Here is a 144,179-nt window from a genome sequence, read left to right on the forward strand (position 1 = left end):
ATATAGACACAATTTCCCATAGTGACGACGCAAAAACAGGTTTTTATAATTTTCTGCAATAGTATATATATATATATATATATGAAAAGAGAAATTCCTTATTTGCATAAGTATTCAGACCCTTTGCTATGAGGCTCGAAATTGAGCTCGGGTGCATCCTGTTTCCATTGATAATCCTTGAGATTTCTACAACTTGACCAGAGTCCACTTGTGGTCAATTCAATAGATTGAACATGATTTGGAAAGACACATGTCTATATAAAGGTCCCACAGTTGACAGTGCATGTCAGAGCAAAAACCAAGCCATGAGGTCGAAGGAATTGAGCTGTGTCTTGACACAGGATTGTGTCAAGACACAGATCGCATTGAAGGTCCCCAAGAACACAGTGGCCTCATCATTTTCTTAAATGGAAGAAGTTTGGAACCACCTAGACTCTTCCTCGAGCAGGCCGCAAAACCAAACTGAGCAATCGGGGGAGAAGGGCCTTGGTCAGGGAGGTTTAACCTACAGTGTTAAAACAAACAAAAAACAAATACTGTAACACTACATGTCATTCCCTAACACTGAGTAAGTGTAACAGCATCAGCACTAACATAGTGGTCATTTATGTCAGAATTTGAAACACCCATGGTGTTAGGGACCCAACACTTTTGCTATGTACTGGGCCGAACTGAGCCAGCCTGTACTGAGATGGCCTGGTTACATTGTTGGAACCAGTTTGGTTCGGGTCAGAATGATAAAGGTGACTTAAAACAAGCAGGAAATGAGAGATTACCTTTATCATTTTATACATGTATTTTTAATTAATACATGAGGTAGACAAGGCTTCAACCAAAATGAGATGTGGCAAATATCACAAGAAGACTGGAGAAAGAAAATGATTAGCTTTTAATTGTAAATGAGAGTCACACCTATTGTTCTCTCATATTATTCTGACACTTCTTTACTATTAATCAACATTTCAGTGTTACATTATTTAGCAGGAGAGCTCATTTTCACCAGCAGTCCCTGTAGTCCGTAGTTATATGGCACCAGAAACGAATCCGTCAGAAAGACCCTGTATTTCTTAACATCCATTAACACATACAAAGGTAATAATAACATCAACAAGTTGTTTGTCTGTGAGGGACACCATGTGGCGGTGTGTGTTGGTTGAACACAGTTAACACTTCTGATACAGCGATAACATTCTGACTGAACCCACAGTGTGATTTCCCTTTATCTGATTGAAGTGGGACATTTAGCAAAGCTCCAAAAATTGACATACTCAATACATTTAGTAGATTTTAGAATGTTTACAATTGCATGCCTCCAGAATCATTGGGTCGTGTTCATCAGGGCACGCAATGCAAAATGTTTTTAAGCGCTAAACAAAGGACAACAAAAATAAGGTAGTTCTTCAGTTTTCTTCCAATTAGTGCCTAATGAACTGGACCCTGGTCTAGGACTTTGGCTTATCTAAATGGCCACACTGTTCTCCACCAAAGCAGGGTCCATGTAGGTGTATGGCACTGGTAGTCCAGAGTTCCTGGCCTTGACGGTCTCGCTGAAGACCTTCAGATCCGTCTGGAATTTCTGAATCATCCTGCAGGGTGGTATCTCGTTGAAGTGCTCCTCTGGGTACTGGCCAAGAGCCAACTGCATATGGAGAATAATCGAAGTTAGTAAAATATTGATAGTTATAATATTAACTTTAAAAAGGACACTTAAATAGGATATTTTGTATCTAAATATAGTATTTTGGGCCTAGATGATATTGATAATAGTTCATGAAAGATGGCAGACTCACAAAGTCAGTGGATTGCTTGCTAAGGAGCCACATAGTGGACATGCCCTGTGCTGTTGTGCCGACATCTGGGAAGGTCTCCAGCATGGTGCTCTCAGTAGACTGCCCCTTAGTGGTGGGAGGTGGCTGTTGCAGGGAGATGGGGGTGTTGGGCATCCAGCCACCATAGTCATACTGTAACAAGAAGAAGAATGACTTATTATTACTGACATCCAATATGCTGCTATTCTAAAATGATGATATGATAGTGGCAAGGAATTACAGAAAAACCTTGCAACATTTTTACAAATATGTCTCTTCCTAAATGGTAGATGAGGCAGAAAAAGTCAGTAGTTGTTAGATTTAGATTAATAACACACTTGAAAAAAAAGTATGGGCTACGCTACACCCACCTGTCCAGAGTTGACAGCAGAATGCTGGCCTGAGCAGGTGAAGATCACCACGGTGACGAACTTGATGACCTCTGGCACAGTAGAGAAAGACTGAGGGATTCCTGGACAGAAAGATAAGAACGGAGAGAGGTGTGTGATGAATGGAGTTATGCCAGTGGAGCTGGGTGGACTGTTACTATAGGACAGTCACGTCCATGGAAGTTGTGAGTTATGCCGGGGAAGTTATGGACCAGAAACCAAAAAACATATTGGCAAAAACAAGACATTTCACCATACGTCATTACCACACACCCCGATATTACCCTGTACATCGTCACCTGTGCATTCTTGGGCCAGGAAGCCATGGTCAAAGATATCCTTGATCCAGTTCTGTAGTTCCTGGTCTTCCCGGACCTCTGAATCATTCTTGTAATAGAAACCAATCACTCCCTCTACAAACCTATACAGAAGACGACAACGGAAGAACGAAGGAAGAAGAAGATATCATATCTATGTAGAGCTATGCTTTCACTGTAGATTCTACCAGCGGATGATACTGTACTACCACCATGTAGGTCTGCTCTACTGCTCTGTCGTAGCCTACCTGTGGATGATGTCCCACAGCTTGAGTCCATCATCCCTGTAGTAGTTGTTGGGGACTGACTCCAGACCTCGTGCAGTGATGTCTTCCGGCATACAGAGGGAGCTGTAGGTCAATGAGGCCACAGATCTCCTCAGGATCTCAATCATCCCCTCTCCGCCCGAAGCAGCAAACTACAACGTCACTTAAAGTTACTTGATTACATAATTCTGTAACATTATAATGTACTTTAACTAAGCTGCAATATTACACTGGTTCTATGAGAGATAGGAACCTACCAGCAAGTATGTTGACCAGGAGGGCCAAATGACAATACTTGGGGGTACTGTAGGTTCACTACAAGACATACAACCGCATGTATGCTGACTTTGACACAACTTCCATGGATGTGTGATTCCTAATATGGACACCACACACTTCTATGGAAACAGTCCACTCAGTAGCCTACCTGAGTGAAAACTCCTTCATCAGCTATTAGAAATGCCCGGGCCAAGAGGTTGATCTGGAGGGTGTAGCGGGTGTGTGGAATCAGAAGCTAAAGCAGTAAACCAGGGTGGAGAGAAGGATGGATGGTCAACAATCCCAAGAGAGAAACTGGCATTAGTAAGGACTGTCTGGAGGACCACATTAGAAAGACATGTATTATACTTTCATGTGTCATTATCCTCTGTCATGGTCCAAACACACCAAGACAGTCGGGAAGAGGGCACAACAATGCCTATTCCCCCACAGGAGACCGAAGAGATTTGCCATGGGTCCTCAGATCATCAAAAAGTTCTACAGCTGCACGATCGAGAGCATCCTGACCGGTTGCATCACCGCCTGGTATGGCAACTGCTCGGCATCCGACTGTAAGGCGCTACAGAGGGTAGTGTGTATGGCCCAGTACATCACTGGGGCCAAGCTTCCTGCCATCCAGGACCTCTATACTAGGCAGTGTCAGAGGAAGGCCCCAAAAATTGTCAAAGACTCCAGTCACCCAAGTCATAGACTGTTCACTCTATTACCGCACGGCAAGCAGTACTGGAGCGCCAAGTCTAGGTCCAAAAGGCTCATTAACAGCTTCTACCCACAAGCCATAAGATTGCTGAACAATCAATTAAATGGCCACTATTTATATTGACCTCACCCCTCACTTTACCACTGCCTAAATGTACAAATTACCTCAATTACCTGGAGTAACCTGTATTCCCGCACATTGACTCGGTACCGGTACCGCCTGTATATAGCCTTGTTATTGTTATTTTATTGTGTTACTTTAAAAAAAACTTTATTGTATTTAGTAAATATTTTCTTAACTCTGTTTACTTAAAACTGCATTGTTGTAAGTAAGAAGTTCACAGTAAGGTCTACAGCTGTTGTATTCGGCGCATGTGACAAATAAAATGTTATTTTATTTGATCCTCGGAGCACTAACTGGATATGCTATGCTATATTATGTTATGTTGTATTCTGTTATATATGCTATGATATAATATATTATGCTATCTTATCTTATGCTTTATTATGTTTCGTTATTCTATGCTATTTTATGCTATGCTATATTATTATTTATTTATTTATATATCCTTTTTTACCCCCTTTTTCTCCCCAATTTCCAATTGTTAGTAGTTACTGTCTTGTCTCATCGCTACAACTCCTGTACGGGCTCGGGAGAGACGAAGGTCGAGAGCCATGCATCCTACGAAACACAACCCAACCAAGCCTCACTGCTTCTTAACACAGCGCGCATCCAACCCGGAAGCCATGTTATGCTATGATATATTATGTTGTTATGCTAAATTATGTTATGCTATATTATGTTATGTTATGTTATGCTATATTATGTTATGCTAGGCTATATTATTTTATGCTATGATATGTTATGCTATATTATGTTATGCTATATTATGATATGTTATGCTATATTATGTTATACTATGCTATATTATGTTATGCTATTCTATTCTATATTATGTTATGCTATGCTATATTATGTTATGCTATGATATGTTATGCTATATTATGTTATGCTATGATATGTTATGCTATATTATGTTATGCTAGGCTATATTATGTTATGCTATGATATGTATGCTATATTATGCTATGCTATGTTATGCTATATTATTATATGTTATTCTATATTATGTTATGCTATGCTATGCTATATTATGTTATGCTATTCTATATTATGTTATGCTATGCTAATATTATGTTATGTTATGCTAATATTATGTTATGCTATGCTATGCTCAGTGGAGGCTGCGGAGGGGAGGACAGCTCATAATAATGGCTAGAATGGAGTGAATGGAAGCCATGTGTTTGATAACATTCCACTCCAGCCATTACCACGAGCCCGTCCTCCCCAATTAGGGTGCCACCAACCTCCTGGGTTTATGCTATGTTATGCTATGCTGTGCTGTGTTATGTACCTTGTAGAGGGGGTGCACCATGGGCATGTTGCGCAGCAGTGCTACAGCGAACACCTCAGCCAGGAGGTGAGTGCGCAGCAGGTGGACGTTGAGCTGGTGCTCTTGAAAGTCAGCGCTCCTCACAAAGATCTTGGCCAGGAGCCAGTCATACTCAGAGTCAGTAGGAAGGAAGATGGGGTTGTCTTTTGCAGGCTTCTGCTTCAGCTGTGGAGAGAGAGAGTGTTAGGTACCTCATAGATGGCTACCAGCAACATTATCCCTGTTTAAACGAAAAATACGGATTCCTTTTTGGTGCTATATAGAACCCTTTTTTGAAGGTTCTATAAATAACCATGAACATAAGGTTATAAATGGAACATTTATGGTGCTATAAAGAACCCTTTCCTAAGGTTCTATAAATATATATATTTTTAAATGTTCTATTTAGCACCAAAAAGGGTTCATCTATCGTTTCAACCCTTTTTGGTTCAGGGCTTGACATTTACTTTTTTAGCCACTTGTCCTTAGGACAAGTAGGAAACCTTTTTACCAAAAGCTCAAGACACACAAAAAAAAGGTCTGTAACACCATTTGTATGTTTTGTACATCATTGTATGATGCAATTAACCACTTTACAAAATGAAATGCATTACTATCTTTTTTTTACCATAGAGAATCAGACAAAAATGGAGGCTACACTGTCTATTGGCTTCATCGCATATTCAATCAGTCTCAAAATACAACACTACCCCTTTAAGGCTCTCCTGGAGGATGGTTGGACACCCTTTGATAGTCAAAAAAATGTTGCAACATTGCAATTACAACCAAATAGCCTACTTGTTATGTCTTTATAATTAAGGGCTTCCTGTCATCCCTGGGATGATACAAAATATGTCTACAGTTCAAAAGAATGACAGATTCAAAATGCATACAACCACTGCACATCTAAAATGTAAAAATGCAATAGGCTGACGCAACAGATCAGACCGTTTAGCTTAAAACTGTTGATAAATATGTTTTATTCATATTATAAGCTCAACAATGCGCACATGGCTTTAGGCTAATGTTAGTGGCATTGTTGAATTCGAATTTATAATAGCAAGCTAGGACTGATGGTTTGTTTCGCTAAACTAGCAAGTATTTTTGGTTACCCAGGCAACTAGTGTCGCATCTAGTAAACTTGCTAGCTATTTCAGTGGATGTTGAACTCATTTATCCCTGCCAAATGAACACATTTCTATCAAGTAAATGTGCTAAATTATAGCCACGGTATAAAAGGGATAATAAACTCGGGGCTCTATGCGTACTCTGGAAAATAATGTAACTCTGCTAGCGCGTTGTGGAACACACCTCATTATTAATTATTTTCCAGAGAACACATAGTCGTTGATTATCCCTTAGACACTTTCACTAGCCATAGTCATATTTAACATGTAATGGCAAAATAACACAACAGATTAGATAACCTGGAATGACACTCGAAATGAGCTTTGAGCAACCCCTCCCCACATTTGATTATCACAAAAGAGGAAAGAACCCTTTTCTGAACTCCAAAGAAGCATTGAAGGACTCAAAGGTTTCACATAAAACCATCACCCTTCCCAAAGGACCCTTGATGAACCATATGTTCTAAGTGTGTAATGCATTAATTCAAAGCATTTGAAGACAATATCAAACATATTTTCTTTGGGTGCTGTCAGATACAGTGGAGGCTGGTGGAGGGAAACATGGGGAGGACGGGCTAGTTGTAATGTTTGGAACGTAAAGAAGGGAGCGGTAGTAATGAGCCCGTACTGTCCATTTATATCTCCACCAGCCTCCATGGGTAAGTGGGCTCTCTAAACGAGATTGAAACATGATGGGTTTACAGACTCTCTCACTTGTAATGGTCTCCGTGATTGTAGTCTTCACTTCAAAGTTAGTTAGGGCAACCTTACCTGGATGGCGATGGGAACCAGCTTGTCATCAGGGGTTCTGTAGAGCAGAACCAGAGGAGCCGCCATGTACTGTTTTTTCCTATTGATCACGTTTGCCTTTAATCCATCCAGGTTCTTGTAGTCAAGCAGGAATATGTTGCCGCTCTGTTTGGGATTGGATGACATGGGAGAATAAATCCAACAGTTACAATGCAACAGGTTAGGATTTACAGTCCACTTTCTTGGTATTTTGGAATGGGACAGATATTGTAGCTCTGTGTTTTACTAGGATTATCCCAAAAAACATCCAATAAAGTTATTTTTGCGATTACTTTCTTGGATTTTAGGGTCACCATCCCCCCACAAAAACATAAAAGAAAGGAATACAGGGATATTTTTCATTTTTTCAGTGACCAGGTTTCATCCAACATTTTTTAAGTACATGTCAGATAGAAAATGTCACAACTGGCCTGAAGAAAACAGAACGCTTATCTGTAAACTTTCAGCATGTCAACAAAACAAAATATGCTAGACAAGGTGGGATATTTTTGTGTCTGTAAAATGTATTATGCGAGAAATGGTGGTGGAATGGCACAGAAAAATAATTGTGACAAAGCCATCCAAGTTGAAAATGCGATGGAAATGCCATTTACATGTTTAAATTTTTTATGTTTTGGTACATGGGAATTTAACCACAAAGGTTATTTTTATGTTTGGGTACATGGGAATTTAACTACAAAGGTTATTTTTATGTGCACTACGTCAACACACAGACTTATATCCGCAACATGTCAATTTGATGGAAACATCTATCGTGGGGAAATGTGCATATTGTTTTTATGCGGATTTGAGAATATTTGCATGAAAATCTATCGCCAATTGGATGGAAACCTAGCTATTGAGAAACATACTGGATGGGCCTCCTCAAAAGTCATCTGTAGGTCCAAAAAGGAATCTGGTACATGCTTCTGATGGTCCAAGAAAGTGGACATCTAGACATCCAACAAAGGGATCTCCATTGACTTCCATTGATAATTGTGAATATCTAAGATATTCACCTTGGTCCAAGAGGACTGCCCCTAGTCCAGCGCCACCCTTGGTAGAAGTGGTACTGCAATAATTTAGGCAACTTTTAACAAAGAGTCCCATTTTGACATACTGTACAGTACCTGCAATTCCTTTAGGAGGCTGGACGATCCACGAAGAGAGGGCTTGACCATGTCTCCTGTGACGGGGAAATTTGCCGGCAACTCCGAGCAGCGACGGATCAACATGGGGTTGCAGCCATTCAGATACTGGTACCCGAAAAACTCATCTTCCTTCCAGTGCTCCTGTGCGTAGTCTGGAAGGAGGAAATTCTGGGTCGTATTAATTAGTGCGCACCATAGCAAAACCTTTTGCAACAGAAAATAAAATCAATAGTTTCTTATTGGACAGGTATTCCCTCCCTGTTTCAGTCTGTTTTCTTCCAGATGATGCCTATTAATCCAGGGTCATTTTCAGTATATACAGCACCAGTCAAAAGTTTGAAGCTGGTTGAGAGAATGCCAAGAGTGTGCAAAGCTGTCATCAAGCCAAAGGGTGGCAAATCTCAAATATTTGTTTAACACTTTCTTGGTTACTACATGATTCCATATGTGTTATTTCATAGTTTTGATGCCTTCACTATTATTCTAAAATGTAGAAAATAGTGAAAATGGAGAAAAAAAACTTGAATGAGTAGGTGTGTCCAATCTTTTGACTGGTACTGAATGTATATTTTTATTGGACATATTCAAGTAGTATTACTTCCCCCTTTGACTTTGTTTCAAAATGTTTACCACCTAATAAACAGGCCCCTGGAGTTAATTCTGCAAATGCACCTTTGAAATGCACTCACCTGAGATGACAGTTCTATTGCAGCAGAAGACTTTGCTGATTTCATCAATGTTTTTCCAGCTCTTCTTGTTGTCAGAATACCCCTTCAGTTTCAGCTCAGTGATCCTACAGAAAGGGAGAAAAGGAACTGTGTCAAGCTGAGCCAATAGAGTTTCGCAGATCAAATGTACAACTCAACAATATGAATGAATGGAATACTTTAGAAGAGTTTTAATGATCTTCTGCAGGATGTACTATTTGAACTGTCCTTAGAGGATGAATTATGCCCGATGTACACAGCGCAATTAGCTACGCAAAAATGGCTGTCCTGCATAGTCGTAAAAATATGCAAGTGTGTGCAACCCAAAATGTTAAACTCACCACGTACTGGACAAAGGAAAAAAGCTCAAATCCGCACTGAACTATTCTTAAGTTTTAATGTAATTATCAGCAGGAGAGGGCAGAGCAATCAGACCCATTTGGGCGACATACTTCATCAGCTTTTGGAGAAGAATTCACACATTCACACATTCACACATAGTTATAAATGATGAAACATTGTAGTATCTTTTTTCACAATCATAATTTACATTCATTATTCACATACATTATTCTACTATTTTTCACAACTTCTAGTGCCTAAAAATACATTAAAATGTAGAGAATATTTTAATGAATGAGGGTTTTGGGGGTTTTACCCCCCCAGTGCATGCCTTTTGAACCTGGCACCCAACAACTTTTTGTTACAACAGACTTTCGAGTTGAGCACGCCAATTCCTCATTCTGTAACTTGCCACATAACCACATAGGGAAGCCATTATGAGTAGCACATTGCATTCTCGTGTTGTGTACTCAAGTCGGGTATACATTTGGCTTAGGTGAGGAACTCACCCGGTGGCGGCGGTGAAGAGGAACTGGGTGGCCTTGGTGAACGAGAATTGGATCTCGCTGGGAAGATCCAGAGGGTTGTCTGCCTTCATGCTGCCGGGGAAACCCTCCTTGTAGGTATCCCAGCTGAGTAGGAGGAGGAGCAGGAGGAGCAGGAGAAAGAGGAGGAGCAGGAAATATATGGAGGTTGGTCAGATATAATGGACAGACTGGGCAGCTAGGACGAAAGACCACAGCACCTACCAGTACAGCTCAGTTCTCGTCTTCATCTCCAGTTCCCTGCTGTACCTGGCAAGATGATTAGTTTCATCACAGAGCCTTTTAGCTGAAAATATAAAGAATAATAAATCAAGTTAATCACACATATTATTGCACTAATCCTTCAGAACCAGTGTTGTATGTATTACTGTATGTACGGTGGCCCTAAGAGGAAAAGTAGCTTTTAAAAGCCCCCCCCAACAATGGCTGCAAGTATCCACTTTTTTCCCCAAGCATTACTCATTCTAACATGTCTGCATGTGATGTTGGTTCATAACGTCACACCGTGCTGACCTGTGCCCTCTCTGAACAGGTGCACTTCCTTGTCCATAATCCAACGGTAGATGGGGAACTGGCATGTGTCTCCCTCTGGCGTCGTCACGACAACCTTGGACGGGAACCAGGCGTCCTGGGGGAAGAGTGGGAGGGGCTGTTTGTCCAGCTCTATCAGCACCAGCGTGCCGAGGGAGGAGGGGCACACCACGTCGAATTCACGAGACGCCTGCAAAGAGAGAGAGAGAGATGGAGGAAGTGAGAGATAGATGGAGGGAATGAAAGAATGAGATGGAGGGAGGGAGGGAGTGAGTGAGAGAGAGAGAAAGGGAAGGGCAGAGAGAGAAGATGAGAGCGAGAGCGAGAGAGAGCAGAATCTGGACCGTGTGAGAAAGCAAATAACAAAGGCAAATATAACTAATCCTGTACTACCAGTATTATTACTTAAGGGTCCAACATACAGGCAACAAAGTCTTCATGTCATATACACTATATGTGTATGAACATATTGGGTGTGTTTGGGTGTGTTTTGAGTACAGTATTTGAAAAATGCAAATGGTAAGTCTTATTGAAGCTAGAATCATTTGTTGCTACATCCATTTTTATCATGTTTAATTATATATACCCATAGATTCTTGAAGAATATAATTTATAATTGCTTAGTTCAGCTGTCGTATCCAATCAGAACCCAATGATTGTAAGCAATGTAAATGTGAACAAACACTAAGCTATAGCCACAAAACATGGTTAAATGTACACATTCTTCTATGAGTTTGAGAATGGTGACATTTCTACAAGCCCATCCCTCAGCTTTTTACCAAAACAGAGGGCGGGGTGCCTCTTTGTTATTGTTTCAATTAAGGATTCTAGATTTAAAGAGAAATATATCTTAGTACTGATAGGAGCATCACTGACTTACCGTGCCTTGATAGAAGCCTCCCTTCAAGCTAGTGAGCCACGTGCGCTTACTCTCTCCATTCTCGCCAACCAGCTTGATGAAGACGTTGTTCAACGTGGTGCCAGTTGCGATGTTGTGTGTGTGCACAGTCACCTTGTATTTTGCCATTTTGACTCTGAAAAACACTATGATAGGCTTATCTGCACACACTGAGACTGCACAGCAAACAACAGTTCATTCAATGTAGGCAGTGCAAATATTCCTGGAAATATTAAGACTTGCATGATATCTATTGATCAATTTTAATATAACAAAATCATTGTTTTGAGGGTATTCTTGCTTGAATAACAAACTTGCAAAGCCACAGTTATTGCATACACACAGCATGTTCCGGGACATTTTGCACAAGCAAATGGCAGTGAGCAAATTAACCATAGACAGGAGTAATATGCTTATTCAATGTGCATATTATCCAAAATACCCATTGCATTGTGTGCATTGCATTCATGGCTCAGTACACTGATCTCTGGTTAAATAATAGCCTCCTCATTCTACACATAGTTGAAGAAAACAAAACATTAAATCACGCTGCACATCAAGTTGAACTGTATTTTCTGCACACATCTGTGCTCTTTTGCTTGATGAAAATGTCTCCCATATAATCAAAAATAAAACATTCAGAGTTCCCTTACCTGATTGGTTGATAGTTTGTAGTACCCTGTTAACTGTGCCTTAACATGCATGTAATGATCACCTTCCCTACTGCTCGTTTTATACCTGGCTGGAGTTGTGTGTAGAACCATATGTACATATCTGGGTGTTACTTCCCTCCATTGACCTTGTATATCCTGCATGATAAATTCTGCCACTGTTGATAGCGAAGCGTTGCCCAATCACCTATTGTAAATACACAGTAGAAATTTGAGCTGTGGTTGAAAGGGTGTTGTAACGTCAATTTCGCAATTCTGAGGGCATGCGGGGAAATGTTTGCTCAGCACTGCAATGCAATTTACTGGTGGGAAATTTAATTTAAAAAAAAAATGTTTTACCTTTATTTAACTAGGCAAGTCAGTTAAGAACAAATTCTTATTTTCAATGATGGCCTAGGAACAGTGGGTTAACTGCCTGTTCAGGGGCAGAACGACAGATTTGTACCTTGTCAGCTCGGGGGTTTGAACTTGCAACCTTCCAGTTAATAGTCCAACGCTCTAACCACTAGGCTACGCTGCTGCCCCTAAGAGTCAAAGTAGCTTTTAAAACTTAGTGACATCATGCACACACAAAGAAAAGTATCAATTTTTTCCCCAAGCATTACTCATCCTAACATGTTTGGATGTGATGTTGTTTCATAACGTCACACCGTGCTGACCTGTGCCCTCTCTGAACAGGTGCACCTCCTTGTCCAGAATCCAACGGTAGATGGGGAACTGGCATGTGTCTCCCTCTGGCGTCGTCACGACAACCTTGGACGGGAACCAGGCGTCCTGGGGGAAGAGTGCGAGGGGCTGTTTGTCCAGCTCTATCAGCACCAGCGTGCCGAGAGAGGAGGGGCACACCACGTCGAATTCACGAGACACCTGTTGTCACAGACTCTGTTTTGGTGCAAGATATCCAAACAGGATTTCACAAGTCTTGTATAGTCACTATATGGAGTTAGTACTCTATATACACAATACTGTACAGTATTTTTTAAATAGTAGGCATGTCAGTTAAGAACAAATGCTTATTTACAATGACGGCCTACACCGGCCAAACCCAGACGGCACTGGACCAATTACGCACCGCCCTACAGGACTCCCAATCACAGCTGGATGTGATCCAGCTTGGAATCGAACCAGGAACTGTAGTGACGCCTCTTGCACTGAGATGCAGTGCCTTAGACCACTGCGCCAGGACAGCCTCCAAATCTTTCCAAATACTTCCTACTTGCACTGATGATGCAACACCCATTGTGCTTTTTTTTGGCAGGACACACACCGGTCAATATGTATCACTAACTCGCTTCTTATCGCATATCCTTCATGGCAAATTCCAAAGAATAAGTGAGGCCAGAAGAGGCTGGTGGGAGGAGCTATAGGAGGAACAGCTCATCATAATGGCTGGAATGGAATCAATAGAACGGGGTCAAACGTGGTTTTTATGTTTCATGTGTTTTATGCCATTCCATTTACTGCAGTCTTTACAATGATCCCATCCTCCTATAGCTCCTCATACCTGTGTGAGGCCCTCTGCTGATGGAAAAGGGTTGCCGAATAACATAGGCTACTGTAAATATACACTAAAGTGTGGAAAAGCATTTTACTTTAAGCAGACCAAGTAGTGATGGCCCTTTTTTTTTAACATTCAAACGAGGCACTTTTACATGGTAACATCAGGAAGCAGATAAGGTGCAGGTCAGGTCCATTCTCTCCAAGTATTCTCTAAGTATTCTCCTTCGGGGATTTCATAGGTTTTGTTGACAGCTAACAGGTAGAAGTAGTTGAGATAGTAGGGGAGATTAAAGAAAGCGATCTAGGTCAGAAAGTGGCACAGCCGGGAACTGAACCCTTGCCTCCAGAGACAAAGGGTATTAGAGCACTACCACGAGACCAGCCCCCAGGACAGCATCTCAAATATCAAAATACCTTTTATTTAACATTTACGTCTTCTTAGCAACCAAAAAAACAACAGATTCGATAACAACCAAAATATGATATCTTTCCCACAACGTCTACATTTCGTCACAAAGTACATCTTTACCTGGTTGCATGACGTTTTCTCAAACAGAAAGTCAGTTGAAAACCAGAAAATTACCATTTTTGCCCACTGGGACATCTATTTGGGTCGTAACAGGACAAATCCCACCTACTGTATGCTGCCTTTCTGTTCAGAAATGGAGTTGCAGGGACTGCAGTATTTACATATGCAATCTGTATATAACCTCACTGTGTACATAATACAGGGATTCCTGCAGGACAAACACAGGCACAGGCACAGGGTAGACAGGGTCAGGAAGGAGGTCAAACCAATATATGTCTTTATCATGGAGCTAGGTTTACAGTGAGCTTAGTGTGTCTACAGTATGAGGCCCATATGGTTGTAATAATAGATTTTAAAGATTAAACTTTGTAAATACACTATCTTCACGTGAAAACACTTACATACGCACCGAGCAGTGATAGCAGACATGAACTGTGAGTAGTACAATGCTTTTGATGCAACACCCCCTGTATGTCAACTATCAACGCAACCCTTGAGTTCTCTTTTATGATGAGACGGAAGACCTCTAGATTTTATGAATGTGACCTCTTCCCTTATCTTCAAATGATACACCCTTTATCTCTTATGCAAACAGAAGTCAGACACTTTGTAGAGTGAGGAGCTGATCTCAGTCATTTTAATGATGTGACATCTGAGCACATACATACAGTACAACGTAAGAATAAAAAAAAGAGGGACTGTTACATCAAATTATGAAATCTAAATGTAAAACAATATACAGAAACATAAGCAAATATTTTCTAAATTTTGTTACGATAAGTTTATTAAAATAAAAAGAATGCCCGTTGGTAGACGATGAATGAGCGGTTCACTTTTGTTTGTGTGGGTGGGACCGAGTTTGTTTGGCAGCTGGCGGGTGTGGTCTCTGATCAGATCTGGGGGGAGGGGACAGTGAGGAGGCCTGTGGGCTTCATCTTGTTGATGCCTCCGTCCAGGGTGGTCACCCGAGGGTAGTTTACCTTCACCAGGTGGGTCGCAAACTGGAGGGGAGGCAAGACGAAGGCAAAACATTAACAACATGGAGGAACATTTACCAATCCAGGTGGGCAAACCATTAACAACATGGAGGAACAACCAATCTGGAGGGGAACAAGCAAGGCAAACCATTAACAACATGGAAGAACATTTACCAATCTGGGGGGTCAACAAGCAAAACCATTAACAACATGGAGGAACATTTACCAATCTGGAGGGGGGACAACAAGACCAAGGCAAACCATTAACAACATGGAGGAACATTTACCAATCTGGAGGGGGGACAACAAGACCAAGGCAAACCATTAACAACATGGAGGAACATTTACCAATCTGGAGGGGGGTCAACAAGACCAAGGCAAACCATTAACAACATGGAGGAACATTTACCAATCTGGAGGGGAGGGGGGACAACAAGACCAAGGCAAACCATTAACAACATGGAGGAACATTTACCAATCTGGAGGGGGGACAACAAGACCAAGGCAAACCATTAACAACATGGAGGAACATTGACCAATCTGGAGGGGAGGGGGGACAACAAGACCAAGGCAAACCATTAACAACATGGAGGAACATTTACCAATCTGGAGGAACATTTACCAATCTGGGGGTCAACAAGACCAAGGCAAACCATTAACAACATGGAGGAACAACCAATCTGGAGGGGGACAACAAGACCAAGGCAAACCATTAACAACATGAACATTTACCAATCTGGAGGGGACAACAAGGGGGACAACAAGACCAAGGCAAACCATTAACAACATGGAGGAACATTGACCAATCTGGAGGAACATTTACCAATCTGGAGGGGGACAACAAGACCAAGGCAAACCATTAACAACATGGAGGAACATGGACCAATCTGGAGGCAAACCATTAACAACATGGGGGACCAATCTGGAGGGGAGGGGGACAACAAGACCAAGGCAAACCATTAACAACATGGAGGAACATTTACCAATCTGACAACAAGAGGCAAACCATTAACAACATGGGAACATTTACCAATCTCAACAAGACCAAGGCAAACCATTAACAACATGGAGGAACATTTACCAATCTGGAGGGGAGGGGGGACAACAAGACCAAGGCAAACCATTAACAACATGGAGGAACATTTACCAATCTGGAGGGGGGACAACAAAGGCAAACCATTAACAACATGGAGGAACATTTACCAATCTGGAGGGGTGGGGGTCAACAAGACCAAGGCAAACCATTAACAACATGGAGGAACATTTACCAATCTGGAGGGGGGAGGGGGGTCAACAAGACCAAGGCAAACCACTAACAACATGGAACATTTACCACAACATTCGACAAAGTAGCAGGAAGGTGCAGGAAGAAGACTGACGAAGGAGGTCTCTGCGTACTTAGAGAACATGCAGTTGTCTAGTTTCTGCAATTTTCATCTGATACAGGCCCTGGTGTAGGTATCATCTGATACAGGCCCTGGTGTAGGTATCATCTGATACAGGCCCTGGTGTAGGTATCATCTGATACAGGCCCTGGTGTAGGTACCATCTGATGCAGGCCCTGGTGTAGGTACCATCTGATGCAGGTTCTTATCTAGGTACCATCTGATGCAGGTTCTTATCTAGGTACCATCTGATGCAGGTTCTTATCTAGGTACCATCTGATGCAGGTTCTTATCTAGGTACCATCTGATGCAGGTTCTTATCTAGGTACCATCTGATGCAGGTTCTTATCTAGGTACCATCTGATGCAGGTTCTTATCTAGGTACCATCTGATGCAGGTTCTTATCTAGGTACCATCTGATACAGGTTCTTATCTAGGTACCATCTGATACAGGTTCTTATCTAGGTACCATCTGATACAGGTTCTTATCTAGGTACCATCTGATACAGGTTCTTATCTAGGTACCATCTGATACAGGTTCTTATCTAGGTACCATCTGATACAGGTTCTTATCTAGGTACCATCTGATACAGGTTCTTATCTAGGTACCATCTGATACAGGCCCTGATGTAGGTAAGTGAGAAACTTGTTTCTTCAACATAATAAAGAGCAACACTGTGTTGAAAATATGCTGTAATAGCGCTTTCTGTAATTCTGACTTCCCCAGAACTGGAGCCTGGTGCAACTGGTGTTGCTCACCACAACTATGGCATCACATCTGGAGAATTAAGTTGTTCCCAGACTCTGGTTACTGTAGGTTAGGTGGTCTGCAACACATCCAGTCTCGTCCAGTTGGCTACAGTAGGTACAGTATCTAGTGTAGCTCGAGGACAACCTCCAAATTCTTTCAAATAAAACAGACGATTCTACTATGGTGCTCGCATTAGCAAGTTGAATTTGTTTGCTAGCGTTGATCAGTGGCTGAGAGAAGAACAAACACGACGCAGACTAACAAGCAAGGTGAAGTAGTAACCAAACATCACACCTCGGAGTATAACATTACAGCCAAAACACTGGAATTGGTTCAGGGAAGTGCACTGCTTGCTAAAGACCTAGCTATGTGTTACACATCTCCAGTCTCACTGAGCCATGTATAGGGTGCATCCCAAATGGAACCCATTCCCTACATACCATAGCACACTTCTTTTGACCAGAGCCCTAAGGGAATATGGTGCCATTTTGAATTCACCCAGAGACTGAGAGAGAATGCACACTAGGCAGTAAACAAACATTCATCACTAATGCATTAGAGTACATCATTTCTCACACACACACAACATTCCCATGTTTGCCTGCCAGGTCAAAACACATTTCTCACAGCTACATCTTCTATCTTCTCGACCAGAATGAATCACAGGCGCTTCAATTCCCTCACCACTAAACCTTGTGGGGACAAAACATTCAGTCCCATTCAAAATCCTATTTCCATAAACACTAACCCTTACTCTTACCCTAACCCAAAAACCTAACCCTAAAACTAACCCAAAACATAATTCTAACCCTAACACTAATTCTAACCTTAACCCCAAACCCCATAGAAATAGCATTTGACCTCGTGGGAACTAACAAAATTTATTTTTGTTTGTTTACTATTCGTTTTGTTGTTTTTTTGTTGTTGAAATTTGACCCCTTTTTCTCCCCAATTTCGTGGTATCCAATTGTTTTAGTCACTACTATCTTGTCTCATCGCTACAACTCCTGTACGGGCTCGGGAGAGACGAAGGTTGAACGTCATGCGTCCTCCGAAACACAACCCAACCAAGCCGCACTGCTTCTTAACACAGCGCGCATCCAACCCGGAAGCCAGCCGCACCAATGTGTCGGAGGAAACACAGTGCACCTGGCAACTTGGTTGACTTCAAGCCTATCAACTCCCGAGATTAGGCTGGCAATACTAAAGTACCTATTAGAACATCCAATAGTCAAAGGTATATGAAATACAAAATGGTATAGAGAGAAATAGTCCTATAATAACTACAACCTAAAACTTCTTACCTGGGAATATTGAAGACTCATGTTAAAAGGAACCACAAGCTTTCATATGTTCTCATGTTCTGAGCAAGGAACTTAAACGTTAGCTTTTTTACATGGCACATATTGCACTTTTACTTTCTTCTCCAACACTTTGTTTTTGCATTATTTAAACCAAATTGAACATGTTTCATTATTTATTTGCGACTAAATTGATTTTATTGATGTATTACATTAAGTTAAAATGAAAGTGTTTATTGTTTATACAGTATTGTTGTAATTGTCATTATTACAAATATATATATATAAAAATCAGCCGATTAAGCGGTAGTGGCTTTTTTGGTCCTCCAATAATAGGTATCGGTGTTGAAAAATCATGAATCGGTCGACCTCTATGCTAGATTCCACAAATAATGAACTCATTCTCTCTTTTTGGAAGTACATACCGGCCGTAACGGAAGTAAATGAAGAAGAAACTCCATATTTGGTGATCAACGAACATATTTTGACATAACACTTGCAGAGCTGGTTAATGGGAGTTTGAATCTGAGCTTCCTAGGCGTTAGAGAGGTCTCTAATGCACAGATAGTGGTTCATGTGACGCTGTGCGCTGACCTAAGGAGTTATGACATCCCAGATATCCCCTCTTAAAGCCCTCTGATCACTGTGTGGATCTGAGAGGATCTGATCAGAACTATACCCCCTGAACTGGTGCTTCCAACTGGGGCTTCCCAGGCAAGAAGGCCAACCTTTGAAGGAGGCCAACTGTCATCTTGGGGCCAAATGCCAAGAAGAGATGCAAGGTGATGCAACAGAATGTCACATGAATCATATCTAAATCTGCAGTACATGTAGCCTAATAGATTGTTCTTTGTAAGGTGTTCAGGTGTACTATTCTGATTTGATGGATTATACGGAGGTGAATTAACCTAAATATGGATTATACCGAGGTGAATTAACCTAAATATGGATTATACCAAGGGGAATTAAACTAAATATGGATTATACCGAGGTGAATTAAACTAAATATGGATTATACCGAGGTGAATTAAACTAAATATGGATTATACCGAGGATAATTAAACTAAATATGGATTATACCGAGGATAATTAAACTAAATATGGATTATACCGAGGTGAATTAAACTAAATATGGATTATACCGAGGATAATTAAACTAAATATGGATTATACCGAGGATAATTAAACTAAATATGGATTATACCGAGGATAATTAAACTAAATATGGATTATACCGAGGATAATTAAACTAAATATGGATTATACCAAGGGGAATTAAACTAAATATGCATTATTCCGAGGATAATTAAACTAAATATGGATTATACCAAGGGGAATTAAACTAAATATGGATTATTCCGAGGATAATTAAACTAAATATGGATTATACCAAGGGGAATTAAACTAAATATGGATTATACCGAGGATAATTAAACTAAATATGGATTATCTGCTAAATGACTTAAATGTAATGTAAATGTAATACCGAAGTGAATTGAACTAAGAATGCTTTTTTTATAGCAATGTGACTATCATTTATCATTCCGTACAGCGAAAAACAGAACCAAATCATGCTTTTATGCTTCATTTGGAAAAAATGGTGATTCACTTCAATTACAGTTCACAAATATGCTGAGAAGACAGCAAATAGCTTTGCCCCAGAAACAGCTGAACGAACGCAGCATAGACGAGGTGAACTGATTTCATTGGGGAAACACAAACTGGACTCCTGTCTGATTGAACAATCCATGACTTCCGTATGACTTAGAGTGGAGGTACAGTCTGGCTTGTTGAACTTTTAGGTGGAATCAATTAAATAGCTCATTGTGCAAGTTAACCGTCCTAGCTGCAGACACAGTGTGTGTGTTGTGTGCACGCATGTGTGTGCGTAGGGTGCACATGCATACACGTGTGTTTGAGTGTGTGCAGATGCATGCACTTGTGAATCAGGGCTTCCTTGTAAAAGAGAAATTGGTCTCAATGGGACTTCCCCGCATGAATAAAAGGTTCAATGTGTGTGCATTTGCGTTCATGCATGAATGTCTGTGTATCCCTAAACGCGTGTGTGTTTTCTCTCACCATGGCGGCGCTCTTCATGGCATGGCTGATGACCACGATGACACGTCCCCTGAAGCTCTGGAGGGTGCCGGTGGCGGGACACTGCACCAGCTCCCCATCCGGAGAGAACGCCGTGCTGTAGGGGATGCTGATGCTTCCCGAGATGTGGCCTCGGCCGAAGCTGGACAAGGGTTAAGGGACAACGCTGTAAAATGTACACCAGTCTAAGTAAAGTCTTTATGGTATTAAAGTGTCTTATTAGACGGCTGATGAAGTCAGGATCATTATGAGATGGTAATACATTGAGATTATCTCAGATGTCCTTAATAACTTAGGGTGACCAATAAGTCATTAGAAGAGGGCCATACATGCTTATGTCAAACACTGCATTATAACCATAGCCGTGGGAAGTGGTTTAGGGGTGGGGGTGCTGCGATTTTCTTCTTCCATGGGGGGTTTGCCCGTTCTGCAGATGGCTATATTGGTCCGCTAATAAAGGACTATTAAAAGGCCCAGTGCATTACTTTTGTGATTTTTGTTATGTAATAATAATTCATAAATGTGATTTTTCAGGGGGTGCTGCAGCACTCTAGGCACCACTACTTCCCACGGCTATGATTATAACCACATCATAATTCATTCATTAAGTCTATTAGCATTCAGTAGTGATACCGTGAGCTCCATAAAGGTGTTTAAATCCCTGCATACCACTATGGGTATGAACATCTGATGTGGATTCTTACACTACAGTATAGTGCTGTTCAGCTAAACTGTTATCTAATTTCACAAGTTAACTTTTAACTTCCTAAAGGTTCTGCAAGTGTTTTACATGCATCACGTGCACTGTAATTATTAAAATAAATCATGTTGATTCAACGCACAATTTTATGGCAACAATAAGATTGTGAGTTTAAAAAAAATAATGTTGTTGAGCAAACTCAACAAAAACTGTGTGGAACATTTTGTAGAAAAAAACTCTTAATCGTATTGCAGCTGGTTGCCTTACAATTGTATGTCAAATCATTATATTTTTTTACAGTGTGGGGATAATTTCCAATCCCTCATCCTGATAAAAGTCTGTTTAACACTGCTGCAGTAATAGAACATGACTGAGTGGAGGGAAATGTCCCACAGACTGCAGTTTCACTGTTATGGGCCTAAAACAGAGCAACTGGATATGATTTGGGACTCTGACACGGTGATGAATCTCAGGCTCCGAATGCAGTCGATTCAAATTACAGAGCAATACATCTCCAGGCCATGTGTTCACACTGTCTGTCTATTATAAAATACAGGGATCTATAGTGGACTAGGCCTGTCGAGGGATAGCTAATACACCAAGGCCATGTGTTCATACCGTCTGTCTATTATAAAATACAGGGATCAATAGTGGACTAGGCCTGTCGAGGGCTAGCTAATACACCAAGGCCATGTGTTCACACTGTCTGTCTATTATAAAATACAGGGCTCTATAGTGGACTAGGCCTGTCGAGGGCTAACTAATACACCAAGGCCATGTGTTCACACTGTCTGTCTATTATAAAATACAGGGATCTATAGTGGACTAGGCCTGTCGAGGACTAGCTAATACACCAAGGCCATGTGTTCACACTGTCTGTCTATTATAAAATACAGGGATCTATAGTGGACTAGGCCTGTCGAGGGCTAACTAATACACCAAGGCCATGTGTTCATACTGTCTGTCTATTATAAAATACAGGGATCTATAGTGGACTAGGCCTGTCGAGGGATAGCTAATACACCAAGGCCATGTGTTCATACTGTCTGTCTATTATAAAATACAGGGATCTATAGTGGACTAGGCCTGTCGAGGGATAGCTAATACACCAAGGCCATGTGTTCACACTGTCTGTCTATTATAAAATACAGGGATCTATAGTGGACTAGGCCTGTCGAGGGATAGCTAATACACCAAGGCCATGTGTTCACACTGTCTGTCTATTATAAAATACAGGGATCAATAGTGGACTAGGCCTGTCGAGGGGACTAGGCCTGGCCTGTCTGTCTATTATAAAATACAGGGATCTATAGTGGACTAGGCCTGTCGAGGACTAGCTAATACACCAAGGCCATGTGTTCACACTGTCTGTCTATTATAAAATACAGGGATCTATAGTGGACTAGGCCTGTCGAGGGCTAGCTAATACACCAAGGCCATGTGTTCACACTGTCTGTCTATTATAAAATACAGGGATCTATAGTGGACTAGGCCTGTCGAGGGATAGCTAATACACCAAGGCCATGTGTTCATACTGTCTGTCTATTATAAAATACAGGGATCAATAGTGGACTAGGCCTGTCGAGGGATAACTAATACACCAAGGCCATGTGTTCACACTGTCTGTCTATTATAAAATACAGGGATCTATAGTGGACTAGGCCTGTCGAGGGATAGCTAATACACCAAGGCCATGGTAGCTTGTTTGCTCCAATCAAATCAAAATCAAATTTTATTTGTCACATACACATGGTTAGCAGATGTTAATGCGAGTGTAGCGAAATGCTTGTGCTTCTACTTCCGACAATGCAGTAATAACCAACAAGTAAACTAACTAACAATTCCAAAACTACTGTCTTATACACAGTGTAAGGGGATAAAGAATATGTACATAAGGATATATGAATGAGTGATGGTACAGGGCAGCATACAGTAGATGGTATCGAGTACAGTATATACATATGAGATGAGTATGTAAACAAAGTGGCATAGTTAAAGTGGCTAGTGATACATGTATTACATAAGGATGCAGTCGATGATTAGAGTACAGTATATACGTATGCATATGAGATGAATAATGTAGGGTAAGTAACATTATATAAGGTAGCATTGTTTAAAGTGGCTAGTGATATATTTACATAATTTCCCATCAATTCCCATTATTAAAGTGGCTGGAGTTGAGTCAGTGTCAATGTCAGTGTGTTGGCAGCAGCCACTCAATGCTAGTGGTGGCTGTTTAACAGTCTGATGGCCTTGAGATAGAAGCTGTTTTTCAGTCTCTCGGTCCCAGCTTTGATGCACCTGTACTGACCTCGCCTTCTGGATGATAGCGGGGTGAACAGGCAGTGGCTCGGGTGGTTGATGTCCTTGATGATCTTTATGGCCTTCCTGTAACATCGGGTGGTGTAGGTGTCCTGGAGGGCAGGTAGTTTGCCCCCGGTGATGCGTTGTGCAGAACTCACTACCCTCTGGAGAGCCTTCCGGTTGAGGGCGGAGCGGTTGCCGTACCAGGCGGTGATACAGCCCGCCAGGATGCTCTCGATTGTGCATCTGTAGAAGTTTGTGAATGCTTTTGGTGACAAGCCGAATTTCTTCAGCCTCCTGAGGTTGAAGAGGCGCTGCTGCGCCTTCTTCACGATGCTGTCTGTGTGAGTGGACCAATTCAGTTTGTCTGTGATGTGTATGCCGAGGAACTTAAAACTTGCTACCCTCTCCACTACTGTTCCATCGATGTGGATAGGGGGGTGTTCCCTCTGCTGTTTCCTGAAGTCCACAATCATCTCCTTAGTTTTGTTGACGTTGAGTGTGAGGTTATTTTCCTGACACCACACTCCGAGGGCCCTCACCTCCTCCCTGTAGGCCGTCTCGTCGTTGTTGGTAATCAAGCCTACCACTGTTGTGTCGTCCGCAAACTTGATGATTGAGTTGGAGGCGTGCGTGGCCACGCAGTCGTGGGTGAACAGGGAGTACAGGAGAGGGCTCAGAACGCACCCTTGTGGGGCCCCCGTGTTGAGGATCAGCGGGGAGGAGATGTTGTTGCCTACCCTCACCACCTGGGGGGCGGCCCGTCAGGAAGTCCAGTACCCAGTTGCACAGGGCGGGGTCGAGACCCAGGGTCTCGAGCTTGAAGACGAGCTTGGAGGGTACTATGGTGTTGCATGCCGAGCTGTAGTCGATGAACAGCATTCTCACATAGGTATTCCTCTTGTCCAGATGGGTTAGGGCAGTGTGCAGTGTGGTTGAGATTGCATCGTCTGTGGACCTATTTGGGTGGTAAGGAAATTGGAGTGGGTCTAGGGTGTCAGGTAGGGTGGAGGTGATATGGTCCTTGACTAGTCTCTCAAAGCACTTCTTGATGACGGAAGTGAGTGCTACGGGGCGGTAGTCGTTTAGCTCAGTTACCTTAGCTTTCTTGGGAACAGGAACAATGGTGGCCCTCTTGAAGCATTTGGGAACAGCAGACTGGTATAGGGATTGATTGAATATGTCCGTAAACACACCGGCCAGCTGGTCTGCGCATGCTCTGAGGGCGCGGCTGGGGATGCCGTCTGGGCCTGCAGCCTTGCGAGGGTTAACACGTTTAAATGTCTTACTCACCTCGGCTGCAGTGAAGGAGAGACCGCATGTTTTCGTTGCAGGCCGTGTCAGTGGCACTGTATTGTCCTCAAAGCGGGCAAAAAAGTTATTTAGTCTGCCTGGGAGCAAGACATCCTGGTCCGTGACTGGGCTGGGTTTCTTCTTGTAGTCCGTGATTGACTGTAGACCCTGCCACATGCCTCTTGTGTCTGAGCCGTTGAATTGAGATTCTACTTTGTCTCTGTACTGACGCTTAGCTTGTTTGATAGCCTTGCGGAGGGAATAGCTGCACTGTTTGTATTCGGTCATGTTACCAGACACCTTGCCCTGATTAAAAGCAGTGGTTCGCGCTTTCAGTTTCACGCGAATGCTGCCATCAATCCACGGTTTCTGGTTAGGGAATGTTTTAATCGTTGCTATGGGAACGACATCTTCAACGCACGTTCTAATGAACTCGCACAACCGAATCAGCGTATTCGTCAATATTGTTATCTGACGCAATACGAAACATGTCCCAGTCCACGAGTGTGGAGTCAGCTTGGTCGGACCAGCGTTGGACAGACCTCAGCGTGGGAGCCTCTTGTTTAAGTTTCTGTCTGTAGGCAGGGATCAACAAAATGGAGTCGTGGTCAGCTTTTCCGAAAGGGGGGCGGGGCAGGGCCTTATATGCGTCGCGGAAGTTAGAGTAACAATGATCCAAGGTTTTACCACCCCTGGTTGCGCAATCGATATGCTGATAAAATTTAGGGAGTCTTGTTTTCAGATTAGCTTTGTTAAAATCCCCAGCTACAATGAATGCAGCCTCCGGATAAATGGTTAAATAAGTTAAATAAAGTTCGTTCAGAGCCATCGATGTGTCTGCTTGGGGGGGGATATATACGGCTGTGATTATAATCGAAGAGAATTCTCTTGGTAGATAATGCGGTCTACATTTGATTGTGAGGAATTCTAAATCAGGTGAACGGAAGGATTTGAGTTCCTGTATGTTTCTTTCATCACACCATGTCTCGTTAGTCATGAGGCATACGCCCCCACCACTCTTCTTACCAGAAAGATGTTTGTTTCTGTCGGCGCGATGCGTGGAGAAACCCGTTGGCTGCACCGCCCCGGATAGCGTCTCTCCAGTGAGCCAAGTTTCCGTGAAGCAAAGAACGTTACAGTCTCTGATGTCCCTCTGGAATGCTACCCTTGCTCGGATTTCATCAACCTTGTTGTCAAGAGACTGGACATTGGCAAGAAGAATGCTAGGGAGTGGTGCACGGTGTGCCCGTCTCCGGAGTCTGACCAGAAGACCGCCTCTTTTCCCTCTTTTTCGGAGTCGTTTTTTGGGGTCGCTGCATGGAATCAATTCCGTTGACCTGTTTGTAAGGCAGAACACAGGATCCGCGTCGCGGAAAACATATTCTTGGTCGTACTGATGGTGAGTTGACGCTGATCTTATATTCAGTAGTTCTTCTCGACTGTATGTAATGAAACCTAAGATGACCTGGGGTACTAATGTAAGAAATAACACGTAAAAAAACATAAAACTGCATAGTTTCCTAGGAACGCAAAGCGAGGCGGCCATCTCTGTCGGCGCCGGAAGTGGAATCAGATTCATTGCAGGGATCACTTAAAATGTCTGTGCGCAATTGGGTGTAAAATATGCTTGATGTCCACAATATGGTAAATGATTGAAAGTTACTAAAGAAATCTTTAAATTAATCATTTATCCACCTCTGTTCAGTCATGCATAATGAATACTACAATACAATACAAGATCACTGACTGATAAAAAATACCTTCTGGGTAAGTGCAATCATGGACACAGTACACTATACAGTGCATCACAGTATACAGTGCATCCCCCCCATGACCACCCTCCACCCAGAGTGTAATAATTTAATGTGTGCATGTCATTTTCTGTCTGAGGTGAGCGTGAGAGGGGGGTCTGTCTTGGTCTGTCAGCCTAACAGAGTCTACCAGAAGTTTCTACAGCAGCTGCTCTGGCTGCCAAAAACAGTCTCCAGAAATATCACGAGCCAGGCAAATTAAAGTATTAACTCAATCTCGGGGGAGGGGATTGGTGAATGGGAGGAGGACAGGGAGGGTGGGAACTGGAAGAATGCCTCAATTTACATAATGAGGGGAAAGAAAGAAAACAAAAGACAATACGTTTATTAAGCTCTGCTGAGTGCGAGGCAGCTCGCACTGAGGGAACAGTGTTAGCTATCTGCTGAGTGCCAGGCAGCTCGCACTGAGGGAACAGTGTTAGCTATCTGCTGAGTGTCAGGCAGCTCGCACTGAGGGAACAGTGTTAGCTATCTGCTGAGTGTCAGGCAGCTCGCACTGAGGGAACAGTGTTAGCTATCTGCTGAGTGTCAGGCAGCTCGCACTGAGGGAACAGTGTTAGCTATCTGCTGAGTGCCAGGCAGCTCGCACTGAGGGAACAGTGTTAGCTGAGTACCAGGCAGCTCGCACTGAGGGAACAGTGTTAGCTGAGTGCCAGGCAGCTCGCACTGAGGGAACAGTGTTAGCTGAGTGCCTGGCAGCTCGCACTGAGTGAACAGTGTTAGCTATCTGCTGAGTGCCAGGCAGCTCGCACTGAGGGAACAGTGTTAGCTATCTGCTGAGTGCCAGGCAGCTCGCGCTGAGAGAACAGTGTTAGCTATCTGCTGAGTGCCAGGCAGCTCGCACTGAGGGAACAGTGTTAGCTATCTGCTGAGTGCCAGGCAGCTCGCACTGAGGGAACAGTGTTAGCTATCTGCTGAGTACCAGGCAGCTCGCACTGAGGGAACAGTGTTAGCTATCTGCTGAGTGCCAGGCAGCTCGCACTGAGGGAACAGTGTTAGCTATCTGCTGAGTGCCAGGCAGCTCGTGCCGAGGGAACAGTGTTAGCTATAGGCTGAGTGCCAGGCAGCTCGCACTGAGGGAACAGTGTTAGCTATCTGCTGAGTGTCAGGCAGCTCGTGCCGAGGGAACAGTGTTAGCTATAGGCTGAGTGCCAGGCAGCTCGTGCTGAGGGAACAGTGTTAGCTATCTGCTGAGTGCCAGGCAGCTTGTGTTGAGGGAACAGTGAAAGCTAGGCACAAGCGAGCCAGAGAGAAGAACAAAACACATATTTGTATAATTTAATAATCATTCTCTGGTTTGCTCCGTTTCCGAGTGTAGTTATCGACATTATTGCTACATAATTTTAAGACGAATGGTGCTCGTCTGCTTTCCTGAAGCACGTTAGGCCACTAAATTATTCCTGGGAAGAGAGAGGTCATCATATACACACTGACATATTTCACTTTAGTCAAATTTAACTTGAGTTACTGAATCTTTGCTCTAGAACCCCTAAATGTAAGGTAGTCCACACAACTGTTGTTTAAAACAGCTGTGGACAAACTACTTAAAAAAGGTAGCTACAGTCTGAAATCTGGTACTCTGTTCAATTATCATTTACATTCTTGAATATACGCAGGCATGGAAACCAACCACTAGTAAAACACTGAATTGGTGTGATCAATTGAACAACTTTGTGACCAACTGGAGACCCAACACTGTATTTTATCTCACAATCATCACAATGCAGGGTAGCCAGCTCTAAGTGGCCCAAAGCCCTTTTTGTTATTCAGGGTCAGGAGCCCTGGGAACCGCTGTCTATCAGGACTCTATAGAATGGAGAGGACTTTGTCTGAGGGAGGACGGTTGCCAGGTATTCCCCCTAATCCCCCACTGATTAATGGAGCTTTAACTCCCCGTAAAACAATTATCATTCCACTGACCTCCGACGATGACTCTTGAGAGAGTGGCTCACTTTTAAGATGAAAGAGTATTGGTTACTTAGCGCTGGAAAGTCTACTCTGAACAACTGTCAGGGAAATAGAACTAGAAGAAAACAAACAGTCCATCTGTGCAGACAAATTGTGTTTTTGTTTTGTGATATTGCACTTTTATGAATAGCCAAGATGGATTACTAGGTTATTGATTCTGGCAACCCGTTTTTAATCTAAGGGACTTATCAGGTGTATCCACGGGGGAGTGTGTGTGCGCTGAGTGCGTGTTAGGCTGTGTCATGCACACACACACACACACACACACACACACACACACAATAATGAATCAATAATTCAGCAGCACCGGCCGAGGGTCCCACATCCCCCTTAAGGAGTCTGCCTTTTCTTTCCTCCAAGAAAGGTAAAGAAACGTAAATAAAAATGTGTCTGGGTAACTATGTTATTATAACCAGAGGTTAAGTTGGACTTCTAATCAGATCTAACCCAATGCATATTCACATCTAACCCCCTGCACATTCACTCTCCTTATTTTCTTAGCACACTCATATCCAGGGTAACTTTGTCCATTGGCTGTCAAATGTGCCAGATGTGTTCACACCCAGTGATAGGGCTGGAGGTTTTTCTAGAAGAATTACTCCAAGGACTTCAACAATGTTACCTTGTACAAGGTCAATTCACAACCCGAAGATGAAAGCAGCTTCTCCAATCAGCAGAACATATTAGTCCATCTCACACTTCTGATATATGAATTTCACAGGTATTATCCACCCTGTAACAAAAAAGTCTAAATGTTTTTCAGTTAACCCATAAACCTTCCATCCAGTGGCGGTTTTGTAACTTTTGCCCACACAAGTTGTTTTTGCTAGTAGGTGGCTAACAGGCTAGCAGGTGGCTAACAGACAGCTAACAGGCTAGCAGGTGGCTAACAGGCTAGCAGGTGGCTAACAGGCTAGCAGGCGGCTAACAGGCTAGCAGGCGGCTAACAGGCTAGCAGGCGGCTAACAGGCTAGCAGGTGGCTAACAGGCTAGCAGGTGGCTAACAGGCTAGCAGGTGGCTAACATGAGGTGGCTAACAGGCTATGCGGTAGCTAATAAGCAGGCAGAATGGATTCTCCTCAGGTCCAGACCGTGGGGCCCTACAGGGGTGTGTACTTAGTCCCCTCCTGTATTCCCTGTTCACCCACGACTGCGTGGCCAAACCATCATTAAGTTTGCTGATGACACGACAGTGGTAGGCCTGATCACCAACAACGATGAGACGGCTTATAGGGAGGAGGTCAGAGAACTGGCAGTGTGGTGCCAAGACAACAACCTCTCCCTCAATGTGGGTAAGACAAAGGAGCTGATCTTGGACTACAGTAAAAGGCGGGCCGAACAGGCCTCCATTAACATCGATGGGGCTGTAGTGGAGCGGGTCAAGAGTTTCAAGTTCCTTGGTGTCCACATCACCAACGAGCTATCATGGGCCAAACATACCAAGACAGTCGTGAAGAGGGCATAACAAAACCTTTTCCCCCTCACGAGACTGAAAACAGTTTTACAGCTGCACCATCGAGAGCATCCTGACCGGTTGCATCACCGCCTGGTAACTGCTCAGCATCTGACCGTGAGGCGTAACGGAGGGTAGTGCGAACGGCCCAGTACATAATTGGGGCCAAGCTTCCTGCCATCCAGGACCTATATACAGTGTCAGAGGAAAGCCCATAAAATTGTCAGAGACTCCAGTCACCCAAGTTAAACTTTTTTTCTCTGCCACCGCACGGCAAGCGGTACTGGAGCGCCAAGTCTAGGACCAAAAGGCTCCTCAACAGCTTCTACCCCCAAGCCATTAGTCTGCTGAACAATTCATAAAAATCACTACCGGACAATTTACATTACCCCGCCGTACACTGCTGCTACTCGCTGTTCATTTGTTACCTATGCATAGTCACTTCACCCCCACCTACATGTACAGATTACCTCAACTAGCCTGTACCAGTGCCCCCTGTATATTGCCTCGTTATTGTTATTCTTATTGTGTTACTTTCAATTTTAGCCTACTTGGTAAATATTTTCTTCTTCTTGAACTGCTCTGTTGATTAAGGGCTTGTAAGTAAGCATTTCACGGTAAAGTCTACACTTGCTGTATTCAGCGCATGTGGCAAAAAGTTTGATTTGACGCAGTAGCTAACGCTCCAGACCTCCATACTCTCCTCAGCCAGATAGAGGAGAGCACAGAAGGCAAGCCAGTTCTTGAACACAGGACCAGCCATATACACAGCCAATGTATACTCTGCACAAAGCCATGGCTGAACTGAACCAACAGAAAATATTTCTAAGACTGTGTACTAGCAGTGTGTGAATGGAGTAGATCAGTCTTGATGGAGCTAAAAGCTACATGCAAGCCAAACACACACACACACACACACACACACACAGCTATTGTACTGGTGGTGGTACTGCACAACACCAATACAGCCTGAAGGTGAAAAGCATATTTCAGTACCGATCCCTTCTCTGGAGACATAGCAGAGGCCAATAACACATGCATTTATTCAAAAGAGGTACTGTACGACTCGTCTTTTACGACAACATGCTATAAATTCCCCTTCAAAGTAAAACAGAACACTTGGGCTCTCGTCTCTCTATGTGGAGCTGTGCTAACACAAAACAGCCCGGGGGTAGAAGAAGAGGCATATTTTAATCATCTGCCCTGAAGACCTCCATCTCTGCTGTGCTTGCTCTTTGGGGTCGAGGTCGGTTATATTGTAAAAGCACTTTGTGCCAACTGCTTAATGTGCTGATGTAGAAAAGGCTTCATTAATTGATTGATTAATTCCCCTCTCTCTCACACACACACACACACACACACACACACACACACACACACACACACACTGAAGGATACTCCTCGATGCTGCGGATGTCGACGGCAAGGATCTTTGGCTTGCTGGCCTTGCTCCTCTTGGTTTGACCCCCCACCGACAATTCACACAGGTCAATGAGGTCCTCGGCTGAGATACGGGGGGACACCTCGGCTTTCAGGTCACTCAGCGCCAAGGGCTCCCGCGACTGGAGAGAAGGGGATAAGAGAGAGTTATTATGACCACTGAGGTAGAATTGGTTCAGTCAGTATACAGTCGTGGCCAAAAGGTTTGAGAATGACACAAATATTACATTTTCACAAAGTCTGCTACCTCAGTTTGTATGATGGATGATGCATATACTCCAGAATGTTATGAAGAGTGATCAGATGAATTGCAATTAATTGCAAAGTCCCTCTTTGCCATGCAAATGAACTGAATCCCCCCAAAACATTTCCACTGCATTTCAGCCCTGACAACAAAGGACCGGCTGACATCATGTCAGTGATTCTCTCGTTAACACAGGTGTGAGTGTTGACGAGGACAAGGCTGGAGATCACTCTGTCATGCTGATTGAGTTTGAATAACAGACTGGAAGCTTCAAAAGGAGGGTGGTGCTTGGAATCATTGTTCTTCCTCTGTCAGCCATGGTTACCTGCAAGGAAACACATGCCGTCATCATTGGTTTGCACAAAAAGGGCTTCACAGGCAAGGATATTGCTGCCAGTAAGATGGCACCTAAATCAACCATTTATCAGATCATCAAGAACTTCAAGGAGAGCGGGTCAATTGTTGTGAAGAAGGCTTCAGGGTGCCCAAGAAAGTCCCTAAGCGTCAGGACCGTCTCCTAAAGTTGATTCAGCTGCGGGATCGGGGCACCACCAGTACAGAGCTTGCTCAGGAATGGCAGCAGGCAGGTGTGAGTGCATCTGCACGCACAGTGAGGTGAAGACTTTTGGAGGATGGCCTGGTGTCAAGAAGGGCAGCAAAGAATCCACTTCTCTCCAGGAAAAAACTTCAGACTGATATTCTGCAAAAGGGATTGGACTGCTGAAGACTGGGGCAAAGTCATTTTCTCTGATGAATCCCCTTTCCGATTGTTTTGGGCATCCGGAAAAAAGCTTGTCCGGAGAAGACAAGGTCAGCACTACCATTAGTCCTGTGTCATGCCAACAGTAAAGCATCCTGAGATCATTCATGTGTGGGGTTGCTTCTCAGCAAAGGGAGTGGGCTCACTCACAATTTTGCCTAAGAACACAGCCATGAATAAAGAATGGTACCAACACATGGGGCGCAGGGTAGCCTAGTGGTTAGAGCGTTGGACTAGTAGCCAAAAAAAGTTGCAAGTTCAAATCCCCCAGCTGACGAGGTACAAATCTGTCGTTCTGCCCCTGAACAGGCAGTTAACCCACTGTTCCTAGGCCGTCATTGAAAATAAGAATTTGTTCTTAACTGACTTGCCAAGTTAAATAAAGGTAAAATAAAATTAAAATAAAAAACATTGTCAGAGAGCAACTTCTCCCAACCATCCAGGAACAGTTTGGTGACGAACAATGCCTTTTCCAGCATGATGGAGAACCTTGCCATAAGGCAAAAGTGATAACTAAGTGGTTTGGGGAACAAAACATAGATTTTTTGGGTCCATGGCCAGGAAACTCCCCAGACCTTAATCCTATTGAGAACTTCTGGTCAATCCTCAAGTGGCTGGTGGACAAAACAAAAACCCACAAATTCTGACAACTCCAAGCATTGATTATGCAATAATGGGCTGCCATCAGTCAGGATGTGGCCCAGAAGTTAATTGACAGCATGCAAATATTGACTCTTTGCATCAACTTCATGTAATTGTCAATAAAAGCCTTTGACACTTATGAAATGCTTGTAATTATACTTCAGTATTCCATAGTAACATCTGACAAAAATATCTAAAGACATTGAAGCAGCAAACTTTGTGAAAATTAATATTAGTGTCATTCTCAAAACTTTTGGCCACAAATGTACAGTTTGTTATTTAGTTGTCCAGCAAACATCGAACTCTCAAAGGAAGACTTAAATATCTTGGTGACAATAACAGCATTCAGTGGTACTGTACAATAGCTCTGTCAGTCTTTTGTAAATATGTAAATACTGTACGTAGTTCCCAAGAAAGGACCCGAAGCGATATCAGTGCCATTGCCGGCAAAGCAGAAAATACTTTGTACTGAGGACAGAGGATTTTGGAAAGGCACTCTCCCTTTCCAGTCGACACTACAGGATAATGCTGCCCTGGAGGTGACAGCGCAGACCGGCTCTGATGAGCCGTGTTAATGGGGAGAGCCAGGGAGTCCACTGGCACTGTGGCTATTTGTCATCAAAGACTTGAGAGTAGAAGCACGTTTTAGAAGTCTGTGTGGCAGGGACAATGGTGGCACTGAGGTGCCAGTATCTCCTGTGAATAGAGTGTGCAGCCTGAGGGGGAATCCTACTTAACTTTCCCTTTGTACGCAGTCTTGACATCTCTAGAGGTGTGTCACTGAAGTTCTGCTTTCCAAATGACTCTTGTATAATGTCACCTAAACCTCAAAGCTTCCACGAAACATCTCCTTGTAAATATATACAATTACAGAATCTACGGCAATACATGGCAAGGGGCAGGTGATATGTGACAATGCATCATCTGAAGTAGAACTTTTCGATGAATGGCGATGACCTTATGGCAGTTGAATGTATTAAAAAAAGATATCCTCCTCGGGATACAGCACTAATCAAGTTGTGAAGACCTCTCACGTTCACTGATGGAGCGAGAGAGAGGATGGGATCGTGGAATGATTGTTATTGATACATGCATCAACGAGCCCGATGATCTGCTGGCACAGATCACACATTTCACTGGCTGTCATGAGTCAATAGGAAGCAGGGAGCATGAACGAGAGAGCAGGGGTGAGAGGAAGAGAGAAAGAGAGAATTCAATTAAAAATACTTTAGGCTATTAATCCCACAAGGGGCAATTGTGCAAACAAGGAGAGGATGAAGACGAAGGAGGAGGGTGCTTTATTCATACAAACGAGAGGCAGAGGTGTATTTTATTCACTTAACTGTCCAGTCATTGAATCGGAGGGAGGCACTCAATGCTTTAAGACCTCTGAACGCAGAGTTGGACTAAAACCAGCCATTGGAATTTTTTCACACTTTCAAAGTGTTAGTTTTCATCAGCTGTTGTACAATAAGATAAGACACAGGAAAACTGAATGTTGACTGCACTGGGCCTTCAAGGCCTATAAGTCAACATGTACCTGTTCCTCCAGCTTAATAGCCACGTTATCCTTCCTCATTGTGTTTTTATTCCTTGTGTGAATCTTTTTTTTCTATTCTCTCTCTACGTTTCTCTCTGCATTGTTGGGAAAGGCCAGTAAGTAAGCATTTCACTGATACACTAGGATCAAAAAATCTACAACCTAAAAGGGTTCTTCGGCTGTCCCCAAAGGAGAACCCTTTATAGTTCCTAAACTCAACAAAAAAAGAAACGTCCCTTTTTCAGGACCCTGTCTCTCAAAGATAATTCGAAAAATCCAAATAATTTTACAGGTCTTCATTGTAAAGGGTTTAAACACTGTTTCCCATGCTTGTTCAATGAACCATAAACAATTAATGAACATGCACATGTGGAACGGTCGTTAAGACACTAACGGCTTACAGACGGTAGGCAATTAAGGTCAATGTTATGAAAACTTAGGAGGCCTTTCTACTGACTCTGAAAAACACCAAAAGAAAGATGCCCAGGGTCCCTGCTCATCTGCATGAACATGCCTTAGGCATGCTGCAAGAAGGCATGAGGACTGCAGATGTGGTCAGAGCAATAAATTGCAATGTCTGTACTAGAAACGCCTAAGACAGCACTACAGGGAGACAGGACGGACAGCTGATCATCCTCGCAGTGGAAGACCACGTGTAACAACACCTGCACAGGATCGGTACATCCGAAAGTCACACCTGCGGGACAGGTACAGGATGGCAACAACTGCCCGAGTTACATCAGGAACACACAATCCCTCCATCAGTGCTCAGACTGTCCGCAATAGGCTGAGAGAGGCCTCGAAGTCAGTAAACAGCCATGACTGATAGGAGGGCTCCATAAAGAGGTAATAACGGCTGTACAATGACCACACACACACACACACAGCCACGGGCACACACACACACGAGCACAGCCACGGGCCGGCGGGTGCACACACAGCCGCGCACGTACGTACACACACACAAACAGACTGACAATAATACAACAAATAGTTTGGATTAGCACAGGCAAACTGTAAGCACTTTATCCAATCAGCAGTGAGGAAGTGGGAGAAAGACTGATAAGAGCAATCCATTATGATGATAACTGTTGCTTGGATAAGGTAACTGGATGATGTCCTAAAAGAGATCACAATCAATATAAAGCTCTTTAAAAGCTAAGCCTAGAATGCATTAAGAAGTGAATAAGAGATGTCATAAATTTGTATAATCAGACAGCAATAATATCTATTACACACACACACACACACACACACACACACGCTGGCAATGACAGGATAGTGGGTTTGATTCCCGGGAACAGACGTATGCACGCATTGATTGGATAAAAGTATCTGCTAAATGGCATTATAATATAATGACCCAGGCTCAGTTCAGTATGGAGTAAGTATTTTTAAATGGTGTGAAACCGGGAGAAACCGTCCACATTTGTCCAATAACGCTTTAAATTTGTACTCTGTTGCAAAACACTTTGCGATGGTGTGCACTACTGAACACTACCCAGAGCTTATTTTTCCTCACCAACGTTTACTGTGCAGAGGAACCTGATAGCCCCCATTGGTTCACATGATCAACTGCATGGGAACATGAATGTACAGTACTATAACGACAATACCATCATGGTGATAACCAGCTTAGACTGAGGTCGAGTGATAATGAATAGCCAACAGCCGTGTTGTACATTCACCATGCAGCGATTTGCCATCCCAATATGAACTCCCATACATACATGGCAATTATCCCTCAGCGTAATTCTATACCTTCACAAAGAAATGGAGGAAGGATATTCCTCCCCACATTTATTCCTTTTAGGTCATATTGAATAAGATTATATGGACGGGGGGGGGGGGGGGGTCCTCCCGATGATCCTAGAACAGCACTTTATAAATACAGACCCTAATGTCTTATGTTTTACCAATGTCCCTCTCAACTAAAGTGAAGTAACTTTATAAATACAGACCCTAATGTCTTTTATGTTCCATTAATGGCCACGCGGCAGTTACCAATGTCCCTCTCAACTAAAGTGAAGTAACTTTATAAATACAGACCCTAATGTCTTTTATGTTCCATTAATGGCCACGCGGCAGTTACCAATGTCCCTCTCAACTAAAGTGAAGTAACTTTATAAATACAGACCCTAATGTCTTATGTTCCATTAATGGCCCTCAGTTCAATGTCCCTCTCAACTAAAGTGAAGTAACTTTATAAATACAGACCCTAATGTCTTTTATGTTCCATTAATGGCCACGCGGCAGTTACCAATGTCCCTCTCAACTAAAGTGAAGTAACTTTTCTGGCAGCAGGCGCAAGCAGAGCAGAGCGGCACTTTTTAATAAAATGCCTCCGTGTTTTTGCTGACAGACAGACTCGAGCTAGGCCCAGAGCAGAGCCGGGTCCTGGGTCCAGGCATACAGTAAACACTTCATTTCTCTGGTGTCATGACAACATCATCTCGCCCGGATTTAATGAAATGTTCTTTGGGAAATTGAATAAGTTACTCACTGCACGCTGTAGGGCATACAGTCAACCAAACAGATATGAACTCAACACGCATATTGAGAAATGATATGATAGAATCCATCTTCAGACGTGGTCGTTTCTTTCAACTTCTGGGTGTCGAGTAAAATGTGATGTTATTTAACTAAAACGATCAAACCCAGATAAGCAGACTAGGATCTTGAAGGAGAGTATTTTAAAAATAGTAACAATTTCATGTGCAATTCAAAAAACAGGAAAAATATATACTATAACGTTATTCGCTGAAATGTATGGAACACACAGTAGTAGAAAACAGGGATATGAAATAAAGTGGGAAGCATTATGGTTTTGGTATCCTTATGGTTTCTGTAGCTGCAATAAAACCATCATTCCTAGAACATGGTATTAATAAGAAAAACTGGATTCAGGTCAATACTCTAGCCTCCCTCTAAGATTGGCCATTATGTTGCATGTTCGTGGTTCTCCTCTGTTACCCCCAACAGTAAACCAACCTCTCTGAGACTGACGTTTCACAGCTGTGTTCCTGTTCCTCCCTGCCTTTATGGGATTTCTGAGGAAGAATCTTGAGGGCACTGCAGACTATCGTTACACAGTAAACTGAACCTTAGGTACTTTTCGCAATACGACAACATGAAAAATGGTTTGGTACTAGAATTTGTTACCTTCGGTTCTGTCAAACGTGTCTCACGTCATATAGGGATTGAGAGGATCGTGTCTGTCTACTAAATTTGTCTGAATCTTCTCAAGAGGGCAGTAGTAAGCTAGCCAGGATACTTGTGGGTGGTAATCGGGCCCCCGGAGACTGGAAGTGTTTAAATGGTTTAGGGTTGAGCCCCTCGTGTCTGTGTTAACCAGCCATTAGGCTCAGATTACAGCCCAGGATTTATTCCCCTTGGACCAAATCATAAATTAACAGCCAGTCAAGTTTTATCCCCCTGAACAATCATAAATTAACAGCCAGTCAAGTTTTATCCCCCTGAACAATCATAAATTAACAGCCAGTCAAGTTTTATCCCTCTGAACAATCATAAACTAACAGCCAGTCAAGTTTTATCCCTCTGAACAATCATAAACTAACAGCCAGTCAAGTTTTATCCCTCTGAACAATCATAAACTAACAGCCAGTCAAAGCTGACAGCCTGACCACCGGAAAATGGAAACCTCCAATAAATAATATATGAAAGATTGAGCAACTGGAAAAACACTGACTGAGCCGGAAGGAATTAATACAGCAAATACAGCGGCCATTTTGGGTCTAGAGTTCTCACTGACCCTCAATGTCCCTATCTCCATTACATGTGTACTGTAGTGCTGTCTGTCTGAGAATGAGGCGGTCTACATTTGACTAGATGTCACCGAGAGCAACCAATAGACACGTGGCGTACGATTTCATTAGGGTGTGAAAACCACACAAGAGGCACATTTTGTCTATGACATCACCGCTCAATCATGGGGCCTAGGACAACCCATGTCTGAGTGGGAACATGTAAACTCATGACGAGATGGGTGGATTGAGGTAGCTGCAAACAGGTTAAATAGGGCCCACTGCCTTACAGCAAGGCCTGTCTGGGCATGAAGGAGCTAGAATAGAGTTAAATGGTGTGCCTGTACGTGTGTGTGTGTGTTTGTGTGTGTATTTCAAAAGTACTCACAAGGGTAGTAAAAATGTAAATTATTATAACAATAACTGACATTTTGCCAGTCCCCAAAAGGAAAAGGGCTATTTTAGGCTTACAATTAGGGTTCAGGTTCATGGCTCAGATTTAAGTTTAGGGTTCAGGTTAGGATAATAAAACCAACACGTGTGTGTGTGTGTGTGTGTGTGTGTGTGTGTGTGAGGGGTATGAGTTTGGCTATGCGTGAATGTGAGTACATATATACACACATACACGAGTGAGTGAGTGAATGTGTCCATATCTGTGTGTGAGTGAATGTGTCCATATCTGTGTGTGAGTGAATGTGTCCATATCTGTGTGTGAGTGAATGTGTCCATATCTGTGTGTGAGTCGTGTGTGATGATGGAGGAGTGCTCACCAGGTCCGTCTTGGGCATGTCCTGGTAGTCTGAGGAGTAGTAGTTGCTCGCCTTGCCGAAGCCGTTGGTGCTGCTGTCTCCCTGGGCCTTGGGAGGCTGGGCGTGCTGGCGGTAAGTGGCGCTCTTGGGAGTCCAGCAGAACAGGTTGATGGATTCCCGGACGCAGCGCTCAATGTCAATCTCTGGAAGGAGGAAGGGAAACATTCTTCATTTTGTTCTCTATTTCACTGCCCCCTTGTTCTGTGCTAATGAAACATGTGGCTAATGAGAGCTTTTGGCATGGCCTGCCACCGACCCAGACAAAATCAAATATGAGATGGCTTTTTATTCCAGGAACGGGGGGGTGAGGGTTTGTCAGGACAGGCTATGGTAGAGGGGCGGTATGCTCTCAGTGTACAGGAACTCACAAATATATGGTTACAGACAGGAGGTCATTCCAGTGAAACACTGGTAGTCAGATTCCTCTCCAGCCAAGCAAGCAGGCAGGCAGACAGACAGAGACAGACACAGAGAGGGAGACCGACAGACAGGCAGCTGGGCATTCCATGGCAGTGTGTGTGTGTGTGATACACTTTGTCAGACAGATGTGATTTGATTCAGTTGATTATGTGGCGGTTGATTGAATGAGGGGGGATCTGACACAGTCAGGGCTACAAATCAACTGTTGGACTGGAGGGACTCTGGCAACTGCTAGCTAGGTAATGGGGATATGGAACCCTATTAAAAAGGCAGTCTGGGATATGGCCTCTTCTATTCAATGGCCATTTTGATTAAATACCCCTTGATTCATGAAGAATATAACTTAATGCATGTCTAAGTGCAACTGTCCTGCCCTGGCCTACCATAACCCAAGATATGAGACTGTACTACTCCATTGGCCTACCATAAGCCAAGATATGAGACTGTACTACTCCATTGGCCTACCATAACCCAAGATATGAGACTGTACTACTCCATTGGCTATGTTTTAAGGCTGAAACACAAATTGCAGATTGTGCCTTTAAAATGTGTCTGTGTCAACGGCCCTGTGGGAGATGGATGTGACTCTGAATGATCGGGTAGTGACTAGTGCCACAGCCCCAATCAAACACAACGGAGGGAAGGAGACAACCGAATCACTGGCAAATGCTCCCTACATGTCAATGTGGACACTTGTCTACAGAATGTAAATAAATGGTCTACTGTAAACTGGAAGAAGAAAAATGCACCCGGGCACTTTCTTTGATTACATTTAAAATGCAAATTGATTGACGGAGCTGTACTGTAGCCTCTCGGGCCATTCTGGTTAAAATGGCACACACACACACACACACAACCCATAAAGCAACCCTATCCAATCCACTTTCTATGCAACCCTTTGATCCTCACTGCATCCGTCTATCCAAACATTCGACTTCCTGTCTGAGAAGTGGTCTGAAGTAGTCTGGCAGCTCTTGGGGGTTGTATTACTCCTAGCTACATGTCTAGAACTACAGCTCATCAGGCCTGTGAGCTGTGCTCCTCATTGAGGCGGATGCTAATGTTGTGTGAAGGCAAATGCTGCCACATCATCAGTACACCCAAGACAGGGCCTTACCTGCTGCCAAGCCAGCCATTGTGACGTGTGTGTTTGTGTGTTGGCAAGTTTCCAAACAAGAAAAAGTTAGATGACTTTAAAAAGGCAACATGTTGAACTAACAGAGGAACAAAGAGGGGACAAAATCAGCAGGTTGAGACGTTGCGTTCTAAAACGCTCGCAAGGCGAAAAGAAGCTTACTGTGCCTGCCTCGGTTTACTTAGCGTGCTTAGTCCTGCCTCGCTTTGGTTCATCATTCAATTCAATTTTAACTCCCAATCTTTGAATTTCAGTAGCGAATTCCTGCCTTCTAATCTTGCCTCCGAAATTAATGACACAAAAGATAACACCATGCTGTCATGGTGGTTGACTTTTGTTTAACAGTTTGCCAAATGATTTGGCGGAGGAGGAGAAGAGCTATCAGGGTCAGAGATCAGAGACTGAGCGTCACTCGAGGGGCGCAATAGAGGCATATGGCACATCCTTAATGTGTCTCTTGACAGTTTTACTTTGAGAGACGTCGTTCAGACAGAGATCTGGGCTCGATCTGCATGACCAAGGGAACCTTATGACGTTGTGCGTGCACCACCTCCCTCTAAGCACTCTGGGAACTGTCCTCCCCTGGTATTAACTGTAATAGTCTTGTCAGTGAGAATTAATGACCCTGGCACCATTCACAGTCTATGGAGGGAAAAGAGAAGAAGAGAGTGTCCGGATCATTTAAGAGCCACTCGCTTGTAACTTTATCTTGACTGTTAACCTTTATTCCGACGCTCAGAGACAGAGAGAGAGAGAGACAGAGAGAGAGACAGAGAGAATCCGAGAGGTGCTTCTTTCCCCATCACAAAAATAAACAACCAAACATTTGAACCAGTCTGAAATACCCCTTCATTCAACCATCTACAATATTTTAATCTACGGTCACGAAAAAGCTATTGCTTAATACATTATCTATCAGACTTACATAGTGACTGTCAGGCATGATGTCGTAGTGCCCAGGGTAATGAATATTGCATGCAATCACACACACACCTCCAGCAAACAGAGGCTAATACTTGAGGAGAGATTGACAACCGGTTTAACAAGCCCCAGCGTGCGGCTGGGCATTTCATGGCAGTGTGTGTGTGTGTGTGTGTTAAGAGACAAACTTTCTGTCAAATATATAGTGTGTGTGAGGCATGATGTCGTAGTGCAGTCTGTAAAAGGTCATAACCAGAACTGGCTTGGCAGCCTAGGCACTGAATAAATGCAATTAATAGCATCACCTGAGGGAAGAGAAAACAGCTAGGGTAATTGACTGGTTGGTGAAAGATACATTTAACACGCTGCTCTGACGTTTACAGGACTTGGCTGAGAGACAGACGATGACAACTTGCACATGAAAAGCAGGTTTGTATGTAGTACGGCATGTATATAAGGACACCAAAACTGCCTGTCTGCATGCTGATGGAGAGGTAGTGTGTTTTTGGTTCCTACTGCAACACAGACGGTTTTATTTGAGGTGTACACATGAATCTCTTGTAGCTACAAGCCGCTAAAACACAAGTACACAATTAAACAAAAGGAATCTGGGGCGACACAAGTAAGAGGATATCAATCCTTCACGGCCTGACAGACACACACACAGAGAGAGAGAGAGAGGTCAGCACAGACCCAGACAACAGTCCAGCACAACAACACCCCCTTAACCAGACCTGGAGATGGAGAGAGACATATCTGCACTCTGGACTGTAGTGAGACAACATCAACATGACAAAGAGCAGAAGGTGGTGAAGAACAGAGCACTAGAGGAGAGGATCAGGCTGCTGGAGGAGAGGGTGAGGGGATGGCGTGTGACAGAGAACAACCTACTAGAGAGGTGGCCACCCCCACAGAGAAACCAGCAGAACAGCCCACCTCAGCACCGGACAAAGGTCTCGACACCATGGCAGAACAGTCCACCCCTGACCATAGCGTCGAAATCACAGCGGGACAGACAAATGAAGAACCCCAAGCCCATGGGATGTCACTCCCTCTGAGCAGCACCCCCCATTTAGGCCCCCTCAGATCAGACCTATGCCCCTCCTGCCCACCCCATGCCCCCCACTCCCACAACGAGGGCCTCAACATGGAAGTCATACATACACCCAGGCTGTGAGCAGACCAACAGGTCCAACCCCCACTCTTATACTCACTAGCCCAAGCCAATGAATGTACCAGATTCTCAGCAGGCTCTGCTCACACCTACTGGTCTGAGGCCAAACCACACGAACAACAACATTGGACACTTTATGGACCACAAAGCCTTCACTCTCTCATTCTGGAATATCTAAGGCCTGAGGTCATCTGCCTTTGGCCTAAAGAGCAGGAACCTGGACTTCTTCAAAGAAATCGGAAATACAGACATTGTCATCCTACAAGAACCATGGTATAGAGGAGATGGACTCACTGGTTTCCCTCTAGGTTACAGAGAGCTGATAGTCCCATCCACCAAACTACCAGGTGTGAAACAGGGAAGGGACTCAGGGGGTATGCTAATTTGGTATAGAGCAGACCTAACTCACTCTATTAAATGAATCAAAACAGGAACACTTTACATTTGGCTAGAAATTCAAAAAGAAATGATCTCAACAGAGAAAAATGTCCTCCTGTGTGCTACTTACAGTGCCTTGCGAAAGTATTCGGCCCCCTTGAACTTTGCAACCTTTTGCCACATTTCAGGCTTCAAACATAAACATATAAAACTGTATTTTTTTGTGAAGAATCAACAACAAGTGGGACACAATCATGAAGTGGAACGACATTTATTGGATATTTCAAACTTTTTTAACAAATCAAAAACTGAAAAATTGGGCGTGCAAAATTATTCAGCCCCTTTACTTTCAGTGCAGCAAACTCTCCAGAAGTTCAGTGAGGATCTCTGAATGATCCAATGTTGACCTAAATGACTAATGATGATAAATACAATCCACCTGTGTGTAATCAAGTCTCCGTATAAATGCACCTGCACTGTGATAGTCTCAGAGGTCCATTAAAAGCGCAGAGAGCATCATGAAGAACAAGGAACACACCAGGCAGGTCCGAGATACTGTTGTGAAGAAGTTTAAAGACAGATTTGGATACAAAAAGATTTCCCAAGCTTTAAACATCCCAAGGAGCACTGTGCAAGCGATAATATTGAAATAGAAGGAGTATCAGACCACTGCAAATCTACCAAGACCTGGCCGTCCCTCTAAACTTTCAGCTCATACAAGGAGAAGACTGATCAGAGATGCAGCCAAGAGGCCCATGATCACTCTGGATGAACTGCAGAGATCTACAGCTGAGGTGGGACACTCTGTCCATAGGACAACAATCAGTCGTATATTGCACAAATCTGGCCTTTATGGAAGAGTGGCAAGAAGAAAGCCATTTCTTAAAGATATCCATAAAAAGTGTTGTTTAACGTTTGCCACAAGCCACCTGGGAGACACACCAAACATGTGGAAGAAGGTGCTCTGGTCAGATGAAACCAAAATGTAACTTTTTGGCAACAATGCAAAACGTTATGTTTGGCGTAAAAGCAACACAGCTCATCACCCTGAACACACCATCCCCACTGTCAAACATGGTGGTGGCAGCATCATGGTTTGGGCCTGCTTTTCTTCAGCAGGGACAGGGAAGATGGTTAAAATTGATGGGAAGATGGATGGAGCCAAATACAGGACCATTCTGAAAGAAAACCTGATGGAGTCTGCAAAAGACCTGAGACTGGGACGGAGATTTGTCTTCCAACAAGACAATTATCCAAAACATAAAGCAAAATCTACAATGGAATGGTTCAAAAATAAACATATCCAGGTGTTAGAATGGCTAAGTCAAAGTCCAGACCTGAATCCAATCGAGAATCTGTGGAAAGAACTGAAAACTGCTGTTCACAAATGCTCTCCATCCAACCTCACTGAGCTCGAGCTGTTTTGCAAGGAGGAATGGGAAAAAATTTCAGTCTCTCGATGTGCAAAACTGATAGAGACATACCCCAAGCGACTTACAGCTGTAATCGCAGCAAAAGGTGGCGCTACAAAGTATTAACTTAAGGGGGCTGAATAATTTTGCACACCCAATTTTTCAGTTTTTGTTTGTTAAAAAAGTTTGAAATATCCAATAAATGTCGTTCCACTTCATGATTGTGTCCCACTTGTTGTTGATTCTTCACAAAAAAATACAGTTTTATATCTTTATGTTTGAAGCCTGAAATGTGGCAAAAGGTCGCAAAGTTCAAGGGGGCCGAATATTTTCGCAAGGCACTGTATATCCCTATACTTTAATGAAGACAGCTTCTCCATCCTGGAGGAGGAAATCAATAATTTCCAGGCCCAGGGACATGTACTAGTCTGTGGCGACCTAAATGCCAGAACCGGACACGATCCTGACACAGAGAGGGACAGAGAGGGACAAACACCTGCCTGCAAGGGACAGCATTCCCTCCCCCATATGCCCCCCTAGGCACAACATAACCAACAAAAACATGTCACAACTCCTGCAGCTCTGGGTATGTACATAGTCAATGGTAGGCTCCTATGGTAGGCACACCTATAGCGCATCTCTTGGCAGTAGTACTGTAGACTACTATATCACTGACCTCAACCCAGAGAGAGAGAGAGCTCAGTGTTTTCAGCCCTAATATGCACCACGTGTCTCAACACTAAATGATGAGCGCTACAATGCCAGCATACTAAATCTAAAAAACTGGGAGTTGACCCAGCAACCAAACCACTGGAGGTTAACAAACTAGCACTGAACCCACTAACCCCTTCATACCTGTAAAGCACTTTGTGACAACAAAGTGTCGTGGTAACCCTAGTATCAAGTCTCACCCATTACTAGAACTAGTCATTTAGTGGGTTGTTCCTGGTAATAGGTGTGAGTGAACGGGTCTTAGTTTTGAAGTGTCAGTACAGATCTAAAGGTTGGTGAGTGATGTCCTATGGGCCCAGGTGTTGGGATACCAGTGGTAATACTGAATCTGGCAGCTGTGCTCTCTCACAGAGAGAGAACTCCTCCAGGGTGAACATAATTTACCTTTATAAGGAGCCCTCTCCTTTCGCCTGTTTTTGCTCATCACGTGCCTGCTGGACCAATAAAACACAGTGAAGTGTAGCAGCATATATATATATATATAAATAAGAGAGAGAAAGAGACTGAGCAACTGGAAGCAGCCAGTCAGCCATCCGGAGTAAGAGTACCCTAACGTCCCCTTTGGCATGAAAACATCTGCCGTCTCACAACTGTTATTTAAACTTTAATGTCACCCGCCTCTCAGCCAAACGGGGTAATCGCCGTTTCAGTTTGGCAATGGGATTTAAGGGAAACTGACTGAGATATCCCCCGGCCGTTGAGAGCTCTGTGAGATACATTCATTATGGATGCTGCCGGCCCCTGGATTGTCTGTCACTGACACTTTGCTGTGGGGGACTGATGGGAGAGGTAGGAAGAAGAGAGAGGGAGGGCAAGGAGAGAGGGAGGGCAAGGAGAGAGGGAGGGCAAGGAGAGAGGGAGGGATTAGAAAGAGGGGTTGTTCGAGAACTTCATTCCTGTGTGGTGTAGAGGCTCAAACTACTACTACTCTCAAAGTTGCATTAAAAATCGACTTGTTCTTGCCAACTGACCCGTCAAAGTCTAGTCCCGAAATTCCTCCACTCACCCAAAATCCCAAAACTGGGAGGAACTCAGTAGGGAAGCCTTGAATAGAAAGAAGAGACAGAAGATTAGCAGTCCCCCAATGCTTCTGCATAAATCACGTCAACATCAGCAAACATGACATTGTCATATGCCAGTGCATCTCAAAACTGTCGGGTTGGAGGAAGTATAGAAATAGAATGACTAGATTGTATTTCGAAGGAGGCGGGGCTTCTTCACAGGGTTAAAGCACAGTCCCGTCTAAGATCCAGTGCCAGCGTGTGTGTTCCTCTTTAAGTGAATCTGTATGGTCATGCTCTGTAGGAATGCTACCCTTGTCCCTAATGTCCTGAGATCTGACGGTTTCACACACTGCACACCACACTCTCAGACAAGCTTAGGAACTGTGCAGCCCAGTTAATAAATTCTCCCTGAACAATTTGTGCCCCCGAAATTACTTTTTCCCCTCGCTGACAGACACTCAGAAAGCAATACACACTTCCGTAATGAGGCCAAATGAGGACCCATAAGCTGAAATCCACAGCCACTTGAAATGTGTCATAAATCAGGGCTGGGGGTTGAACCGAGGACACTGATCTACTGTAATGGATACAAGACCAAACAAGGAAGATCAAATCCTGTCACTCATTCGGTAAGTTTGCCGTTTTTTTCCCTCTCAGGTTATTTTCCTTTCTTTTCACAGCTAGACTACAAACTTACTTCACACCAGGACAGCGTTTCACAACACACAACTCTACCTTTGGGTGTTAAGCTTCAGTGCTCTAGTGGCATGCTCGAGACAACTTGGTTACCTAGCCTCTACTACCATGGCAACATGTATTTATCCCCCCCCCCCCCATCTGTCTGTTTTGGGGAGTAATCCTGCCATTGTGGCCTAGACAGAATTAACGCCACAAGGCATCTCTGAAGGCTCCAGGTAATATCCTGACACTCGCCTCAATCATCGTCCCATCACTATAAATGACGCCGAGCCCAAATGGACGAAACCCCCGTGCCTCGACAGAGATCCGTCAGGATGACGAGTCATGTCCTCTCCGACACCAGAGGCGGGAAGATTTGGAGCGCTGGACGCCACGTGGTTATCCTGCGGCCAGCAGTCTACGCGTTCCCAAATGACCCTCTCAGCGGGCGAGTCTTCCGACAGCTGCCGAGCACAGCGTGACAAGCTTATCAAACACAAAGGCGTGAGTGTCTCTCAGCAGAGGACCTCACAGCATCTCCCTACAGGGATATCATTCACTAGGCTGGAAGACATCAGTCACACACATTAGCCCTTTGGGGAGCCACGACATCATTAAAAGTAAAGCAGTCAGAGACCCAGATGCAAGGAAGGAGAGCGGTACTCAAATAGTTCAGAAAGAAAATACTCATCTTAAAAAGTGTCATCGTTCCCCAACCTGCAGTGTCTGAGTGCGTACGGCGCACTTCTTATTTTTGGAGGGCTTTTGAAGGGTTGTTTGAATATTTAAAAAGCGGTCCGTTTCAAGTGGGCTCATTAAGTGGTTCCTGTAAGACAGGAAGTCACATCAGCCCTCCTGGAGGACCAACAGGACATCTAGCATTCAACACATCAATAAAGACAACTATATCTACACACCCAGGAGGTACAGCACTGGCCCTGTTCACTACACATGAATCATATCAAACAACAGGGGAGTGGAGGGACACTAACAGTGTGTCCAGAATGGTGGACTACTTTGCACTAAATAGGGATTGGATTCCCTGCCATCAAAAGCAGTGCATTATAAAAAGGTCTCCAGTCAAAAGTAGTGCACTCTATAGGGAATAGGGAGCCATTGAGGATGCACCCTAAAAAGGGATTGATTTCCTATCAAATCAAATTTATTTATATAGCCCTTCGTACATCAGCTGATATCTCAAAGAGTTGTACAGAAACTCAGCCTAAAACCCCAAACAATGCAGGTGTTGAAACAAGTTGGCTAGGAAAAACTCCCTAGAAAGGCCAAAACCTAGGAAGAAACCTAGAGAGGAACCAGGCTATGAGGGGTGGCCAGTCCTCTTCTGGCTGTGCCGGGTGGAGATTATAACAGAACATGGCCAAGATGTTCAAATGTTCATAAATGACCAGCATGGTCAAATAATAGGTCTGGGACAGGTAGCACGTCCGGTTGAACAGGTCAGGATGCCATAGCCGCAGGCAGAACAGTTGAAACAGGAGCAGCAGCACAGCCAGGTGGACTGGGGACAGCAAGGAGTCATCTTGCCAGGTAGTCCTGAGGCATGGTCCTAGGGATATCACCACTGGTCCTTGCCCCCTCCCTCTCTCCCGCTCACCCTCCCTCCCCCTCTCTTACCTGGCAGGTCGGAGAACAGGAGGATGCACTCGTTAAAGCCGTTGGCCAGCAGGCGGTCTCGGAGCTGCTGCAGGATGGCCACGCCGATGCAGAAGGGGAAGGAGCTGTTCCCCAGGAGCAGGGTGTCCCACAGGTGGAAGATCTTGTGTAGGGGGAAGACGTCTGTAGAGGAAGAGATCCATCAATCAAGCAAATGTATTTATAAAGCCTTTTCTACATCACCAGTTGTCACAAAGTGCTTTTACAATACACCAACCTAGTCCATTAAAGACATGCAGAAGCAGAAGGTAGAGCGAGGGAGGAGAGGCGGAGGGAGGGTGAGGAGGAAGGAGGGCGAGGAGGAGGGAGGGCGAGGAGAGGGATTAGAAAGAGGAGGAAAGGTAGAAGAATATACAGATCGTTAAGAGGGTACCCAGGGAGAAAAGAAGATAATGATTTATAATTCAGCCATTTGGCAGATGCTCTTAACCAGAGACACAAAAGTGCATTACAAGGTTCATTTAACAAATAGTAATTGCAAGTACAACCTTAGTAGCAGTAAAAAAAGTAAAAACATTGCAGCTATAAGTGCTTTTTCAGGTTCCCTCAAACTCTAAGCACTTTACATTTCATAAGGCTGTATACGGTATGGGCTGAAGGGGGACTGAGTGTCTGGCTGTCCAATAGTTTCCAAGAAGGCCCATACATGGACTGATGGACACACTAATACTGCACTAATAGTGCAGGACATCACATAGCGGTTTGTCACACTAATACTGCAGGACATCACAGAGCTGTTTGCCATTGACCTGTGTGGAATGGGAAACCTACTGTAACCAATATCTAGAAGTGGATACCAGGCAAAATGTATGTGTGAGAGGTAGGACTGGATGGAGAGGACCGGGAGAGAAGTGGGAGGACTGGATGGAGAGGACCGGGAGAGAAGTGTGAGGACTGGATGGAGAGGACCGGGAGAGAAGTGTGAGGACTGGATAGAGAGGACCGGGAGAGAAGTGTGAGGACTGGATAGAGGACCGGGAGAGAAGTGTGAGGACTGGATGGAGAGGACCGGGAGAGAAGTGTGAGAACTGCATAGAGAGGACCGGGAGAGAAGTGGGAGGACTGGATAGAGAGGACCGGGAGAGAAGCGGGAGGACTGGATGGAGAGGAGCGGGAGGACTGGATGGAGAGGAGCGGGAGAGAAGTGGGAGGACTGGATGGAGAGGAGCGGGAGAGAAGTGGGAGGACTGGATGGAGAGGAGCGGGAGAGAAGTGGGAGGACTGGATGGAGAGGAGCGGGAGAGAAGTGTGAGGACTGGATGGAGAGGAGCGGGAGAGAAGTGTGAGGACTGGATGGAGAGGAGCGGGAGAGAAGTGTGAGGACTGGATGGAGAGGAGCGGGAGAGAAGTGTGAGGACTGGATGGAGAGGAGCGGGAGAGAAGTGTGAGGACTGGGAGGAGCGGGAGAGAAGTGTGAGGACTGGATGGAGAGGAGCGGGAGAGAAGTGTGAGGACTGGATGGAGAGGAGCGGGAGAGAAGTGTGAGGACTGGATGGAGAGGAGCGGGAGAGAAGTGTGAGGACTGGATAGAGGAGCGGGAGAGAAGTGTGAGGACTGGAAGGAGAGGAGCGGGAGAGAAGTGTGAGGACTGGATGGAGAGGACCGGGAGAGAAGTGTGAGGACTGGATGGAGAGGACCGGGAGAGAAGTGTGAGGACTGGATAGAGAGGAGCGGGAGATAAGTGGGAGGACTGGATGGAGAGGAGCGGGAGAGAAGTGGGAGGACTGGATGGAGAGGAGCGGGAGAGAAGTGGGAGGACTGGATGGAGAGGACCGGGAGAGAAGTGGGAGGACTGGATGGAGAGGACCGGGAGAGAGGAGTGGTAGGACTGGGAGTTAAGCTGAGACTCTTCAGCACATTAACAGTCCACTGAGCAGCCGGTGGGTGTGAGTGACGGGCAGAGTGTGTGCGTGTGTGTGGAGGCAGGGAGATGGACCTCCGACACTCTCCTCGGCTGGGTGCATTAGCAGTCAGGAAGTAGGATGGAGGAGAGGGGTGAGGGACTCACGCTGGTTTGGGAAGGGTGGAGAGCAGGCCTCACACTCAGAGCCCCTGGGAGCCATGTGTACGTGGGTGTGCATGCTTGAGAATTCTCAAGTGTGTGTGTGTGTGTGTATCTCTTAGAATTCTCAAGTGTGTGTGTGTGTATCTATTGTAGGATTTACAATGAATGTAAAACATACAGTGCATTCGGGAAGTATTCAGACTCCTTCATCTTTTACACATTTTGTTAAGGCTGTACCTTAATCTAAAATGGACTAAACAGTTTTTTCCCCCCTCATCAAATCTAGACAATACCCCCATTGCATTTTTGCAATTGTATAATTTTTTATATTTTTTATTATATTTACATAAGTATTCAGACCCTTTATTCAGTACTTTTTTGAAGCTGTTTTGGCAGCGATAACAGCCTTGAGTCTTCTTGGGTATGACGCTATAAGCTTGGTAAACCTGTACTTGGGGAGTTTCTCCCATTCTTCTCTGCAGATCCTCTCAAGCTCTGTCTGGTTGGATGGGGAGCGTCGCTGCACAGCTATTTTCAGGTCTCTCCAAAGATGTTCGATCTGGCTCAAGTCCAGGCTTGTCAGAGACTTGTCCCGAAGCCACTCCTGCGTTGTCTTGGCTGTGTGCTTAGGGTCGTCTCAGTCTGAGATCCTGAGCGCTCTGGAGCAGGTTGTCATCAAGGATCTCTCTGTACTTTGCTACGTTCATCTTTCCCTCGATCCTGACTAGTCTCCCAGTCCCGGCCGCTGAAAAACATCCCCACAGCATGCCGCCACCACCACCACCACCATTCTTCACCGTAGCGATGATGCCAGGTTTCCTCCAGACGTGACACTTGGCATTCAGGCCAAAGAGTTCAATATTGGTTTCATCAGACCAGAGAATCTTGTTTCTCATGGTCTGAGTCTTTTAGGTGCTTTTTGGCAAACTTAAAGCGGTCTGTCATATGCCTTTTACTGGAGGAGTGGCATCCATCTGGCCACTCTACCATAAAGGCCTGATTCGTGGAGTGATGCAGAGATGGTTGTCCTTCTGGAAGGTTCTCCCATCTCCACAGAGGAACTCTGAAGCACTGTCAGAGTGACCAAGAACCTTCTCCCCTAATTGTTCAGTTTGGCCGGGTGGCCAGCTCTAGGAACAGTCTTTGGTTGTTCCAAAATGTTTCCATTTAAGAATGATGGAGGCCACTGTGTTCGTGGGGACCTTCAATACTGGTACCCTTCCACAGATCTGTGCCTTGACACAATCCGATCTCGGAGCTCTACGAACAATTCCTTTGACCTCAACCCTTGGTTTTTGCTCTGACATACACTGTCAACTGTGGGACCTTATATAGACAGATGTGTGCCTTTCCAAATCATGCCCAATCAATTGAATTTACCACAAGTGGACTCCAATCAAGTTGTAGAAACATCTCAAGGATGATCAATAGAAACAGGATGCACCAAAACTCAATTGCAAGTCTTATAGCAAAGGGTCTGAATACTTATGCAAATAAGGTATTTCCATTTAGGCTATAACGTAACAAAATGTGGAAAAGGTCAGGTGGTTTGAATACTTTCCGAATGCACTGTACACTTAGACTCAGTTTATTAGGTACACCACCACATTCACCAAAATGGATCGCTCCTACAGTCAGTGAGTCACGTGGCCATGGTCTGCTATAAAGCAGGCAGACAGGCATCAAGGCATTCAGTTACTGTTCGAGTGAACGTTAGACTTTGAGCGTAGTATGATCAACGGTGCTAGGTGAGCCGGATCCAGTATCTCAGAAATAGTCACCCTCCTGGGCTTTTCACGCACAACAGTGTCTAGAATTTACAGAGAATGGCGCAACAAAAAACATCCAGTCAGAGGTAGTCCTGTGGATGAGAACAGCTCATTGATGAGAGAGGTCAAAGGAGAATGGCAAGAATCTTACAAGCTAACAGGCGGGCCACCAACAGACCAATAACAGCGTAGTACAACAGTGGTGTGCAGAACGGCATCTCGGAACGCACAACTCGTCGATCCTTGTCACGGTTAGGCTATTACAGCAGACGACCACACCGGGTTCCACCGCTATCAGCTAAAAACAAGAAGAAGCGGATCTAGTGGGGCACATGATCACCAAAAGCGGACAATTGAATGGAAAAACATTGCCTGGAGCATGACAGCGAGTTCAGTTTACTTGAGTGGCCTGCGCAGTCCCCAAACCTCAACCCAATATATAATCTTTGGGATGAGATGGACTGGGCTGTTCGCAGCATGAATGTACCTCTGTCCAATCTGCAGCAACTGCGTGAAGCATCGCGTCATCATGGACCAACATCCCCGTGGAACATTTCCAAAACCTTGTAGAATGCCCTTGTAGAATGCCCTGAAGAATTCAGCCTGGAGGAAAAGGGGGGATCCGACCCTGTACGAGATGGGTGTACCTAATAAACTGTGCATGTCTTTCTGGCCCCTGCCCAAGTGTCTGCTATCTGCTCACATTACTGATAGTCTATTTTATGTCCCAATATTAAATAGGAAAAACACTGGATCTTCTTATCAAACTCAGATTAAAGTAATATGTAATATATGTAGATATGTAGATTAAAGTAAAGTAATATGAAATAGATATTATAATACTACTATTCATGTCCTAACAGTAGTGTTTCAGTCTGCTATTCCTTGGCGACAATAGGATCAAGCATAATGCAGCCACCCGCTGTTCACCTACTGCATGATACAGAACTGTACATCTTGAGTAGGCAAATAACACTTTCAGAGGCTACTTCAGTTAATGACTAGCCACAATCATGTGATTGTCTTGTTGGCTGAATTCCAAATGGTATTCAGCCAGTAGACCAAAACAATGGCCGCATGAATGACGTCCACTCTTTACGTGGCCATATAAATGGTATAGGAAGATATTACCACAGAAGTAATAGACCGGCATAGAACGTAGAGCATTATAATAGAGTAGACTAGAAGAGTAGAATAGAATAGCCTTCATGGCAGCAGTTTCTGTGGTATAATGTAAACCCAGTAGACTAGAGACATTATCTAATAGAGTTGGTTATAAAGGTCACACTGCTGTCAAAAGCAACTAATCCTTACCGTACTGGAGTCTTTGACCTTTCCAAACTGCTCTGTTATGAGTTCCAAATGCTGCTGACCCCACACCGTGCCAAGGCCTATAGAATACGCACACGAGCACATTCATAATAATAAAGAAGGTCAACTTACGTGTGAACATGGTGAGGAACCACGGAATGGCATAGAGCTGCAAGGTGAAAGAGAGAGGATCTAGTCAATGAAATAAATAAAGGCATGCATCTCTGTTCTATGCATTACAGTATTATTCTTTAAGGGACATTCCTAGCTATACACATTCCAACCCAAAACACATCAAATCAATGCCATACAAAATCCACTAAACCATTACGTCGATTTAACTTTTTCAGCAGACATTTTGTAATTCAGCCACACAAACTTTGTCTGATCTGATGTCTGCTAAGTTTGCACATAGCCTGTGTGTGTGTGTGTGTGTGTGTGTGAGAGAGAGAGAGGTGGCAATAAGGACAAACTGCTGAGTACTTGAAGTCAGAGTTAGAAATGGCTAACAATGAAATCTCGCTCTCCCTTTCCCCCTCTCTATCCTTCCCTCCTCCCACACACACACCCTCCACAGACGAACAACCACCAGGGTTAGTTTCTTTTTTTTTTTTTTTTGGGGGGGGATATTGCAATGGAATTGATTTCAGCTGGTTAATTGAATAGGTGAGGAAAACGCTAAGCGGGGCTGGTCGGCTTCCTTCCTGGAGCCGGCAGACACCCTCCATACCCAAGGGTAATGAGTTACTCAGAGCCTCGGACTCAATTTCATCAGTCTCCTCCACAGAGCCCTGGCTAGGCCTCATGGGATTAGTTGTCGTAGAAAGGTGTGAATGGCAGCCAGGGGAGGGAGGGAAGGGAGCCCAAATTGAAAACAGCCTAAATTGAAGACGCGGGCCGGGGAGTCTAACCTACGTGCAGCATGGCAGTGGTGGTCCTATGGCTTGAAGCAGGAGGAGACAGCTACAGTACACTGGGCCGGGGAGTCTAACCTATGTGCAGCATGGCAGTGGTGGTCCTATGGCTTGAAGCAGGAGGAGACAGCTACAGTACACTGGGCTGGTGACTTATGTGTATTTGACAATGTAGTATTATATAACAAGGTATGTTATTGTATAACCACCACAGCACACTACATTGACACGTATACAGGGGAAATCAAACAGAGGGTTCATGTTGTGGTTACTGGGTAGCCTAACATTTGGCCTTTTTATAGCCTCTGTAAGAATGTAATACTTTGATAGAACAACACTCGTGAAATCCCTCCATCTCTCCACACTCTCTGAACTTCAGAAGTTCATTATTTATGGTTTGGATAAGACTTCAAACATTAAAAGCTGTATCAACACACTGAGTTCACATATCATTATTCCCCGACCAGACTGGGAAAATAACGTTTCAATCCTCCGCCTTTGAAAGGGAAGTTGAATACAAATAAAACAGAGGTTCACAAGTGTTGAGATGACATCATTAGAAAACCAGGCACTCAGTTAACCTCTGAAGAGGCGGCACGGAAGATAATGTCCACCAGCCTCGTTGCTTGACGACAAAGGAAGAACCATTATAAGAAAGATGCTCAACGTAATGCTTTGTAGCAGGATAACAAATGCTTTTGTTGAAATCACTATGTAGATGTGGACAAAACAATTGTTTTAATGTGCCACATCCTTTATCTCCCTAAAGGAACCTGTAAAACACCCACAGGAAAACCAGTGAAACATCGAATTGTCCTTATTTTCTCCCCGCAATAAGTGTTTTCAGACAGGGACAGCCACATCTTCTAATCACCATGGTTTCACTGCTATATGGTCTGTGGTTTCATGGTTTCAGGTTGTCATTGTAAATGAGAAATGGTTCTAAACTGACCCAGCTGGTTAAATACATTTGAACTTGAAACAAAGTCAGTGTTTCCTACAGGAGCGGAGTTACACACGTCATCAAAAACTTCCACCATTCATCTTTAAAAACAGGGCACCATAAAACCGTGGCCCCTGTTTGATAGACTCAGCCGTTCTCTGGAAGAGGTCCCCGGGGCTGGTCCACTGAGGTGACACATTCATCAGCAAGATAATGCCTTGATTAGCACCTATAGAGCCTTTAACCTTGCTACGGTGTGAAGAGAGTGAGTGTTCTGGAACAGGGGATGGAGGGCCGGGTGTTCGACGACCTTATGGCAAGGCCAGACTGTCATTAGAGCCTAGAGCAGGCCAGGCTGTCATTAGACCCAGTATAAATGATCACAAATGTACTGAGTGGAGGGAAATTGGCCTTGACCCAAAACTGAGAGGGGCCAACGAACAAAAACGCTCAATGACAAGCAGGACTCTATTAGAAGGATGTGACAGTAGTGATTCTTTATCCCTGACCAGGGACTCTGGGACTGGGCCAGATTCCAGACTTCTCCTCCATCCTCCCCATTGTCCCTCACCTTTCACGATCTAAAAACTCACAGAAGGAAAGAAAAGTTTTCTAACAAGTACCCTTCACCCCTGTTCTGCTGTCAGATGTACAGTAGGGCTCCTCCAGTTAAGTACTTTCCCCCTACAGTTCTGCTGTCAGATGTACAGTAGGGCCCCTCCAGTTAAGTACTTCCCCCTACAGTTCTGCTGTCAGATGTACAGTAGGGCCCCTCCAGTTAAGTACTTTCCCCCCTACAGTTCTGCTGTCAGATGTACAGTAGGGCCCCTCCAGTTAAGTACTCCCCCCCCCTACAGTTCTGCTGTCAGATGTACAGTAGGGCCCCTCCAGTTAAGTACTTTCCCCCTACAGTTCTGCTGTCAGATGTACAGTAGGGCTCCCTCCAGTTAACAGTTTCTTTCCCCCTATAGTTCTGCTGTCAGATGTACAGTAGGGCCCCTCCAGTTAACTTCTTTCCCCCTACAGTTCTCTGCTGTAGGGCCCCTCCAGACAGTTCTGCTGTCAGATAAACACTTTTCTATAGTTCTGCTGTCTCAGGGCCCCTCCAGTTAACTTCTTCCCCCCCTACAGTTCTGCTGTAGGACATCTGTGTATAAACACTTTTCAGCTCATCCACTACAACTGTTCCCTTATCAGTTATATGACGATCAGCCCCCTCATGTCAGTTTTATGATCCTTCGGCACTGTTCTCCAGTCAGTTTTTACGTTAGGACGACGCAGCCCAGACCGCATTTCAGTGCTCACGTCAGGTATGAATCCGATCTCATTGAGGTGGTTGCTGAGCTCTGGGTCGTGGAAGGCGATCATCTGGGAGAAGACGGTGAGGTATTCTGAAACCAGCACAGAGGGAGAGTTCAAATCTAGCGAGAAAGCAGTGGTGGTCCTATCTGAGGAACGCTACTCATGGGTGTCTGTTGCAAAACATTTATCTACGTTGTGCCATATTGAACAAGACCCAGAAGCTATTGTGACATCAGATTGGGCATTGTCTGTCGATATTTTGTACCAGGACTATAAAGAGATGTGTGTCGTGTATGGTCTCTACACAAAAAACGTAATTGAGCTTCATTATTTTTATTCCAAAACAAAAGTACACTAAAATCCAAGACAGACCAACATTGGTGAGATTAGATGAGACTGTGGTGGGACAATAAACAACACTCCACATTGAGTTCAAGTGGTGTGTTTGTTGTCCCAGATCACATTGCGGGACTATAACAATGGACCAATGTAACAAAAGATAGTTTGGGTGGAGTTTTCCTTTGAGCAATAAGGCAGAGAGACTGTAGTATATTGTCAATATCACACAAAAAAGGGTGTTATTAGACAACTCATTGGTGCACTTCCATAAATATACCTACTAGTGGAACACATTGAACACTGACATGTTTACGTAGATTAAAGATTGTTTTACTGGGATGATGGAGGCTGCTTGTTATTCAAGTGTCACTGTACATGGAGGGACTCACCTTGGATAACGTGAGAGTTGTCCTTCAGGAAGAAGTTGTACAGGTATTTGGGGATGAAGGCCGACATGCAGGCGTACGCCAGGGCTGTAGACAACAAAGGGGAGGATGAGGTGAAGAGAAGGGAGGAGTATCAGCGATACACATTGTACCTCTGCAAATCAACAACAACTCCCTGTTTTAAGAAGGTTTCAAATACCCTTACCTTCATTGTTGAAATTCAGCCAGAGAAATGGTGCACAAAGTGAATCCAAACCTGAACAAAACACAGGGTACAACCGTAAACCACATCACCGCTGGAATTGACTTGGCTAGATTGAAAATGTATGACTTGACTGGCACCTAGTGGTCTATTGACCACAACACAGCACAGATGTGAGTCAACGTGTCAGATTGTGACAGCAGAGACAGACTCACCCTGCCAGTAGACCAGGTCAGGGTGAGACACCACCCAGGCCTTGAGCACTCGCCTGAACTTCCTGTGGCCCTGTGGCGAGGACAGTAGCTCGTCATACTGGTGACAGCGAGGGATGTCCACCTCAATCTGGGAGGAAAACACACACATTAGAAGTGTGTGAACCAAGGCATGTGATGGATATATATCTGTTCAATATGAAATTATAAAAGTGCCAAAAATAATAACATTTGCCCATCAACTGATAACCAGTCCACAATCAGAAGAGCAGGTACCTGTCTGTCAGTGGGTATAGGAGTATCCTTATCAATGCTGTCATATTTGGCTTGAATGTCCCCCTGGAGAGAAAAAGGAATCTAATCAACCAAAATATCTTCTCATTATCATTGCATGGCAGAGTATTAAATGAAAATCAGCAGTAAATCAAGTTCATAATCTCTATGGTTATCAGCTTTATTTATCTCTACAAACAAAACAATGTATTCCTCTCTATGGTTATCAGCTTTATTTATCTCTACAAACAAAACAATGTATTTCTCTCTATGGTTATCAGCTTTATTTATCTCTACAAACAAAACAATGTATTTCTCTCTATGGTTATCAGCTTTATTTATCTCTACAAACAAAACAATGTATTTCTCTCTATGGTTATCAGCTTTATTTATCTCTAAAAACAAAACAATGTATTTCTCTATGGTTATCAGCTTTATTTATCTCTAAAAACAAAACAATGTATTTCTCTATGGTTATCAGCTTTATTTATCTCTACAAACAAAACAATGTATATTCCTCTCTATGGTTATCAGCTTTATTTATCTCTACAAACAAAACAATGTATTCCTCTCTATGGTTATCAGCTTTATTTATCTCTACAAACAAAACAATGTATTTCTCTCTATGGTTATCAGCTTTATTTATCTCTACAAACAAAACAATGTATTCCTCTCTATGGTTATCAGCTTTATTTATCTCTACAAACAAAACAATGTATTCCTCTCTATGGTTATCAGCTTTATTTATCTTTACAAACAAAACAATGTATTCCTCTCTATGGTTATCAGTTTGTCCTACCTCGACTCCCAGGAGAGCAGCCCAGGCCAGTCCACGTATGAGAGGAGGAATGTCCACCCTCGCCTCCTTCCACACCAGGTTCTTCTTGTAAGGGTATGCCTGTGGGACAAACAACACAACCAGATCATTTTCTAATCAGAAGATTATATTCTATTGTCATTATTTATCCAGATAAGTCATTGAGAAGACACTGTGTTTTACTAATCTGGTTGATATAACACATAGCTCCACTTCAATTCAACACCCGATATAATCAAGATAGACACCAAGGCCTGGACACACCAATAGAAGACTTTAATAAATCACCAGACAGGAACACAAAGATGAGTAAAAGAGTGTGAGCTCAGGACAAGGTCAATGTGACTTTGGGTACTCCTCGTCTTTCTATTCCTGGAATCATTGGGAACTGGGGGATCTTAAACTGCGGAGGCAGAGTGATTGCATTTGTACTGGTTGTGAGACAATGGTGTGTGTGTTAGAGCTCAGACCTTGAGGAGCCTGTCGAAGAGGATGATGCGGATGAGTTGGTACTCTGTGTCCCTCTCCCTGATGATGAGTGGCAGCGTGACGGTGCAAGACAGCTCATTGCTGCTGTTGGACTGGGACAGACTAGACTGTCTGGAGAGACAGACAGAAAGACACAGAGAGAGACACAGACAGCGAGAGAGAGCGCGAGAGCAAGAGAGCGAGCGAGCAAGAGAGCGAGCGAGAGCAAGAGAGCGAGCGAGAGCAAGAGAGCGAGCGAGAGCAAGAGAGCGAGCGAGCGAGAGAAAGAGAGCGAGCGAGAGCGAGAGAGAGAAAGCGAGAGAGCGAGCGAGAGAAAGCAAGAGAGCGAGCGAGAGAAAGCAAGAGAGCGAGCGAGAGAAAGCAAGAGAGCGAGCGAGAACAAGAGAACGAGGGAGAGCAAGAGAGCGAGCGAGAGCAAGAGAGCGAGCGAGAGCAAGAGAGCGAGCGAGAGCAAGAGAGCGAGCGAGAGAGCGAGCGAGAGCAAGAGAGCGAGCAAGAGAGCAAGCGAGAGCAAGAGAGCGAGCAAGAGAGAGAAAGAGAGCAAGCGAGAGCAAGAGAGCGAAACACAAAGAGATACAAGGGAACAAAAAAGCAAGAAGGGAACATTACCCATCTCCATCAGTCATTGAAAAGAACAAGCCATAAAATGATAGTCTATCTGTCCTCAGCTCTCGCATCCCTACGAAGTCAATACGTGACAAATGAGGAGTAAAAGATGAGGGGATTCTTACTCATCTTCCAATAAAGGGTAATATGCCTCTCCTGCCACATCTTTCAGTCTCTGAAAGAGAGAAGACAGATTTTAATTCTCAACACATTTCAGATTCAACCATGTGGAGAAAATAAACTGCTGTGTGGTGTTGGTAGAACACTGGTCATTACAGTCCAAGTAGAGACCTGTTGTGTGGTGTTGGTAGAACACTGACCTGTTGTGTGGTGTTGGTAGAACACTGGTCATTACAGTCCAAGTAGAGACCTGTGTGGTGTTGGTAGAACACTGGTTACAGGTAGAGACCTGTTGTGTGGACATGGTCACTACAGTCCAAGTAGAGACCTGTTGTGTGGTGTTGGTAGAACACTGGTCACTACAGTCCAAGTAGAGACCTGTTGTGTGGTGTTGGTAGAACACTGGACATTACAGTCCAAGTAGAGACCTGTTGTGTGGTGTTGGTAGAACACTGGTCACTACAGTCCAAGTAGAGACCTGTTGTGTGGTGTTGGTAGAACACTGGACATTACAGTCCAAGTAGAGACCTGTTGTGTGGTGTTGGTAGAACACTGGTCACTACAGTCCAAGTAGAGACCTGTTGTGTGGTGTTGGTAGAACACTGGTCATTACAGTCCAAGTAGAGACCTGTTGTGTGGTGTTGGTAGAACACTGGACATTACAGTCCAAGTAGAGACCTGTTGTGTGGTGTTGGTAGAACACTGGTCATTACAGTCCAAGTAGAGACCTGTTGTGTGGTGTTGGTAGAACACTGGTTATTACAGTCCAAGTAGAGACCTGTTGTGTGGTGTTGGTAGAACACTGGTCACTACAGTCCAAGTAGAGACCTGTTGTGTGGTGTTGGTAGAACACTGGTCACTACAGTCCAAGTAGAGACCTGTTGTGTGGTGTTGGTAGAACACTGGTCATTACAGTCCAAGTAGAGACCTGTTGTGTGGTGTTGGTAGAACACTGGTCACTACAGTCCAAGTAGAGACCTGTTGTGTGGTGTTGGTAGAACACTAGTCATTACAGTCCAAGTAGAGACCTGTTGTGTGGTGTTGGTAGAACACTGGTCATTACAGTCCAAGTAGAGACCTGTTGTGTGGTGTTGGTAGAACACTGGTCACTACAGTCCAAGTAGAGACCAATACACTACTAAAATGTCTTGCTCCTGTTATTGTACGGTAATGTTAAATCTATTAGTCACAGTGGTGTCCTCACGTTCTTCAGCTGGCACAGAGACAGTGTGACGGTGGTGTCATCCAGGAGGAAACTCCTGTCCCTGCCTTGGCCAAACGACTCGCCATCCTCCAGCAGGAAACTAACACAGACATTGAATTCAACATTTATTCATCCGGATGAGAAACTATATAATAGCATGGATCTATCTAAATATAATATAGTTAACTAGTTCAGACAAAAACATTATTTTAACTTTGTGCTTTGCTCTATGATTAAAATAGTTAATAACTATTGGAGACAGTACAGTGAAAGGCATTTTGCATATAATTACATTATCTGAGACAGTAGAAAGGCCTGCTGTACATAACTACATTATCTGAAACAGTCCGGTAGAAAGACATGCTGTATATAACTACATTATCTACGACAGTAGAAAGACATGCTATGTATAACTACATTATCTGAAACAGTCCGGTAGAAAAGACATGCTATGTATAATAACATTATCTGAAACAGTCCACTAGGTAGAAAGGGCGTGTTGTACAGTACTTGGGCAGGGTGCAGACGGGAGGCTTGGACTGGATGATCTCCTTGTTGGTCAGTTCCTTCTCCAGGTCTCCTCCCGCCAGACACCACAGGTGGTACACCTCATCTATGGCCCTCTCCCCCAGGTACTCCTCATCATCATCTGGGACATGATTGATAGATTCATTTAACTGTCTAATACATTCAAAATCAGCCACATTTCAATTCATTTCATAGTATGCAGGATAGTCCAAATCGATAACGTGTTTGCGTGTGTGTGTGTGTGGCCACGTCAGGGCATGCATGTGTGCACTCTGACCTTTGCAGAGCTGGCTGATGTCCTCTGGTAGCTCCAGGTGGGCACAGCGCAGGGAGGAGGAGAACAGCCCGACGGGCTGCTGGAACGGGGCGTAGAGACAGGACACGCCCTCAAATACTGGGTCAACCAGCAGCTCTGCAGGGGTGGGCCTGGATGGAAGCACAGAGTGAAATCTCTTTTTTGAACATGCATCAAAAACATATCGCACTTCATCAAAGGTTCAGATTTCACGACAAAAATGTTATGTGAAGTGTTCTCAAATGTTCTCTCTAAACGTACCATGTTCTCATTTGGGCATGTTTTTGATCACTTTCCCTGTTATTACCCTGTTATTACCCTGCAGATAGTTCGGCTGCATGACAAAAGTACCTGGAGAAAGCATGGAGAATGGGCCTCCCAACAGGAAATGATAGCCAACACAACATGATATAAAACATCTCTGGTCGAGTTACCTTCTGGAGGGCAGGAAGGTCAGGCATTTCCTTAATAATGTCAGGACGTTCTCAGGCAGCTCCTGTAACAGAACGTTGACAATCACATTAGTTATGCTACAATCCAGACCCACAGCCCCAATCTCCCTCTGCTTTTATGGCTTTTCAGCATCCTAAAGAAATAAAATAGCCTGAGAAAGGTTAAAAGCCTTTTTACAAGGGAAACACTTTGGCAAATGGAGGACATATGAATTTCATTAGCACACATATACACGCAAACAGATGCCCGCACAAACACACACAGCTAGCGGTTACAAGTTACAGGGCATCGTTTTGGTATTTGATGAAGTGTCGTCATTTACAATCACAATCGTCTCTGGACCAACAATACAGCATATAGTAAGGTGTAGTCTTATCTACAACATCATAAAACATGACTTTACCACACATTAGGCAATCTACACATTAGACAATCTACACATTAGGCAAACTACACATTAGGCAAACTACACATTAGGCAAACATTAGGCAAACTACACATTAGGCAAACTACACATTAGGCAAACTACACATTAGGCAATCTACACATTAGGCAATCTACACATTAGGCAATCTACACATTAGACAATCTACACATTAGGCAAACTAGGAATTCTAGGACAATCAACCTTTCTTAGAGTGGATTTAGCGGGCCAGTGTAATAAACAGTGACTTGTGATTGATTTCAAACTCACCCTAATCGCATCCAAGCATCCGTGCTCCTCTGCAAGGACTGTGACTATGTCGTCAATGCAACCTGAGAACAACAAAACACAGACAACCCCGTCATAAACAATGAACAACCCCGTCATAAACAATGAACAACCCCATCATAAACAATGAACAACCCCGTCATAAACAATGAACAACCCCGTCATAAACAATGAACAACCCGTCATAAACAATAAACAATAAACAATGAACAACCCCGTCATAAACAATGAACAACCCCGTCATAAACAATGAACAACCCCGTCATAAACAATGAACAACCCCGTCATAAACAATGAACAACCCCGTCATAAACAATGAACAACCCCATCATAAACAATGAACAACCCCGTCATAAACAATGAACAACCCCGTCATAAACAATGAACAACCCCATCATAAACAATGAACAACCCCATCATAAACAATGAACAACCCCATCATAACCAGCCTGTGGCTCACCAGGCTGATGGACATGGCAACACGTTCACTTACCCAAGGTGATAATGAATTTCAATCTCTCGCTTATTTCAATGTTCTGCAGTAGTCTTCTACCCTGTGAATAAAAGGGTGAGAGGAGGAAGTCATTCTGTCCTCATGTACTAACCACAATATCACACTTTACTTGAACCCTCAAATCAATGGTTATATAACACTGTCATAACATCTGTCAATGACAGTCCTGACTTCTGACTGACAGCTCAATCAAATAATCAATGATTAGGTCAAGATGTGGGGGTTTAAGAGAGCTTACTGCACACAGCTCAAAGAGCAGGACTCCCAGGGACCACACGTCTGTCTTGGGCCCCGAGGGAAGAGGGTTCTCCCCCTGGGAGGGGTCACTAGGGTGGACTGAGCCCTGGGCGATGACCTCAGGAGCCAGATAGGATGGGTACCTGTGGACAGAGATAGTCAGAGAGAGGGTCAAAGGTCAATTGAATAGCCTGCAAGACATAGTAAACTTGAGAGCGTTGAGGTTGTCTTGAATTAAATACAATGAAACCTGTTTGCAACAGATAACATTTGACAATGAACAGACTTTGATGATTAATCTACCTAAATATTCCAGGTACTTCCTGTTTTCTTGAAGTCATTGTTGAAGTGATGCATGTACAGTACGTTGCTTCATATCAAGGAATCTCCATAAACACTAGACAGATAAGCTTATTTCATCTTCAAACCAGATGTGTTACTTGGAGACTAGATAACACAGGACATCAGAGGCAGCGGCACACACACACACACACACAATCATTCCCCCATTCAACAACAGGCTATTACCCACAAAGACTTTCTAAAACATGAGGGCCTTTGGGTTTTGGATAAGACTTCTATTACAGTACTTATTACAGAAACAATGGATTACTTTAATATCTAAAACCTGGACATCATAATGGCTGGTCATGGCTCACATCAACACCATTATCCCAGAAACCCTAGACCCACCCCAATTTGCATACCGCACCAACAGATCTACAGATGATGCAATCTCGATTGCAATCCACACTGCCCTTTCCCACCTGGACAAAAGGAACACATGTGAGAATGCTATTCATTGACTACAGCTCAGCATTCAACACCATAGTACCCTCAAATCTCATCACTAAGCTAAGGACCCTGGGACTAAACACCTCCCTCTGCAAATGGATCCTGGACTTCCTGACGGGCCGCCCCCAGGTGGTAAGGCTAGGTAACAACACATCTGCCACGCTGATCCTCAACACATGGGCCCCTCAGGGGTGCATGCTCAGTCTCCTCCTGTACTCCCTGTTCACTCATGACTGCACGGCCAGGCACGACTCCAACACCATCATTAAGTTTGCTGATGACACAACAGTGGTTTGCTTGACCACCGACAACGATGAGACAGACTATAGGGAGGATCAGAGACCTGGCCGTGTGGTGCCAGGACAACAACCTCTCCCTCAAAACGATCAAGACAAAGGAGATGATTATAGGAAAAGGAGGACCGAGCATGCCCCCATTATCATCGACGGGGCTGCAGTGGAGCAGGTTGAGAGCTTCAAGTTCCTTGGCGTTCACATCACCAACAAACTAACATGGTCCAAGCATACAAAGACAGTCGTGAAGAGGGCACGACAAAACCTATTCCCCCTCAGGAGACTAAAATTATTAGATCCTCAAAAGGTTTTACAGCTGCACCATCGAGAGCATTCTGATGGGTTGCATGAATGCCTGGTATGGCAACTGCTTGACCTCCGACCGCAAGGTACTACAGAGGGTAGTGCGTACAGCCCAGTACATCACCGGGGCCAAGCTTCCTGTCATCCAGGACCTCTATACCAGGTGGTGTCAGAGGAAGGCCCTAAAAATAGTCAAAGACTCCAGCCACCCTAGTCATAGACTGTTCTCTCTGCTACCGCACGGCAAGCGGTACCGGAGCACAAAGTCTAGGTCCAAGAGGCTTCTAAACAGCTTCTACCCCCAAGCCATAAGACTCCTCAACAGCTAACCAAATGGCTACCCAGACTATTTGCATTGCCTGTCCCCCCCACCGCTACTCTGTTATTATCTATGCATAGCCACTTTAATAACTCTACTTACATGTACATAATTACCTCGACACCGGTGGCCCCAGCACATAGACTCTGCACCGATACCCCCTGTATATAGCCCTGCTATTGTTATTTACTGCAGCTCTTGAATTATTTGTTATCTCTTATTTTTAAGTGCTTTCCTTAAAAACTACATTGTTGGTTAAGGGCTTCTAAGTAAGCCTTTCACTGTAACACCTGTTGTGTTCGGCGCATGTGACAAAATGTGATTTGATAAACAATAGATTGACCATTACACATACATGTCATAGTAATGCATCTCATTCTATTTCACAAACAGCATTTAAATACTGTGTTGTGTTCACAGAGGGACCTATGACCTCCATTACCAGAAGATCCACAGTACTGCAAGTTCCAGACGTTCGAGGTTCACAATCTTCCATTATCATATCATAGTTTATCATAGTTATCTCTATATGACAGTGGACCATGTATTGCTTTTAAGATGAATAGATTAATATAGATGAATTGGTAGAGCGTGGCGCTTGCAGGCCAGGGTTGTTGGTTCAATTCCCATGGGGCACCAGTACGAGAAAAAAAAAGTATGAAAATGCATGCACTCACTACTATGTTGCTCTTAGAGCATCTGCTAAATGACTAAATGTTGAAAAAAATGTGTTTTCACTGCCTAATCTAAATGTCAGTCACAATTGATTAGCTTTTCACATTATCGACACATTCGTTGTACATGGGAGGTTAGATGTGAACAGGACTTACCCAATAGGAAAGTCCACATCTGCCCCGTGGTCTGTCATGTAATAGAGCCCAAACTTAGCCAGCTTCACCTTGCCCTACAATGAAACAATGTTACATATGACAATATTCAATGTATTGATGGCCTTATGATAAATCAATAATGCATCAATAACGTGATGACAATCAGCCTGTTTAAACGAGAGCGCAGGTTTAACCAGGCTAGATGACAATGGCAAATGGCGTTAATAAATGCCTTTCCATTAGACCCCAACTGATAGGGAAGGGAGGTTACCTACCTTGCCGTCCATGAGGACATTCTGTGCATTGAGGGCTCTGTGAACCATCCCATGTTTGTTCATAAACTCTAATCCCTCCAAGGCCTCATAGGCTATCTGGAGAACCCTCTCTGGGCTGTAACAGACAGACAAGGCCTGAGAAATCTTATATACACATTATAAAACTTGGGCGTAGCTTTAGGACCTGTGGTGTTTGGCTTGAAAAAGGGTCATGTACGGTACTCAGAGTCGGTCTTTGTTTTCCAGCCAACAACGCTACAACAGGTCATTGTGTGTACTAAATATGTAGTAATTTCCCCCTGCCGGGTCTGTAGAGTTGAGGAGTTCATTCGGTTTGAAGTGTTTTACATAGAAGAGGTTTGTGTTATTATCGTTGTCAACCAGTAGATGGCAAGGGGAGTGCATAGTCTAGTCCTGATGTAATGACGCTATTCTTCTTTGTTCAGTTAAACCATGGTCATTCTACTGACAGAGAAATAGAACTGGGTCCCCTTAACATTCCATAACATAGTACATTATCATTGTACTACATCTATATATAGTCTTTATGTTGTGTAAATATTTTACTATGTAGATATAGTGCCTTCGGGTATTATACTATTTCTTATCGTTGTTGCTTTGTCGAGAAGGAACCTGCAAGTAAGCATTTCGTTGGACAGTGCATAACAAATCATTTGTAGACTGCAAATTGACCGCAAGTATCCGAAACAGATAGAATATTTGTCTAAAACAGACATTTCAAACCTTGCTTGCAGTTGTATACGATCACATATACAGTATCTCTCTATAATGTGTGGGAATACTCTAGAACAGATTCCAAAATTAAAATCACTTGGAGCTGATTTGCTGATGTTTTTAGTCTTTTATGGCCAACTATAAAAATGCTAAATAAAATAACACTTCCTTTTTATATAAGAAAACGTAGGGCCCTAAATAAAACAACAGCCGGGCCAAATTCAGGCCGCCAGTTGGTCAACCCAGTGCAACTAATAAAAAAACTTGAAATTTTACCTGACAGTTTGAACCTGTTTCTGGGAATCATTTAGACTGCTTTCGTAGTGTTCCGTTACAACAACAAGTCGTTCTGGAAGAAGGAAGAAGAAAAGGTGTGAAACGGTAGATCAAAATGACATTGGTCAGCCCTGGCATTTTATTGATTTATATGTTTAATATGTGATTTCAAAACATCTGTTTTACGGTCTGCTGCTTGTTCTCCATTTTTTTCTTCTTCCAGCAAGGCTGGTATTTTGTTGTTTTTCCGACGAAGGAGTGTGCCTTTAAGTTAAAGGTTTAGCCACAACATGATTGGTTAAACATAGCCCAGAAGAATCTTCTAAATGAAACGCTAGCGCCATGTGTTGCGATAACATGCATATGCAATTACCAAGCTTTAAAGCTGCACTCAGTCCTTTATAACTCCCCATCCACGCAATAAATGGAAAAACTAAATGTGATCTACAAAACCTGACAACAAAGGGTTCAGCGCTCAGGACCTTAAAACATGGTTTTGACTAAATGGAATACAGTTCATGTCAGAATGGACTTTTCTTAGCAGGTTAGGAGAACTTTCGCAGCAGTTTGGAGAATTAGGTAAAGGTTAGGAAAAGGGTTAGGGTTAGCTAAAAATGCACAAATAAATATATACTTCAGACAGCAATTTGACATAAGCTTCTAGCCGTGACTATAAAACATCTGGGCATAAAAAAGAATGAAACAAAGCAGGCTAAAGTAAGCTTTTAACAACTCAGGAAGTCCATAATGACAGTACTGTGTATACTTTGGCCAAAAATCATTAATGTGTCCAATAAAACCTGCATAATGTGGATTTGGGATGATTTCCGGTTTTTGTTGAGACTTTTAATAAAACACATTCTTGTGGTAATATGCTTAGCAAACAAAAGCGAAACAAGTTAGATTGTGCAGTTGGAGTTTGCCAAACACAGTTATTTTACAGTGACTCGGATGAAACAGAAACACTACTAAAAAACAGAGACATCGTTGAAAGCTGAGAGAGCCTCTTGAGGAGGTATAAACCTGTGATGAAGATTCTCTATATTTGCTCAACTGTAAATGACAAACTGGGGTACAAGTCAACGTGTAAACTTATGGGTATGACCGCAATGAAGTCAATATGAACAGCCTCTTTTCACACAACAATACACAAGATTATTAGGTGTTTATCAAAATAGAAAGGGAAGGTCAAGGCTCTGTTGCAATACACTGAATGCACACCGTTCCCTCTTCCTTCTGAATGCACACCGTTCCCTCTTCCTTCTGAATGCACACCGTTCCCTCTTCCTTCTAAATGCGACTTTAACCTCCCCACGTCTACCTTTGACTCATTCCTCTCTGCCTCCTTCTTTCCACTCCTCTCCTCTTTTGACCTCACCCTCTCACCTTCCCCCCCTACTCACAAGGCAGGCAATACGCTCGACCTCATCTTTACTAGATGCTGTTCTTCCACTAACCTCATTGCAACTCCCCTCCAAGTCTCCGACCACTACCTTGTATCCTTTTCCCTCTCGCTCTCATCCAACACTTCCCACACTGCCCCTACTCGGATGGTATCGCGCCGTCCCAACCTTCGCTCTCTCTCCCCCGCTACTCTCTCCTCTTCCATCCTATCATCTCTTCCCTCTGCTCAAACCTTCTCCAACCTATCTCCTGATTCTGCCTCCTCAACCCTCCTCTCCTCCCTTTCTGCATCCTTTGACTCTCTATGTCCCCTATCCTCCAGGCCGGCTCGGTCCTCCCCTCCCGCTCCGTGGCTCGACGACTCATTGCGAGCTCACAGAACAGGGCTCCGGGCAGCCGAGCGGAAATGGAGGAAAACTCGCCTCCCTGCGGACCTGGCATCCTTTCACTCCCTCCTCTCTACATTTTCCTCTTCTGTCTCTGCTGCTAAAGCCACTTTCTACCACTCTAAATTCCAAGCATCTGCCTCTAACCCTAGGAAGCTCTTTGCCACCTTCTCCTCCCTCCTGAATCCTCCTCCCCCTCCTCCCTCTCTGCAGATGACTTCGTCAACCATTTTGAAAAGAAGGTCGACGACATCCGATCCTCGTTTGCTAAGTCAAACGACACCGCTGGTTCTGCTCACACTGCCCTACCCTGTGCTCTGACCTCTTTCTCCCCTCTCTCTCCAGATGAAATCTTGAGTCTTGTGACGGCCGGCCGCCCAACAACCTGCCCGCTTGACCCTATCCCCTCCTCTCTTCTCCAGACCATTTCCGGAGACCTTCTCCCTTACCTCACCTCGCTCATCAACTCATCCCTGACCGCTGGCTACGTCCCTTCCGTCTTCAAGAGAGCGAGAGTTGCACCCCTTCTGAAAAAACCTACACTCGATCCCTCCGATGTCAACAACTACAGACCAGTATCCCTTCTTTCTTTTCTCTCCAAAACTCTTGAACGTGCCGTCCTTGGCCAGCTCTCCCACTATCTCTCTCAGAATGACCTTCTTGATCCAAATCAGTCAGGTTTCAAGACTAGTCATTCAACTGAGACTGCTCTTCTCTGTATCACGGAGGCGCTCCGCACTGCTAAAGCTAACTCTCTCTCCTCTGCTCTCATCCTTCTAGACCTATCGGCTGCCTTCGATACTGTGAACCATCAGATCCTCCTCTCCACCCTCTCCGAGTTGGGCATCTCCGGCGCGGCCCACGCTTGGATTGCGTCCTACCTGACAGGTCACTCCTACCAGGTGGCGTGGCGAGAATCTGTCTCCTCACCACGTGCTCTCACCACTGGTGTCCCCCAGGGCTCTGTTCTAGGCCCTCTCCTATTCTCGCTATACACCAAGTCACTTGGCTCTGTCATAACCTCACATGGTCTCTCCTATCATTGCTATGCAGACGACACACAATTAATCTTCTCCTTTCCCCCTTCTGATGACCAGGTGGCGAATCGCATCTCTGCATGTCTGGCAGACATCAGTGTGGATGACGGATCACCACCTCAAGCTGAACCTCGGCAAGACGGAGCTGCTCTTCCTCCCGGGGAAGGACTGCCCGTTCCATGATCTCGCCATCACGGTTGACAACTCCATTGTGTCCTCCTCCCAGAGCGCTAAGAACCTTGGCGTGATCCTGGACAACACCCTGTCGTTCTCAAATAACATCAAGGCGGTGGCCCGTTCCTGTAGGTTCATGCTCTACAACATCCGCAGAGTACGACCCTGCCTCACACAGGAAGCGGCGCAGGTCCTAATCCAGGCACTTGTCATCTCCCGTCTGTATTACTGCAACTCGCTGTTGGCTGGGCTCCCTGCCTGTGCCATTAAACCCCTACAACTCATCCAGAACGCCGCAGCCCGTCTGGTGTTCAACCTTCCCAAGTTCTCTCACGTCACCCCGCTCCTCCGCTCTCTCCACTGGCTTCCAGTTGAAGCTCGCATCCGCTACAAGACCATGGTGCTTGCCTACGGAGCTGTGAGGGGAACGGCACCTCAGTACCTCCAGGCTCTGATCAGGCCCTACACCCAAACAAGGGCACTGCGTTCATCCACCTCTGGCCTGCTCGCCTCCATAACACTGAGGAAGTACAGTTCCCGCTCAGCCCAGTCAAAACTGTTCGCTGCTCTGGCCCCCCAATGGTGGAACAAACTCCCTCACGACGCCAGGACAGCGGAGTCAATCACCACCTTCCGGAGACACCTGAAACCCCACCTCTTTAAGGAATACCTAGGATAGGATAAAGTAATCCTTCTCACCCCTCCCCCTTAAAAGATTTAGATGCACTATTGTAAAGTGGCTGTTCCACTGGATGTCATAAGGTGAATGCACCCATTTGTAAGTCGCTCTGGATAAGAGCGTCTGCTAAATGACTTAAATGCAATGTAAATGTAAGTCCTTTTTAGTATCACTCTCCATCTCACTCTACCAATACTAGGATATTTCTGGTAGTGGAGCGTTGTCACGATACCAGTATCGCGATACTAGGATACCTGATTTTCCATGTATTCTTCCCAATCTCTGAAAGCCAGATACAGTCAAATAGAGGAAAACAAGTCACTCAAGATGGCGCCGACAGAGATGGTCACCTCGCTTCGAGTCCTTAGGAAACTATGCAGTATTTAGTTTATATATTATTTTGTACATTGTTACCCCAGGAAGGCAGTCATCAATGACCTCTTATTACATACAGCCGGGAAGAACTATACGTCAACTTATCAACATTACGACCAGGAATACGACTTTCCCGAAGCGGATCCTCTGTTTGGACCACCACCCAGAACAATGGATCTAATCCCAAAAGCCGACCCAAAACAACAGCGCCACAGAAGGGACAGACGGAGCGGCCTCCTGGTCAGGATCCGTAGACGTGCACATCGCCCACAGCTCCCGAGTATACTACTCGCCAATGTCCAGTCTCTTAACAACAAGGTAGACGAAATTCGAGCAAGGATTGCCTTCCAGAGAGACATCAGAGATTGTAACATTCTCTGTTTCATGGAAACATCGGTGGCGAGACATGGTAGTGATGACACCATAGGCTTTGTTGATCTCTGCACCAGACAGGATGCTCTTGCCAACATACTTGGGGTCCAACATGTACGCTGCTGCGTGTAAAGGCTTCAGGCAGAAGTCTTCACACATTTTGATGTATTTCAGAACTGCAGTTTCCTCTGCTTGGAGCAACAGTGAAGTGGGCAGGGCAGTACACACTTCTTCCCTTACATCTGCAAGCATCAGAACATCAGACAGGATGGCACTGTCTCCCTCAATCGTGCAATGGCTACTGCTATAGGTTTCTGGTGTTTCAGGCTGCTTTACCACCCTCTCCCAAAATACATCATCCAGGAGGATCCTCTTGATGGAGCTGTCCATATCGGCAGACTGTGATATAGCCATTTCTTGGAGAGACTCCTTCCCCTCCAGGAGACTGTCAAACATGATGACAACACCACCCCAACGGGTATTGCTGGATATCTTCAATGTGGTGCGCTTATTCTTCTCACTTTGCTTGGTGAGGTAGATTGCTGTTATAACTTGATGACCCTTCACATACCTAACCATTTCCTTGGCTCTTTTGTAGAGTGCATCCATTGTTTTCAGTGCCATGATGTCCTTGAGGAGCAGATTCAATGCATGAGCAGCACAGATGTGAGGGTAGGACTCCTCTACTTTAGACCAAGCAGCCTTCATGTCCGCAGCATTGTCTGTCACCAGTGCAAATACCTTCTGTGGTCCAAGGTCATTGATGACTACCTGCAGGTCATCTGCAATGTAGAGACCGTTGTGTCTGTTGTCCCTTGTGTCTGTGCTCTTGTAGAGTACAGGTTGAGGGGTGGAGATGACGTAGTTAATTATTCCTTGCCCACGAACATTCGACCACCCATCAGAGATGATTGCAATACAGTCCGCTTTCTCTACAATTTGCTTGACCTTCACTTGAACTCTGTTGAACTCTGCATCCAGCAAATGAGTAGATAAAGCATGTCTGGTTGGAGGGGTGTATGCTGGGCGAAGAACATTCAGAAATCTCTTCCAATACACATTTCCTGTAAACATCAGAGGTGAAGCATTTGCATACACAGCTTGAGTAAGACATTCATCAGCATTTCTCTGACTACGTTCCTCCATTGAGTCAAAAACACTTCTGATTCCAGGAGGACCATGAGCTGTTGCTATCGATAAGGTGTCTGATTCATCATTTCAACCTCAAATAGAAGTAGAGGGACTTTTGTCAGAGGTTGCTTCTTGTGTGCGCTGAGAGAACTTTAAGCACTTCTGCATCTTTGTTGCATTCTTCACATATGATTTGGCACAGTATATGCACATTTACACAGCTTTAATGGAAACAGGTGAATTAACACTCCTGAGTTAGGAGGCTCAAGCAAGCTAAACCCCACATGGTAGCAAAAACTAACTAGCAGAAATTGTTAACAAGTTAGAAATGTTTTAAACACTTTGCTGTAGGCTACCATTTAGTAGTTAACAAAAAGTTGTTTGTCATATAAAATATATTCACCCAACCCAGTATTGTAATCAAAACTCACCAGAAAGCATGTAGTCCTTGGCTCAGACAGTGTAGTAGTGTGGGCTCAATAGCATCTCATTAGTGTGCAAGATCTTGAGAATCAGCTGTACATGTGATGGAAGAATGCACTGTGCATGCAGAGGGTTGCATTGAATTCCATTGAATTGGGGATAGTTTAACCAAAATATGCCACAAGACCTAGAATTGACGTGTGTATCCCACAAAAAATGTTCACTGTTATAAGCTAACTTTTTTGATGATTTAAGGAAAATTCCCAAAATTCCCAGGCTCAACTTCCCATGGAAAATCTCAAGAAAAATTCTGGAAATTTCCCAGAAAGTTTCAGACCCTTTGCAAACCTAATCCTGAAGCTGCATTTATTGTAGCTGGGGATTTTATACAAATCAAATTTGAGATCAAGGCTACCTAAATTCTATCAGCATATTGATTGCACTACGCGCAGGGGTAATACACTCGATCACTGCTACTCTAACTTCAGCGATGCAGACAAAGCCCTCCCCCGCCCTCCCTTTCTTCCTTCAGTAAATCCAACCACGACGCCATCTTTCTCCTACCGTTTTATAGGAAGAAACTCAAACAGGATGTACCAGTGACTAGAACCATTCAACACAGGTCTGACCAATTGGAAGCCACGCTTCAGGACTGTTTTGATTACGCGGACTGGGATATGTTCCGGTCAGCCTCAGAGAACAACATCGATCTATACGCTGACTCTGTGAGTGAGTTTATAAAGAAGTGCATTGGAGATGTTGTACCCACTGTGACTATTAAAACCTACCCTAACCAGAAACTGTGGATGGATGGCGGCATTGTCGCAAAAATGAACTTGCGAACCATCGCATTTAACCATGGAAAGGGGTGTGGGAATATGGCTGAATATAAACCGTGTGGTTATTCCCTCCGCAAGGAAATCAAACAAGCGAAATGCTGGAACAGGAACAAAGTGGAATCACAATTCAATGGCTCAGACACAAGACACATATGGCAGGGTCTACAGGAAATCATGGAATACAAAAAGAAAACCAGCCACGAAACGGACACCAACGTCTATCTTCCAGACAAACTAAACACCTTCTTTTCCCGCTTTGAGGATAATATAGTGCCACCATCACATCCCGCTAACAAGGACTGCGCCCCCCTTCCTTCTCCGTGGCTGACGTGAGTAAAACATTTAAACGTGTTAACCCTCGCAAGGCTGCTGGCCCAGACGGCATTCCAAGCTGCGTCCTCAGAGCATGCGCAGACCAGCTGGCTGGTGTTTACACTCACTCACTTCTGTCATCATGAAGTGCTTTGAGAGACTAGTCAAGGATCATATCACCTCCACCTTACCGGCCACACTAGACCCACTTCAGTTTGCATACCACCCCAACAGGTCCACAGACGATGCAATTGCCATCACACTGCCCTATCCCATCTGGACAAGAGGAATACCTATGTAAGAATGCTGTTCATTGACTACAGCTCAGCATTCAACACCATAGTACCCTCCAAGGTCATCATCCAAGCTTGAGGCCCTGGGTCTCAACCCTTCCCTGTGCAATTGGGTCCTGGACTTTCTGACGTATGGTAAAGGTAGGAAACAACATCTCCACTTCACTCATCCTCAACACTGGGGCCCCATAAGGGTGCGTGCTCAGCCCCTTCCTGTACTCCATCTTCACCCACAACTGTGTGGCCATGCACGCCTCCAACTCAATCATTAAGTTTGCAGACGACACAACAGTAGTGGGCTTGATTACCAACAATGACTAGACAGCCTACAGGGAGGAGGGGAGGACACTGAGTGTGGTGTCAGGAAAACAACCTTTCACTCAATGTCAACAAAACAAAGGAGATTATCGTGGACTTCAGGAAACAGCAGAGGAAGCACCTCCCTATCCACATCGAAGGGACAGCAGTGGAGAAGGTGGAAAGTTAAGTTCCTGGGCGTACACATCACAGACCAACTGAAATGGTCCACCCACACAAGACAGTTTGGTGAAGAAGGATCAACAGCGCCTCTTCAACCTCAGGAGGCTGAAGAAATTTGGCTTGTCACCCAAAACCCTGACAAACCTTTACAGATGCACAATTGAGAGCATCCTGTCGGGCTGTATCACAGCCTGGTACGGCAACTGCACCGCCCTCAACCGCAAGACTCTCCAGAGGGTGGTGCGGTCTGCACAACGCATTACCGGGGGCAAACTACCTGCCCTCCATGACACATACAGCACCCGATGTCACAGGAAGGCCAAAAAGATCATCAAGGACAACATCCACCCGAGCCACTGCTTGTTCACACTGCTACCATCCAGAAGGCGAGGTCAGTACAAGTGCATCAAAACTGGGACAGAGAGACTGAAAAACAGCTTCCATCTCAAGGCCATCAGACTGCTAAACAGCAATCACTAACTCAGAGAGGCTGCTGCCTACACTGAGACCCAATCACTGGATCACTAGTCACTTTAAACAATGGCACTTTAATAATGTTTACATATCTTACATTACTCATATCATATGTATATACTGTATTTTCTGCCATCTATTGCACCTTGCCTATGCGGCTCGGCCATCGCTCATCCATATATTTATATGTACATGTTCTCATTCACCCCTTTAGATGTGTGTATTAGGTAGTTGTTGGGGAATTGATTAATTATTTGTTAGATATTGCTGCACGGTCGGAACTAGAAGCACAAGCATTTCGCTACACTTGCATTAACATCTACACTCGCATTAAAATTTGATTGGATCTTTCACCATTCCAGGTAGGCCTATTTAAGTGCTATATCGGTGCTTTACCATTGGTGTATTCTGTGCATTCAGATTCACTTTTACTCCAAGGAAGGTTAGGTTGAGGGAGTGATGTATTTTCACTGTATCAAGAATAGGACCCAAAATACCCATTGACAAACAGACAGAGATGCGTAGTCCTACCATGCTTCCCTCTGGAGATGTCTACGTACTGGCAGAGCCTGGGGTGGGAAATGGTCTTGAGCAGCTGGAAGCGGCCTAGGATCTTGATGGAGTTGGGGGTGAGGGGGAGGCCGTTGCTCCCGCACACATCGTGGGGGAGAGCCGAGGCAAAGAAGGTGAAGGCCCCTAGCTGGGCGTCTCTCAGTGGCCTCATGACTGCTCACTGCTCCAGTGTCCACTTCAGACAGTTGACAGCTCCACCAACCCACACACCCTATGGAAAACACAGAGACATTAGAGGCAGTGAAACAAATGATGAACAGTTTGTTCATGTTTACAAACACTCATTTTAATTTGAAACTATATCTAAACACAACAGGTGCAATGTAGCTAAAATACAAGTTATATCACAGCTTTTAAACGCAGAAATAATTTCAGATAACACAAAAGAATGGTTACCACACAATTTCATATCCACTTCATTTACTTTGTCATCTTGTACAAGCATTACCTAATAGTGTATTTAGGGAGGCATATAACCGGTTTGTATACAGTAGAAGTGGATACAGGCAGCTAACTAAATCGAAAACTAGCGTCAGTGCTGCAGTTAGCTTGTACAATAAGGGACGCAGTATGCTGAAATCTTTGAATGAATAAAACTGCAACGACTTTTCGAAATTTGAATGAACACTTACGTTTAGTGAACGTCTGTCCTCATATCCCAAAAATTCTGACCGTAGATTTTATTTGTATTTTATTTTGCATAATCTTCTCTTTCACGGGATGTTATGAGCAGCTGAGAGATAACGTGACCGATTACGTCGATTTTCAGCGACGAAACTCAGCTTGTCAAAATGATTTGTAAACATTGCGACCTTGCTTACCAATCTACCGGTGTTAGTAGCTTTTGGTTAAATGTATCTATTGCTTAGTGTTAATTTTGACAAACCAAAGGATATAACAGGTATCTTACTTTATCTGCATGTCTTTATTTTCTATGCCTGATCAAATCTCATAAACAATGTTTTTACAAAAATAACCAAACATTCGTAGTACGATTCTTGCTATGTTTTTATTTTGTATTCGCTCGAAATGTATTTTACTAATTGCTTCTGAATGTCAAATAATGTATACATTTACTGGTTACGCAGGCAATAGCAAGTTATCCCAAAAAAAACTAATGGTATAAACTGTGCAACTGCGGCGCATATATCAAATGTCTAATCATATGGATAGAGATCGCATGCTAGAAGGCCCGAACTAGCCAGATGGTATGCAGACCAGTGACACTGCGCATGGGGCTACGTGGGTCTTTTCTCGAACAGCTGTGGGTATTCGAAACGTGTCGGTCACAGGCAGACGGTAACAGTTTGATGTAAGTTGAATGCATGTTTATTTCTGATCTTTAGTATATTTTTCAAATCGGCCAGTTATTTCTGAATTATTGGTATTTTAGAGTTAGAACGATGCAACCCCTATTGCTAAACTGAGCTAGCTAACGTTAATACTGTTATTTCACCACAGATACAACTATATAACTAACGTTAGCCGGCATGTGCACACGTTTCCTGTCAAAAAAAGCATATGTATAATTTCTAGGAACTTCATTTACCAGACATAAAAGTGAAATGTGGACCTTGCTATGAAATACATGTCAGAATATTTTTTGTTGTTGTCAAAATCAGACCAAATTCTTGTGAATTTTGACAGCGGGCTGCCATTAGACCACGCACTTCATGCTGTCTTACGCAGCAGGAATATGTTGCGGTTTGGGCAAAAGTTGGGCTCAAATGTACATTTGATAGCGAGGGACACATTTCACTTTACGTCTGGTAAGTAGAGTTCCTAGAGATTATACATGTGTTTTTGTTGACAGGAAATCCGGCTATAGTTGGATATTCCCCAGTAGTTTTCCTTACGTTCACCAACATCAGTTATGGACGGTACGGTCAGATCAACCCTACTCCTCGGCCAGAGCGTCCAGTGTGCGATCTGAACGCTCCGAGAGTGAAACGCTCTGAATTTACGTATGGGCAATCTGAATTTACAAACGCACAGAGCACATTCTGGCACTCCAGAGTGAATTTAATGAACACACCCCAATACAGTCTCCCGATGTTGTGTCCCAAAGCTAGGTAGCCTTGTCAGCAACTGTCTTTTCAAACATTAATGAACAGAACTACCTAGTTACAAAAAATAGGCTCACCAAGTGTCAAAGTACAGTAGAGGCTGTGAAGGCATGTAAGTAACAAGAATGTCCCTAGTCCCAGCCAGAACTGTCTTGGACAGAACCACAACATTAAAACAATTGGAGAATGTCATGCAAAGCACTGGTTTCTGTCAAAAACAACCCCATTATTGTCCCAAATTATTCTAATCTATCAAGTGATTGATCTGTTCAGAGAGCAGTCAGAAACATTTTACTGCAAGTGCTCCCATCATTATATATGTGAATATCAGTACCAGAAGTAGACCATACAGTGCATCAGTTATTTCCATTAAAGTCTAAGCCGTTGTAATAAGCTAACGTGGAATTGTTTTAAGAAGGTCATACCATGTTTCATTCAGCTGTTTGATTTTTAATTTTAGGATGACTTTAGGTATCTGGAAAAATATTTTTAAATGATCTGATAAATATTGAATTTGAACTTTACTACAATAGCCCATAGAAACACATTGAATAACACATTCATGAATGTAAAAAAATAAAGTCCAAAAAATAAATCGTAAAGAATAAGGTTTGTGACAAACAGTGCTGTAGGTCTGCCACCTTCCACCACAGATGCGGAAGGCCGACATGAACGGATGCGGTGGATGGAGACGCCACCCTGATAGCTCTAGCTTAAACTGGCGGACTTTGATGGGGCTTTACATTTTTTTTCTTATGTTACTTAGATTGACGCATCAGGTGCATCAATGGACTTGAAATGCCCAAAACACTTTGGACAAACAATTAACCTATTGGTTGTATTATTGCTAAAAATCCAGCTCCCATTCAGTAAGTGACGGGTTATACTATGCCTCTATTGGGCAACACAGCCAACTGGTGCTGTGACTGACTCTTTTGACCCCATCCACGTCTTTCAAAGCCAATGCCTATTGAGTGATGACATTATGACCGCAAAAAAGCCAGCCAGTGAGAGAGTGATGGAAAGGCCAAGCCGCAGTTGAAAGCTGCACCTGATGTATGTCCTCATAAGAAAAGCCTTGGTCCCTTTTAAAGTGTTCAGATCTCTGCTGGCCTGCTGTGGTCCACACTGTTCTCATTGCCTCGCAGACAGCCTGGTGTTTCATCTCATCTACACACACCCCTCACAGTGGAGACTAACGGGTGTGTTTGTAAATTCACTCTGGACGCTCTGCTCTAAAATGCGCTCTGTTTCGAGCGTCTTGAGCACTTGATAATGACAAATTTAACAATGGACAATCTGACAACACTCTGAATTTACAACCGCCCAGGCTCTCTCTGCCGCTCCAGAGTGAATTTACAAACGCACCCTTAATTAAGTGAGGCTGGTACACTAGGTCATGCCCTGATGGGTGTTCACCGCCACCACACCGGGATGGGAGGTGAAGGACGGAAAACAGAGGAGGACCTAGGCTTACTTCTACTACCACACAATGCCTTAGTACTTCTGTTGTCACTGTTCCCCAAAGACAGATGAAAGGGTACACATACTTTGAGGTCTCTTGCTTATTATGCTTTTCACTCAACTGGGAAAACAGAGCTAGCTTCTACTTGTACAAGGCCTATCACCCAACTGGGAAACCAGAGCTAGCTTCTACTTGTACAAGGCCTATCACCCAACTGGGAAACCAGAGCTAGCTTCTACTTGTACTAGGCCTATCACCCAACTGGGAAAACAGAGCTAGCTTCTACTTGTACAAGGCCTATCACCCAACTGGGAAACCAGAGCTAGCTTCTACTTGTACTAGGCCTATCACCCATCTGGGAAAACAGAGCTAGCTTCTACTTGTACAAGGCCTATCTATCACCCAACTGGGAAACCAGAGCTAGCTTCTACTTGTACTAGGCCTATCACCCAACTGGGAAACCAGAGCTAGCTTCTACTTGTACTAGGCCTATCACCCAACTGGGAAACCAGAGCTAGCTTCTACTTGTACAAGGCCTATCACCCAACTGGGAAAACAGAGCTAGCTCCTACTTGTACAAGGCCAATCATCCAACACCTGGGTTATTCCTTGAAGATGGTATTGTGTCCATTGTGTTGTCCATGTTCCCCTAAATGAGGTGAAAAGAAAAACAAACTTTCGGGATGAGTCAAACATTTCTTTGGCATTTCGTCTCTTAGACCTTCCTATAGAGAACTGGAACAAGGTACAGTTTAATATCAGACTAGGCTATATTATATTGGCCACCAGCTGACCAATAAGTTATTCATCATTCTGTCTTCTGATGTTAAGTTAGTCAAGACTCCCGAGCGTTGGCTATTTGGTTGTTGCTCCTTGACATTCAAATGCCTACATAGACTGTTCTCTCTGAAACTGCACGGAAAGCGGTACCGATGCACCAAGTCTGGGACCAACATGACCCGGAACAGGTTCTACCCTCAAGCCATAAAACTTCTAAATAGTTAGTCCAGTTTGGTAAACTATTTAACTATCTGCATTGACCCTTTTTGATTCATCACATATGCTGCTGTTACTGTTTATTATCTATCTTGTTGCCTAGTTACTTTATCCCTACCTATATGTACATATCTACCTCAACTACCTCGTACCCCTGCACATCGTCTCGGGTACTGGTACCCTGTGCATATAGCAAAGTTATCATTTCTCATTGTATATTATTATTTTTCTATTATTTCTATTTTTTCTCTCTCTACATTGTTGGGAAGGGCCCGTAAGTAAGCATTTCGCTGTTAGTCTACACCTGTTTACAAAGCATGTGACAAAAAACATTTGATATGATATTAATAGGACACCAGTCATATAGTAGATGCCGACAGGAAAGGGATATGATTTGACAGCTGCTATCTGTCTGTCACGTGAGTACCAATCTCCCCTAGTCCTCTTTGGTTTCGCTCTCCATCCCACCCTCCCAATACTAGGATATTACTGCTAGTGACACTATTACTGGTAGTGATACTACAATACCTGATTCTCCATGGCAACAAGGAAAACACAAAGCAGACTTACTCTGTGGTCCTTTAATTTAAAAATCTACTGTATGTCAAATATGGTGTGCTCCAGGCTGGAAAAGAAACATGATTCTGGGTGACAACATCAAGCTGCTTGTTATCAACATTAGGACTGTTTTCCACAGGAAATTCAATCCGCTTCCTCTTCTGTTTCTTTGCCATGATACCGCTGAGTATCACGATACTGGTGTCCTAACAACCGAAGTTAGTGGAGTGTTCAATGTTTCAGTTGCAGAGTAGAAGTGGTTTTGGAGCCAGGTCTAGACTTGTATAGACTTTGAGTTGGAAGTGATGATTGTTATGTTTTATCCTCTCAACCAATGTGCCCGCGTGCAGCTCACCTCGGACTGCTAAAACTGTAACTTAAAGTGGGTACCACCTCAGTGTTCACAATAAACTCGCGCCGGAAGTTTCACATAATTTTCGCAACTTTCAAATTTTCGCTCCGCGGGCCTGAAATTTGCTAGGTGCAGAAAAAAACTATGAGATGGAAAATTACTCTCAAAGCAGTTTTAGTTCCAACCTTGTGCAGTCTTGTGAATTGAATGACATCCAGAGCCAGTTATGATCAACTCCTCTGTTAAGCTATCTGCTCTGCAGTGTTGTCCAATGTCCACGGTAGGGATACTGACCCCTGGGGGACTCCTTGTTTCTGCCTGGAGGCCAGGCCTGGGGTGCTGTCAGAGGTGGCTCGGCAAGGCCCCACCGCCCCAGCCCCGGGGCTCATTTTCAGGAGTTCTACAAATGAAAACAGCCCTATAGTGGCGCTCGTAAAATCTTTCACCACAGAGCCCAGTTAAATCGATTCCAAGCCTTCGAGCAAACAAACTTCTTTGATCCCCTATATTATCAACTCCAGCTCTTTTTGTGTTTCTAATTTCCTCATCCCTGACTTTTTTTTGTTTTGTTTTCATCTCGCTCCAGCTGTTGTTTTCCAGCGCCACCCTGTACTAGGCCTATGTGTTGGAGGTTTTCTTCTCCTCCTTTTTCGCCTGAGCCCTTGTAAAAATCCCTCTCTTTTCCTTTCCTTTGTCAATGGGAGAGGATTGCCAAAGCCTGTACATGTCCAAGGCACATTACACATTACAAGAAAAGCCCTAAAAGCCCTCGTCCAGCTGCATTTTGGTTGAGTGGCACGAGGCTGTTGTTTGTTCCCTTTTGAACTTTAAAAGTATCCCTAAAACCAAACACACACGTCGCCGATGATGTCTACAATGTGATTTTCCCATTTGTGCCTGTAAAGGAAAAAAACTGAGCAAAGAACAAAAAGAGAGAAAAAAATACATGTAAAAAGAAAAAACAGTTTATTTCATTTATTGTCATATGGTTTAGCTTTTTTTGCTGTGTCATTGAATAATTTGGTTTGACCGAGTTGACCTGGAGCTTGTCGAGACAATTTTTTGGTTTCCAGACTCTGCACTGAGAAGAAACAGCTCCCTCCTTCCAAATTGCCAGAGAGGGGGAATGATCGAGGGAGGGGGAAAAGAAGGGATAAGCTCATTTATTGACTTATTTTTATGGCTATCAACATTCTATCCCCTGATTATTAATTTTCAGCTTTTCACCCCCTACCTACATGTACCTTGTACTTCAATCAATCCCATAACAAACCTACATGTACCTTGTACTTCAATCAATCCCATAACAAACCTACACGTACCTTGTACTTCAATCAATCCCATAACAAACCTACATGTACCTTGTACTTCAATCAATCCCATAACAAACCTACATGTACATATTACCTCAATCAATCCCCTAACCAAACCTACATGTACATATTACCTCAATCAATCCCCTAACCAAACCTACATGTACATATTACCTCAATCAATCCCCTAACCAAACCTACATGTACATATTACCTCAATCAATCACCCCAACTACTCGGTACCGGTTGTGTGTGTGTGTGTGTGTGTGCGCGCATCTCCTCATTATTTTATTGTGTTACTACTTTCTTTTTATCCATTTGTTAATTTTCCTACTTTTGACCTGCATTGTTGGAAAGGGCTCGTTAGTAAGCATTTCACAATAAAGTCTACACTTGTTGTATTCGGCGAATGTGACAAATAAAATGAGATTTGATTATCTCTGCATTGCTTGTGGAAGGAAGCCAGCCTCTTGAATATGCCAGGCAGATGTCCCACATGCTCTATTATTATGAGCTAACATGCCTGTGTGCTGTAGCAGCAACCTGGGATTCTCTTGTGGTTGTCTTGTCTTTGGGATGCTTCCAACTTCCCAGGTTCCCTGATGATATGAGCATATATATTACATCCCTCATGTTTTAAATGTCTGTGCTGTACTGTAGCACAGAAATATAATTCTTAGAACATACTTTTCCATTTAACTGATAGGTGGATTGCCACAATTATATTTCTCATTCTCTATTTCTCATTGTGCCTTGTGTTGGGGTTGCTTTCCCAAATTCCAGAATGTCTCTGTTTCAAGTGTGTCTTGTACTGTAAATACCTGTGGTTCTTTCTCACTGGTAGGTTTTGTTTTCTGGTTCTAGGTTCCTAGTAACACGCTCCCTACAACTGGTCAAGATGTCGGGTCACACTCCCTCCGTGATGAGGCTGGAACAGCGGGCAGCCGAGGCCGACCACATCATAGACTACCTCAAACAGCAGGTCCAGCTGCTCAAGGAGAAAGCCAGTAAGAGACACCAAAAGCGTGCAACCACACAGAGACACACACAGACACAGGCAAACATAGAGATTAGAGGTTGACCGATTAATCGGAATGGCCGATTTAATTAGGGCCGATTTGAAGTTTTCATAACAATCGGAAATCTGTATTTTTGGACACCGATTTGGCCGATTGTTTTATTTTTATTTTTATTTTACACCTTTTTATTTAATATTTATTTAACTAGGCAAGTCAGTTAAGAACACATTCTTATTTTCAATGACGGCCTAGGAAACTGGGGGTTTAACTGCCTCATTCAGGGGCAGAACGACAGATTTTTACCTTGTCAGCGATGTGAAATGGATAGCTAGTTAGTGGGATGCGCGCTAATAGCGTTTCAAACGTCACTCGCTCTGAGACTGAGTGGTTGTTCCCCTTGCTCTGCATGGGTAACGCTGCCTCGAGGGTGGCAGTTGTCGATGTGCTCCTAGTTCGAGCCCAGGTAGGAGCGAGGAGAGGGACGGAAGCTATACTGTTACACTGGCAATACTAAAGTGCCTATAAGAACATCCAATAGTCAAAGTTTAATGAAATACAAATGGTATAGAGAGAAATAGTCCTATAATAATTACAACCTAAAACGTCTTACCTGGGAATATTGAAGACTCATGTTAAAAGGAACCACCAGCTTTCATATGTTCTGAGCAAGGAACTTAAACGTTAGCTTTCTTACATGGCACATATTGCACTTTTACTTTCTTTACCAACACTTTGTTTTTACATTATTTAAACCAAATTGAACATGTTTCATTATTTATTTGAGGCTAAATTGATTTTATTGATGTATTATATTAAGTTAAAATAAGTGTTCATTCAGTATTGTTGTAATTGTCATTATTACAAATAAATAAATAGAAATCGTCCGATTTAATCGGTATCTGTTTTTTTTGGCCCTCCAATAATCGGTATCGGCGTTGAAAAATCATAATCGGTCGACCTCTAATAGAGAAGCATGTGTACACTCAATCTCAAGCAGAGTATGGGGTCAAATATATTCCTCAAGTTGTTGAAATTCCTTCTAAAAAGACAATCATTTTTTGAGTTTGACCTCAACTCTACATGAGTTCACATTCTCAGGGCAAAGTAGCCTAGCTGGAGAAACGCTTTAAAGCCAAAGTTGGGGAGGGAAAGAAGCTGTAGGCTAAAACGAAATGATACATGTTTGGCCCTATAAAAGTCTGACAGGAGCTTTCTGTCTGAACATAGAGGTGCAGGCCACCGTCAGAGAAGAGAAGAAACTGATGGTGGAGAACACCAAGCTGAAGAGGGACATCGAGCAACTGAAGCAAACACTGCTGGAGAAGGAGCAGAGCAGAGGAGGTACGTCGTTTGTTGGTGACAGTGTTCCGTCCTCTGTCACATCCTGTTTAACGTCTGCTAAGACCTCCTCTGAGATTAAATACTGATGCTGTTCAGACTGCGATTGAGAGGAACTTAATTTTTCCTGAGGGGAACCTCGTTCTTCAAAGAACAGGCGCCATTCCTTTGGTACGGCCTTGATGTTATCAACCACATAGCTATAGCTGTAGGGTAAAGTTCTCACACTTGAGTGGTTGACTGTGTCTGAGGCAAGTCATTAGCGACACATTGTTTGTTTAGCTGTATTAGTAACAGTCCTAGATCTTAATAAAATGCCTTCTCGTCTCATTCTAATATTACAACCAGACCTTTTTTTTCTTTTACTATCAAAGTTCAAACAAATAATTGAACTCAAGTGCCCAAGTATGTCCATCGTTAGAGCCATGATGGGGGGGTACTAGGCAACACCCCCCAACTGCCAAAATCAAACGGCATGCCGTCTGCGTGACTGGCGGCGTACTACAACCCTGTTGTGATATCGCGCCTCTGTCATGCATTAACATACAAGGGCAAACAGTCTCTGTGATCATTAACACGTCAGTAATGGCTTCCAGAGAGGAGAACTAGGTGGTAAGAAACCAGAGGATTCGTACAAATAGGCAATGTAGCCCTCATCAAAAGGCTATCTCTACATGTTGTTTTTGGAGCGCTCAGGAATGTGTGTGAAAAGGACTGCAGGATTATGTTACGTTTTTCCACGTTTCCAATTCCGCTGTTTATTTTTGGTGTTTGTTTCAATGGGGCTCTGTGATACTGTGAAATAAGCTAAATCACCGTTTTGTTATGGAGATGACTGACTGACGTGAAGTGAAGACCTTCATGGGTGTTTGGGCATTTTGAGCAACAGAGAACGACAGCATTTTTAAAAGGTTATAATCACCATGTTGTTTTAAAGGTAAACCGTTTAAGTTCTGAACCTCAGCTCTCAACATTAGAATTAAAACGTGGATAAAGTATGACTTTACGTCCAAACTTCAACCTGAAATAATGGGTTCCCCACCCAATCTCAATCTGGAGATTGATTGAGGAGATTTAAAACTATATTTTCTTGTTTTCCGAATTGCCATGGACGCTGTCATTTTCCAATCAAAACAAGCTTTAGGAGGCTGGTCTTTCCTCCCATTGGGTCTATAAATAAGGTTTTCTCTATCATTAAGCAGAATTATGTTACTGAAACTAATTAGGCAAAGTACAGCTCAATGAAGAGCCTTCATATCCAACGATCCCTCGCCGTCATTCTCAATTCAGAGTACCATCTGTCAGGGTGGATGGCTTCGTTATACCCCTTTCATACTATCGTACCCACCCAAAACATACTGCCCTGGTTCGGATATTTTATTCTTTCCTGAAGGATTCCAGCAACTATGGTGGATGCATAGCCAGGCCAGCTCAGTATGACTTGGCTCAGTAGTGTGAAAAAGGATGTTAATGCCTCTGGGCTCAAAAGCAAAATAGCCAACCTGTAGATATATTGTGTATTGGAACTTGCTACAGTATCGTACAGCCTATCTGAACAGTAATGCAGAGGAGCGTTCAACTCCAGTTCTGCTGGTTTTTATCCTTCCCTTATAATCAGCCTCAGATCTCCACGTTACAAACCAGTCCCCTGGATTCTAACCAGTAGCATCAAAATAAAACCAGCAGTACTGCTGTCACTGGAGTTGAATATCCTCACTCATGGCTCAGTGGGTTAGTTAGAGCATAGTGCCGGCAACCCCAGGGTTCTGGGTTCAATTCCCGCATGGGCCAGATGTACTTCATTCATGTATCACTGTCAACTGTAAGGCAACATTCCAATATCCATACTAGCATACCACTTAGCATCTGTCCAATATTGTATGCTAATGTGGCTATTAGACCAGAGTTTAAGGGCTCTATTCAATTTGCATCGTGGAAATTCGGCTTCACAGCGGGTTTGAAATTTAAAGGCAATGTTCCTATTTTAGTGGAGACTGCATTCATGGTAAACGCTGCTTATGTCGGCTCAATCGGAAATGACCTTTTAAGTTTGTTTTGTGACATCTGTAATGGTTCAGCTTTACAGACGGAATAGAGCCTCTTTTGGATAAAACTATTCAATTCATCTTCTCTCTGTTTTTTCCTTCTGCAGTGAGGGAGGTGGCCATGCCAACAGCAGGAGACTCGAGTGTCCAGTGTGCCTCCAAGTCCACACCTCCTCAGCCCTCGTCCCCAGCAAGGTCCTCCACCTCTCCTGTTGCCACTGCCAGCCCCCCTCCCAAAAACAGCGAGGGCAAGAAAAATAAACCAGAGAAAAGGGGTAAAGCAAAGCAAGAAGTGACTTGTTGTTGAAATTGCAGGGCCCTTCCACATCTGGGATTTCACACACTCATAATTGTCAAACCCCTCAACGTTCCACCACACTAAAGTGAAATATGTCAAATTTGGGGTTTTTCGAATTGTCAGCAAAAATTGAAGTAGGCCTAAGCGCCTCTTCAATGACAATTTGAGTTGAAATGCTCCATGATTTAGCTTTGGGATGTTTTTTTTTTGTCTGTACTTCTCTGACATTTCTTTCCATTTGGAACACAAGCCCTTGTCTTAGATCCAGAGTTTCCATCAATGCCTGGCTGGATGCAGCGATCTGTCTGTACTTTAATGGCCATTTGTGATTTCCCAGGCAGGTATTCTCCATCTGCATTTCTACTATCTGGCGATAATGGACGAAAGGCGCAAGGGGAATCTGCAAATAAAGGGGATCCGTTTCAAGCTTTGGCCTAACGTTTCAATTTCCAACAATACAGACAGGCCTTTTCCCAAAACAAATGATCTTTCTTCCAAACCTTTCTGTGATTTATCCCAAAGTAGATTTTTAACCTTAATGATTTTAATAAAACAATGTTTGAACTTGTTTCAGTGATGAGAGAATAGTCTTAGCAGAAGTGTCAACGCTGTAATGAGAGACGGGCAGAATTCCGGTTTGGATGTTTATATTTTGTCGATGCCATTCATCTTGAGGCTTTGCACATCCTCCCCAGGGCTAAACCAGAGATGCTCTAATGTAGTATAATATAACATGCGGTTCATTTCCTCAGTGTCGATATTAGATCTAAAAACGTGTTTCCAGCTAAATGATTGAACTTTTTTTGGTTTATTGTTCAAATTATATTCTATTTACAATAAATCAGTCGAAGCCTCGTTCCACTCAGACGTCAAACTCATCTGGACTAATTAACTGTCACGGCAACAAATTGGGAATGATCTTCCCCAGATGATTTACAGGGTTATAATTCAGAGAAGAAGAGAATGCTTTGCGATGTAGACTGAACCGGTTTGTATCTGGCTTTTCTGACTGCCAGATGTCAATGGAAAACAGAGCAGTAAATATCTGATACTGTTTGTTTTTTTTATCTCCACTGTTGCGGATTGATTTGTTTTAGTACGTGTGGATATCCTCGTTTCCACACAAAGCCTTTGATGTGACTGTGTTCGCACCTCATCTAAACAATCATCGCCTGTCAATCAAATAAATCAGCCGGCCCGCGGTGTGGTGCACTGCTGCTCAGGGGCCAAGCGGATGATGTCACACATCAATACGCTGTTTTCGTATCATTGCATACGTTTTTAAGTAGTTTTTAAGTAGGTAGCCCAGAGGTTAGAGAAGCGGACCAGTAGGTTGTTGGTTTGAGCAATAGAGGAGTCGAGCTCCCAACTGGAAGGTTCTCACCATCTAGGAAAGAAATGAAGGAGACAAGACTAGGAGACGAGACCACTTCATACTATCCACCCCATATCATTGGAAGCGTCTGGAAGCGCTACAACACCCTAGTATCCGTGCAAAGCGTGTCGGGGACTATGTTTTAGCAGTGGGTATTGATATTGGTATTTGCTTTAAGTCTCCTCAGAATTCTGGTGAGTTGTGGAAAAGTAAATGTACTATTATTTAACGCCTGCGGTGATCAGTCAAAAATGCAGCGCAGATTTGTTTTCACTTTGGGGTAAATTGGATCAGAACAGTCAAGATGGCTGAACCACTCAGCATAGTTTCCACACAGACTAGGTTCAAATGGATCCTAATGAGTCCCCAGGGAACACTACCATAGCAGTGGGCTGAACATAATCTCAAAGAAGTCTTGCATTAGATGCCTGGAAAAAATATATTCTCTGCTGGACCTTTAATGTAATAAAGGCAGGGAGTCAGTATGCCATCCCTGAACCCAGTCCAGAATACTATACCTGCTGTGGCAGAGCCTGTATTGTAGCTTATATAATATATACCATTTGAACAGACGCCTTTATTCGAAGCGACTTAGTCATGCTTGCATACATTTTACGTACGGTTTGGTCCTGGGAATCAGACCCACTATCCTGGCGTAGCAAGCACCATGCTCTACCAACTGAGCTACAGAGGACCACAGTCACACAGCTACAGAGGACCACAGTCACACAGCTACAGAGGACCATAGCTTTGTCAAGAGCTACTTTACTACTGACTTAACTACAAGTTCATAGTGGTGTGTGTGTGTGTGTGTGTGTGTGTGTGTGTGTGTGTGTGTGTGTGTGGTTTAACCCTTTCCTCTCTTTGTGTTCTATCACAGAGAAGGGAGAGAAGAAGCCTGCGGCCCCCCAGGAGGAGGCTAAGGTGGACGTGTCGCGTCTGGACATGAGGGTGGGACGCATCGTCACGGCCGAGAAGCACCCGGACGCCGACTCACTCTATGTGGAGCAGGTGGACGTGGGAGAGGCAGCCCCCAGGACGGTGGTCAGCGGGCTGGTCAAGCACATACCCATAGATCAGGTACTGGAATGCACAGCCGAGTACCAACACAGTCTAACACCGGCTACTGCCCAACCAAATGTCAGATCCGCTCTGAAAAATCAGATCAGCTCTGAATAAGATCCGATGTGAAAAGATCTGATGTGATTGGTCAAATGACAAATTTGTGAAAGAAAGTTCAGAATTGGGTTACCTGTCTAAACGCAGCCAAAGAGCCTCATAATGTCAAGTATTCACACAAGGCCTGTGTCAGTCAGACAACTCATCGGGTTGTTACCAGACCAACTCATCGGGTTGTTACCAGACCATCTCACCGGGTTGTTACCAGACCAACTCATCGGGTTGTTACCAGACCAACTCATCGGGTTGCTTCCAGAGCAACTCATCGGGTTGTTACCAGACCAACTCATCGGGTTGCTTCCAGAGCAACTCATCGGGTTGTTACCAGACCAACTCATCGGGTTGTTACCAGACCATCTCACCGGGTTGTTACCAGACCATCTCACCGGGTTGTTACCAGACCATCTCACCGGGTTGTTACCAGACCAACTCACCGGGTTGTTACCAGACCAACTCACCGGGTTGTTACCAGACCAACTCACCGGGTTGTTACCAGACCATCTCATCGGGTTGTTACCAGACCAACTTATCGGGTTGTTACCAGACCAACTCATCGGGTTGTTACCAGACCATCTCACCGGGTTGTTACCAGACCATCTCACCGGGTTGTTACCAGACCAACTCACCGGGTTGTTACCAGACCAACTCACCGGGTTGTTACCAGACCAACTCATCGGGTTGTTACCAGACCAACTCACCGGGTTGTTACCAGACCAACTCACCGGGTTGTTACCAGACCAACTCATCGGGTTGTTACCAGACCAACTCACCGGGTTGTTACCAGACCAACTCACCGGGTTGTTACCAGACCAACTCACCGGGTTGTTACCAGACCAACTCATCGGGTTGTTACCAGAGCAACTCACCGGGTTGTTACCAGACCAACTCACCGGGTTGTTACCAGACCAACTCACCGGGTTGTTACCAGACCAACTCACCGGGTTGTTACCAGACCAACTCATTGGGTTGTTACCAGACCAACTCATTGGGTTGTTACCAGACCAACTCATCGGGTTGCTACCAGACCAACTCATCGGGTTGCTACCAGACCAACTCATCGGGTTGCTACCAGACCAACTCATCGGGTTGCTACCAGACCAACTCATCGGGTTGTTACCAGACCAACTCATCGGGTTGCTTCCAGAGCAACTCATCGGGTTGTTACCAGACCATCTCACCGGGTTGTTACCAGACCAACTCATCGGGTTGCTTCCAGAGCAACTCATCGGGTTGTTACCAGACCATCTCACCGGGTTGTTACCAGACCATCTCACCGGGTTGTTACCAGACCAACTCATCGGGTTGCTACCAGACCTACTCATCGGGTTGTTACCAGACCAACTCACCGGGTTGTTACCAGACCAACTCACCGGGTTGCTACCAGACCAACTCACCGGGTTGTTACCAGACCAACTCACCGGGTTGTTACCAGACCAACTCACCGGGTTGTTACCAGACCAACTCACCGGGTTGTTACCAGACCAACTCACCGGGTTGTTACCAGACCATCTCATCGGGTTGTTACCAGACCAACTCACCGGGTTGTTACCAGACCAACTCACCGGGTTGTTACCAGACCAACTCACCGGGTTGTTACCAGACCAACTCACCGGGTTGTTACCAGACCAACTCACCGGGTTGTTACCAGACCAACTCACCGGGTTGTTACCAGACCAACTCATCGGGTTGTTACCAGACCAACTCATCGGGTTGTTACCAGACCAACTCACCGGGTTGTTACCAGACCATCTCACCGGGTTGTTACCAGACCAACTCACCGGGTTGTTACCAGACCATCTCACCGGGTTGTTACCAGACCATCTCACCGGGTTGTTACCAGACCATCTCACCGGGTTGTTACCAGACCATCTCACCGGGTTGTTACCAGACCATCTCACCGGGTTGTTACCAGACCATCTCACCGGGTTGTTACCAGACCAACTCACCGGGTTGTTACCAGACCAACTCACCGGGTTGTTACCAGACCAACTCATCGGGTTGTTACCAGACCAACTCACCGGGTTGTTACCAGACCAACTCACCGGGTTGTTACCAGACCAACTCATCGGGTTGTTACCAGACCAACTCACCGGGTTGTTACCAGACCAACTCACCGGGTTGTTACCAGACCAACTCACCGGGTTGTTACCAGACCAACTCATCGGGTTGTTACCAGAGCAACTCACCGGGTTGTTACCAGACCAACTCACCGGGTTGTTACCAGACCAACTCACCGGGTTGTTACCAGACCAACTCACCGGGTTGTTACCAGACCAACTCACCGGGTTGTTACCAGACCAACTCATTGGGTTGTTACCAGACCAACTCATTGGGTTGTTACCAGACCAACTCATCGGGTTGCTACCAGACCAACTCATCGGGTTGCTACCAGACCAACTCATCGGGTTGCTACCAGACCAACTCATCGGGTTGCTACCAGACCAACTCATCGGGTTGTTACCAGACCAACTCATCGGGTTGCTTCCAGAGCAACTCACCGGGTTGTTACCAGACCAACTCACCGGGTTGTTACCAGACCAACTCACCGGGTTGTTACCAGACCAACTCACCGGGTTGTTACCAGACCATCTCATCGGGTTGTTACCAGACCAACTCACCGGGTTGTTACCAGACCAACTCACCGGGTTGTTACCAGACCAACTCACCGGGTTGTTACCAGACCAACTCACCGGGTTGTTACCAGACCAACTCACCGGGTTGTTACCAGACCAACTCACCGGGTTGTTACCAGACCAACTCATCGGGTTGATACCAGACCAACTCACCGGGTTGTTACCAGACCATCTCACCGGGTTGTTACCAGACCAACTCACCGGGTTGTTACCAGACCATCTCACCGGGTTGTTACCAGACCATCTCACCGGGTTGTTACCAGACCATCTCACCGGGTTGTTACCAGACCATCTCACCGGGTTGTTACCAGACCATCTCACCGGGTTGTTACCAGACCATCTCACCGGGTTGTTACCAGACCAACTCACCGGGTTGTTACCAGACCAACTCACCGGGTTGTTACCAGACCAACTCATTGGGTTGTTACCAGACCAACTCATTGGGTTGTTACCAGACCAACTCATTGGGTTGTTACCAGACCAACTCATCGGGTTGCTACCAGACCAACTCATCGGGTTGCTACCAGACCAACTCATCGGGTTGCTACCAGACCAACTCATCGGGTTGCTACCAGACCAACTCATCGGGTTGTTACCAGACCAACTCATCGGGTTGCTTCCAGAGCAACTCATCGGGTTGTTACCAGACCATCTCACCGGGTTGTTACCAGACCAACTCATCGGGTTGCTTCCAGAGCAACTCATCGGGTTGTTACCAGACCATCTCACCGGGTTGTTACCAGACCATCTCACCGGGTTGTTACCAGACCAACTCATCGGGTTGCTACCAGACCTACTCATCGGGTTGTTACCAGACCAACTCACCGGGTTGTTACCAGACCAACTCACCGGGTTGCTACCAGACCAACTCACCGGGTTGTTACCAGACCAACTCACCGGGTTGTTACCAGACCAACTCACCGGGTTGTTACCAGACCAACTCACCGGGTTGTTACCAGACCAACTCACCGGGTTGTTACCAGACCATCTCATCGGGTTGTTACCAGACCAACTCACCGGGTTGTTACCAGACCAACTCACCGGGTTGTTACCAGACCAACTCACCGGGTTGTTACCAGACCAACTCACCGGGTTGTTACCAGACCAACTCACCGGGTTGTTACCAGACCAACTCACCGGGTTGTTACCAGACCAACTCACCGGGTTGTTACCAGACCAACTCATCGGGTTGATACCAGACCAACTCACCGGGTTGTTACCAGACCATCTCACTGGGTTGTTACCAGACCAACTCACCGGGTTGTTACCAGACCAACTCACCGGGTTGTTACCAGACCATCTCACCGGGTTGTTACCAGACCATCTCACCGGGTTGTTACCAGACCATCTCACCGGGTTGTTACCAGACCATCTCACCGGGTTGTTACCAGACCATCTCACCGGGTTGTTACCAGACCATCTCACCGGGTTGTTACCAGACCAACTCACCGGGTTGTTACCAGACCAACTCACCGGGTTGTTACCAGACCAACTCATCGGGTTGTTACCAGACCAACTCACCGGGTTGTTACCAGACCAACTCACCGGGTTGTTACCAGACCAACTCATCGGGTTGTTACCAGACCAACTCACCGGGTTGTTACCAGACCAACTCACCGGGTTGTTACCAGACCAACTCACCGGGTTGTTACCAGACCAACTCATCGGGTTGTTACCAGAGCAACTCACCGGGTTGTTACCAGACCAACTCACCGGGTTGTTACCAGACCAACTCACCGGGTTGTTACCAGACCAACTCACCGGGTTGTTACCAGACCAACTCACCGGGTTGTTACCAGACCAACTCATTGGGTTGTTACCAGACCAACTCATTGGGTTGTTACCAGACCAACTCATCGGGTTGCTACCAGACCAACTCATCGGGTTGCTACCAGACCAACTCATCGGGTTGCTACCAGACCAACTCATCGGGTTGCTACCAGACCAACTCATCGGGTTGTTACCAGACCAACTCATCGGGTTGCTTCCAGAGCAACTCACCGGGTTGTTACCAGACCAACTCACCGGGTTGTTACCAGACCAACTCACCGGGTTGTTACCAGACCAACTCACCGGGTTGTTACCAGACCATCTCATCGGGTTGTTACCAGACCAACTCACCGGGTTGTTACCAGACCAACTCACCGGGTTGTTACCAGACCAACTCACCGGGTTGTTACCAGACCAACTCACCGGGTTGTTACCAGACCAACTCACCGGGTTGTTACCAGACCAACTCACCGGGTTGTTACCAGACCAACTCATCGGGTTGATACCAGACCAACTCACCGGGTTGTTACCAGACCATCTCACCGGGTTGTTACCAGACCAACTCACCGGGTTGTTACCAGACCATCTCACCGGGTTGTTACCAGACCATCTCACCGGGTTGTTACCAGACCATCTCACCGGGTTGTTACCAGACCATCTCACCGGGTTGTTACCAGACCATCTCACCGGGTTGTTACCAGACCATCTCACCGGGTTGTTACCAGACCATCTCACCGGGTTGTTACCAGACCAACTCACCGGGTTGTTACCAGACCAACTCACCGGGTTGTTACCAGACCAACTCACCGGGTTGTTACCAGACCAACTCATCGGGTTGTTACCAGACCAACTCACCGGGTTGCTTCCAGACCAACTCACCGGGTTGTTACCAGACCAACTCACCGGGTTGTTACCAGACCAACTCACCGGGTTGTTACCAGACCAACTCACCGGGTTGTTACCAGACCAACTCACCGGGTTGTTACCAGACCAACTCACCGGGTTGTTACCAGACCAACTCACCGGGTTGTTACCAGACCATCTCACCGGGTTGTTACCAGACCATCTCACCGGGTTGTTACCAGACCAACTCACCGGGTTGTTACCAGACCAACTCACCGGGTTGTTACCAGACCAACTCACCGGGTTGTTACCAGACCAACTCACCGGGTTGTTACCAGACAAATGCCCCTTTGGAATGTTTTGTGTGTCTGGAACCCAGTCTGTCCATGACCATACAGAGTAAGACTGTTACTGTACTAAACAGGTACTGGGAGCTTAACGGTCATTCAGGAAGACTTCGGAGGCTGACCTAGTAGACTACAAAGCTCTCTACATGCTTTTGGTAGTCAAATAACATTGGTTTTAAAGATTGCTGTTTTAACACTACTGTGGGTTTTTTTTGCCTTATTTTCACTACAATAAATGGAGCTGTTTTTATTGGGCACACGGGTGCTATAACTCTGGCTAGCCAGGGTCTTGTTCTGGGTTTAATAGCCCATGTAAAGTAACTACTCCAATGTAGTCTGTGTCAGGGTTCACGTGACGCTTTTTAATGTCCACGACGTAGGTTTCTGCACACAGACTTGGTTTTTAGTTAGTTATTGCCCCGGAATTTACCATTTGTCTCTGAGACGCAAAAGTAATTTGTTTGCAGTCTTATTCACCTAGCAGAAGTCCCCAGTTGCTCTTTACAATCAAACTCTTTTCTCGGTTTGCCTCTTTTGATTCATCTCCAAAACATAGTGAGTCTTTGTACATCCTGCTTAATATAGACAATGTATAATCCCTATAAATGAAAGCACATGTACGTTGGACTCTTTGTACCCAAACACTGTCGCAGTCATATATCTATGCTTCTATGAGAAGAGTAATTGGGAATGACGTTTTTTATTATATTTTTATATACATTCATTGTAAGACTTGTAGTTCCGTAGCTCTCTGCTACATTACTAAGCCTGGGCCTACATTTGTTTGACAATCATTGTTATTGCATTTTAATGTACGTTCTGTCGTTGAAGTGTGTTGAATTGTGAAGTGTTTCTTCACCACTGAAATAACCTTTTTCACTGAGACATTTGTCATAAGCCGTAGTCAATTACACAGAGACTCCAAGACAGTCCAAGCACATGTCCCTGCAATGACTAGATTTCATTTTGGTCATTTAAAGAGAATGCCTTCTTCCTTCCACACCGGGGCTTGACGAGCAGCCTTCTTCCTTCCACACCGGGGGCTTGACGAGCAGACTTCTTCCTTCCACACCGGGGGCTTGACGAGCAGCCTTCTTCCTTCCACACCGGGGGCTTGACGAGCAGCCTTCTTCCTTCCACACCGGGGCTTGACGAGCAGCCTTCTTCCTTCCACACCAGGGCTTGACGAGCAGCCTTCTTCCTTCCACACCGGGGCTTGACGAGCAGCCTTCTTCCTTCCACACCGGGGCTTGACGAGCAGCCTTCTTCCTTCCACACCGGGGGCTTGACGAGCAGCCTTCTTCCTTCCACACCGGGGGCTTGACGAGCAGACTTCTTCCTTCCACACCGGGGGCTTGACGAGCAGACTTCTTCCTTCCACACCGGGGCTTGACGAGCAGACTTCTTCCTTCCACACCGGGGCTTGACGAGCAGACTTCTTCCTTCCACACCGGGGGCTTGACGAGCAGCCTTCTTCCTTCCACACCGGGGGCTTGACGAGCAGCCTTCTTCCTTCCTCACCGGGGCTTGACGAGCAGACTTCTTCCTTCCACACCGGGGCTTGACGAGCAGCCTTCTTCCTTCCACACCGGGGGCTTGACGAGCATACTTCTCCCTTCCACACCGGGGCTTGACGAGCAGCCTTCTTCCTTCCACACCGGGGCTTTGACGAGCAGCATTTGGACAAGTAGAACCCACAGTTAACAGAATCGTTACTTTTCCTTTCTCGTCAAGTCATTCATTGTGTGAGAGTCAACGTGACGATAGACCATGCATACAAGACATTGAGCCTTCCCTGTTTCAAGGAACATACTGGAGTTTGAAGAACGACATGAGGAGTAAAAAGCTAAACACTTCCACTGGCAGCGATGTAGAGGGCCCACTGGCGGCGATGTAGAGGGCCCACTGGCGGCGATGTAGAGGGCCCACTGGCGGCGATGTAGAGGGCCCACTGGCGGCGATGTAGAGGGCCCACTGGCGGCGATGTAGAGGGCCCACTGGCGGCGATGTAGAGGGCCCACTGGCAGCGATGTAGAGGGCCCACTGGCGGCGATGTAGAGGGCCACTGGCAACGATGTTAGAGGGCCCACTGGCGGCGATGTTAGAGGGCCCACTGGCGGCGATGTTAGAGGGCCCACTGGCAGCGTGTTGATTTGAGTGCCCTGACATGTTTGTCCCTTGTACGTTGGCCAGAATAAGGAAACTTTGGAAACTCAAATTCTAGCGTGTTTGGATTGTGTTCAGTTTTAACCTTTGACAAGTGATTTCAGGCCTCATTGCCATTACATGAATTTGAATGTCAGCCCCTCAATTGAGGAAATGGCATAATCACAGGGTGAGAGTAGAGCTGTGACATACACTCACAAAACTTGACTTCTGTAGTCCTCACATCTGACCGATTTACAAAACTGGCGTCACACACCGAACACACACACACACACACACACTCTTTCCCCGCTAAGCAAATGGCGCTTGAGGGAGAAAAGCTGCTGCAAGAAGGCTGTCAAAACAATGTGTCACACTGAGGGGAATGTATGCAGATTTATGTCAACATTTACTTTTTAAAAGGATGTTTCCAAAATGAAGACCTCATTATTTTCCTAGCTGTGACACGCACCATGACACTGTATTCTCTCCATCCTCTTCTCTTTTGTTGGAAATGGCTTCTGGCCTTCTCAGAGTTTGGGTAAACCTCCGAGGTCACTCCAGAGACATGAAAGAATAATGGCTTTTTTTCGCCTCGCTCTTCTTGGTTTTTTAAATAAAGCACACCATACACGCAAACCATATGCTGCCGGAGGCAGTCATTTTACATGACAAGATTGGACATGGGGGAATTGTGTGAATAGGATTCTGAAAACCACAGTACTGCAAAGAGGTTGAGAGTGGAGACCACACCAATTTGTGTTTTCTTTACTACGTTTTCTCTTCTCAACCAATCAAGTCATAAAGTAGGCCATTCATTCTGAAGACCGCACTGTAAGATGCCCTGTGTGGTTTGTACAGAGTCAAAGCAGCGCTCCCTAATCTCTCTCTACTAGTAAAATATGTGTTCTTTATTTCAATAATTTGTCCTCTTGTCTGTCAGAAGAATGTTGAATATATGTATTTAATGTCTCTGTATCTCAGTATAGTTGTAAACCTTTTCCTTTTCTCTGATTCCTCCCCCCCCAGATGCAGAATCGCATGGCGGTGCTGCTGTGCAACCTGAAGCCAGCTAAGATGAGAGGCGTGGTGTCCCAGGCCATGGTGATGTGTGCCAGCTCCCCAGACAAGGTGGAGATTCTAGACCCTCCCAGCGGTGCCGTGCCCGGGGACAGAGTCATCTTCCAGGGCTTCCCAGGTACTATAACACCCCTGACCATCTTGGCCCATATCCACAGAGTCTCAGAGTAGGAGTGCTGATCTAGGATCCGTTTGCCTTTTAGATAATAATGAAGAAGATTGTATGGACAGGTCCTCGATCAGCACTCCTTTTCTGAGAGGCTTTGTGAATATGGGCCCTGACCTCTAGGGTCTACTTCATCAGCCTGGTTAAACTAGACTGAATGCTGCACTCAATGGGGAGCACAGCGTTCAGTCTGGTTTAGCCAGGCTACTTTATCATACCCTCTACAGCTCAAGACCTGCTTTTGACTAAGCTAATAAGCTGTAACCAGGAAGTGACTGCCCCCACAGCCTTGTTCTTTTATGATGGTCTTCAAGCACAACAACTTCATAAAGGGCGTCTGGTAGAAGTACATTCATCCTCAAAATCATATTTTATATCTATCTTAAATGACTGCGTTTTCATGAATTTGATGATAGAATCGCAACGGCCATTCAAAAAGGCATGGGAAACGGAATAAAGTGGAAGTAGCCGTCACTTTCACAGGGTATCCTGACCTCAAACACTTCACATATATCTTTATAAAGGGGGGGTTGTCAAAGGTTTATAAACTGAACAAAAATATAAACGCACCATGTAAAGTGATGGTCCCATGTTTCATGAGCTGAAATAAAAGATCCCAGAATGTTCCATATGTACAAAAAGCTTATTTCTCTCCAATTTTGTGCTCAAATTAGTTTACATCCCTTTTAGTGAGCATTTCTCCTTTGCCAAGATAATCCATCCACCTGACAGGTGTGGCATATCAAGAAGCTGATTAAACAGCATGATCATTACACAGGTGCACCTTAGGCAGTGGACAATAAAAGGCAACTCTAAAATGTGCAGTTTTGTCACACAACACAATGCCACAGATGTCTCAAGTTTTGAGGGAGTGAGCAATTGGCATTCTGAGTGCATGAATGTCCACCAGAGCTGTTCCCAGGGCATTTTATGTTCATTTCTCTACCATAAGCCGCCTCCAACGTCATTTGAGATAATTTGGCAGTATGTCCAACCAGTCTCACAACCGCAGACCACATGTAACCACGCCAGCCCAGGACCTCCAAATCTGGCTTCTTCACCTGCAGGAACGGCTGAGGCCAGCCACCCTGACAGCTGATGAACTGAGGAGTTTTTCTGTCTGTAATAAAGCCGTTTTTATGGGGGGAAATTCATTCTGATGGTCTGGGCCTGGCTCCCAAGTGGGTGGGCCTATGCCCTCCCAGACCCTCCCATGGCTGTAAAATCCATAAATTAGAGCCTAATGAATTTATTTCAATTGATTGATGTCCTTATATGAACTCTAACTCAGTAAAATAGTTGAAATTGTTGCATGGTGAGTTTTTATATTTTTGTTCAGTATAAGTAGTTTGTAGACCAATTATTGGTTAGTTCATCTAGTTGGTTCAAATCCAGGCCATGTCACGTGGGTAACTGAATTAAATGTGGTAAAGTAGTTGAAGGCTTGATGTTTGCCATTCCACTGGTTAAAATGAAAGTAGCATACAATGAGTGTGGTACGAAGGTGGAACGCCACGTCAGCTTTAGCTGCATCTGGTGGAATGGGACACAGCCAGTATGCTCGAGTCATGAATGATTTATTACCAACAAGCCACTTCAGATGACCCAACTCTAAAGAACATCAATGGATTCCAACCAAGGGGAAAAGGACTGAATGCATTGCCCTGAGCAAAATAACGTGGTTGGCCTTATTGCCTTTACATTTGTAAAGGAAATGACATGTAAAGAAGCAACTGTCCTCTTGCCATCTAGCGAAGGGTAACAAAGGCTTTCCCCCCTTCATATCTTTGAAGAGAGGAATCACAAAGCCTTCTCAAGAACCCACAGTTTTCCTGTTGCAGCGTTTACTCCTCTGTTCTCTTTAGTGACAGGAGCTAAATGGACTGGGACTGTTAACGGAATAGACAAACGAATCAACTCCCTCTGACTAAAGTGTAAGTCAGGTCCTCTTTTTGTATTTTTTGAGTGGTCGGACCCCAGTAAGACTAGCTGCCGCCATTGGTGTCGGCTAATGGGGATCCTAATAAATCTGAATCCACAACCAAGGGTAGGGAGTTTAGGAGGTGGGAGAGTACTAAATGCCTTGTTCAAGGACCTCGGACTGGTTTGATTCAGATGTAGGGAATTAAAGAGCTCTTTATACCAAATCACCCAACAAAACACAGCTTATGGAACTCATCATCTTTAACAGAGTGACGATACACTATCCCAGTTTCTTTTCACCATACTCCATGTTCAATGTCATGCCTGGGAAATGAACAGAAACCCGAACTAGAGAAAGCCTGCCTGGACGTCATAAAATGTCCAACCTCATGCCTCGCCTGACGTTGAAGGGAGAAACCCACCACCATCAATGTGACTGTAGATTTGTTCTTGTCAGGAGCTAATAAGAAAATCTAGTTGTGGGGCTGGCAAAACAAAGCATTTTGGGGGGGATGGAGGAGGGGTGAGGAGAGGGGTTGTGAGTCGTGCTGTTGTTGGTAGGGAACAATAACTGAACTGGGAGTTTCCCTGAGATAGAGAGGCTGTGGCGATAGAGAGGGAGAATATGAACGAGGGAGTGTCCATCACACAGACAACCTTTTCATCTTCTTTCTCCTCCTCTCTTCTCCTTCCATCTCTCGTCCCCTTTCTATTCTCCTCTCCCCTCTCCTTTCTATTCTGCTCCTTTCTCTTCTCCTTCCCTATCCTCTCTCCTTTCTCTTCTCCTTCCCTATCCTCTCTCCTTTCTCTTCTCCTTCCCTATCCTATCTCCTTTCTCTTCTCCTTCCCTATCCTCTCTCTTCTCCTTCCCTATCCTCTCTCTTCTCCTTCCCTATCCTCTCATAGCGGCCCTTCCTCAAGCTGTTTGTTTAACGAGGGATCCCCCTCGTAAAACAAGGATTTTTGTCCGACTACGCACGTCAATTAGAGCCACATTCAGGTTGGTCGCACAGAGAAGGACCACAGGATGGCAGAGAGGAGAGGGGGATGGAGGGAGGCGGAGGTGATGAGCAGGGGTGCTAAGGCGGTCTTGTCGGTTAGCGGTTCTGCTGTTCTGTTTCACACCTCTGGGTCGTTAAAAAAACAGCCCCGGCGGTGATGGCAAACGCTTTTCCAAATGGGATGTTGTTTACAGTGAGGGATAAAGGATAATGGACTTGGCTTTCGATTCATTCCCTCTTATTTTGATGTCAGCTTTGGTCCCCCAGAATAAGAATACGTCCACGTCATAGAATATCCAACCTCATGCCTCACCCGATGTTGAAGCGGGCAACCCACCACCATCAATGTGACTGATTTTAGATTTGTTTTTGTACCGGAGCTAATACAAAAATATGGTTGTGGAGCTGGCAAAACAAAATGTTTTGGGAGGGGAGGGAGGGGATGGAGTTGAGTCGCGCAGTTGTTGGTAGGGAACAGTACCTGAACTGGGAGTTTCCATCACACAGACGCCCCATCAGGACTGGAGCCCGCTGACATCAGCCTGGGTTCTCCTTTCATCTCCTCTCACGGCCCCTCCTAAAGCAGTTTGTTTAACGAGCGATCCCACTAGGGCTGTGGCGGTCATTCAATTCCCAGCGGACAAAAAAACGTGTTTTTTACGACCCTACGCACACAGAGAACGAACACGGAATGGAAGAGAGGAGAGAAGGAAGGAGGAAGAGGGGGTGCTGAGGGGGTCTCGTCGGTTTCTAGCTGTTCTGTACACTGCTCTGGGTCGTTAAAAAACATAGCCGGGGCGGTGATGGCCAACGCTTTTCCAAACAGGATGTTGTTGACATTGAGGGATGATGGACTATTATTCCCTCTTTTTTGACATTCCTTCTCTCTTATTCTGACGTCAGCTTTGGTCCCCCAGGATTCCAGATTTTTCTCTAGATTTTAGGGAGTTGTACTGTTTGCCAAATTTGAGATTTTCCTATGAACTTTGCTAAACTTTCCAGAATTGTGCACCCCTATTTTATAGTGACATTTCTGTGCTAGCTAGTAGCACCAAGTCAGTGTGGATAGATAACAGTAATTGCTCATACATTCACCAGCCCAAATGAGCATCCAGGTTCCTGTTCAAACTGTAGAGGGTGTCAACGCTGCCTCGTCACAACTTGTGTGCGACTGAGGGAAGATTCGACAAAAACATTTGCACGTCTCCCAGGATGTTTGTGATGATGAGTAGAAAAAGATCACACCCCAACAGAAGCACATTATGAATCCATACAGATGCCAAGTAATATCCAAACACTGCCAATAACACAATGCTGAGGTAATGAAGAACTCCCTAACTCCATTAGTTGCCGACAAACATGGATGTTTTATACGTTTTGAATTAGCGCTAAAAGAGTAACAGCTTCTGTAAAACTTCTGGTTCAGCTTTGTTTACGTTTCAAAATCGACACTACGCCCAGGAAGTACTCCAGCAGCACAAACCAGTGGTCTTTCACAAGGCTACAGAAAAGCTAGCAAGGCAGATAAAGTGTTGCCATTGGAGTTGTCATCTACTGTGGTTGCCCCTAGTGGCGTCATGTCATTGAAACGAAAGAGGCACATTCCCCCTCCAATTTTATTCATAAAAAGATACAAGCGATGCACAATGAGATATTCAAAAAATCTAGTGCATAATACCACTGCATTGCTCCATACAAGGTGTTTCTCTCTCCTATGTTTCCAGGTGAGCCAGACAAGGAGCTGAACCCCAAGAAGAAGGTGTGGGAGGCGGTGCAGCCGGACCTGAAGACAGACGGCCAGTGTGTGGCCAACTACAAGGGAGCCCCCTTCGAGGTCGCCGGCAAGGGAGTATGCAAAGCTCAGACCATGAGCAACAGTGGCATCAAATAAAGGAAGACGAATGCAGAGGACGGAGCCGTAGAACTAGAATGGTGGGAAAAAAGTGGGATTGGAAAAAGTGTGAATGACTGCTCCAGTCATTTTATTTCTATAGGTGGAACTAGCGAAGGTCCTTGTTCAGCCTGTGGAACTGCTACTCATCCATGGTGCTGAAGGGTGATGGTGATGATGTCAATGGAGGAAAATGAAATGTTTTGAAGATGTTCAATAAAAAGGTTAACAGTTGGTCTTTAACTCGTTGCAGTTGATTTATTTTTTAAAATTTTTACCCCCTTTTCTCCCCAATTTCGTGGTATCCAATTGTTAGTAATTACTATCTTGTCTCATCGCTACAACTCCCGTACGGGCTCGGGAGAGACGAAGGTTGAAAGCCATGCACCAGCGACTCCTGGGGCGGGCCGGGAGGCCTAAGCAGTTGATTTCTTGTTTTGTTCTTCTTTATAAAGCCTGACGTCTGTCGTACAAGACTATACAAGTGTGTTTACATCCTAGAAATCCTTTATAATGCTCTCTAGAATTCTTAACTCATCCTAAAAGTCACTTTTGTGATTTACTAGTTTGGTTAGCGCTTTGATTTCTCTGGTTCGTTATGAGCCGAAGGGGAGAGATGGGGATGTCATTCTGCAAAGCCAACAAACAGACGGATCAATTTCACAGATGCTACGCAGCAGGGTTTTTGGATAGCGGTCAATTCCATGGTAACAGAATGATGCTAAGTTTGGTAACAGAATGACTGTTTGTGCCGTCACAAAGTGGAATTGCCCTAGTACTCAGTCCTTCTACCACCATTCCTGTTCTCACAGTCATCACCCCACTCTTCAAGGCTGTTGCTCAGCCCAGTTTCTCAGGATCAAAGTATCATGTGTTGTTTAATTCTGTTCCTCCCTTCAGATTTGTTCCCTCTGGGCTTTTGGATCAAACCAATCTGAACTAATCTCTTTCAGTGGTACCCCTTCATATGCTACAGCTAAGGTCATGTCCCATGATATGACATGCACTTGTATTGCCTCGGTTTATTTGAAGGAATCTAATGGTTAACAGAATCACATGTTACCCATTCTAAACTCAATACTGGATCATTTTTATATAGATGACATGTTCTGAAAAGAAGGCTCCTAGTACCAGTGTCATTTTCCTGGTATTACCATCCAGCCATATCCAGAACATTTACAGAGTTTCCCTCAGGAAAGACCGTCTCCTACCATTACAACACACACGCCTTCCACGACAGCAAAGGAAAATCATTTGATTTCTAACTGACCAACACCTGAATCAAGGATCTCTTAGTATAATCTCAGGCAATCCAAACAACAAGGACAGGGTCAAAAGTTCTAGCTCTCTGACACACCAGAATGCACTGGGTTCCTCAGCCAGGGGCCATACCAGTCTGTCTGGGTCCTGGTTCTAGCAGGGCTGATTCATACGTCCTCATTGCCGGCCTGTTCTCTTGCGTCGATAGTAATCAAGTCCATGTACACACAGCCTGAGCATCTGTAGTCAGACTGAAGAAGCCGAGTGTAGCATAGCCTTGTGTTTAATGTCCCATTCACTCTGCCCTCCTTTGAGATCTAGCCCATTGGCAGCTTTAGTGTATTTTTGGGTTGTACTAATCATGGTCGACCACATTTGTAGTTTTCATTATTATACGATGCTCTGTTTAGTGTGTGGACGTCATTCGCATATCTGATGTGATGCATATTGTGAAATAATATATTTTGGATAGTAACCGGACTGAAACAGACTACATGGACTTGCCCGAATGAACATGACCCTCATTCTCCTGTAGGAATGGGCATTTAGACTTAGATGAGTGTCCCAAGACCACTGGGGTAATGTTGAGACATGGGACACATCTCATCAGTTGGTCATGTGTAAATGAGAAAGAGAATTGTTTTTTTTGGAAAGGATTTCGTATGCGTAATTGAAATGGTGGAAATCTGACAGTATCTCATAAGTCAAAATCCTTCTACAATTTTGTTTCCAATGCCCTCAAAAACATTCTCATGTCTCACCCACAACATTTCACTCAAAGCAACAGATCTGAAAGGACTTGATAGGTGGTGGGAAAAACCTGTTCATATATCAGTAGTTACGAAGAGAAGAAGGGGAGAGCTTTTGAGAGTATTGGAGAGCAGTGTTGCTGTTGTGGGATTATTTCCTGAGTAAATATTTCATTTTTATGGCAGTTATAGTCATTGCTGATATGTTGGGAATTTGTGTTACACTAAATATCTGTCTTTACCTGGTAACTAATTATCCGTTTTCCTATTGGCAAATGCTTTAATTGTGTAGGGTTAAGCTTTATTGATACAGGAAGTGAGACAGTTCTAGTTCCGGTGGCTGCTGGTGTTCAATGTGGTTTGACCGTTAAAGATGCTGAATAGTTATCCATCTCCACCCAGTCCTTGCTCCTACAGAAAGTCATCCTGCACCTGTACTCAAACCCTCAACTTACTTGGTGATGGAGACAGTGAACCATTCCAATCTAATTCCTCCACCTACTGTATGCCTGACTGCTATGATGACAGCTATGAGGACGGTTATGATGACAGCTATGATGATGGCTATGAGGACGGCTTTGATGATGGCTATGATGACAGCTTTGATGACGTTATGATGATGGCTATGATGACGGCTTTGATGATGGCTATGATGACAGCTTTGATGACGGTTATGATGATGGCTTTGAGGATGGCTTTGATGGCGGTTATGATGGCTATGATGACAACTATGAGGACGGCTTTGATGATGGCTATGATGACAGCTTTGATGACGGTTATGATGATGGCTATGAGGACGGCTTTGATGGCGGTTATAATGATGACTATGATGACGGCTATGATCACGGTTATGATGATGGCTTTGATGACGGCTATGATGATGGTTATGATGATGGTTATGATGATGGCTATGAGGACGGCTTTGATGATGGCTATGATGACAGCTTTGATCACGGTTATGATGATGGCTTTGATGACGACTATGATGATGGTTATGATGATGGTTATGATGATGGCTATGAGGACGGCTTTGATGATGGCTATGATGACAGCTTTGATGACGGTTATGATGATGGCTATGAGGACGGCTTTGATGGCGGCTATGATGACAGCTATGAGGACGGCTTTGATGGTGGCTATGATAATGGCTATGATGATGGCGGTTATGATGACGGCTATGATGGTGGTTATGATGACAGCTATAATGGGGAAGGGAAAGGGGATACCTAGTCAGTTGCACAACTGAATGCATTCAACCGAAATGTGTCATACACATTTAACCCAACCCCTCTGAATCAGAGAGGTGGAGGAGGCAGCCTTAATCGACATCTACGTCATCCGTGCCCGGGGAGCAGTTGTTGTTGGGGGTTTACTGCCATGCTCAAGGGCAGAGCATCAGATTTTTCCACTTTGCCGGCACAGACTAGCAACCCTTCGGTTACTGGCCTAACACTCTTAACCGCTAGGCTACCTGACAGCTATGACTGGAAAACTTCAGTTCGCTTTGTAAACATGTCAGAACCTAGCATGTCCATGATAGCACAAGTTACTCAACCATTGACTTAAAGCTGAAACTCCCTAAAAGCGGTAAAGTGTGTGAGGACTGTCTCTCCTTTTTCAACACCATCGGACTGTTCGTTGGGACCAGTTGAGGTGTGACAATCATCGTGTCATGAAAAAGTGCTGATTCATCCAGTTCAGTTGACTACCTTTTCAATATTGCGTGATTTGATGTGATGTGATGCGAAGAAAATCGAATGTAAGTTCATGTGTTCCTGATTACTTCAAGACCTGTTGGATAATGTGTCAATGTGATGAATGGCTTGTTTTGGTTTCTGAAATGAATTATAATCTCTTGATTCCATGTTATCCTTTTGCTTGTGTTATGTAGTCAGAAAATCACTCAATGCCCATTTGCTTTCCCTGTTAGTATGTATAACACTGACCTCATCCAGACGTATAATGTGTCCCAAATGGCACCCTATTCCCTACATAGTGCACTACCTTTGACCAGTGCATGTGGTCAAAAGTGGTGCACTATATAGGGAATAGGGTGCCATTTGGGATGCAACCCTAATGTATAATCTCCGTGCTACATTCTTGTTGCACCGCACAACCACACTACAGTGTCACATGCCCCAGATTGTAGTAACCCCTAAACGCCATTATGTTTTAACTATGACCGAAGATTGTGGACCTGGGTTCAAATTGTGTTTGAGAGATCTCAGTGTTCAATTGACGATCAACAACACAGGGAGAGGGATCAAATGCCAACTGAAACTGTCAGGGGAGAGATACTCCATTTTCATCTGTAGTAGTAAAAAGCGATAACCTCTTTTCTTTGGCAAATGTAAGAAAGACTTGGTCCATGAACAGTTCTAGAATCTATGAGCGGCACAATTTACACCGTTCTGAGGGCTCCTCCACGTCTACTTTGTGTTAGAAATGCTATACATTTCTCTTTGGATGTGTTAACTGAGTATCTTCTATCCAAACCTGGCAGGGCAGAGTAGGGATGTTTTGGCTGTCCCTTGGACGAGTCGACTATGATTTTGAGGGCCAATCATCATTTCTATCTTCATTATTTTCAATGGTTTCTTTTTGATGAAAGCGCTAGCATTAAAAAGTCTTCTGGATCGAAGGAAGAATGTGTTGAATTTCTCACATTTTCCACTGTGATCTAGTGGAATCTTGATTAAGCTTTTTGTAGACAAATAATACCAGAACTTAGATCAGTATTGTGGTATTTGCCCCGTTGCCCACTTTTAAAAGTGGAACAAAGGCGAGGAAAAGCATGAAAATCATTTGTTTCGAAAATTCTCAACCGAACATAACACTGAACTAATTCATTAACAACAATGGTGGTCTGGAACACGACTGATTCAAAGGGGCCTGATGTATAAACAAAGACCATCAAAGCATACTTGTGCACTTACAGTCTCACTGCTATGAGCGACAAATAACAGGGAACACGCACAGCACATGGATCAACAGAGAGAGGAGAGGGACTGCCTAGATGGACCAGACCCGTTTCTATCCATAGTCCCTACCATTGGCCAGACCCGTTTCTATCCCTAGCCCCTACCATTGGCCAGACCATTTTCTATCCCTAGCCCCTACCATGGCCCAGACCCGTTTCTATCCCTAGCCTCTGCCATGGTCCAGACCCGTTTCTATCCCTAGCCCGTACCATGGCCCAGACCCGTTTCTATCCATAGTCCCTACCATGGCCCAGACCCGTTTCTATCCATAGTCCCTACCATTGGCCAGACCCGTTTCTATCCATAGTCCCTACCATGGCCCAGACCCGTTTCTATCCCTAGCCCCTACCATGGCCCAGACCCGTTTCTATCCCAGACCCATTTCTATCCCAGACCCGTTTCTATCCCTAGCCCCTACCATGGCCCAGACCCGTTTCTATCCCTAGCCCCTACCATGGCCCAGACCCGTTTCTATCCCTAGCCCCTACCATGGCCCAGACCCGTTTCTATCCCTAGCCCCTACCATGGCCCAGACCCGTTTCTATCCCAGACCCATTTCTATCCCAGACCCGTTTCTATCCCTAGCCCCTACTATGGCCCAGACCCGTTTCTATCCCTAGCCCCTACCATGGTTCAGACCCATTTCTATCCCAGACCCGTTTCTATCCCTAGCCCCTACCATGGCCCAGACCCGTTTCTATCCCTAGCCCCTACCATGGCCCAGACCCGTTTCTATCCCTAGCCCCTACCATGGCCCAGACCCGTTTCTATCCCTAGCCCCTACCATGGCCCAGACCCGTTTCTATCCCTAGCCCCTACCATGGCCCAGACCCGTTTCTATCCCAGACCCATTTCTATCCCAGACCCGTTTCTATCCCTAGCCCCTACTATGGCCCAGACCCGTTTCTATCCCTAGCCCCTACCATGGTTCAGACCCATTTCTATCCCAGACCCGTTTCTATCCCTAGCCCCTACCATGGCCCAGACCCGTTTCTATCCCAGACCCATTTCTATCCCAGATCCGTTTCTATTCCTAGCCCCTGCCATGGCCCAGACCCGTTTCTATCCCTAGCCCCTACCATGGCCCAGACCCATTTCTATCCCTAGCCCCTACCATGGCCCAGACCCGTTTCTATCCCTAGCCCCTACCATGGCCCAGACCCGTTTCTATCCCTAGCCCCTACCATGGCCCAGACCCGTTTCTATCCCTAGCCCCTACCATGGCCCAGACCCGTTTCTATCCCAGACCCATTTCTATCCCAGACCCGTTTCTATCCCTAGCCCCTACTATGGCCCAGACCCGTTTCTATCCCTAGCCCCTACCATGGTTCAGACCCATTTCTATCCCAGACCCGTTTCTATCCCTAGCCCCTACCATGGCCCAGACCCGTTTCTATCCCTAGCCCCTACCATGGCCCAGACCCGTTTCTATCCCTAGCCCCTACCATGGCCCAGACCCGTTTCTATCCCTAGCCCCTACCATGGCCCAGACCCGTTTCTATCCCTAGCCCCTACCATGGCCCAGACCCATTTCTATCCCTAGCCCCTACCATGGCCCAGACCCGTTTCTATCCCTAGCCCCTACCATGGCCCAGACCCGTTTCTATCCCTAGCCCCTACCATGGCCCAGACCCGTTTCTATCCCTAGCCCCTACCATGGCCCAGACCCGTTTCTATCCCTAGCCCCTACCATGGCCCAGACCCGTTTCTATCCCAGACCCATTTCTATCCCAGACCCGTTTCTATCCCTAGCCCCTACTATGGCCCAGACCCGTTTCTATCCCTAGCCCCTACCATGGTTCAGACCCATTTCTATCCCAGACCCGTTTCTATCCCTAGCCCCTACCATGGCCCAGACCCGTTTCTATCCCAGACCCATTTCTATCCCAGATCCGTTTCTATTCCTAGCCCCTGCCATGGCCCAGACCCGTTTCTATCCCTAGCCCCTACCATGGCCCAGACCCATTTCTATCCCTAGCCCCTACCATGGCCCAGACCCGTTTCTATCCCTAGCCCCTACCATGGCCCAGACCCGTTTCTATCCCTAGCCCCTACCATGGCCCAGACCCGTTTCTATCCCTAGCCCCTACCATGGCCCAGACCCGTTTCTATCCCAGACCCATTTCTATCCCAGACCCGTTTCTATCCCTAGCCCCTACTATGGCCCAGACCCGTTTCTATCCCTAGCCCCTACCATGGTTCAGACCCATTTCTATCCCAGACCCGTTTCTATCCCTAGCCCCTACCATGGCCCAGACCCGTTTCTATCCCTAGCCCCTACCATGGCCCAGACCCGTTTCTATCCCTAGCCCCTACCATGGCCCAGACCCGTTTCTATCCCTAGCCCCTACCATGGCCCAGACCCGTTTCTATCCCTAGCCCCTACCATGGCCCAGACCCATTTCTATCCCTAGCCCCTACCATGGCCCAGACCCATTTCTATCCCTAGCCCCTACCATGGCCCAGACCCGTTTCTATCCCTAGCCTCTGCCATGGTCCAGACCCGTTTCTATCCCTAGCCCGTACCATGGCCCAGACCCGTTTCTATCCATAGTCCCTACCATGGCCCAGACCCGTTTCTATCCATAGTCCCTACCATTGGCCAGACCCGTTTCTATCCATAGTCCCTACCATGGCCCAGACCCGTTTCTATCCCTAGCCCCTACCATGGCCCAGACCCGTTTCTATCCCAGACCCATTTCTATCCCAGACCCGTTTCTATCCCTAGCCCCTACCATGGCCCAGACCCGTTTCTATCCCTAGCCCCTACCATGGCCCAGACCCGTTTCTATCCCTAGCCCCTACCATGGCCCAGACCCGTTTCTATCCCTAGCCCCTACCATGGCCCAGACCCGTTTCTATCCCAGACCCATTTCTATCCCAGACCCGTTTCTATCCCTAGCCCCTACTATGGCCCAGACCCGTTTCTATCCCTAGCCCCTACCATGGTTCAGACCCATTTCTATCCCAGACCCGTTTCTATCCCTAGCCCCTACCATGGCCCAGACCCGTTTCTATCCCTAGCCCCTACCATGGCCCAGACCCGTTTCTATCCCTAGCCCCTACCATGGCCCAGACCCGTTTCTATCCCTAGCCCCTACCATGGCCCAGACCCGTTTCTATCCCTAGCCCCTACCATGGCCCAGACCCGTTTCTATCCCAGACCCATTTCTATCCCAGACCCGTTTCTATCCCTAGCCCCTACTATGGCCCAGACCCGTTTCTATCCCTAGCCCCTACCATGGTTCAGACCCATTTCTATCCCAGACCCGTTTCTATCCCTAGCCCCTACCATGGCCCAGACCCGTTTCTATCCCAGACCCATTTCTATCCCAGATCCGTTTCTATTCCTAGCCCCTGCCATGGCCCAGACCCGTTTCTATCCCTAGCCCCTACCATGGCCCAGACCCATTTCTATCCCTAGCCCCTACCATGGCCCAGACCCGTTTCTATCCCTAGCCCCTACCATGGCCCAGACCCGTTTCTATCCCTAGCCCCTACCATGGCCCAGACCCGTTTCTATCCCAGACCCATTTCTATCCCAGACCCGTTTCTATCCCTAGCCCCTACTATGGCCCAGACCCGTTTCTATCCCTAGCCCCTACCATGGTTCAGACCCATTTCTCAGACCCATCCCAGACCCGTTTCTATCCCTAGCCCCTACCATGGCCCAGACCCGTTTCTATCCCTAGCCCCTACCATGGCCCAGACCCGTTTCTATCCCTAGCCCCTACCATGGCCCAGACCCGTTTCTATCCCTAGCCCCTACCATGGCCCAGACCCGTTTCTATCCCTAGCCCCTACCATGGCCCAGACCCATTTCTATCCCTAGCCCCTACCATGGCCCAGACCCATTTCTATCCCTAGCCCCTACCATGGCCCAGACCCGTTTCTATCCCTAGCCTCTGCCATGGTCCAGACCCGTTTCTATCCCTAGCCCCTACCATGGCCCAGACCCGTTTCTATCCATAGTCCCTACCATGGCCCAGACCCGTTTCTATCCATAGTCCCTACCATTGGCCAGACCCGTTTCTATCCATAGTCCCTACCATGGCCCAGACCCGTTTCTATCCCTAGCCCCTACCATGGCCCAGACCCGTTTCTATCCCAGACCCTATTTCTATCCCAGACCCGTTTCTATCCCTAGCCCCTACCATGGCCCAGACCCGTTTCTATCCCTAGCCCCTACCATGGCCCAGACCCGTTTCTATCCCTAGCCCCTACCATGGCCCAGACCCGTTTCTATCCCTAGCCCCTACCATGGCCCAGACCCGTTTCTATCCCAGACCCATTTCTATCCCAGACCCGTTTCTATCCCTAGCCCCTACTATGGCCCAGACCCGTTTCTATCCCTAGCCCCTACCATGGTTCAGACCCATTTCTATCCCAGACCCGTTTCTATCCCTAGCCCCTACCATGGCCCAGACCCGTTTCTATCCCTAGCCCCTACCATGGCCCAGACCCGTTTCTATCCCTAGCCCCTACCATGGCCCAGACCCGTTTCTATCCCAGACCCATTTCTATCCCAGACCCGTTTCTATCCCTAGCCCCTACTATGGCCCAGACCCGTTTCTATCCCTAGCCCCTACCATGGTTCAGACCCATTTCTATCCCAGACCCGTTTCTATCCCTAGCCCCTACCATGGCCCAGACCCGTTTCTATCCCAGACCCATTTCTATCCCAGATCCGTTTCTATTCCTAGCCCCTGCCATGGCCCAGACCCGTTTCTATCCCTAGCCCCTACCATGGCCCAGACCCATTTCTATCCCTAGCCCCTACCATGGCCCAGACCCGTTTCTATCCCTAGCCCCTACCATGGGCCCAGACCCGTTTCTATCCCTAGCCCCTACCATGGCCCAGACCCGTTTCTATCCCTAGCCCCTACCATGGCCCAGACCCGTTTCTATCCCAGACCCATTTCTATCCCAGACCCGTTTCTATCCCTAGCCCCTACTATGGCCCAGACCCGTTTCTATCCCTAGCCCCTACCATGGTTCAGACCCATTTCTATCCCAGACCCGTTTCTATCCCTAGCCCCTACCATGGCCCAGACCCGTTTCTATCCCTAGCCCCTACCATGGCCCAGACCCGTTTCTATCCCTAGCCCCTACCATGGCCCAGACCCGTTTCTATCCCTAGCCCCTACCATGGCCCAGACCCGTTTCTATCCCTAGCCCCTACCATGGCCCAGACCCATTTCTATCCCTAGCCCCTACCATGGCCCAGACCCGTTTCTATCCCTAGCCCCTACCATGGCCCAGACCCGTTTCTATCCCTAGCCCCTACCATGGCCCAGACCCGTTTCTATCCCTAGCCCCTACCATGGCCCAGACCCGTTTCTATCCCTAGCCCCTACCATGGCCCAGACCGGTTTCTATCCCTAGCCCCTACCATGGCCCAGACCCATTTCTATCCCTAGCCCCTATGAAGGATCCATATGTACACTAAACCACATACTGTCCCACTAAGCTGTAATTAAAGTGTTATGTGACAAAATGCAAACTGTCACAAAAGGGACAATAAATGTGAAAAACAAGTGTGCAATGAGACAGGGTACTAAGCATCACTGATTGACTGCACATTAAATGGTTAACACACCAACTAGTACAAACACTATGAAAAGCTTTATTGGGGAGGAATACAAATTATTCAAGACAACTTACCTCTTGTCAATATTAAATGTAGAGAGAGCGAGAAGGAGAGAGAGAACGCATACACAGAAAGTAGAAAGTAGTGCATACTGGGAAAAACACATGGTCCATGGACATATTTTGGCTTGAGCTGAAAGTCAGGCAGCTCTTTGCATGCTCCTCTGTGTGGTTTGATGGCTAGCCAATCAACACAGATTACCACAGCTCCTCTAAGCTATAAGGAAATCTATTAGCCATATAATGGGTCAGCAGGGACTTTTAAAAACGCTGGTAATGTACAGCAAACAGCTTTTTTTTGTCTCGGTGGCCATGTTGATTGTTCTTTTAAGAGCCCTTGCGTGACAACATTTGGATTTATAGGATAAATATGCTCACCTTGGTTAAGGTTCTATGCGGGAAAGATTTTTACCTTTTGAGAAAGATTTATATTGATGTTTCAAAACACTAATAAGCAAATTATTGCACTGATTATTTAGCAAATAATGTGTAGCCTACATACAGTGCCTTCCGAAAGTATTCACACCCCTTCACTTTTTCCACATTTTGTTATATTACAGCCTGAATTTAAAATGGTTACATTGAGATGTAATCACTGGCCTAAACACAGTACCCCGTAATGTCAAAGTGGAATTATGTTTTTAGATTACAAAATAATCATAATTTTAAAGAAAATGCTGAAATATCACATAATAAGTTGCATGGACTCACTGTGTCTAAGAATAGTTTTTAATATTATTTTTTTTACGACTACTTCATCTCTGTACCCCACACATACAATTATCTGTAAGGTCCCTCAGTCGAGCAGTGAATTTCAAGCACAGATTCAACCACAAAGACCAGGGAGTTTTTCCAATGCCTCGCAAAGAAGGGCACATATTGGTAGATTTATTTTTTAAAGCAGACATTAAATATCCCTATGAGCATGGTGAATTTATTAATTTCACTTTGAACGGTATATCAATACACCCAGTCACTCAAAGATACAGATGTCCTTCCTAACTCAGTTGCCAGAGATGAAGGAAACTGCTCAGGGATTTCACCATGAGGCCAATGGTGACTTTAAAACAGTTACAGAGCTTAACGGCTGTGGTAGGAGAAGACTGAGGATGGATCAACAACATTGTAGTTACTACCCAATACTAACCTAATCGACAGATTGAAAAGGAAACCTGTACAGAATACAAATATTCCAAAACATGCATCCTGTTTTCAACAAAGCGCTAAAGTAATACTGCAAAAAATGTGGTAAAGCAAATAACTTTTTGTCCTGAATACAAAGAATCCAATACAACACAATTCTGAGTACCACTCTCCATATTTGCAGGCATAGTGGTCGCTGCATCATGTTATGGGTATGCTTTTAATCATTAAGGACTGGGGAGTTTTTCAGGATAAAAAATACATGGAATGGAGCTAAGCACAAGCAAAATCCTAGAGGAAAACCAGGTTCAGTCGGCTTTCTGTCAGGTACTGGGAGATTAATTCACCTTTCAGCAGGACAATAACCTAAAACATAAGGCCAAATCTACGCTGGAGTTGTTTACCAAGAAGACAGTGAATATTCCTGAGTTACAGTTTTGACTTAAATCTACTTGAAAATCTACAGCAAGACCTGAAAATGGTTGTTTAGCAGTGATCAACAACCAATTTGACAGAGCTAGAAGAATTTAGAAAAAAATCATGTTGCACAATCCAGCTGTGTAAAGCTCTTAGAGACATACCAAGAAAGACTCACAGCTGTAATCGCTGCCAAATGTGATTCTAACATGTATTAACTCAGGGGTGTGAATACTTATATACATTTGATATCATTTCAAAAAACATGTTTTGACAGAAATCAATACATTTAATCCATTTAATCCCTCATTGCATGTCTTCTGTAGAACACAGAACAGGGTTCTGAAAGTTCTTGTTCTCTCAGTGCTGCTGTGTGATGTGGATTTGGCAAAAATACACAGAGAACCAGTCCAACCAGGCAGCCACAATGTAGTAGCCTAAAACCATTCCCCTGTGAAATTCATAATGACAAAACTGAACAACTTTGAACAAGTCTAGAAAACAAGAGAAACTCTGACAATTTCCTTCTGGGCCACACAGTTTACTACAGAATAATCCACCTCATTAGTTTCTGATTCAGGGGATGGTAGAAAACATGGTCACTGCATAATCCATCAATAGAACAATACTACTGACATTGTCACTATGTCCCCATTGGGTCAGGAAAACAACAGCAGTGAGAGCACCGTGTTGTTCTCGCCAATCTAGACAATACCCAACTTCACCATTTGTGAGTGTCCCTCCCATGCATTGGAGTCACACTACTCAACACAGCCCTTGACTGGACTAAATGTCACTTACAGACAGTGATGACAGTTCTGCCAGTGCGACGGTAGTACCTGGCTGTCAGTCAGTCGGACAGACAGCTTCTGTGGGGCTGAGCCTTCTGATGAGGCACTAGGGAGGTTGATCCAGTAGCTATGGCGACCACAGGAGGGCAGAGCCACACCATTAATAATAAACATTCCTAGACAGACACAGTGGGGAATGGGGATAGATTGGATCTACACAGGAGACTTCCTCAAAGATAAAGGATGTTACATTCTACCACAGGATGCTACTGCACTTTTACGGTTTGCTGTCTCTCCGTCTAATTTCCTTGACTACGATTATTACTATTCATTTCATATCTGCAGTGCTGTACATGTCTGGAATGCAAATGTGTTGGGTGTGATGGAAGAGAAGAAGAAGAACAGGAAGTGAATATATCCTACTGTATAGTTTGTGTATGTAAAGTCTCAATCAGCACCAATAGGCTAGGTCCCTCTGATAATTTAGGCAAATGTATTTCATAATCTTATGATCTAATTCATTTACGGGTGAGAGCAAGCATGTTCCTGTCTATGCTTAACGTGATGAAATATTACTTAATGAGCCAAAATTGAGTGAAGGAAAACTCAAATATCATAACAGGAAATGAGGATGTGGTTAGCATAGTTGCTGATTACCGGACGGCCCCGTTTCCAAAACATGAAAAGGGAAGTGGGCCGAGTTGTGTTTTGACATGTGCACTGAGAAAATCCCCTCACTCTCTCACTAAACATATTCCTCTCAGACGGAGACTGAATGACTGAATCGCATATTTGAAATATGAAATGATTCATCTGGAATAATAGGGGCGACTCTGGCTCACAATTTAAAGCAGATTATGGAGATGTCCAATGACAGCTGCAAAGAAGACTGCAGGGAAGTTGGCTGAAACCTTTGAGAAGTAACACACATACAGGATGCCACCAGGGCACTGTCTGCTGTAAAACCATGACACGCTCCGAGTCCAAAGGTTCATGTCTGCTACTTCAGTGAGCTCATTCATTGTGCAGTGTGTGTGTTTTAGAAGGGGTTGAGTTGGCATATTGTGCTTGTCTGTTTCAGATTCCCATAGAGGCATTAAACAGAAAATAATGACAAGGTAAATTGAGATTAGAATTACAGGGTCTACAGACATTCATTCACCCTTAACATTTAGAACAAGATAGAAGCTTGCATTACGTTTTTCTAGGTGTTGATTTTTGGTTTTGGTGTTTATTTAGTATTTTATTAGGATTCCCAATTATCTATAAAACCATGACAAGCTCCGAGTCCAAAGTTTCATGTCTGGTACCCCAAAGGGGCTCGTGGAGATAACGCACAGGGCCGAGAATATACACACCTCCTATAAGAGTCTCCAGTGAAACTCAAGTCTCCTCAGTCCTCTCGGACAGTCCATGGCCAAAACATATGCAAAGTAATCGATCACTCACATCTATTTCATATCTTTTTATATCAGCAGTTGTCACAAAGTGCTTTACAGAAACCCAGCCTAAAACACCAGAGAGCAATCAACGCCGAGCAGGGTCTAGGACAAACTCTCTAGAAGGCAGGAACCTAGGGTAAAACCTAGAGAGGGACCAGGCTGCAAGGGGTGAAGTAAGTAATATGACTGGGAAGATACGATGAATATACTGTATGCCTAGTAAAACCATGAGAATCTCTCTATGACAAACCAATGAGAATTTCTCAATGACAAAACCATGAGAATCTCTTTGACAAAACCACGAGAATCTCTCAATGACAAACCCATGAGCATTTCTCTATGACAAAACCATGAGAATCTCTCTATGACAATGCCATGAATATAGCTCAAGTGACATATCCTTCAATGAGTAGTTCATCTTCTATGGCTGGTACCTCAGTATCTCTCACCAGCCAATGAGGTTTGTCGGGAGTCTGGAGAACATTCTGTACGGTTGAGGAGGTAGACAGGCACTAAGGCTACTATAGAGTCTGAACCAAACAGTCAGACAGCGCTGGAGTGTCTTCATTTTCCTTCACACCTAATGAGTCACTGTCTCAGCCTATGTGGCATCAGGCACTTTGGTTGGGTGGGGGGGGTTCCCTGGGGAAACTTTGAGGTGAGCACCGTAATTAGAGCCAAACAAGGACACTAGTGTCCTGAGACGCTACAGGTGAAACTCAAGACACGAGGGTGAGATCCTGGGATCAACACAGGGAGTTTAAAGACAGATTAAGGTTTAGATTAAGGACCTGTGGTGTGTTTTGGGTTACAGTACAACTCAACGGCCCCCTTGTTAACATCCGTTGGCACTACCGCTTATTAGCATGCCGCTGGTTAGCGAGATGTATTCCTGGGCTTTGGTGGTGGATGGACGACAGAACAGAAACGAAGTCATTTCAGACGTCCAATGAATCGGTGAATGGAATATTTGATTTACAGTGCGTGAGGCTGGACAGAGAGACTCTTGTTTCGTGCTGTGCGGTTGTGTTTTTGTTGCGCTGCGTTCTCAAACGATATCAGCTTACGTCTCTAAGCTCCATCAAGGGACTTTCCCCCCCCTCAAAGACAACGTCCGACTCAAATGAAAGTCCTTGTGAGACGATCATGCATGCAGTCAATTAGGATAATGCGGACGGGCGTAAGTGATATTAGTGAGCAGCACCATGTAATCCAGCTTTGTCTTAAATAACATAGGGCATGCTCAATGGAGCAGCTGGTTCAAAGGGGGGAGATTGGAAGGTGCATTATTGGTGCCCACAGTCCTGCGTTGCCAGATTGAGAAATAGTGTGCCTGGCTGTTTGAGTGCCTGTTGATTTGGCTGAGTTGCCCTGTGGCGTTTAGGGGAAACCCCCTTTATAAGACGGCATTAACTGCTGATCCAGGTTTTAACATTTTGGGTTGCCAGCGCTGACTCACTCAATAACCCACATGTGCACCCAATCAACCTCTGAAGTAGTGTGGACTTGACCCCTTATGGATCCCAGGCAGAAATATGCTGTAAGGAAGGGACGTTCTCCCCTTACAGGCCCAGTCAGTCTGTGACCACTCACAGCTAAGAGTGATTTAGCACTGTGATGGAGGAGGAAGAAGAGGTAGAGGTGAAGGAGGACAGGGAGAGGAGGAGGGCAGGTAGAGCCGGTCCTGATGTTTTACTGCTTTAAATTGGTTTTCATTATCATGCCATGAACACAAGCAGATTGGGTAGGTGCCTCTACGGCTACAGTATAATGATGGAAGTATTTTTGCTATACAACGATGACTCCGTTCGGCTATAACTCACTGTAATGAGTAGAGTCGTTTTCAGTAGACAGTGAAGCATCAATAAGTTGTGTAAGGAAGCAGTAGACAATGGAAATAATGAAGAAGTCACTGACATCATCTGTCTCACACACACACACACACACACACACACACACAGAAATCTAGGTCTGAAATGTAGACCCCAAATACACACCTGAGGTGTTCCAGGGAGCTCTGATTCTCCTCTGTCTGTTGTTTGTGTGAGTGTCCTGGTTACATGCACACACACACACACAGTCTTGTACAACTAACTTTGTGGGGACACATTATTCAGTCACACTATTTTCCCTAACCCCTAACCCTAACTCAAACCCTTACCTTAACCCTAACCTTAAACCGAAAACCTAACCTTAACCCCAAACGTAACCCTAGCTCCTAACCCTAACCCTTAACCTAATTCTAATCCTAACCCTAAACCTAATTCTAACCTTAACCCTCTAGAAATAGCATTTGACCTTGTGGGGACAAACAAAATGTCCCCAGTTTGTCACATTTTTGTCTGTTTACTATTCTTGTGGGGACTTCTGGTCCCCACAGGTATATTTAGACACGCCCCCCCCCCTTCACACACACACACACACACACACACACACACACACACACACACACACAGGTCAGTCAGCAGCAGACGGGGCCAACAGCAGAGTAAAGCAGCCAGCCTCAGTGGGGTCTGATCCCCATTGACATGCCTCTGGAAAAACACACTGACTATATGACCAGGCTTGGCAGGTCAGTACAGGATGGAAACCTACACTCCCCAAGAGCTTTATCCCATGAGCTTTATCCCATGTCCACTTAGTGGGTGAAACCTACCACATGGAATTACCATCATCCCTAGCAGTCCCATCATCACTAATACTAACGTTAATATGCCAGGGGGTTTCCATATTACTGTATAGTATTCCCCTTTTGTACTAAACTGGACAATGTTTCAAGGGGCAGAAATATGGAGTCAGTCAGTTCCTCCATTGAAGGAGGAAAAGTGTAACAGCAGCCTAAACAACAAGAGAGAACTAGCAGAAATTAGACTCTGCAAGTTATGGCTCATCACCACATACATCAATATTTACAGACCCCCTAATCCCCATTTGGGTGACCCCCTGTTTAATCCCCATTTGGGTGACCCCCTGTTTAATCCCCATTTGGGTGACCCCCTGTTTAATCCCCATTTGGGTGACCCCCTGTTTAATCCCCATTTGGGTGACCCCCTGTTTAATCCCCATTTGGGTAACCCCCTGTGTAATCCCCATTTGGGTGACCCCCTGTTTAATCCCCATTTGGGTGACCCCCTGTTTAATCCCCATTTGGGTGACCCCCTGTTTAATCCCCATTTTGGTGACCCCCTGTTTAATCCCCATTTGGGTGACCCCCTGTTTAATCCCCATTTGGGTGACCCCCTGTTTAATCCCCATTTGGGTGACCCCCTGTTTAATCCCCAATTGGTTGATCCCCTGTTTGAATCTCCAGTCAGTCAGTCACCGCACCAATGCCCTGTCTTCATTGAGCCGAAGAGAGGGAGAGAGCGAGAGATATGCTCAATGTCACATACAGTATACAGCCGTCTTCCCCGGTGATGGTATTTGATCTGTTCCAGGACTCAGATTAGGTTAGCAGTGAACACAGAAAAGAGAGACAACGAGCAGATAAAGGAGCGTCAATACAGAGGTTCTTCCTTGTAACAAGGAGGACGATGACATGTAAATCATCTCCTCCTGATAAGTGCATGGTTTACATGGTTTATCTGGTTTATCTCCATCATATTGGGGTTATCCGTCCTGAAATCTATTCTGCCTGCCTCACCATGCATGGGTAATGTTGCCTGCCTCTCTCAGCTGGTGGGGAGAAGAGAGGAGGTGAAGGGGAGGGGGTATTTTGGGTACTGAAGACTGAAGTTTCACGTCCGTATTGTTTTGTCTGGACAGTGTACTGGAACTGCGAGTTCTCCAGTCACTTTGGGACAAGTTATTAAACAAACAAGAGATTATACCAATTATTGATTATACGAGCGTCCCTGTCCAACACGTGAACAAGTGTTTAGGAGTGGGTCAATGAGCAAGGCCAGGCTCCTATGATAATGAGCTGTGTTCTGAATCCCAGGGCAATAATGAGTCATTTTTATTAAGCTGTAATTCCCCGTGAGTCATGTTGTTTTGCAGTGTTTGTACAGCTGTCCAACAAGGATAGCTACAGTAACACGTGTGTTTCTGAGTAGTGTTCAGTGGTTTCAAATCTTTACTCAAGGATCCCCACCACCCTTTTTGTCCTGCATCGCTATCCTTTGTTCTAGTGCATCACTAACACACCTGAGTTAACTAGCCAACTGATCATCAAACCCCGGTCCTGTATGGCTCAGTTGGTAGAGCATGGCGCTTGCAATGCAAGGATTGTGGGTTCAATTCGCGGGGCCACCCATGCGTAAAATGTATACACGTGTGACTGTACGTCGCTGTGGATAAAAGCATCTGCAAAATGGCCTAGACAGTATAATAGACTCAGGTTTGCTGGCCATTCCTGGATAGTCCCGAGGAACAGACAGGGGGAAAACATCACTGGGGAAAGAATGACAGTCCATGGTTGTGGGAAACACAAAAAGCTCTGCTTTCAAATAACTGCGTTCGTCAGGTGCAATATAGACCTGACCTGTCCATTCATTGTGTAAGGAGAATAGATCACATGGTAATATAGCATTTGTATTGTCACAGTGAGCGGTCGCGTCCCGCGGAGACGCTTGGATGAGCACTGAAGTAACATAGAGGAGGTGTCCGGTTGCAGCCGGGGCTATTGGGAAAGAAAGGAGCGCAAAAGGCATTGTGAAAAACCATTGTTGTTCCCTCTATCTTCTATTCCGGGGGTAACTCTTCTTACAGACCGGACACAGGCCATCATTTCTCCAACAAACACAAAACAACATCCTCTAAGGCCTCCAGACAAAGGGCCAGAGAGGAGACCTGATATAATAATTGGTGCTGGTTGAGTGGTGGATGATGTTTGGCTCGGGAGTAGTCCGTGATCGACGGTGGCCTGGGGAAAAGTCTGGACTCACCGGGGCCTCTAATTGGCTGAAAGGGGCCTGTGGCCAATCACGTCAGCTGATGGTCAATGAGGTCGTGACATGAAGGAGAAACCATGAAAGTAAAGTTGAGAGAGGTCAACTTCAACCATTGTCATCACCCAGGTTACTAAGGCTAGTATCCCAGCAACTCAACTCATCCAAGGCAGAATTGGATGAATAGACTGTCTCGGACCTGAAACTGAAACTGAGCATATCAGTTTCCATTCTAGAGCAATTCTAACTGACTATCCCTCGCTATCTGAATCTTTGACAAGGAGGGATCAAATGAAGTGCTACAACCAACAACTCACATCTGTGCTCGGCTGAATATCTGGAGTTTTAAGCCAAAAAAATGCTATGTCTATGTGGCACTCGCTTGTTGTTAAAACAAGGCCCAAGAGAAGTGCAAAAAGCACTGTGTTTTTGTTGGGCCTCAGCGAAGTGAGCAGCATGTCGAGAACACTTAAGAGTGCACTACAATGAAAATTCCCCCTCTGAATCAGGACTTAGTCAGAGTTCAGTGCTACACCACCCACCAAGAGTTGGAAACCAGAATCTAACTGCCATTCAATGTGGTCAAGGGCTTTCGGGGTGGGGCAGAAATGTACACTTGAGGCCTCTGAAACCTCTAAACCCTGTACACATTATCATTATGGGTTTATTTCATTTTAAGAGGCAGCCGCCTCTCCACCATACAACATTGGCGAGTGGATTCTGAAATTAGGCCTACTGTAGGGGAAAACAAGAGAGGAGGAGAGAAGAAGAACAAATGTCATTCTTAATGTAATAATACAAGTCTCTCTAATTATAGGCCTTTGATAGGCCTAGTGAGTGAAGCAGGGGGCGCTTCTGGCTTACATCTTTGGCCACATGAAACAGGAGTTGTGCCGGAGGCCTACACACTGTTACAGTTTCATTCTCCTGACGTTCATTTATCTGCGGCCATCTTCCTTAATGACTTTCTGTGGAGCGACTAGCACAGAAACATTTAGCTGTTGTTGTTCATTTATCTTCTTATGAACAATACACATGAAAGGAGTTGTTTTGTATATGGCCAATATACCACGGCTAAAGGCTGTTCGTAGGCACGACTCAACGAGGTGTGGTATATTGGCCATATACAACAAACCTCCCAGGTGCCTTATTGCTATTATAAACTGGTTACCAATGTAATTAGAGCAGTAAAAATAAATAAATAAATACCCAGTTTTTGTCATAAACTGGGCTTGAAACACCCAGTTTATAAACAAGAATAACTAGATCATGGGACATTGACTTGGATGGAGAACCCCATTCTAGTAATTATATTTCTATGGGTATAATATTGAATATCTCCATTTAATCAAGCCACTAATACAATACAAGCCTTTACACTCTTGGCAAAGACTGCCATCCTGTAAACTGGTTGGGTTTCGAGTTGCACACTTCTTCAATAAAAAGCTGCTATTTGTCACAGTCTGTGACTGCTATCCGAGAAAAGAGTATGCTTTGAAGGTCACATGTTTGGTACTTGGAGACTGGAGAGTGTGACTTCGTTAGCCTGGTCACGCACCGCCAGCCCTCCCTCTGATTTCTCATCACCCTGAAAATGTCTTCCCTCGCCGGTTTGTTTTACAGCTGTTGTTCCAATCGCCATGGATACTCTCACACCGAGCCACCATCATTTATATGGTAACAAGTGTTTTGCCATATCCTCGAGTCTTAGGGGAGTGTGCTACTGCTAATTTCTCAGGACAGTGTAAGATCTGCGTTTTAATATAGAGGATCGTTTTACCTGCCAATGACTACATCATACCACCCATGACGGGACACAGACGTACTCTCTCTTTCCCTCTCTCTCTCTGATCTGGGTAAACAGATGGTGTCATTTCTGGTGCTGCTGCGCAGGTGGGGTGTTATAATTCATCTGTAAGTGTCATAGGGCTGATGTACGATCAGTTTTGCCTTTAGATCATGATGAGTGACATTACATGGACATGGGGGACCTGTTCCTAGACCAGCAATCCTGCATTGACACTCTGACTACAGGATCTGCTATCCTCTGCAGTGCGGCTGAGGTCAGTGTAGCCCGAGGTGCATCTCAACCAGACTTTAGATTGAGAGATGACCACCTAACGTTAGCATGCTGGAGTTTCAATGGATGACCACCTAACGTTAGCATGCTGGAGTTTCAATGGATGACCACCTAACGTTAGCATGCTGGAGTTTCAATGGATGACCACCTAACGTTAGCATGCTGGAGTTTCAATGGATGACCACCTAACGTTAGCATGCTGGAGTTTCAATGGATGACCACCTAACGTTAGCATGCCGGAGTTTCAATGGATGACCACCTAACATTAGCATGCTGGAGTTTCAATGGATGACCACCTAACGTTAGCATGCTGGAGTTTCAATGGATGACCACCTAACGTTAGCATGTTGGAGTTTCAATGGATGACCACCTAACGTTAGCATGCTGGAGTTTCAATGGATGACCACCTAACGTTAGCATGCTGGAGTTTCAATGGACCAGGTGTAAATAAAGACTCCGTTTCCAATATCCATATTAGCAGGGCCAATACGTTGCTTCATTGGAAATGCCTGTGTGGACATTGGAACTGAGCCTTCGGGCAGCCAGCACATCTTGATGTTCCAAAGGCATTCAATAAGGGTCAGATATCAGACCATTCTGAAAGAAGTCAATCCAAGTGAAAGTGGATGTTCATGATGCTGAATTTCCACATAACACAATAATATAATCGTAATATAATCGTACACGGTCAGAAAAAAATTCAGCATCCTTCCCCTTGAGCGACGTGCGTAGGTTTAAACAAATCTAAATAATTCCACTTCAAATGAGTATCTCTCCAGAAACATGATAAACGCAGACGTTTCAGAGGCTCCAGGAACGATGGATAAAGGAGGGAAAGAGAGAAGGAAGGATGAAATGTATCTAGTAGAAGACAGATGTTCCGAACATCAAGACACAGGCCAAGTCATACATGCAGAATCATTTCCTGGGCATATGTTTCTCCATTCATCGTGCTATTTCTAATCTAAGATCAATATCATCTTGAAGGTCATAACAGAGTGTGTGTGTGTGTGTGTGTGTGTGTGTGTGTGTGTGTGTGTGTGTGTGTGTGTGTGTGTGTGTGTGTGTGTGTGTGTGTGTGTGTGTGTGTGTGTGTGTGTGTGTGTGTGTGTGTGTGTGTGTGTGTGTGTGTGTGTGTGTGTGTGAGTGAGTGAGTGAGTGAGTGAGTGAGTGAGTGAGTGAGTGAGTGAGTGAGTGAGTGAGTGAGTGAGTGAGTGAGTGAGTGAGTGAGAGAGAGAGAGAGAGAGGATGTCTTCCTCAAGGGATATCACTGTACTGCATGGTTTAATCTGACTTTTCTTGAGCTGATGCCCAGAGAAAGCTCTCTGAAAAAGAATGATGAATTAACTCCGCCAAAATAGGAGGGAGAGAATCTTTTAATCAACTCCTCAGCAAAATCTTTCCAGAGCTTGAACCATTCATTCCAGCTAGCGACAAATCATTTCCTGGATGTATCGCAAATTCACGCTATTCCCCATATAGTGCACCACTTTCGACAACAGCCTTATGGGCCCAGTCACAAGTAGTGGACTTTATAGGGAGTAGGGTACCATTTAAGATGCTGCCCGCGGAACAGAGATGGTGCCATTGGTTCCAGTTAATCACAGAGAAGTGAGGTGTGTGACATCACCTTGAGCGCCTGTGAGGAAAGACAAACAGTAGACCACGGATGAGTGATGGAACACACACACACACACACACACACACACACACACACACACACACACACACACACACACACACACACACACACACACACACACACACACACACACACACACACACACACACACACACACACACACACACACACTGGTGCTGAAGAAGAGAAAGGAAAGACCAAGGTAAAGCTATCCTGTGGCAGACACCCTGGCTGTGTGTGATGTGGCCATTGAAGTGGGAGGGAGGGGAAGAGAGAGGTGGGCCGGAGAGGAGGGGGGAGGGAGCAGCCCTTTTCAACAGGCAAAGAGAGGAAGGATGTCTCCTGTCTTGATGAAACTTTGGCGTCCCTTTGTTGTTTGTGAAAACAAAACACACAAAAAGGGGAAAAGGACAGAGGGAGGGAAGAAGGGAAAAAAAGAGGGGAGGGAAAGAGAGCGAGAGAGAAATTTAAAAAAGGACGTTTGAGCCAGTCACAGACAACAATGCATCTGCTCTCTGGCAGAGACATGATGTCACCATGAGGTCCCTGGCGTGAGGGGGCAGCCGGTGGGGTGAGGGGTGTAGGTAACTGGGTGGGGCTCTCCCTGTCCCTCCCTACCTCTCTAGTGTCTCTCTGTGAGGGAGGAGAGGGGTGGCTGGTGGGGTGAGGGGTGTAGGTAACTGGGTGGGGCTCTCCCTGTCCCTCCCTACCTCTCTAGTGTCTCTCTGTGAGGGAGGAGAGGGGTGGCCGGTGGGGTGGGGGGGTAGGTAACTGGGTGGGGCTCTCCCTGTCCCTCCCTACCTCTCTAGTGTCTCTCTGTGAGGGAGGAGAGGGGTGGCCGGTGGGGTGAGGGGTGTAGGTAACTGGGTGGGGCTCTCCCTGTCCCTCCCTACCTCTCTGTGAGGGAGGGAGGGGCGGCGGTGGGGTGAGGGGTGTAGGTAACTGGGCTCTGTCCCTCCCTACCTCTCTAGTGTCTCTCTGTGAGGGAGGAGAGGGGCGGCCGGTGGGGTGAGGGGTTTAGGTAACTGGGTGGGGCTCTCCCTGTCCCTCTCTACCTCTCTAGTGTCTCTCTGTGAGGGAGGAGAGGGGTGGCTGGTGGGGTGAGGGGTAACTGGGTGGGGCTCTCCCAGTCCCTTCCTACCTCTTTAGTGTCTCTCTGTGAGGGAGGAGAGGGGTGGCTGGTGGGGTGAGGGGTAACTGGGTGGGGCTCTCCCAGTCCCTTCCTACCTCTCTAGTGTCTCTCTGTGAGTGAGGAGAGGGGTGGCTGGTGGGGTGAGGGGGTGAGGGGTAACTGGGTGGGGCTCTCCCAGTCCCTTCCTACCTCTCTAGTGTCTCTATGTGAGGGAGGAGAGGGGCAGCCGGTGGGGTGAGGGGTGTAGGTAACTGGGTGGGGCTCTCCCTGTCCCTCCCTACCTCTCTAGTGTCTCTATGTGAGGGAGGAGAGGGGCAGCCGGTGGGGTGAGGGGTGTAGGTAACTGGGTGGGGCTCTCACTGTCCCTCCCTACCTCTCTAGTGTCTCTCTGTGAGGGAGGAGAGGGGTGGCTGGTGGGGTGAGGGGTAACTGGGTGGGGCTCTCCCAGTCCCTTCCTACCTCTCTAGTGTCTCTCTGTGAGGGAGGAGAGGGGTGGCTGGTGGGGTGAGGGGTAACTGGGTGGGGCTCTCCCAGTCCCTTCCTACCTCTCTAGTGTCTCTGTGAGGGAGGAGAGGGGCGGCTGGTGGGGTGAGGGGTAACTGGGTGGGGCTCTCCCAGTCCCTTCCTACCTCTCTAGTGTCTCTCTGTGAGGGAGGAGAGGGGTGGCTGGTGGGGTGAGGGGTAACTGGGTGGGGCTCTCCCAGTCCCTTCCTACCTCTCTAGTGTCTCTCTGTGAGGGAGGAGAGGGGTGTAGGTAACTGGGTGGGGCTCTCCCTGTCCCTCCCTACCTCTCTAGTGTCTCTCTGTGAGGGAGGAGAGGGGTGGCTGGTGGGGTGAGGGGTAACTGGGTGGGGCTCTCCCTGTCCCTCCCTACCTCTCTAGTGTCTCTCTGTGAGGGAGGAGAGGGGTGGCTGGTGGGGTGAGGGGGGTAGGTAACTGGGTGGGGCTCTCCCAGTCCCTTCCTACCTCTTTAGTGTCTCTGAGATTTTTGTGAATGAACGGCAGGAGGATAATAACACCAGGGCTCACAGCTCCACTTCCACACGGCCGTCATTTGAAACAGTGGGATTTCCAGGTAGCCCATTCATCCCATTTAGTTCCCACTGAGTATGGTGGGGGTGGGGTGAGAGAGAGGGGTGGGGTGTTAGTGTGTGTGAGTCTGTGGTGTTATGTAAGGGGTAGTGGGTTGGGGAATAGCCTGGTAAAGGAAACAGAAAGTATGTACACCCTTCAACCAGGTAGTATAGAAGGTATGTACACCCTTCAACCAGGTAGTATAGAAAGTATGTACACCCTTCAACCAGGTAGTATAGAAAGTATGTACACCCTTCAACCAGGTAGTATAGAAAGTATGTACACCCTTCAACCAGGTAGTATATATGTACACCCTTCAACCAAGTATGTATGTACACCCTTCAACCAGGTAGTATAGAAAGTATGTACACCCTTCAACCCTTCAACCAGGTAGTATAGAAAGTATGTACACCCTTCAACTTCAAGGTAGTATAGAAAGTATGTACACCCTTCAACCAGGTAGTATAGAAAGTATGTACACCCTTCAACCAGGGTAGTATGTACACCCTTCAACCAGGTAGTATAGAAAGTATGTACACCCTTCAACCAGGTAGTATAGAAAGTATGTACACCCTTCAACCAGGTAGTATAGAAAGTATGTACACCCTTCAACCAGGTAGTATAGAAAGTATGTACACCCTTCAACCAGGTAGTATAGAAAGTATGTACACCCTTCAACCAGGTAGTATAGAAAGTATGTACACCCTTCAACCAGGTAGTATAGAAAGTATGTACACCCTTCAACCAGGTAGTATAGAAAGTATGTACACCCTTCAACCAGGTAGTATAGAAAGTATGTACACCCTTCAACCAGGTACACCCTTCAACCAAGTATAGAGTAGGTATGTACACCCTTCAACCAGGTAGTATAGAAAGTATGTACACCCTTCAACCAGGTAGTATAGAAGGTATGTACACCCTTCAACCAGGTAGTATAGAAGGTATGTACACCCTTCAACCAGGTAGTATAGAAAGTATGTACACCCTTCAACCAGGTAGTATAGAAGGTATGTACACCCTTCAACCAGGTAGTATAGAAGGTATGTACACCCTTCAACCAGGTAGTATAGAAGGTATGTACACCCTTCAACCAGGTAGTATCCACTATTTAGATATCTACAGTATCAACAGACATAACATAGTGTAGTTCTGGCTAAAACTACAAGATACACTACATGACCAAAAGTATGTGGACACCTGCTTGTCGAACATCTCATTCCAAAATCATGGGCATTAATATTGAGTTGGTCCCCCTTTGCTGCTATAACAGCCTCCACTCTTCTGGGAAGGCTTTCCACTAGATGTTGGAAAAGAGCAATAGTGAGGTCGGGTACTGATGTTGGGCGATTAGGCCTGGCTCCCAGTCTGCGTTCCAATTCATCCCAAAGGTGTTCGATGGGGTTGAGGTCTGGGCTCCATGCAGGCCAGTCAACTTCTTCCACACCAATCTCGACAAACCATTTCTGTATGTCCCTCACTTTGTGCGAGGGGGCATTGTCATTCTGAAACAGGAAAGGGCCTTCCCCAAACTGTTGCCACAAAGTTGGAATGTCATTGCATGCTGTAGTGTTAACATTTCCCTTCACTGGAACTAAGGGTCCCGAACCATGAAAAACAGCCCCAAACCATTATTCCCCCTCCACCAAACTTTACAGTTGGCACTATGCATTGGGGCAGATAGCGTTCTCCTGGCATCCGCCAAACCCAGATTTGTCTGTTGGACTGCCAGATTGTGAAGTGCGATTCATCACTCCAGAGAAGCCGTTTCCACTGGTCCAGAGTCCAATGGCGGAGAGCTTTAGACCATTCCAGTCTCTGATTGTTGACCAGGGCAGATCTAGCAGGGCAGATCTAGCAGGGCAGATCTAGCAGGGCAGAAATTTGATGAACTGACTTTTTGGAAAGGTGGCATCCTGTGACGGTGCCATGTTGAAAGTCACTGAGCTCTTCAGTAAGGCCATATTACTGCCAATGTTTGTCTATGGAAATTGCATGTCCGTGTGCTCGATTTTATACACCTGTCAGCAACGGGTGTGGCTGAAATAGTCGAATCCACTGATTCGAAGGGGTGTCCACATACTTTTGTATATCTAGTGTATCACCGCACGCCATGCAATTCAGTTGCAGCCTCTAAAGTGAGTAGTTTATAAACCAGTTTCCAATGGTAAGAGAGGTCACAAATGGACTTGTAATCAAATTCAGCTGCGTTTCTAGTCAGCATTGCTAAAATCCTGACTTTTCCATCCCCTTTTCAATACACACTCGATTAATTCAACAGGGCTGCAGTCGGCACTTTTGCTAAAGTTCACTAAGAATTTGCACAGTTTATTTGTGATACAGCACACATTGTCCAGTACATGTAATTACAAGCTCAACACACGTGTCCTGACTCACAGCCTGTGGTATTGGCTGCATCTGGGTGGTCATTACATCCAGAGAGCGAATTAAAGAAACATTTGGATTTTATTTTTTTACATTTGGAAGGGCGTCAGATAAACTATAAATACACCATTCACTGTAATACATGATCAGACACAAACCAAGAACGAGGACTTCGTGATTGTGAATTCTCTCTAGTGTACGTGCGGCCGTGCACTTCTCCTGAACTGTCTCCCACCGGAAAGTGAGGGAGGAGGAGGAGAGAAGAGAGAGAGAACCTGTTACCCTCAAAACCATCTAGTCTTAAGCAACCTCTAGTGGCACACAGAGCACTACCTGCCAGATGACCCAAGGTCTCTCCGCACCACTGGAGTCCTGGACAAGCTCTCTAGGAGAACTAACAGACTCCGCAATACTCAGCCCAGAACACTCCACTACTTACAGCATTCCACCCACTCTTTTCTCCAGCACCAGAATGCTGCGAGTGCCCCAACTAATAATTTGGTGGGTGCTTACATTTGTCCTAATGAGACATCCTCAGAGAGTGGGGTCACAGACAGGGTCAGCCATTTTCACCAACGACCCTGGAGAAATTTGGGGTCAAGTGCCTTGCTCATTGACCGATTGTTCAATCTGTCGGCTCTGAGATTCGAACTAGTGACCTTTCGGCTACTGGCCCAACACTCAAACCGCTAGGCTACCTGCCGCCCTCGTCATGACAATTATACTAGACTACCCTACTAGGAAAAATGGTCATGTCCACATTGTCCGCTCAATTAGGCATACACTGACTGAAGTGGCTGTTTGGCCAGCGCTGGGCCGGCATGTAAACAATAAACCCAAAAGAATGAGGATTGCATGACTTGTAGCCGAGGCTGGGCCATGTGTTTCTGCCTCTGTGTTGATTGCTTACAGAGACAGCTGGCTCAGAGAGACTGTGCTCCTCAGAGTTAAATCAAAGTAGTGGTGGTGCTGCTGCCTGTGCTTTGTGATATATCCCACCTTCCTCTAATGTTTCTCTGTGGTCTGCTCTAGATGCCCTCTATTCCTAGATCTCTCTCTCTCGCTCTTCTCTTTTTCTCTCTGTTCTCTTAGATCTCATCTTTCTTCTCTCTACACTGTAAACATAGGGTTCTTTCTCTTCTATACATAGGTGTCCTCTGTCACTATATAGAGAAGAGAGAGATAGAGCGAACAGAGTGACAGAGAGGAGGCATATGGATAGAGGACAGAGAGATAGAGAGAATAGAGGAGACATGGATAGAGGACAGAGAGATAGAGAGAAGAGAGCGACAGAGAGGAGACATGGATAGAGGACAGAGTGATATAGAGAACAGAGAGACAGAGAGGAGACATGGATAGAGGACAGAGTGATATAGAGAACAGAGAGACAGAGAGGAGACATGGATAGAGGACAGAGACATATAGAAAACAGTGACAGAGACAGAAAGGAGACTTATGGATAGGGACAGAGAGATAGAGAGAACAGAGCGACAGAGAGGAGACATGGATAGAGGACAGAGTGATATAGAGAACAGAGAGACAGAGAGGAGACATGGATAGAGGACAGAGTGATATAGAGAACAGAGAGACAGAGGAGACATGGATAGAGGACAGAGTGATATAGAGAACAGAGCGACAGAGAGGAGACATGGATAGAGGACAGAGTGATATAGAGAACAGAGGAGACATGGATAGAGGACAGAGAGATATAGAGAACAGAGCGACAGAGAGGAGACATGGATAGAGGACAGAGTGATATAGAGAACAGAGCGACAGAGAAGAGACATGGATAGAGGACAGAGTGATATAGAGAACAGAGGAGACATGGATAGAGGACAGAGAGATATAGAGAACAGAGGAGACATGGATAGACGACAGAGAGATATAGAGAACAGAGCGACAGAGAAGAGACATGGATAGAGGACAGAGTGATATAGAGAACAGAGAGACAGAGAGGAGACATGGATAGAGGACAGAGTGATATAGTGAACAGAGAGACAGAGAGGAGACATGGATAGAGGACAGAGTGATATAGAGAACAGAGAGACAGAGAGGAGACATGGATAGAGGACAGAGACATATAGAAAACAGAGTGACAGAGACAGAAAGGAGACTTATGGATAGAGGACAGAGACATAGAAAACAGAGTGACAGAGACAGAAAGAAGACTTATGGATAGAGGACAGAGACATAGAAAACAGAGTGACAGAAACAGAAAGGAGACTTATGGATAGAGGACAGAGAGAACAGAGCGACAGAGAGGAGACATATGGATAGAGGACAGAGAGATATAGAGAACAGAGAGACAGAGAGGAGACATGGATAGAGGACAGAGACATATAGAGAACAGAGTGACAGAGAGACAGAAAAGAGACTTATGGATAGAGGACAGAAGAGAACAGAGCGACAGAAAAGAGACATGGATAGAGGACAGAGAGATATAGAGAACAGAGTGACAGAGAGGAGACATGGATAGAGGACAGAGTGATATAGAGAACAGAGCGACAGAGAGGAGACATGGATAGAGGACAGAGTGATATAGAGAACAGAGGAGACATAGAGGACAGAGAGATAGAGAGGACAGAGGACAGAGATATAGGACAGAGCGACAGAGAGGAGACATGGATAGAGGACAGAGTGATATAGAGAACAGAGCGACAGAGAGGAGACATGGATAGAGGACAGAGTGATATAGAGAACAGAGCGACAGAGAGGAGACATAGATAGAGGACAGAGTGATATAGAGAACAGAGCGACAGAGAAGAGACATTGATAGAGGACAGAGTGATATAGAGAACAGAGGAGACATGGATAGAGGACAGAGAGATATAGAGAACAGAGGAGACATGGATAGAGAGATGGATAGAGAGAGATATAGAGAACAGAGCGACAGAGAGGAGACATGGATAGAGGACAGAGTGATATAGAGAACAGAGAGACAGAGAGGAGACATGGATAGAGGACAGAGTGATATAGAGAACAGAGAGACAGAGAGGAGACATGGATAGAGGACAGAGTGATATAGAGAACAGAGAGACAGAGAGGAGACATGGATAGAGGACAGAGCGACAGAGAGACCTATGGATGATTCATCCCAGGAAATCTCCTTTTTTTCCCTGGAGGAAATTGTACCCTTTGCCACCCACAAGCCCTCAATGGTTCCCTATCAAGTTAAACTGCCAAAGTGAGACATCCTGACAAAGCCTTCGTTTTGCAGATGAGGGATGTCAGTGGATGGGGGAATGACGGGGTGGGGTGGTGGTTGAGACCCCCCTCCTGGGAGTAGGAGGGGCAGTGTCACCGTTTGGAGCTGTTGAAAGTAGCACAATAACACAGCGTATCAGGTTTGCCTGTTTGACAAATGGAGCTCCCACAGTCCCGTTGACTGAGGATGTGGGCAAGTGCTAGCGCTCTTATCTAAGTGAGCACAGAACGGCAATGGATGTTGTTGATGATTTAAAAAATGCCATATCATATCCCTACATACTGTATGCTGACTCATCTGAGATTAGCGTGATATTGGAAACAACACAGTATTATATACAGTACTCTCACCACATACAAGTTAGGGAGGGTTTGAATATGGTGCCTAGTGCTCCATGTGATGCTCTATGTCCTCATTTCCCTACATGTGTTTCAGTGTTGGACACAGTGGCAAAACGTTTTGAGTCCTGTTGAAAGGTCCCTAATGAAACACATTTGGGAAGATGCTGCTCTGTGTGAGAATGTGAGAACAAGATGGACGCCAAAACACCCGCCGCACAAACCGCTTGTTTGAGCCCCGAACGTCCAAAATCGTCACTCCTCTCGACTTCTAATGGTGCGTGACACAAACACGGGCAGTTGTTTGTTTACTGGCAGACACATTTCGGTCCCCGAAACATGTTGAAGATGTCAACAAAATGGAAACCCGGGTTTAGGAGAATTGGAACCACCACCCGCAAACGAGTTGAAGGGGAGCAATACAGCGTGGTTTTGTCTCTTTGTATCAACGTCATGAGCCAAGACGAAATACAGATGAACTTAATGTTGGGATATGATGGAGAAACAACACTACTTGGCCTCGTACACAGTTCATTATGAGACGAGGCCTGTTTCACACCTCACCACCAGCTCCTGTGAGTCAGACAGGGGTCAGTCTGTGGGGCCACTCAAGTGAAGTCTGCTAGTAGGTGATATCCTGGTCCCGCATCAGTTTGTAATGTCTTGCCAACTCCTATGGTCAAACATGTTTGGCATGACACAACAGTTCACAGCACAAACAGGTCTGGGACCAAGCTAGGTGACACATGCATCATCCACATCTACATATTTAGCTGAAGTATTTCTATAGATCCGGACATATAGACGTGATATCAGATCCAGCACGGTGACTTACGGTAGCATGGAACCGTTGCTGCTCCCCTTACAAAAAAGATTGCAATTGAAACTGCCGTAAAAGTTTAGTGACTGCAGGCGACTGTAGTATTTTGGATGCAGTAATTGCAGAATAACTGCACTCTACCTGCATTTACACTGCAAAATTAAGGCAGTAAAAAAAACTGTTATTTTGGACACCGTTTTTGCAGCATACTGCAGTTATAATGCACTCTAACTACAGTTATACTGCAGTGTACTGCCGTTATACTGCACTCTAACTACAGTTATACTGCAGTGTACTGCCGTTATACTGCACTCTAACTACAGTTATACTGCAGTGTACTGCCGTTATACTGCACTCTAACTACAGTTATACTGCAGTGTACTGCCGTTATACTGCACTCTAACTACAGTTATACTGCAGTGTACTGCAGTTATAATGCACTCTAACTACAGTTATACTGCAGTGTACTGCAGTTATACTGCACTCTAACTACAGTTATACTGCAGTGTACTGCCGTTATAATGCACTCTAACTACAGTTATACTGCAGTGTACTGCCGTTATAATGCACTCTAACTACAGTTATACTGCAGTGTACTGCCGTTATACTGCACTCTAACTACAGTTATACTGCAGTGTACTGCCGTTATAATGCACTCTAACTACAGTTATACTGCAGTGTACTGCCGTTATAATGCACTCTAACTACAGTTATACTGCAGTGTACTGCAGTTATAATGCACTCTAACTACAGTTATACTGCAGTGTACTGCCGTTATACTGCACTCTAACTACAGTTATACTGCAGTGTACTGCCGTTATACTGCACTCTAACTACAGTTATACTGCAGTGTACTGCCGTTATACTGCACTCTAACTACAGTTATACTGCAGTGTACTGCCGTTATAATGCACTCTAACTACAGTTATACTGCAGTGTACTGCCGTTATAATGCACTCTAACTACAGTTATACTGCAGTGTACTGCAGTTATAATGCACTTTAACTACAGTTATACTGCAGTGTACTGCCGTTATAATGCACTCTAACTACAGTTATACTGCAGTGTACTGCAGTTATAATGCACTTTAACTACAGTTATACTGCAGTGTACTGCCGTTATAATGCACTCTAACTACAGTTATACTGCAGTGTACTGCCGTTATACTGCACTCTAACTACAGTTATACTGCAGTGTACTGCCGTTATACTGCACTCTAACTACAGTTATACTGCAGTGTACTGCCGTTATAATGCACTCTAACTACAGTTATACTGCAGTGTACTGCCGTTATAATGCACTCTAACTACAGTTATACTGCAGTGTACTGCAGTTATAATGCACTTTAACTACAGTTATACTGCAGTGTACTGCAGTTATAATGCACTCTAACTACAGTTATACTGCAGTGTACTGCGTTATACTGCACTCTAACTACAGTTATACTAGTGTTATAATGCACTCTAACTACAGTTATACTGCAGTGTACTGCAGTTATAATGCACTCTAACTACAGTTATACTGCAGTGTACTGCCGTTATACTGCACTCTAACTACAGTTATACTGCAGTGTACTGCAGTTATAATGCACTCTAACTACAGTTATACTGCAGTGTACTGCCGTTATAATGCACTCTAACTACAGTTATACTGCAGTGTACTGCCGTTATAATGCACTCTAACTACAGTTATACTGCAGTGTACTGCCGTTATAATGCACTCTAACTACAGTTATACTGCAGTGTACTGCCGTTATAATGCACTCTAACTACAGTTATACTGCAGTGTACTGCCGTTATACTGCACTCTAACTACAGTTATACTGCAGTGTACTGCACTCTAACTACAGTTATACTGCAGTGTACTGCCGTTATAATGCACTCTAACTACAGTTATACTGCAGTGTACTGCCGTTATAATGCACTCTAACTACAGTTATACTGCAGTGTACTGCAGTTATAATGCACTCTAACTACAGTTATACTGCAGTGTACTGCCGTTATAATGCACTCTAACTACAGTTATACTGCAGTGTACTGCAGTTATAATGCACTCTAACTACAGTTATACTGCAGTGTACTGCAGTTATAATGCACTCTAACTACAGTTATACTGCAGTGTAGTTATATGCACTCTAACTACAGTTATACTGCAGTGTACTGCAGTTATAATGCACTCTAACTACAGTTATACTGCAGTGTACTGCAGTTATAATGCACTCTAACTACAGTTATACTGCAGTGTACTGCCGTTATAATGCACTCTAACTACAGTTATACTGCAGTGTACTGCAGTTATAATGCACTCTAACTACAGTTATACTGCAGTGTACTGCAGTTATAATGCACTCTAACTACAGTTATACTGCAGTGTACTGCCGTTATACTGCACTCTAACTACAGTTATACTGCAGTGTACTGCAGTTATAATGCACTCTAACTACAGTTATACTGCAGTGTACTGCAGTTATAATGCACTCTAACTACAGTTATACTGCAGTGTACTGCCGTTATACTGCACTCTAACTACAGTTATACTGCAGTGTACTGCAGTTATAATGCACTCTAACTACAGTTATACTGCAGTGTACTGCAGTTATAATGCACTCTAACTACAGTTAGTGTACTGCGTTATACTGTACAGTTATACTGCAGTGTACTGCCGTTATAATGCACTCTAACTACAGTTATATTGCAGTGTACTGCAGTTATACTGCACTCTAACTACAGTTATACTGCAGTGTACTGCAATATTTTTTCATAAGGGTGAGCACAACCAAATGCTGTCTACTCGGATAAAACGTTCACCCACCCACGCACGCACGCACACACACCAACACCCACCCACCCACACACAGCCACGCCATTAAAAGGACTCCATAACCTGTTCTGACATACCTGGGCATGAAGGAGGTATAGCAGTGTGAAACCCCTAACAGTTTAGAACTAGGAGTCCGCTGTCCTCAATTTACTCTCACCAATAAACCCACACACAAATCTTCGATCCAAGCCAGTAACTCAGGGGCAGACACTGATCAAAGCACGGTCGTGAATCTTTGATGGCATATCCTGCATTCCTGCCTAAACACATTCACATGCTGGGCTTCCAACGTGTGCCGCTTATTTGTCCACCCCTCACCCCTGCTCCCAGCTAACAATTCTAGGGAGAGCGAACGTTGTTGTAATGTTACCAGTAATGTTTGAGTGTTCAGTTTTCAGTTAGTTCCCGGAACATTCCATCTACGTCAGAAAAGCATGCTTTGGCACATACCCAAAAGGGTGATTACCACGTTCTCAGAATATACAACATCAGAGTTGTAGACACGTTCCATAGGGCGTTACAGGAGCATGTATGTGTCCAGTTGTGGGGATACCTTCACATACTGTTTGACTTTAGGGATGGGGTCAATTCCAATTCGGTTAGACAAGCATTCCACTTCACATAAATCAAAGGTCTGAGACGACTCCTTCACCAGACTTAATGACGTTGGCTCACGAAAAGTGTTGAACTATTTGTTATGGGAGCGGACATATGACAGGCAGCACAACAACATCCTAGTAATTCTCTTGATCACGCACACATTCGTTTGGCTGCACTCTCTGCTCTCTTTTTCTGAAAAGCAAATCACTGTGTCTATTAGAGATGGCTAATCAGTTAAGATTTAATCAAATTCCCGACTGCGCAGCGCTTGGCACCCGGCAAAGGGCCGACTAAAGCGGACCAAAAAACAGATGGGCCATGTTCAAAGGAGTGAGAATCGTGAAAGGAAGAGAGAGGTAGAAAAGAGAGAGAGAGAGACTGAGAGAGAGAGAAAGAGAGACAGAGAAATGAAAACCCAACAGGTGTAAATGGAAATAGAATGGAGAGATTCTGACATGGACCAAATAAATGGGCAAGAAACTCGATCATCTGTATTTATACAGGTGTCCCGAGAAATCCATCTCTTCTTCCTGGTCCTGGTCTATAAAGGATCTGAAATGTGATAACAAGAGTCCCATCAATCTTACTGACAATGGTGAGGTGTTAACACAGCTACTGGATGTCTGGATGAACCAGCTAAAACCCTATACAGGATGAGAAAGGTTAACACCATCTGTTAGCTTAGCAGGATGCTACTGAGACCGAGGGAGAGCGCAAAGGGTAGGAATAAGATGCTACCTGGGAACATAAAGTGTTCTTTGGTTGACCCTACCCATCCCACAAATTAGATTTTTTCTAAGAATAGCGTTTGCAGGCCAAAGGCCTAAGGGTTGAAGACCCGGCTCTATTTAAACTGTGAATTGAAGTGGGGGTGTTTAATTTACACCTGTCTGTGAGTGGCACGGTAAGCTATCTGACCCTAAAACAACTGTTAGGTCTACTGAAACGGTGATGAAACCAACAACTTTGGGGAACATGTCTCTGAAGACCTGGGTTTGATTCTCCAGTCTGTCATCACACTGCTAATAGGTCTGCTAGTACAATACAGCAGACAGATGGCCCGATCCTCAAGCACTATATTGATGGGCCAACCAAAGGAGAGGCCTTTGTAACAGAGGTGATTCTGTGAACCATACTCTTATGATAAGTACCCTTGCCCGAGACCTGAAGACCCAGAGCTAATGACCTGTGCAGTATGGTGGAAATGTGGTTCTCATGGAGGCAGAAAAACAAAGATGGCCGCCAGGATAAACAGAAAGGAAAAAGAGAGAGTGAGTGCTTTGGTGCCACAGCAATAAAACTCCATCATCCATCATGCATCCTCACTCCATCATTTCAACCAGTCAAAGATAACAGCGTTTATTTTCTTGGCTCCTGCAGTTTCTCGCTACTCAGCGCGCCCTTCCCAATCTATACATCAGATGATTTCCACTGGGCTGATGAAGGAATAAAATGTAAGAAATCTCCCAGAGATCAAAGTAGGGGTCCATGTAACAACCTGGTAGGATCTGTTCTGCCAAGGCATGAGTGTTTCGCTGTTGCTCTAATCCGTCTATAATGAAGCTTCAGTGCTTTCCAGCAGGCCCATCCGTCTTCCAGGTAAAACCCAGTAAAATAGACTTAGGACATGATTGCAGACCGGGGAGCTTTCTTCTGCGTTCTCTATACGATAAATAACGCTGCATAACAACCCGCGTTCAGGCTAGAAACCTTTGATTTGAAAGATACGCCGGACGGTCAGACGTGGCTACGTCACGTTTACAACGAGTCTGTCTGGACTCTGTGTCGACACAGCGCCTAGTAACACAGCGCCTAGTATTCATATTCTTGTCTTTAGTGCTTGTCCTTTAGAATTCTAACAGGCACTCGCACATCTGAGATATCTTGTTGCATGTGTATGGTAACAATTGAATAACATGAAAGAAAAGAGCTTGTCCTTTAAAATGTCTTCAAATAGATAAAGTCGGTCACATTTCATCAGTGGTTGTAGACATTCGGTTGGCTGGAAACAGGAATTTCTATACCATAGAATGGGTGGGTGGGCAGGTAGCCTAAATCAGGAAACTTAGGCTTTTATTGACAGTTAGGAAATATATAGACCATATGGACCCAATGAGGATACTAGTCTATGTAGGGAGGATACAGGGCCATACTCTAAAATAACTACGACGAGCGATAAGGAACTCAAACACAGAGGAAGGCCTCAGCATCATTTGACATGAGATCCAGATTCTCCTCACAAAAGCACTGAACTATACACCATTTATATCTAGTCTTCCTTTGCCATACTTCCAATTCTTCTCTGAAGCCGATGTTACAGTAGATCAGACTGGCCGACAGTTACTACACACAGGATTAATGGGTGATCCTTCACGTCACAGAGCCCAAGGCCCGTGATGTCTGCGCTTGACATTGGTCTTCTAGATGAGTTATTATGTAGCTATTACATACTTGTTGCATGGCTCTGGGTATTTCCATTAGGCACTAATACAACTGCTTAATCATCACCGGGGCAAAGGGACTGAGAAGTTGAGAATAGACAGAGAGCAGTGGTTGGACCAGGCAGGGGTCCAGCCAGGAATTGAAAGTTGGCAGTGAGGCTCGGCAGCCAGTCTGTTTGGATCACCGCTGAAGCAAGAACGGCTCTTTTCTTGGACTCAGGGGCAAGCGTCATTTTAGGCTGATTGAAATGATTTGACAATTCGCAAGAGAAAAAATGGATTATGTAAAAAGTATGCTGCAACAACAAGAGGTAATGGAAAATGTGAGCTTTAGGATGATAAAGCCTTCAGTCTCAGCCAATCGTAATGACTGCCATGCCCAATGAACAGGCTGCCACTTAGCTGGTGTTGAGCGAAAGATTTAGCAATTTAGCAACGGAAAATAATAACTTTCGACATGAATAGAATTAATTGTCTGTACTTTTGCTACAACAATGAGTCTATCAGGCTTTTCTAAAAAGACTTTATGGCCAAATTACTTTTTTCCCCACCTGGAAAATGACTTGATTTTCTATGAACAAAAACAAAGACCTTAGAGAGAAGACACTGTGAAAAGGAGCTTGGTGTTTATGAGTCCGACCACATATTCCTTGTGGTTACTGCTGACAAGTTATGACTGGAAGACTCCAAATGAACAAGTGGAGAGACACTGACACATCTTTGTTTCAGCTAACAATACGCTTTTCTATACAGGCGAGCACAGAAGTGACTGTGTCAGCGGTCTGTACAGTGATGTAAGGTGTATGAACCCTGACACCAACCCCCGTGGTCAGACGAACACATAAAGCGCACTGTAATTCTTGAAATGCACCGAAAACATTTTTATCACAGGACTTACTCTTTAGAAGAAGCCTGTCATACATCCATTACTCTTACCAACACAGACATCCAACACAGACATCCAACACAGACATCCAACACAGACATCCAACACAGACATCCAACACAGACATCCAACACAGGCATCCAACACAGACATCCAACACAGGCATCCAACACAGACATCCAACACAGACATCCAACACAGACATCCAACACAGGCATCCAACACAGACATCCAACACAGACATCCAACACAGACATCCAACACAGACATCCAACACAGACATCCAACACAGGCATCCAACACAGACATCCAACACAGACATCCAACACAGACATCCAACACAGACATCCAACACAGGCCCCAAAAAAGACGACAATACTAGGATACGAATCATTCTGTAGTATGTCATTAGTCTGCTTCTCTCCCATTACCCTCATCGGTTGTCTGTGAAGAGACAGATTTCTTACCAGTCCTAAGT

The 144,179-nt window shown here is 45.0% G+C and overlaps 3 protein-coding genes and 1 long non-coding RNA gene across 6 annotated transcripts; 2 read left to right on the forward strand and 2 right to left on the reverse strand.

Annotated features, from left to right (window-relative positions):
• Positions 1-870: 870 nt before the first annotated feature.
• Positions 871-12,075, reverse strand: LOC115128059 (hydroperoxide isomerase ALOXE3-like). Of its 2 annotated transcripts, none has more exons than XM_065003786.1 (15): positions 11,935-12,075; positions 11,264-11,417; positions 10,366-10,573; positions 10,057-10,138; positions 9,817-9,939; positions 8,948-9,051; positions 8,238-8,410; positions 7,090-7,233; positions 5,174-5,377; positions 3,208-3,294; positions 2,763-2,932; positions 2,497-2,618; positions 2,180-2,280; positions 1,791-1,961; positions 871-1,639 (listed from the first exon to the last, which is right to left on the reverse strand). In XM_065003786.1, the coding sequence occupies exons 2-15, from the start codon at positions 11,408-11,410 to the stop codon at positions 1,460-1,462; spliced, it is 2,016 nt and encodes a 671-aa protein (XP_064859858.1). In that variant the 5' UTR covers positions 11,411-11,417; positions 11,935-12,075; the 3' UTR covers positions 871-1,459. The 2 variants fall into 2 exon arrangements, with proteins under 2 accessions (XP_064859858.1, XP_064859859.1); XM_065003787.1 differs by having other exon boundaries at positions 11,264-11,427.
• Positions 10,492-14,802, forward strand: LOC135561834 (uncharacterized). The gene is made up of 2 exons (XR_010459667.1): positions 10,492-10,902; positions 12,631-14,802. It is a non-coding gene; the product is annotated as an uncharacterized LOC135561834 (long non-coding RNA).
• Positions 14,588-77,890, reverse strand: tbck (TBC1 domain containing kinase). Its single transcript, XM_065003785.1, has 26 exons — positions 77,790-77,890; positions 77,116-77,368; positions 68,206-68,278; positions 67,195-67,309; positions 66,920-66,993; positions 64,381-64,522; positions 64,122-64,182; positions 63,611-63,672; positions 62,898-62,959; positions 62,446-62,594; positions 62,151-62,289; positions 61,641-61,740; positions 60,442-60,491; positions 59,692-59,821; positions 59,204-59,302; positions 58,408-58,470; positions 58,135-58,261; positions 57,923-57,973; positions 57,721-57,804; positions 56,996-57,081; positions 53,966-54,002; positions 48,710-48,871; positions 39,182-39,363; positions 31,420-31,583; positions 20,475-20,634; positions 14,588-14,982 (listed from the first exon to the last, which is right to left on the reverse strand). The coding sequence occupies exons 2-26, from the start codon at positions 77,306-77,308 to the stop codon at positions 14,872-14,874; spliced, it is 2,676 nt and encodes an 891-aa protein (XP_064859857.1). The 5' UTR covers positions 77,309-77,368; positions 77,790-77,890; the 3' UTR covers positions 14,588-14,871.
• Positions 77,891-77,970: 80 nt separating this feature from the next.
• aimp1a (aminoacyl tRNA synthetase complex interacting multifunctional protein 1a) lies at positions 77,971-105,203 on the forward strand. Of its 2 annotated transcripts, none has more exons than XM_065003789.1 (7): positions 77,971-78,058; positions 84,772-84,914; positions 86,154-86,267; positions 88,417-88,584; positions 90,863-91,062; positions 99,929-100,097; positions 104,794-105,203. In XM_065003789.1, exons 2-7 carry the CDS (start codon positions 84,806-84,808, stop codon positions 104,958-104,960), a joined length of 927 nt encoding a protein of 308 aa, XP_064859861.1. In that variant the 5' UTR covers positions 77,971-78,058; positions 84,772-84,805; the 3' UTR covers positions 104,961-105,203. The 2 variants fall into 2 exon arrangements, with proteins under 2 accessions (XP_064859861.1, XP_064859860.1); XM_065003788.1 differs by lacking the exon at positions 77,971-78,058 and adding an exon at positions 78,348-78,469.
• The last annotated feature ends 38,976 nt before the right edge of the window (positions 105,204-144,179 follow it).

This window comes from Oncorhynchus nerka, linkage group LG18 (assembly GCF_034236695.1).
Source record: "Oncorhynchus nerka isolate Pitt River linkage group LG18, Oner_Uvic_2.0, whole genome shotgun sequence".
Lineage (NCBI taxonomy): Eukaryota > Metazoa > Chordata > Actinopteri > Salmoniformes > Salmonidae > Oncorhynchus > Oncorhynchus nerka.

Bases quoted from the DNA above. Each gene is read 5' to 3' on its own strand.
- LOC115128059 (XM_065003786.1), bottom strand. From the start codon at position 11,410: ATGGCAAAATACAAGGTGACTGTGCACACACACAACATCGCAACTGGC. The intron at 10,139-10,365 runs GTCAGCACGGTG...TTATATTTTCAG, and splicing joins CCTGTTCAGAGAGGGCACAG to CTAAAAGGCTCTGTGATGAA. The intron at 1,962-2,179 runs GTGGGTGTAGCG...TTCTTGTTACAG, and splicing joins CTGCTGTCAACTCTGGACAG to TATGACTATGGTGGCTGGAT.
- tbck (XM_065003785.1), bottom strand. From the start codon at position 77,308: ATGAGGCCACTGAGAGACGCCCAGCTAGGGGCCTTCACCTTCTTTGCC. The intron at 57,805-57,922 runs GTAAGGGTATTT...TGTTGTCTACAG, and splicing joins GCTGAATTTCAACAATGAAG to CCCTGGCGTACGCCTGCATG. The intron at 57,082-57,720 runs GTGAGTCCCTCC...TGCTGGTTTCAG, and splicing joins CAACTCTCACGTTATCCAAG to AATACCTCACCGTCTTCTCC.
- aimp1a (XM_065003788.1), top strand. From the start codon at position 78,363: ATGGTATGCAGACCAGTGACACTGCGCATGGGGCTACGTGGGTCTTTT. The intron at 84,915-86,153 runs GTAAGAGACACC...GTCTGAACATAG, and splicing joins GCTGCTCAAGGAGAAAGCCA to AGGTGCAGGCCACCGTCAGA. The intron at 100,098-104,793 runs GTACTATAACAC...CTATGTTTCCAG, and splicing joins CATCTTCCAGGGCTTCCCAG to GTGAGCCAGACAAGGAGCTG.